The 144179-nt window shown below is 43.2% G+C and overlaps 3 protein-coding genes across 4 annotated transcripts; 2 read left to right on the plus strand and 1 right to left on the minus strand.

Moving 5' to 3' along the window:
- Positions 1-41417: 41417 nt before the first annotated feature.
- Positions 41418-103053, plus strand: ctps1b (CTP synthase 1b). Of its 2 annotated transcripts, XM_084336440.1 has the most exons (19): positions 41418-41627; positions 41980-42002; positions 42290-42473; positions 48374-48544; positions 49049-49149; positions 50226-50342; positions 50483-50566; positions 50670-50750; positions 62619-62770; positions 65507-65639; positions 70339-70427; positions 70634-70728; positions 71724-71786; positions 71956-71999; positions 72089-72185; positions 73279-73334; positions 81695-81791; positions 82484-82628; positions 102047-103053. In XM_084336440.1, exons 2-19 carry the CDS (start codon positions 41997-41999, stop codon positions 102123-102125), a joined length of 1794 nt encoding a protein of 597 aa, XP_084192566.1. In that variant the 5' UTR covers positions 41418-41627; positions 41980-41996; the 3' UTR covers positions 102126-103053. The 2 variants fall into 2 exon arrangements, with proteins under 2 accessions (XP_084192566.1, XP_084192567.1); XM_084336441.1 differs by lacking the exon at positions 41980-42002.
- Positions 103054-106967: 3914 nt separating this feature from the next.
- On the plus strand, positions 106968-115883 carry rab42b (RAB42, member RAS oncogene family). Its single transcript, XM_084335830.1, has 2 exons — positions 106968-107856; positions 114852-115883. The coding sequence occupies exons 1-2, from the start codon at positions 107639-107641 to the stop codon at positions 115288-115290; spliced, it is 657 nt and encodes a 218-aa protein (XP_084191956.1). The 5' UTR covers positions 106968-107638; the 3' UTR covers positions 115291-115883.
- An 8647-nt stretch (positions 115884-124530) lies between these two features.
- taf12 (TAF12 RNA polymerase II, TATA box binding protein (TBP)-associated factor) lies at positions 124531-137152 on the minus strand. The gene is made up of 6 exons (XM_084335838.1): positions 137020-137152; positions 136298-136507; positions 130083-130160; positions 129127-129241; positions 125946-126034; positions 124531-125475 (listed from the first exon to the last, which is right to left on the minus strand). Exons 2-6 carry the CDS (start codon positions 136376-136378, stop codon positions 125440-125442), a joined length of 399 nt encoding a protein of 132 aa, XP_084191964.1. The 5' UTR covers positions 136379-136507; positions 137020-137152; the 3' UTR covers positions 124531-125439.
- Positions 137153-144179: the final 7027 nt, after the last annotated feature.

Raw genomic sequence — 144179 nt, forward strand, 5'->3', positions numbered from 1 at the left:
TAATTGATCAGTAGGGTTTAACCTAGAGGTTGGGCTTTAAATCATGTACCGTCAGGCTCTACAAGAAAATGTTTACCTTTATCGAAGAATACTTTGGCACCGTTCGCAGTAGCAGCTATTACAGAGAATAGTCCTTATGGGAATGATGGTACATAGAGAGCGTTCTTTAACGTCACTGTACACCGGCGCCCCTCACTGTCTGTGAGGCATACCTGTGCGTCTCCTCTCTCTTGCGCCAACCCGTAAGTGCGCTTCCCGTCTGTCAGCTCCATGCTGTGTCTCTCCGGGTGGAAAGTGTTGTCAAAGTTCTTGAACCGACTCCTGTCATTGATGACGTGGGACGACGCACCTGTGTCCACGATCAGTCCCTTTGGGCCTGCTGCAGCTGCGTTGGCCTGGTGACGTACGCTGTCTGCGCCCCGAAGATGAAGTCTTCTTGTCCCACTACTCTCCGGGCGTCGTCTCGATTCGTCTCACGTCGACCGTCGCCGCCATCTTGTCCGCTGCCGCCATCTTGTCCGCTGCCGCCATCTTGTCCACAGCCGCCATCTTGTCCATAGCCGTCGTCTCGTCCATGGCCGTCATCTTGTCCATGCGCGTATCGCACGCTCTGGTCGCGTTTCTTCATGCACGCTCTGTCTGTGTGCCACGTGGATTTGCAGAAGCTACACCAGACAGTCTTTGTGCAGTCGCCTTTCCGATGGCCTTTTTCTCCGCATTGCCAACACGCCAGCTCCGTCGTGGGCCTGGTCTTCTCCCTTCAGCACCCTCTCTCCCGCCTCCGCGGCGGCTGGGTGGATATCTTCTGAGGCCTCGAAATTTCGTAACTTGGCCTTGAACTTTCCTAGCGTCATGTCCGCTGAACCGTGTGTTACCAGGAGTGTGAACGGTTTGTACAGCTCCGGTAGTCCCCTCATCACCATCGCCATCATTAGCCCATCGCTTGGTGCTTCTCCTGCACTCTTCAATGCCGGCATGATCTGCTCAGCTCTGATGACGTATTCGGTCACAGTCTCGGTGTGCCCCTTCTTCAGTGCTGTTAGTGTTATGTAGAGGGCCACGACTCGGGGTTTTCCCTGCCCGATATAATGTTCTCTCAGCACTCCCAGGCTTTCTCGGCCTTTGTCTTTAGTGTCGCGGAATATCAGCCCCAAGCTTGTGTCGTCGAGCAGTGGTGCTAACTCACAGTATGCGTCTGTATTACGCTTGTCGTCCAGGGCTTGTGCTTCCGCCGTCAGGTCTCCCTTGGGGGCCGTCAAGATCGTCGTCTTCAGTCCCACACCGTGCATGCAGCATAACATGCGCTCTTCCCAGAACTCATAGTCCTCTGCCTTTCCATTGAATGAGGGCCATTTGCTCCTTCCCTTGGTCGCCATCCTCTTGTTTGATGGTAGGCGTAGCTTTAGCTCTTGTTGGCCTAGCGTCTAGCCACGCGGTGCCCCTGCGTGATCTGGGCCCATAACCTGTGACAGAGTCTGGCTATGGGGCGACAATAATGTGGTCAAGAGGCATGGTTTCTACCTTCAGCCTTTAATCGGCGTGGTTTATTATTTACATGGCAAGGCAGCAGTACATGAGTTCTCCTCTCCGTGAGAGGCAGGTGGGAAAGAGATAGAGGGGGAGGAGACATCTCCTTAAATACTCTCCACCTGGTGGTAGCATTAGCGGCTCCGCCTATAGCGCCCTCTAGTGGAAACAGTTATGTACAGTCAGTGGAAACAGTTGTGTACAGTTAGACAGTTACTTGCAATCCTACATAGAACCTCTAACTTTAACACGTGTGTCTAACATGTAAAACTAATGTGGTGTAAAATGTAAATGTGTCAGGCTGTTGTCCACCTGTGCGTCCCGAGACGCCAGTTGGAGAGCGTGTGCGCGCAGGAAGCGAAACGGTGTTAATTCGAGTGCGGGGGGGATATCCACAAGTGATCAGTACGAACAAGCACTGAACGACGGGCTGTCGGGCTCTTTATGCTGCCGGTGCTTTTCCCTCCGCCTGTAACCCTAACCCACAAATGAAAGGACAGTCCATAGTCAGAGACAATATGTTAACACATTAGCGTCTGGCCATAGACTGACCCAGAGCGCTGTTCACACGTATGTTAAATACACAGTTGTCAGACATAACATAATATATCAGATATGATGACGAAGGTAAACAAAAATGGTTCTCAGTCACTGGAAGCAACAACAACTTTGTTATGACTGGGGAGATGTCAGTACTTTGGAGTCTTCTTAAAGAGACATACACACATTAACCAGTCAAGCTGGTCACACTGAAAGTCACGCTGTATAACATGATGTCTCAACACAGATCTATAAGAACATGATAATATATTCCACAACATGTCCAACTCAAATATTGAGCTATGCACGATTAGACTAGAGTGGTAGTTTTCAAGAACCACGATTGTATGTTGAATCCAAGAAAAGCAAGCTCAGAACTGTCTTTCGCTGGGGGGTTGAAAGAAAACCCAATCACAGGTGAGATTAAATTCAGCTTTAAACCATTTTATTCACCATCTCTCAAACACTAAATTCACTCGTTACACTCATGGAATGGCACCATGTAGGTGGTGGTAACTAAGTTGCCAATACTCTGTCTTTTTTTGTTTCATTTGTCAGTGTTGGAAAAAAAACATGTCCCATGCACGTGTGTGTGTGTGTGTGTGTGTGTGTGTGTGTGTGTGTGTGTGTGTGTGTGTGTGTGTGTGTGTGCGTGCGTGCGTGCGTGCGTGCGTGCGTGCGTGCGTGCGTGCGTGCGTGCGTGTGTGTGTGCGTGCGTGTGTGTGTGGCAACCTTCAGTATTGACCTGCCTGGGGAGATGTTTTTGTTCCTAGAAACAAGACCCTCCCCTCGTAAAGCGGCAGGCTGGTGGAACTCTCCCCGTGTCTGGCTGTACAGACTCTACAAATTTAACATCACACTCACAAAATTCCACTGGCAACCCCCAGCCAAGAGTGGAGGCCCACACACACATTCATACACCACACACACATGCACGCATGCACATGCACACACACACACACACACACACACACACACACACACACACACACACACACACACACACACACACACACACACACACACACACACACACACACACACACACACACACACACACACACAAATACATACACAAATGCATGCATGTTACATGTTACATGTACAAACAAATTCACTCTGCATGCATGCTGGCTTTCACACACACACACACACACACACACACACACACACGCGCACACACACAAACCCTGCTGTGCATGTAAAATCAGCATAGCTCTCTGAAATTCCACTAACACCTCCCACCCCAATACACACACACACACACACACACACACACACACACAAACCCACGCAATTAATGTGAAATCACATCCATCTCCCCCTACCTCCCGCTCTCCATTACAAATAGCTGAGGAGTGCATTCTCTCTGCCCTCGCCTTGCCTGTTGTTGTTTTTACATGTCTTGTTGTGTGCAATACTCTCCCTTACGTAAGCCACAATTACCCAACAAGACCACTGCGCTCAGAGGGGGTGATCACGCTGGTGCATTCCAAACTCAGCAAGAGAGAGAGAGGGGGGGGGTGGAGGGAGAAGGGGAGAGAGGGGGGGTAGAGGGAGGGAGAGAGAGAGAGAGAGAGAGAGAGAGAGAGAGAGAGAGAGAGAGAGAGAGAGAGAGAGAGAGAGAGAGAGAGAGAGAGGGGGTGGAGGGAGAGAGGGGGGTAGAGGGAGAGAGAGAGCGAGGGGGGAACAGAGAGGTAGAGAGAGAGGGGGGTAGAGGGAGAGATAGAGAGAGGGAGACAGAGAGGTAGAGGGAGAGAGAGAGAGGAGGGAGGTGGAGGGAGAGAGAGGGGGGTAGAGGGAGAGATAGAGAGAGAGGGAGACAGAGAGGGAGAGAGAGAGAGAGAGAGAGAGAGAGAGAGAGAGAGAGAGAGAGAGAGAGAGAGAGGGGGGGGTAGAGGGAGAGGGAAAGAGGGGGTAGAAGGAGAGAGAGAGGTAGAGAGAGAAAGAGAGAGTCAACAGTCTAAGTGGATTATTTCTATGGGGGATTTAACCCCACCACAGTGTTCTCTTACTAAGGATTCCTTGATGGCTTGGTAAACAGTTAGCGAGGGATAAAAAAAAGACACAGCATGGGGTCAAGATGAAAAAGAAAAAAACAGAAAACTTGAGAGGCGTCTGTCACGAGGGGAGGATAGAAGGACAGGAAGCGTTCGCTGTTGATCAATAGCTGTTTGTCTCCGACGCCTCATGCGCATAGACAACAATTGACATATTCAATCCCTTTCGCCCCGGAATGTCCTCGTCAGTCTTTCAAGCTTGTCTCGAACCAGACCTCCGTGGCCCTTCGGTCCGCATGCTCGCAGTTACATCCAGGCGTCTCACCGAACAGGGACTGAGATACGCGGGAGCAAGAAACCACATTGGTTCTGCCTGGGTCATGTTCCTGCATTCCTCCATACATGTGATCTGCAGCGATATGTCCTCGCAGTCAAGTCCCCCATTGTCCCTCGCTCCTTCTCATGAGCCCTTCTCACAGAGGGAACAGGGGGCTCAGATACTGCCCAAGACAGATCCTCTATTGATAAGGCCACCAAAATAGAACACTCCCTTTGTAAGCCACTGTAGCTCCTTTGTGGGCGTAATGCACTGGAAAAGCGCATATGAGGTACCGATGGGACAGGGATGAGAGACGAGCGCTTGACTGATGATGGGTTTCTTCTGTGAGCAAAACGTTAAAGAGTATGTGGAATCCTAATGTCCCACGGTCACTAAATACTGTCTGGCTTGACAGGGAGGTTGATGGAAGGGTCAACCCTTGCAGTTGGTAGGAAACCTTGCCACTCTCAGTGGGGGGGGGGGGGGTTATGCAACAGCACCAACATCCTGAAATGGCTTCAGGAAACGTGCCTTTCCCCAGAAGCCAATCGTCTAAAGAGCCCTAGGAGATGTTCATGAACCATTTAGAACCTGATAGCCTCTGACGCCCAGTGCCCAGTCACACCTCTCTCTCTCTCTGGCTCATCCAGGATGCCACTGCAGCTAAGCGGTGTGGGAAAATTGAACAGCTTCGATGCATGAAGAGGTCAAAATGATTGAATAACAGAATTAGTGATAAAGGGACGCTTGTTCGCCCAAGCCAAGCATCTGACTTTGAGAATGACATGTGGTCTGGGAGTGGTAATGTACAGGGTCACAAGGCATCGGGGTCCAGCCCTTTTATCAATGGTACAATCTGTTATAAAACCGTACTCCATGTCCAGGATGCTTGTTATGAATGGAACTTGAGTTATTTTAGGGAACCACATCTCATATGATGCTAATCTGACTGGGTAAATGACTGATCACATCTCAATGGTGGCTTGTTTTGACTAGATGCTGGCATATTTTGCCCCAATTCATTGTCTTGCTGCTTTCAATGATTATTTTATTTTATACTCAAAGGGGAATGCCACATGGATTCATGTTTATCATTTGGTCTAGGGCAGCTCAATCCCAACTCTCTCTCTCCTAAGGCAAAAATCCAGAGAACTAATGTCTTGTACACACAAGCTGATTTTTATGATCTGTAATATTCGTTTCGGAAACATTTTACTGTAGTGGTTTTTGCAACTTGCGTACAGTGAACGATAATGTTCATTGTTAGAATGTTCCCACTGTTGACATTGACAATGCAACCGTAGCAATATTTGGTGTGTTTGTGTATGCAACCTGATACTCCATTTAAAATAATGAGCATTCCGATTGCATCAGAGCAGAGTGCATAATACCAGAGATTTACTGACGGTTCCAATAGTAGATGTAACACAGGGACAATGAAAAACAAAAACATGTTCAAGTGACTATTTCCCCCTGCAAGCATGTAATTAGTGACAAGCTGTGACCAATCTGTTTACAGGAACCCCCACATTCTCACCGTAACTTGCCTTGAAGTTATGTCTTGTCAAAGTTGGACATTTTGAACTCTGATTAGCCTATAGCACCACCAAGGGTGTGATTTGTTATGAGGCGTTGGCACACCAATACCTATCATGCGATTTTTATGAATAGTACCACCGACGTGTGGCCAAAAGACACACAATTATGCAGACTTCTCTCAAAGAGCACCTACGGGTGGCTGCAATTCGAAACTGGCCCCGGTAAATGTACAACCCCCCCCCACCCCCACCCCACCCACCCACCCACCCAACCAATGTACAGTTTCTTCCCCCTCTAATGTAGATATATTTTTTTTTATGATCTCTTTCTCATAAACAGTACTTATGTCATAAATGTCAGGATGAAACAGTACGGTATATCCGTATGTCATGTATGTCATAAATGTCCTGATGAATTGAAAATGGGGGACCCTGATGTAAACAAGACAAAAGTATTTTTCTGGTCTGCATCCCCAATTGTTTGTATTGAGCCGTACTGTATTGTACCCATTCTGCAATCTGTTAATAATCAATCAAACCTCTTCCCAATCATGGAGCAAAATCATTGTGGCAAATTTCATGTCTATCACATACTACATCATGGCAAAAAACAAAACAAAGAAAAAGTATTTTTTTAAGATTTTGGGACAAACCGACAAACAGCTTGACACAGCTGCTGTTCACAGCTAAGCTAATTAAAACAGCTGTGGCCATGTGTGCTAAGCTGTGAGCATGAGTGTTCTGACAAAGACTTAATTTCACTGTTGTCACTGCTAGTAAGTTTATCCAGTTAGCTTGATATCATCAACTACAGTTGTGACACCCTTTTGAACATTCTGCTTCACCATACTGCTTGGCTAGAGTGCACTCTGAAGGGTCTGAGAGGGTGATGACTTTCAATAAATTAACGTAAGGTTATGTATATAACCTAGTTATATGAGTACTGGCTAAGCGTCCCGCTCTTTAAGCCTATCGAGGGCGGCTACGTGGCGTAGTGGGCAAGGCGCTCGCCACGAATGACGGAGACACTGGGCTTGCCTGTTCGAGCCCAGCGCTCCACATTGCTTTCAGTTTAGCTGGTCGTCCGTACTAATACACATTGCCCGTATTAGGGGGTGGGAAACTGATGGGTGGGGATCGGGCGTTGTGGACAGCGACTCCTACAGGTCGGTTGGTGCGCCTGCGCAGTAGAATCAGGAAGTGTCGGGGGCAGTGTGAGCCTCCCACGCGTTACTCCTCGCCACTGAGAGATCGAGCTGCGCAGGTGAAAAGATGCGACTGCTGTTACCTCAAGTACCGGAGGGGACTTGTGCTATGTATGACTTAGTCCACATTGCAGCCGGCTTGTGGGAGGCAAGAAACAGCATTCGTGACAGGGGAGGGTTGAATTGGATGATACGAAATTGGGATGGGAGAAAAATATAGAAAAATGGGAGAAAAAGTGGACAAAAATTAAAAAAAGCCTATCGAGATATACCTCATCTCATGTACCTATTGTACTCCATCAACGAAAAAAACAAGTACACCTACACCTGCCGGGTCCCGCCCCTATGGAGGCGTAGCCTATAAGACAGTAGGCATGGTCACCAAACACTCTTCCTCGCCAAAAATCCCGTTTCCAGTAAAAGATCCCTCAAAAGGGAACTCAGGGCCGCTTAAGAGCGGGACGCTTAGCCAGTACTCATATAACTAGGTTATATACATAACCTTACGTTATATTATCGTACTTGGCCATCGCGTCCCGCTCTTTAAGCCTATCGAGATATGGGTTAGAGCGGACGCGAGGCCCGACAGATGCACCCCCTGAGGACCCGTAAGCCCACATCAAGGGGTTTGGGGAGCCCCGTCACCCCATCCTTCCTAATGAAGGGGGGGCGCAGTCAACTCCACCTGAGTGCGAGCAAGAGGGAACTAGAACCCCTTGAACACACAGCACAGGCGGAACCACGTGTGACCTAACACACTGTGGCCCATACCCACACACTCCTGCTACCCTACCAAAGGACGGGAAGCAGGAAAGGCCACAGACCCCAGAACCGCCTGGGAGACAGAACCCCCGGTCATGTCCATGAGGTAAAACCTTACAAAGGGGCCCGGGGAGGACCATGAAGCTGCAGCACAGATGTCCTCCACCGAGGCCCCACCCAGGAGAGCGGCAGAGGCAGCCACCCCATGAGTGGAGTGCGCCCTGACGCCCCCAGGGGGATCCTGCCCAGCCAACGTGTAGCAGAGGGCAATGCCCTCACACAACCAATGGGACAGGCGCTGTTTCGACAGTGCCTTACCGGCACGAGAACCACCGTGACAGACAAAAAGCTGATCGGTAACCCTGAAGTCCTGAGTACGGCTGAGGTAAATTCCCAAAGCACGGACCGGACATGACAGGTGATGGCCCGCATCCAACTCACTAGTGTGAGGAGGAGGACGAAACGCCTGAACCACAATATCCCGGGAGTGGAAGGAACTCCGGATATTCTTAGGCATGAAAGCAGGATTAGGTCGCAGAGTGGCACCGCAATCGGCCCGAAAAGACAGGCACTCTGGCCGTACCGAAAGAGCACAGAGCTCACTCACGCGTTTAGCGGAGGTGACAGCCAGCAGGAACGCGGTCTTGAAAGACAGCTGTCCCAACGGCGCCTGCTCGAGCGGCTCAAACGGGGCCAAGGACAACCGACCGAGGACCAATTGAAGATCCCAAGTCGGAGCCAAAGAGCGTTGCACCGGCTTAACGCATCGAGCGCCAAGCAGGAAACGCTTCACAAGAGGGTGGCTGAACAAGACATTCCCCTCAAACCCCTCATGATAGGAGGATATAGCTGCCGCATATACCCTCACCGTCGAAGCCGACAGTCTACCAAGGAGAGACTTGAGATAGCTAAGGACAGCATCCAAGGGGCAGGAGACTGGGTCCCAGCCCCCCGCCTTACACCACTCTTGGAACATACGCCATCTGCTTGCATAAAGCGTGACAGTGGAGGGAGCATGCGCATTCCGGATGGTATTAACCACAGAAGGGTCCATCCTCTCCAGACTTACCCTCCCACCAGCCACACCAACAGGCGTTGGCCCAACACCGGGTACTGGAACAGTGACCCGTTTTGCTGCGAGAGGGCCGTCGCCGACCAAGGAATAACCCAAGGTAGCTGGATCAAGACCGGGAACCACACTGCCGTGCCCCGGTCCGGCGCGACCAGGACCACCGTCCTGCGCTCCCTCCGTATCCGCTCCAACAGCTGACCCAACAGCTGTACAGGAGGAAAGGCGTACAGAAGACCGGGCGGCCATGGAAAGATCGAGAAGGCATCCACCCCCAAGGGGGGATGATCTGCTCGACTGACCGAGAACCACAAGGGGCACTTGTGAGAGCGTCGGCTCACAAACAGATCTACCCAGGCCTCCCCGAACCGATCCCAGATCTGTCTGACTATGTCGGGGCGGAGTTCCCACTCGTCGTAACGAGGACCGCCCCGAGACATCATATCCACGCCCACATTCTCTGCCCCAGGGATGTGGAGCGCCTGTAGACTGCGCAGCCTGCGAGATGCCCATAGCCAAAGTTCGACCGCCGCCCGTTGCAGGCGGATGGAACGAGTCCCACCCTGCCTGTTGATATACGCCGCTGCCGTCATACTGTCTGTCCTGACCAAAACGTGCTCGCCTACCACCAGGTGGTCGAACCGTTTGAGGACCAGGAGGACCGCCTTCAATTCCAACACATGTTGTGCGGGGTAGGCGGGCCAGCATGAACCTTCGCCCAGCTGCCCCCCACTGCGTGGGTCCGACACATCCCTCCCCAACCCGTGAGAGAGGCGTCGGTGAAGACCGTGACGTGTGAGCACCTGCTGCCCATGGGGACCCCAATGGTGAGGATACCCAGCCTCCTCCAATGGGCGAGATCTCCCCATATCAACAAAGGAACCGTCAACCGTTTCCATTTGTCCCTCACCGGATCTATTCCCATAGAGGAAAACCACCTCTGTATCCTCCTCATGAAGAGGAGGCCAAGAGGAACCACCATGTGAGCAGATGCCATCAGACCGAGCAGACGCATCACTTGCAGCGGCGTGACCGTCCCTCCCAGACGGAAACCCCAGAGCGCGTGACGGATAGACACCCTCCGCTGCTCCGAGAGGGTTGCAATCATGGGTCTCGACCTCAGCGTCAAGCCCAAGTACTCCACCTGTTGACTGGGAAGAGGTGTACTCTTCTTCCAGTTCACAGCAAAACCCAGCCTGGTGAGGAATTCCACCACCAGCCTGGTATGAGACCTGGCAACCTCCTCCGAACGACTGAGGAGTAGAATGTCGTTGAGATAGAATAGAACCCGTATCCCCCGACGACGTAGAGGCTCCAGCGCAGTCGCTACGCACTTGGTGAATGTGCGGGGAGCCAGAGAATAGCCGAACGGCAACCTCTGGTACTCGTACGCTATGCCCTAAAACAGGAACCGCAGGAACTTCCTGTGAGGAGGGAAAATCGGGATGTGAAAATATGCATCCTTCAGGTCTATGGAGGTGAACCAGTCTCCCCTTCTGACAGCACGCAGAAGGAGTTTGACGGTCAACATCCTGAATGGTCTCGCTACAATCAACCAATTGAACGCGGACAGATCCAGTATAGGTCTGACCCCCCCTGTTTTCTTGGGTACCAGAAAATAACGGGAGTAGACGCCTGACATCGCGTCCTCCCTCGGGACCACGACGACGGCCTGCTTCGCCAACAGAGATTGGATCTCGTCGGCCAGGGCTGTCACTGCTTCTGACCCTGACAATAGGGTCGGCACCAAACCTGAGAACGGAGGGTGGGGTTGCACAAACTGCAACACAAGCCCCTCTTTTAACGTTCTCTCTATCCACCCCCCCAAACGGCATTCTTGTCGCCATATGTGAAAATAATCCCACAGCGCACCCGCCGTCAACTGACGCTGGGCCGCAAGGAACAGTAGATAGCTGGCCCGGTCCCTCCCGCTGTGCGACGCACCCAAGGGGGGACCCGACAGAAAGGGCCGGTTTGATACGGGAGAAGCTGTCATCAAACTGGTTGACACACACCCCCCCCCCTGAACACCCCTCTAGCGCATGCTGATGAGTTGTTCTGCAGCTAGACATGCAAGGCATGAGGACCCCATGGCCTCCTACACGCCGAAGCCCTGCAGTGATATTGCTATCACCAAAATCACGCTCGCCTCTTCTTTGCAGACCACTGCCGCTCTCACGGGAGTGGGAGGCATCAGCGCGATACCCCGCCTGGTGAAGGCGAGGCCGGGGTAACCCTTGCTGTGCATTCAACAGAAGAGGCCTCGAGTCCCCCTGCTGACCACTGTAGCTAGTGGCAGCCGTAACACCAGGCTCATCCATCACACAACGTGTGGTGCAGGAGCCACGCGACAGCACAACATTCTCACGGACAGACCCAGGCTCAGCCATCAACTGGGTGTCAGCCCCTGTCCCCATGAGAAGTGAAGAATGGGGCCGCATGCGCTTCAAAGAAGGTTCGCGGCCCGCAGCCAAAGGAAAACGATCAGAGCCCTGCTTCCATGGGTAACAGAGAGAGGATTGAACGGGGAGCGGGCTGCTCGTGGCAAAATGACGACGGCTTGTATTATCCAAGCCGAATTCACCCAAAATGGCCGATTCCTCGGCCGCCAAGGCTGTCGGCCTTGTGGAACCCTGTTGACTCTCCGCCCAGGGCACCACTGGCGGGGAAAACATGGCCGCCTGTCGAGGGCCTCGCCACAGTCGTTGACGAGGCCGTGCTCCCACCTCTGGCTGCACAGCGTGAGGCGGTGTGGGACCCAGATCAACAACCGCCTGCGCCTCCACAGAATGACCAAAAAGACTTTCCGTGGAAAAAGGAGTCGTGAGGAGAGAAAACCTATCCTCTTCCCCAAGAGGAGAGTGCTCCAACCAAACATGCCTAACAACAAATGTTGATAGCATCCTAATCCTCCCCGCAGTTATAGCTTGCGACTGAGTCAAGATCTCTATAACACCACAAACATGCAACATGTTTACAATGTCGGCTGGACCCAAAGCCCCACTACCCGACGCCAATGTGGATAGGAAACTAGCCAGCTGAGCCATAACACTGGCCGCCACTAAAAACCATCCTGCAGCAGTATACCACTCATCCGTCCATACTGCCACCCTCCGAGCCGATTCGCTGTCAAGCATCGGCCAGGTGGGACATCGTTCATCCCCGCCGGGACACAGGATCAAAGCTACCTGGCTACGTAGCCACGGTACACCCGGCCTGCACCCTGTTGTTAGCCCTTTTACATGTAAAAAAGGTAAATAAGACTCGGCGAAACCCCCCACATTAGCAACCGACTGACCTTCATCAATGAATCGGGCAAGAGGAGGGAAAAGCGGCAACGTCCCGTGGCGGGGAGTATTAGAACAACGACCCATTTTAGCATCAACATTAGCATTAGCAGTAGCGTTAGTAGCATTAGCATTAGCAGCGTGCTCCAGGATCGCCAGGAAAACGTCCACTGCAGTGGAACGTTCACCAAGCCACCCCGGCCCTGGCGCCGAAACATACTTCACAGCATTACCAATACCGACATTAATGCCTGATGACACAGGGCCTACCTTTGTACAAGCCGTCTCGATAGCCAAACCTTGTACGCTGCTCCTTGGCCTGCTGCCGTCAGACGAGGAAACATCAACATAGGCCCGACGTGTCGCTGAAACATGCCCCGAAGATTCCAGGGGTAAGCAAACCTCCAGTAAGCATTCAACATTACGCAATTTCTCTGATCTTTTCATAACACTAGTTACATATGGTGCACTGCGACCGGTATGATGGAAACGAAATTAGAGGAAGAGTGTTTGGTGACCATGCCTACTGTCTTATAGGCTACGCCTCCATAGGGGCGGGACCCGGCAGGTGTAGGTGTACTTGTTTTTTTCGTTGATGGAGTACAATAGGTACATGAGATGAGGTATATCTCGATAGGCTTAAAGAGCGGCCAAGTATGATAATATAACTGACTTATGTGGTCTGTCAAATCCTCAATGACACCTTTTGACCATGCCTATCTGGTCAAAGAGTTTGGCCTACCAACGGTCTTTATTAAACTTATTAAAAAAAATGGTGGTCACTACTTGATGCCAATGAGAATCATGTGAACAACCAAAGACAAGTAGGAAAAAGAAATCAGTTTGTCATATCGTTTTACACGTTATTTCACAAAGTAACGAAACATTTCAAATATCATCAATATTGGACAAGCCGTTAACATTTTTTGTTTTGTGAGAATAGCGCTACCATCAGGCTAAATTATTGAGAACTTCACATGCCTCCTTGCTATTGTAGGACAAACATTTGTCGCGTTTGGTGCAAATCTGACGAACATCTAACACATCACTTCCTGTTTACCATGCATTTGGCACTATTGGCACTGAGTCTGCGGCCATACTATTTACCGCGAGAAATAACACACGTCCTGGCTCTCACTGTTTACATACCACCCAGCGCGGCGGCGGCGCAGGCGAGTGACGTCATACACTCCACCGTCGCGGCGCTTCAGACAAAACACCCGGATGCATTTATTTTTATCAATGGGGACTTCAACCATGTCAGACTGAACAAGACCCTGACAAACTTCACCCAGTATGTCACCTGCAAAACCAGGGGAGACAAAACTCTGGACCTCCTGTATGCTAACGTGAAGGAGGCTTTCAGTGCGACTTCCCTGCCCCCCCTCGGCCAGTCAGACCACAACCTTGTGAGGCTTGTATCCACATACACGCCTCTCATTAAGAGACAGCCTCCGACCACCATGTCTGTCCCACAGTGGTCTGACGACGTCGAGGAGGAGCTACAGGAGTGTTTCAGGTCGACAGACTGGGATATGTTTGAGAGGGCTTACGGTGATGACATTGATGGACTATCCCACTGCATCACAGACTACATCAGGTTCTGTGAGGAGAGCATCGTACCCACAAAGAGGGTACGCTGCTTCTCAAACAATAAACCCTGGATTAGCAAGGACATTAAACACCTGCTAAACAGGAAAAAGAGGGCCTTCATGGCAGGGGACACTGAGCAGGCCAGGGCTGTCCAAAGGGAGCTCAAAAAAGAGCTAAGGGCAGCCAAGGTCAGCTACAAGGACAGGCTGGAGGGCAGACTACAGGCCAACAACACCAGGGAGGTGTGGGCGGGGGTCAGGAAGATCACTGGTTTCAAACAGCAGGGCACAGCTGTGGAGGGCCCTCCAGAGCGTGCAAACGAGTTCAACTCGTTTTTCAACCGCTTTGACCAGAGTGGCCTCCCCACACCCCTCCCCCCACCCATCGACACCAGCACCAGATCACACCTACAAAGCAGCCCCCCCACCCCCCACCCCCCCACACCCATCAGCAACGGCACCCCACCCCCAACACCAGCAGACTGCCCACCACCCCCAACCCTAACGATCACAACCAGTCAGGTCAGTAGGCAGCTCTCCAAAATTAATGTAAACAAGGCCAGAGGACCGGACAACACCAATCCCAGGGTGCTCAAGGTATGTGCAGAGCAGCTGGCAGCACCGCTCCAGCATCTTTTCAACCTCTCCCTGAGGCTGGAGAGGGTGCCCCAGCTCTGGAAGACCTCCTGCATTGTCCCGGTGCCCAAGAAGGGACGTCCCAGCACCCCCAACGACTACAGGCCAGTCGCTCTGACGTCACACGTCATGAAGACGTTTGAGAGACTGGTCCTGCAACACCTCAAGCCCCTGGTGCGTGACTCCCTCGACCCCCTGCAGTTTGCATACCAGGCAAACATCGGGGTGGAGGATGCCATCATCTACATGCTCCACAGAGCGTACACGCACCTGGAGAAGCCGCGCAGCTCAGTGAGGATTATGTTCTTTGATTTCTCCAGCGCCTTCAACACCATCCAGCCGTCACTGCTAGCGGAGAAGCTCTCTGCGATGCAGCTGGAGCACGGCTTGGTGGCCTGGATCAAGGACTACCTCACTGAGAGGCCACAGTACGTCAGACTAAAGGACAGTCAGTCTGACGTACTGGTGAGCAACACCGGCGCCCCCCAGGGAACTGTGCTGTCACCCTTCCTCTTCACCCTCTACACCTCAGACTTCTGCCGCAACTCCAGCGGGTGCCACCTGCAGAAGTTCTCAGACGACTCCTCCATCGTAAGCTACATCACCGACGATGATGAGGAGGAGTACAGAGCCCTGGTGGAGAGCTTCGTGGGGTGGAGCGACAGCAACCACCTCCAACTCAACACCAGTAAGACCAAGGAGCTGGTGGTGGACTTCCGGAGGGGCAAGAAGAGGCCCCCCCCGATTCCCATCTCCATCCGAGGGGTGGATGTGGAGATGGTGGACTCATACAAGTTCCTTGGGGTACACCTGAACAATAAACTGGACTGGTCGGACAACACAGAGGCCCTCTACAGGAAGGGACAGAGCAGGCTGTTCTTCCTGAGGAGACTCAGGTCCTTCAATGTGTGCAACAAACTGCTGCAGTCCTTTTACCAGTCTGTTGTGGCCAGCATCCTCTTCTATGCTGTGGCATGCTGGGGAGGCTACATCAACTCAAGGGACACCAACAAGCTCAACAAGCTGGTGAGGAAGGCTAGCTCCGTGGTGGGAGTCGAGCTACCTAGACTTGAGGTGATGGTAGAGAGGGGGATGATAAGGAAGCTGGATGCCATCATGGAGAACCCCTACCACCCCCTCTACGACGAGCTAGTCAAGATGAGAAGCTCGTTCAGCCACAGACTCATCCCCCCCCGACACTCAACTAACCGCCTCGGACAGTCCTTCATACCAGCGGCCATCAGGCTCCACAACAGTGGGCAGCGACTAGCAACCTCCAGGCCCCACAACAGGGGGCAGCGACAGCGACTGTTACCAGACATTGACCTGGGACTTATAGGAACCCAAGGGGGACAAAGTAGACTACCCTGGTACTTTGATTAATGTATACTCAGTAGATAGTAAATTATAACACTACCTCTTGCATACTGCACCTCATGTGACACTGTGAATAATGTGAATATTCCTCAGCTAGTCAGATAGTAAATTATATTGACCATATTGATCAAATTGTTTACACTGCCTGTGTTGTCTTTTACTACCTGTATACTGTGTTGTTTTACTACCTGTACCCCTCCCCCCTCCCCCCCATGCTGCTATGATGCCTGAATTTCCCCAAGGGGATCAATAAAGGAATATCTTATCTTATCTTATCTTATTTTTTCTAAATGTGATCAAATTATTTGGCCTATCAATCTAACTATAAAGAAAGGAATCTCTGTGTGCGTGCGTGTCTGTCTGCATATCTCCAGAACCGCTCATCTGATCAACTTCACACTTGGCGGATGTATTGCTGAGGACCCAAGGGAGATGGCGGTGCTATAGCAACAAACTTTACACATTTCTTGAGAACTTTTCATCCAATCGACTTCACCTTTGGAGGGTGTATCGCTGAGGACTCAAGGGAGTGCAATGATGCATTTGGTGCCATTTGGCCAGATGGTGGCGCTATTACAACTAACTTTACTAATATCCAGAGAACCAGTCATCCCATTGACTTCCCACTGTGGTTGTATATATATTTTTTTCTTTTACATTTGTGTGATTGTATGACTAAATTCATGACAGAAATACAACAGAAATGTACCCATTTGAATATTGAAGGTTTGGCCTAATGGTGGCACTAGATGAAAAGTCATGGGGTCACCAAAGTCAATAGGACTGTTCCTCTAGGGGTCATGAATGTACACAGCAAATTTTAAAAGATGTGAATGAAACCTATTCAAGTTATCACTTTCATACCCAGGATCTGTGGCGGCAGCATAATATCTCGTTTTGGGGATATATTATGAAATGTATTTCATAGAATGGCTTTCTGTTCTGAATCAAAAGTTGTAGCTTTATCTCCCGCAGGGCCAGCCCTTGTGCATATGGCGTCCTAGGTGAGACTGGCGCCATCACCCTCCCTGGGATCAATCCAATCCCCCTGCCATCCTTCCTGGCATCCCTAATCACTCATTACCAGCTAACATCGTGCCAATACGTTGTGTCACCTTCAACACACAACCACCTCTTTACTTCTGTTCTTTCAGATAAACAGAGTAACAGTTACTTTGTAATAGACACCCACTAATAAATTATAAAGAAACAGGAAAATACATTATAATAGGTGCCAACAAACTTATTTAAATTTTATTTTTCTAAAAGCAAATAAGAAATAAAATGCAGAGGTAGATGGAGGCTTGACGTTCTATCAGGCTCTGTAGATGTAGATGGAGGCTTGATGTTCTATCAGGCTCTGTAGAGGTAGATAGAAGCTTGATGTTCTATCAGGCTCTGTAGAGAACCCCACCGTCATAGGCAACTATCGTCCTGTCTCTCTTCTCTCCTTCCTTTCTAAAACACTTGAACGTGCTGTATCCAACCAACTTACTGCTTATCTCTTACAGAATGACCTCCTAGCCCTAGACCCTAATCAGTCAGGCTTCTGGACTGGCCACTCCACAGAAACGGCCCTCATCCCGGCCACTGCCACCAAGCCTCTTCAACTCATTCAGAACGCATCGGCCCGCCTGATCTCCCGCCTACCTCTGGTCAATGGTCTCTAACTACACACCCTCAAGACCCCTACGCTCTACATCTTCTGGCCATCTCAGACCCACTCCTATCCGAGCTCCGGGAGGGTCATCAAGGAGAACCTGCCTTTTCTCAGTCCTTGCCCCACAATGGTGGAATGAACTACCCACCCCAATCTTTCGCAGTCGACTAAAGACGCACTTCTTCAACCATTATCTGAAATTAAAAAAAAGATTATAATAACAAATAAATCTAACCCTAACTAACCTTACTGTCATGCACTTGTCCTAATAAACTAACAACCTACACTGTAGCACTCAACACTTTGAGGAACATTGTTACTCAGCTGATAGAGTTGTGCCCTTCCTGATGACTTGTCGTACAGAACTTGTAAGTCGCTTTGGATAAAAGCGTCAGCTAAATGACTAAATGTAAATGTGAATGTAGATGGAAGCTTGATGTTCTATCAGGCTCTGTAGAGGTAGATGGAGGCTTGATGTTCTATCAGGCTCTGTAGAGGTAGATGGAAGCTTGATGTTCTATCAGGCTCTGTAGAGGTAGATGGAGGCTTGATGTTTTATCAGGCTCTGTAGAGGTAGATGGAGGCTTGATGTTTTATCAGGCTCTGTAGAGGTAGATGGAGGCATGTCAAGCCTCTATCTAGATAGTGGTAGATAGAGGCTTGACATGCTATCAGCAAGCTCTAAGTGGAGGCTTGATGTGCTGTCAGCAGACTCTAGATGGAGGCTTGATGTGCTATCAGCAGACTCTAGATCAGGGGTGGGCAATTATTTTTCCCGGGGGGCCGAATGAGCAACTGAAAATATGTTGGAGGGCCGGGCCAAAATTCCAAACTCAATTATGCATAATATACATTTTATTTCTATATAAAAAGCAGTAAATGGCATTGTTTTGACCGCTGGTAAGAGTGTATGTTATTATTTGGCAATTTAAAGGTGAGGTTAGCTTTCAAAAATATAATTTATTGAAATAGAATTTATTTCCAAAATGATAAACAAAATGTGAAACATTAATAACAAAGGGCATGTATGAAAAAGTGCTATACAAATAAAGTTATTATTTTGAGTTTCATATACTATTGAAACAAGGATTTTCTTAGCTTTCTAAAGACATCACATCATCTTATAGCCAAAATAAACAAGACATGTCACTGAACTGTGTAAAGAAAAGTGTCCCAGTAGCCTTTTTTACTTTACATGCCTATATTAAACATTTAATGTTTTCAGAACTGTGCAAAAAAAAGAAAAAGAAAAGATCAAGTGTCCCATTTTACTTGTTATATTTCCACATTTTAGTGTTCTTCAGCTCTTTATCATGTAATCTTTCGCGGGCCGGTCAGAATCATCCCGCGGGCCGTACAATGCCCAGGTCTGCTCTAGATGGAGGCTTGACGTGCTATCAGCAGACTCTAGATGGAGGCTTGATGTGCTATCAGCAGACTCTAGATGGAGGCTTGACGTGCTATCTGTTATGGTGCAAGGTAGGAATTGAGTACCAATTGTAGAAGGAAGAAGGAGACGGAGATGTGGTTGCTCTTCTCGAATTGTGTGTTCTTTTGAAGTAACAATTTATGTTCATAGGGCCATTGATCTCTTCCAGAGCGTCCGACACGGATCCGTACAATAGCGCGCTGTCTTTTCTTTTCTGCACTATTTTCTCATTTTTTGGCGGAGGGACACCATTTTTTGTGACCATATTAGGAACACCGGCCCCCACACACACAGCAAATATCAATCCGCAGCTCTGACCGGAAGTCTATAAAAGCCTCCGTCGACCACAGCTCCCGTTTTTCCAAACTTTCCTCCAGCGCGACCGGTCGCAGAGTAAATTCCTACGGGGAAAACCCGCTCTGCTCTAGATTTCGAAACAACCTTGTAAGTACTATTTATACTAATCTGTTGGACTTCTTATAGCATTCGTTAACTTTTATGACCGTCTATAGTGTTTGTGAGATGTTTTTCCAGAGATTCTGGTCATATTTTCCATCAAAAAGCTTGTTTTGAAATGTACCGTGGGCGCATACAGATCTTCCCCGAGGAAAACTTCCTGTGGTTTAGGTAGCATCAGCGCTAGCTGCGGGCTAACGCACGGCTAACGGCAACACAGTTGACGTATTTATTTAGCAAATGCAGTGTTTTCAAATAAGCCACATTGCTGTATTTAGTGTATTCATTAGTGGGTCATATTCCTATATGTAACATATCTCATTTTATCAACTTAGAATTGACGGCAGTGTCTAGATGCTGGAACTAGCTCCCATGCTAGTGCAGATGCTAACAGCACCGGCTGAGATCCAGGAACAGCGCAGTCATTCCCTACCCAGGACAAAACCTTCAAGAAGGGAGAGGTTCTAGAAGGAAGACAAGGCTCTATGAAGATAATGGGGTAAGTTTGAAGAAAATTTTTAACACACACATGAACGTTTTATAATTATCATCACAATATGTAAAAAAAAAAAAAAAAATTATCAAATCTAGTTTCATTAATTAATTAATAACTTTTGAACAATAGATGCTATTTCTAATCTGTCAGCTGTTCTATATTGCCAACAAGATTGTCTACATTTCATTCAATATACATAAATCTGATTTAAGCAAGGAAAGTGTAATTTAATACATTGTTATCTTCCAAGTTTAATTTCAACAAGTTCAAGTGCAACTACATATGAACCATAATAATACAAATTATGATGATAATCATACACTTATTTTATATCATTGGAAAGCCCTAGTTGTTAGCTTTAAAATGGCACCAAATATGAGGTACTTTGAAATACCCAGTAACTAATAATCTATCACAAACCAATGCAATATCATGTTCAGGGATTTCCTAAATACAAAATAGCCCTGGAAGAGTTTTAAGATTAAATTAAAACTAGCTAGATAAATAATATTAATATGTGGACTTTAGACACATTTGTCTCCAGCCTAAGAAAGACATACTATGTTGTTAACTTGCCACACCCCATGGGCTGGAGGACACAATCCCCCAGACTGACCTAATCAGTCACACACTAGTTTCATGTGACATACACACACACACACACACACACACACACACACACACACACACACACACACACACACACACACACACACACACACACACACACACACACACACACACACACACACACACACACACACACACACACACACACACACACACACACACACACACTCTGTTCCATGCGTCCTCCCAAGAGACCAATGTCTGAACCAACACAGGACAAACAGGTTTTTAGAGCAATCTGATCAAACACACCCCATGACCAATTGATTGACGACCCACACACTTTCAGCCATCAGAAACCCACCCATCCAGTTGGCCAGTAGTGGTAGCAAATTACAGAACAGTATTAGGTTTGGGTTGAGCACATAATATATAAGGCAGTCATATTGAACTGAGAGACACACTCGACAGAACCAAGTTGTCTGTGTCAGGATGGACCACTGTTGCTGTGTAACCTATGCTTGTATGCTGAATTAAATCACCTTCTTCATCAACTGAGCCATTGCCTCTGAAAACCATCTCCAGTCTGAATTCTTCTTGAAACCAGCGCTCACCCTCATCAAATGATACTTCACTTTTTATTGTAAAAAGCACCAGAGCAAGGATAATGTAACGATAACAAGAAAGACGCCAAGCGTCAACTGAGAATATACTTAAGGAAGAATACTAAATCATAATAACAACGACAAGAGGGTCCAGCACTTGTCCTGTAGCCGACTGCACGCAGGTCTGTTTGAAGCTCCGACAAAGAGACAGAGAACAGGAGATTACTATATAGTCACATTCCTGACATACCACATGCATCAATTAGTGACAGCATAAGTGACAGCAAACCAGAGGCGACAGTCAATCAGTGCAAACATAGAACAGGGTGAAGTACTCCAGAAAGGCGGTAGGGTTTCCCGTCCTAGAAGAGGACAGAAACCCAGAACGTTACAGCTATCAGCAGGCTCTAGAGATGATGGTTTCTCCAGGTGTGTGTAGGCTCTGTGGAGCATGTAGATGATGGCTTCTCCAGGTGTGTGTAGGCTCTGTGGAGCATGTAGCTCAGGGGTGGCCAACCCGCGGCTCGCAAGCCGCATGCAGCTCGCAAGCCGCATGCAGCTCTTTGCCCGTCAATGTGTGGCTCCTCCTCCATCCAAAAGAAATTTGTAAATGTCATTAATTCCATAAGAACGTAGAATAAACATTTACAGACTTATTTTTTTTAAATGGTCCATTTGCATGTTCTTGGTAGGCTATCTGATTCTAGGGACATCTATGGATCTCAGGAAATGTATTCCCAGTGTCAGAAATATTTTGTCTGTTACTAGGCTTGAGTAAATTGTAATGAACCAACGGAGAATATCAATAAATTTTTTTCCTTTTTTTTTTTACTGTGAATAACACCATGCAAACATTTACCAGACCTGAAAAATCTAAGCAAATTAATAAAGGGAAGATGATTAAACAGAAGGTTTTGTAGATACAGTACTGAATTCTGCCATCCGGACACATGCAATTTGAAATATGATTATAGAATATAGAATATCAGGCCTATAAATGACCTTATTATAGCCAAGTCGCAGATCTATGGACCGGGCCAAATCTCCCCTTTCCAATGGCAGAGTTCAATCTGAATTTAGTATCACCAGCGTGATTCACAAACCGTGAATGAAATCTACTACAGTTACTTTTTTATAATGTAAATTTCTCATCAGAATGCAACGTCGTTTTTTGCTAGATGTTCACAGAAAGGTAGAGAAACTAACTGCGTTCTGTTTTATGGGAATAACGTTCATGTTTGTGGGAGATAATCCCGAAAAATAAGATAAATAAAAAAGTAAATCCAGAAGTCAGATGATTGACGGTGTCGCTTTTTGAAATTGAAAAGCCCATCGAAAGCCCTGGGTCTCTTCCTTCAAAAGACTACACTCACTTTTGGTTGCGCCACTTCCTCTCGTCAATATGCGCCGGTTTCAGACTCAATGCCCTGACATTTCTATAATCTTATATTTCACTAATAACAGTTAAAATCATTGGTAAACAAACATAGTGCTGAAAATAATACTGTACACTTTGACTGCTGTTTTGACAGGGTTAGGTTCTTTACTCTTGGCTACATTTGAAAAGAAAACGCAACATTAATTCATTCAATGTAGAGATGGATTTATGGCGTGATGTCATTTGCGGTCCAGTACCGGACCACTCAGGCTTAAGCGGTTACCATGTGAGGCCCAAATAAAAAAGACATTAGCAACATCAGAGGCCAGAGGGTGGGACCTATAAACACATTTACTATCCAATAGCATTGTGAGGCTGAACAACAGGACCCATTGACTATGTACATGTGCTTAAACATTTTAAAATATACATTTACAGACGTTTTTTTTTTTTTTTAATGGCTAAAAGTGATTTTGTAATTTTGCAACCGTGGGTCTCACAGGGTACTTTTAACCATGTGAGGCCAAAAAAAAGACATTAGCAACTTCAGAGGCCAAAGGGTGGGACCTACAGTATAAACACATGAAGGGTGCCGTGACTGAAAAAAAGGTTGAGAAACGCTGGTATATATGGTGTGGCTCTTTGTGGTACCACAGTAGTTTTTGTGGCTCTTAGTCTCTGACTGGTTAGATGGAGACTTGACGTGCTATCAACAGACTTTGTAGATGGAGGCTTGATGTGCTATCAGTAGGCTCTAGATGGAGGCTTGATGTGCTATCAGCAGGCTCTAGATGGAGGCTTGATGTGCTATCAACAGACTTTGTAGATGGAGGCTTGATGTGCTATCAGTAGGCTCTAGGTGAAGGCTTGACGTGCTATCAACAGACTTTGTAGATGGAGGCTTGACGTGCTATCAACAGACTTTGTAGGTGGAGGCTTGATGTGCTATAAGTAGGCTCTAGATGGAGACTTGACGTGCTATCAACAGACTTTGTAGATGGAGGCTTGATGTGCTATCAGTAGGCTCTAGATGGAGACTTGACGTGCTATCAACAGACTTTGTAGATGGAGGCTTGACGTGCTATCAACAGACTTTGTAGATGGAGGCTTGACGTGCTATCAGCAGACTTTGTAGATGGAGGCTTGATGTGCTATCAGTAGGCTCTAGATGGAGACTTGACGTGCTATCAACAGACTTTGTAGATGGAGGCTTGATGTGCTATCAACAGACTTTGTAGGTGGAGGCTTGATGTGCTATCAACAGATTTTGTAGGTGGAGGCTTGATGTGCTATCAGCAGGCTCTAGATGGAGACTTGACGTGCTATCAACAGACTTTGTAGATGGAGGCTTGATGTGCTATCAACAGACTTTGTAGGTGGAGGCTTGATGTGCTATCAACAGACTTTGTAGGTGGAGGCTTGATGTGCTATCAGCAGGAGTAGAAGTAGAGTAAAAGTAACTGAGTTACCATACAATATACTATACAATATACTAATATACAATCTACTATATAACAATTTACAGTAAGGTGTGGGTACTGAGGTATGGGTTGTAGTGCAAATTCTTTACCAATAAATATAAAGTGTGTTTAGGTGTTCTAAAGTGTGTAAAGTGGGTGCTACAGTGAGTTGTTTGTTTAAAGTGAGTGTGTGCGTGTGGATGTGTGTGCTGTGAGTGCATTTGATGGTTGTTGCATAGTGTTATTGTTCGTTGAGCAACCTGATGGCCTGGGGATAGAAGCTTCTTCTGAGTCTTTCTGTGCTTGCCATGAGACTCCGGTATTGCTTGCCTGACCGCAGCAGTTCAAAGAGGCAGTTGTTTGGGTGGCTGGAGTCTTTGATAATTCTCTTAGCCATACCCATGCACCGCTTGTTGTAAATGTTCTGGAGAGTGGGAAGCCCCCCTCCAATTGTGCGCTCTGTAGTCTGCTACGGTCTTGTGCGGTGCTATTCCCAAACCAGGAGGTGATATTGCCAGTCAGGATGCTCTCTATTGTGCATGAGTAGAAGTTCTTAAGGATCTTCTGACTCACTTGGAACTTCCTTAGGCACCTGAGGAAGTAGAGGCGTTGCCGTGCCTTCTTCACAACACTGTCAATGTGTGTGGTCCATGTCAAGTCCTCGGATATGTGGACTCCGAGGTACTTAAAACTGTTCACTCTCTCAACCGGTGCCCCGTCGATGCTGAGGGGGCTGTAGTCCCTGACCCCCGACCTCCTAAAGTCCACAATCATCGCCTTTGTTTTGCTGACGTTCAGGGAGAGGCTGTTCTCTTGACACCATCCCGCCAGGACCTTGACCTCTTCCAGGTAGGCCCTCTCGTCGTTTGCAGAGATCAGGCCCACCACTACTGTGTCGTCAGCAAATTTGATGATTGTGTTGTTGTTCCGCTGTGCCACACAGTCATGTGTGTACAGGGAGTAGAGGAGGGGACTCAGAACACAGCCCTGGGGGGCCCCTATGTTGAGGGTGATGGATGAGGAGGTGCAGTTGCCTGCTCTCACCACCTGGGGTCTGCCCGTCAGGAAGTCCAAGACCCACTGGCAGAGGTCATAGTTCAAGCCCAGGTCCCTGAGCTTGGCTATGAGTTTGGAGGGGACTATGGTATTGAATGCTGAGCTGTAGTCGATGAACAGCATTCTCACATAGTTCCCCTGCCTCTTGTCCAGGTGTGATGCTGCTGTGTGCAGCACATGGGCTATGGCGTCCTCCGTGGACCTGTTGGGGCGGTATGCAAATTGCACATAGGAAGAAGATACTGTATATGAATTCCTCAATTAAGGTTGGTTGGTACTCTCCTTTAAAATCAGGATACCATGTCCCATCCTGTCCATTCCACTACTACTGTTGCAACTATTATTATAAATAATATACATTTTCTTTCAGACTCATAAAGTAAAATATAATACACACACATAGTTAATTGGTGATAACGTTTTGTCTTATTTGTTTTATTTTTCTTTATTGACAATGAAAGTGCAATGCTTGTTCGCCAACAAAACTAATGCAGTTTGTCTTTCAGCACCACGCAAGAGTGGACAGCTCCTGCCAACGTGTTCCAAAACACTGCAGCTGAGCTGAATTGTTTTTGATTGCTATTAGAACCAGCTGTGTAATATAGGTGGCGTGCTCTTCGAGCACACAGCATAAAATGAAATGAAATGGAAATGAAATGTAATAGGACTTTGAACTGAACTGAACTGAACTGAAAGAATGCAAAGAGACTTTGAATTGAACTGAACTGAACTGAAAGAAAAGGAACTGAAATGAATTAGAATTTGTAACTAATAGAAAATAAAGGACCTTAAGATTTGATTCAAAGAAAAGCAACGATTGGACATTCCTGATTTCATTCTTTGTAACAAAAACTGGTGCCGAAACCAGGGAGGAACAAAGAAAAGAAGTGCTTTGAAGACAAAGAAGGATCAAGGGAATGTACAGAAATGCCTACAGCAGCGATGTCCAAGACACAACTAAAGAAACTACTTCTGAAAAGAGGTGTGGTAAGGACTGCGATAACAAAATTACTCAATGTGATAGATGAGAAGACAAGAGTGTCATTAGAAGATGTGGACGTGGATTATGAAGAAATGCTGGACATGCTTGTGGAAAAAGAAATTGCATTGAAAGCCTTGAACACAGAAATTGAAGACGGAATTGAGGAAGAGGATTTTGAAGATGAACTTCAGGGTGTACAACGATATGAAGAGGATATATGTGTGCGTAAAACCAAATTGAAAAAGGCTATGAGAAGAAAAGAAGATGACCGTTCATCAGTGTGCTCCAACAAGGGATATGGTTTTGCAGTCAAACTCCCGAGACTGATCATTGATAAATTTTACGGAGAAATTAGCCTATGGCAAACGTTCTGGAGCCAGTACGACATGGCAGTTCATAGAAACCCAGACCTCAGCAAGGCTGACAAGTTTAATTATCTAAAGTCCTATCTCACGGGAAGGGCTGCAAACGCAATCACGGGTCTCGCATTAACCAATGAAAATTATGATGCTGCGATTAAAATGTTGGAAAACAGATTTGGCCGAAAAGATCTTTTAATCAATGCCCATATGAATAAGTTATTGAACTTGACCCCGGTTAAACGTGCAAACGACACAGTCGCCCTACGAAAACTATATGATGAGATCGAAATACAAGTCAGAAGTCTGTCAGCGCTTCAAGTCGTCTCTGAAATGTATGGTAGCTTACTCTGCCCTATCCTAATGAAAATGGTGCCAGAGAGCATAACGCTCGCGTTCAGCCGTCAAAGAGAGGAAGACGACATGTTGGAAGTAGATGGCCTAATGAAATTCCTGAAAAGAGAAGTTGAAAGCCGAGAAAGAACGGCAACCTTGATTGATCTGAACCCACAAATTGACAAACAAAATTATGAGCAAAGACATAGGCCTACCGCAGCCTATAGATCGTCTACCGCTGCATTATATACGGGAGCGCCACAGAACTGCATATTTTGCAACAAAGCCAACCATATATCCAAATACTGCACGGAAAATACAGTCGAACAAAGAAGAGAATTCCTTAAAAGACAAGGACGTTGTTTTGTGTGTTTGGGGACAGGACATATGGCCAGAACTTGTAAAATGCAGGTTTCATGCGAGAAGTGTGGCCGGCGACACCACAAAGTAGTATGCGCTCAACCCCATGATATGCGCCCTTATGAACCAAGACAGCGCGTAGCGCAACAACCCACAAACCTACAAACTGATACTACCGTCGGATATAATTCGGGCAATAATAGCAATGTTTTACTCCAAACAGCAACAGTGTGGTTGGTTGGCCAAAACGCAACCCGGAGTAAATTGACCAGATGCCTGTTGGACGGTGGGAGTCAACGTAGCTTTATAAGGACAGAATTGTCACGCAAACTAAATCTACCGGTAATAGGCTCCGAGGTAATACAATTACACACGTTTGGCAGCCTACAACCAAAACGAGTGCATTGCAATAAAGTACGGGCAAAATTATCCGATGTAAGAAATGGCCAAACAATCGAAATTGAATTACTGGAATCACCACAAGTGTGCACGTCACTAATGAGTGTACCCGGAGAGCCATTACGCACGGAGATGGAAGGAAAAGGAATGCTGTTGGCCGACGTAAAGGTCCACGGAATGGAAAATCAAGACGTGGAAATATTAATCGGATCCGACTACTATTGGAAAGTGGTCTCTGGGAAGATTGAAAGACTACAAGATGGACTAGTGGCAGCCGAGAGCAGCTTCGGATGGCTCATTCAAGGAACGGTAACTACAATGCACGTCAGCACTATAACCAACGTTGGAGTGATGCATGTCAATGTAGAAAATAAAACACTGTCTGACCAGTTACGTTTATTTTGGGAGCTAGAATCCCTGGGAATCAACCCTGAACTAGAAACTAAGTTGAGCGCCAATGATGAAATTGCTCTGAAACAATTCAAAGAAACCATTACGCACAACGGAGAACGTTATGAAGTGCAACTACCATGGCGCACAGATAATTTGAAACTGTCATCCAACTACGGAATTGCAGAGAACAGGTTTCAACGTCTGATGAGAAGATTCAAACATGATGGGAAACTCTTCACAAGATACAATGAGGTGATCAAAGACTACTTGGAGAAGAAAATCATTGAACCAGTCGAAACCAATATCACCGGTAACCCATTGTACTACATGCCACATCATGCTATTGTGAAGGAGGAACGCGCAACGACGAAAGTCAGGGTTGTATTCGATGCATCATCACATGATGAAAATAGTGACTCACTTAATGACTGTCTATTAACTGGGCCCAATTTGAACCCTGATTTATTGAATGTACTACTGAAATTCAGACAACACAAAATTGCTTTCATGTCGGACATTGAAAAGGCCTTCCTACAGATCTCAATAAACCCGACAGATCGAGACGCACTGAGGTTCCTGTGGACAGACAAGACACCTCATACAGAGAATGAAAACGAATATAATGAATGCATAATGAGGATGACAAGGGTTCCATTTGGCGCGACTGCCAGCCCATTCCTGCTGTCAGCAACGATCAGACATCATCTGGAGGGATTGGAGTCAACATACCCCTCTACGGTAAAAGCATTAAGAGAAACTCTTTATGTGGATGATTTCATAAATGGAGCGGATACAGTAGAAGATGCATACAAGTTGTATAATGAATCCAAAATAATCATGGACAAGGCCGCAATGAAGATGTGTAAATGGAAAACTAATTCACCTGAACTACAGAACAAATTACAGGAAACGAAATCGGACCAGAATGCCCCAGTCAAGGTTCTGGGAATGACGTGGAGAACGACATCGGACGATTTCATGTTTGATCTGACAAGTATTCTACGAGAATCAAAGAATACAAAATGCACAAAGAGGACAGTCCTGCAAACAGCCGCCAGGTTATTCGACCCTATCGGGTTCCTGTCACCATTCACGGTGAGGGCCAAGCGACTATTCCAGGAAACATGGGAACGAGGCCTAGAGTGGGATGAGGACTTGCCCACCGATTTAAAGTCAAAATGGAAAGAATGGTATGGAGAGTTACAAACTGTCAAGAATATGGTAATTCCCAGACCCTACGACACTGGAACCACGAGTTCAATCACAGAGCGACAACTACACGTATTCTGCGATGCCAGTGAAACCGCATACTGCGCCGTAGGCTATTTACGCGCGGTTGGGAATGACGAAAGCACCTGCACGTTAATATGTGCCAAAACAAAGGTAGCCCCTTTGAAGAAGGTGACGCTACCAAGACTGGAGTTATTAGCAGCTCTAATAGGAGCGAGACTTTGTAAATATATATCGGACACCAGAGACACACCGATAAAAGCTTACCTTTGGACAGACTCAACAATCGCACTTCACTGGATAAAGGGCTCCGCCAACCAGTGGAAACCATTCGTTGCGAACAGGATAGTTGAAATCCAAAAGCTTTCCGAGCCAGAAGATTGGCGACACTGTCCTGGTAAAGATAATCCAGCCGATCTAGGCACACAAGGAATATCCGCGGAAAACCTAAAGACTCAGAGCTTATGGTGGAATGGACCACAATGGCTAAGAGACGCAGACCCCCGTCAAATAGAAAAGGAAGCCAACGGGCATAGCCTACAAGAGCCCCTTGAGGAGACTGTCAAACAGTACCATGTTGTGACCGAAACGAAAACATACCTAACAGAACCTGCAATTATTCCGCTTGAAAATTACAGTAGGCTAACTACAGTTCTCAGAATTACTGCATGGGTAAACCGATTTGTGCATAACTCGCGCAATAAAAGTAAACGCCAAGGGCCACTGACGGCAGTGGAAATGAACACAGCAGAGTTATACTGGATTGCTGAAACGCAAAAGAGAGCCTTCCCACAAGAAATGAAGGAATTGCTAAAGGGAACGGATATTCACAAGCACTCGAAAATTAAAGATCTAAACCCATTCTTGGATAATGGAGTAATGCGAGTTGGAGGTAGATTGCAAAAATCAAGCCTCAGATATGGACAAAAGCATCAGTTTATTCTACCCACGCATGACTTATTTACAGAACTGAAAATAAAACATGCTGTAAGATTCTGATCAAACTGGCCAGTATCACGTCTTCGTCTGTTTGGCTCTCCATCCAATTCCTCTGCGTTGTGTACTTTTAATGGTCCTGACGTCTCCGATACTGGTAGATAAGATCCTTATCTCCCCCCCGTTAGTGCAATCCGTAAACCATAATACTTCCCCACCTCCGTAAGAATTCGACACTTCGACAACGTGAAATACCTTACAAGGAAAAGCATGGTTTTATTTCTCTAAACAGAAACCTCAGCTCAGATGTTAACAGATGTTATTGTCCTTGAAGAGTCTATTCTAATGATCTTTCGGTGTGTTCAGATTATCGTCCTTTTGCTGTTCAGTCCAATAGTGTTCAGGCCTGTTCGTTAGCCGAACCCTCCTCGTGTTAGCCGAAGCTACTGTAATGATGATGTGGCATTCTCCCTTCCCCCCCCCTCCGTGGTGGAGGAGGAAGAGTCTCTCCTCTGTGTGATCTCAGTCCTACTCGCTCTTGGTCAGATTCTGGTCTGCTCTACCCGGAAACACCGTTCGACTTATAGGTCTTCGTCGTAGCAACGACGGCCCCCCGCCCCTCTCCTGGTTGTCATGCGACGTGCTGTCATGACGACTGCTAACCTTTCACACCATTAAACGTTTCATCCACTGTTGCATTAAAGAGGTCACCCCTCTCCTCCTGCTCTGGGCCTACACTCTAATCTCAGATGTTCTTCTAAGGAATTCATAACAAAACCCTCGCTGACGCGGCCTGTGCCTGTGAAATCACTGGTTCCACCACCGTCACCGTCTTCCATGCACATTTCAATCACCGTTTTAGCTGTGGTCATCTCTCCCCAATCTATACATCACATACATTGAAAAAGCACCGTTTTCTCTCAATACCCCCTTGATTCTTATCACCCCTTCAGAATCATAAATCATTATTTGGTTTTTCAATTAATTATGCCAAAAATAGCCTGTGGTTGAAGCAAACCAACCTCGTCTCTCGTGCACAAGAAACGAAGACGGCCCACGGTCAACCCAGTGATCCTGCTGCCTGATGTCTGTTTGCGCCCCCCTTCGTGCACAAAGGGAACCGAAACCGACCACCAAAACCAACAACATCCAACGACTCATAACCATTGGAGCCCCCCTGTCTGCTCCCAATAATTATATCCTGTTGTTCTACTGTTCTCCCTCTTATCTACCTTCTATATATATATATATCCTTCTATACATATATCTTATATATGAATCCTCCATTTATATCTCATACTCCTAATCAATGAACACAGGACTTCTCGCTGTTGTCTCGTCTCTCGATCTCCTGATTGACTCTGAAAGGAAGTCCCTGTTTGTTCATGATTCACCGCCCGTGCTCTGTTGTTTCAAAACGCTCTCTAAACAGCGTCTCCGCCGGGAAGGCCCCTCCGATGTCAGCCTCGTTCTCCCCTGGGCAACACCGCCTGCGACCGCTGGACTCCGCCTCGTCGGCCGTCTCCGCCCCGTCGGTCATCTCCGCCCCGTCGGTCATCTCCGCCCTGTCGGTCATCTTGGTTGAGGCTCATCTCCACCGCCATCGGCCCTCTCTCTCGTCGTGGACGATCTGTGTACCAGGCTGCCGTGCCTGGCCCCTGCGGCTTCCTCCTCCTCCAGTCTGTCTCCTGGCCATCTCCATCGCTGTCGGTGTCATTCCCCCCTTGAAAGCAGAAACACAACACCGGCAGTCTTTCTGTACACTCGACCCTGTGTTTTCTATTAGTCTACCGTGGCTTTGGGCCTGCAGCTCGTTCTCTATATATTTTTTTTCCTCTGCAAGCCCCTGCCATGGCCACGCCCTTTCAGACTGTTGGACGGTGTGAGTGTCCTACAGCCCATGGCGCTATTTGTTCTCTATTAGTCCCCCACCTTCTCAACACCCATATCTAATCCTACAGGGCTGTTCCCTGTTTTGTTGTCTTCCGGCGTGACACCAGCAGCTAAACGATACCCACTCGGCGCTCTACGTTTGTCCCACGGTTGACCCCCAGCGCGCGCCAGTTCTTTCTGGTGACGTGTCCCCTCAAGACTCTGCCTATTTATTAGGTGTGAGAAGGCCCCACTGGAGATCGAACTCCCTCTTATTTCATAATTAAACTTATTTAATTAACCTGTATATCGATCTTATTATTATGATAATAACATACAACCGAGCATCGCTCTAACATACAACAGAGCAGGTTGGTTCCCTGCTCCTAACTCACATACGTACTCGTACTATCATCTAACATACAACAGAGCTGTCCGTCGCCCTATACCCTACGGGGCTGTCTACCGTCGCCCTGGAGCTGTCACCGTTGCTCTATACCCTACGGGGCTGTCTACCGTCGCCCTGGAGCTGTCACCGTCGCTCTATACCCTACGGGGCTGTCTACCATCGCCCTGGAGCTGTCACCGTCGCTCTATACCCTACGGGGCTGTCTACCGTCGCCCTGGAGCTGTCACCGTCGCTCTATACCCTACGGGGCTGTCTACCGTCGCCCTGGAGCTGTCACGTCGCTCTATATACCCTACGGGGCTGTCTACCATCGCCCTGGAGCTGTCCCGTCGCTCTATATACCACACTTTGAGTTCCTTTACAAAGTTCTCACATACACCACCGTGTATACACACAAGCAGTTGGTAATTTTGAAAAAATTCAACTCCTTAATTAACTTAAACTCTACATATTCGCCTATGGGTAATGGAAACTCCCCAGCACTACCCCCCCCCCCCCCCTCCGCAATTAAACTCCTTAATTGAATTAAACTCTAAATATTCCCCTATGGGTAATGGAAACTCCCCAGCACTACCCCCCCCCCCCTCCGCAATTAAACTCCTTAATTGAATTAAACTCTAAATATTCCCCTATGGGTAATGGAAACTCCCCAGCACTACCCCCCCCCCCCCTCCGCAATTAAACTCCTTAATTGAATTAAACTCTAAATATTCCCCTATGGGTAATGGAAACTCCCCAGCACTACCCCCCCCCCCGCCACTAGGTGGCGACCTACTCCTCCTCCATGGTGTTTTAGTTGACGTGTCACTTCCTGGTTCTTTATCTGTTGTTATCTCCTCGTGGTGCTCACGGCCATTTTGACTCGCTCATAATGGCTACTCTCTCACAAACAAAACGAACGCTGCCCCTCCTTCCAAGGCCTGAAAACACCGCTGTTTTTCCTCTTTCCTATCCATTATCAGGGGACGCTTTCTCAGACTAATACTCTTGCCTGATCGGACATAATACACACTGGTACAATCTCCTTTCGACTTTCCTTCTGTTATGAAAACAGTCCCGCCATAACAATTTTTCGATCTGATTCAAGCGCCCCCCCCCCCCCTTTCCTCATCTCGCATTTACCCTCCTTAAACCAAAACTGTGCAGCCTGCCTCATTTGCTTTTCATTCTCTGTAGATAACACCCTCGATTTTCACCATGGCTCTCTGCTCATATTATTACAGCTGGCATTCTCTCTCTGTGTCAAACTAGAAATGTTTACGTTTACGGATTCACTATCTGTTCGTTTTTATTTGGCTATAAAATCAAAACAACCGTGTGCACAGTGAACTCACATTTTTGATCGGAGCGCTGTTTCCCCTACAGCGCTGGTTCGCCTCCTGACCGCTCGACTCGCCGCTCTCTCCCAGGGCTGACCGGCCTTGCTTCGATCATGATTCTCCCACACATTGATGACTGTTGTCCACTGTCGCCCCATTATTGAAAAAGTCTTTATCCGTTGTTCTTATCTCTTGCAAATCCGGCTGTCATCAACAACCAACTGTTCCCGTTGTTTTAATCTCTTGCAAATCCGGGTCCCAACGGCACCAACTGTAAGATTCTGATCAAACTGGCCAGTATCACGTCTTCGTCTGTTTGGCTCTCCATCCAATTCCTCTGCGTTGTGTACTTTTAATGGTCCTGACGTCTCCGATACTGGTAGATAAGATCCTTATCTCCCCCCCGTTAGTGCAATCCGTAAACCATAATACTTCCCCACCTCCGTAAGAATTCGACACTTCGACAACGTGAAATACCTTACAAGGAAAAGCATGGTTTTATTTCTCTAAACAGAAACCTCAGCTCAGATGTTAACAGATGTTATTGTCCTTGAAGAGTCTATTCTAATGATCTTTCGGTGTGTTCAGATTATCGTCCTTTTGCTGTTCAGTCCAATAGTGTTCAGGCCTGTTCGTTAGCCGAACCCTCCTCGTGTTAGCCGAAGCTACTGTAATGATGATGTGGCATTCTCCCTTCCCCCCCCCTCCGTGGTGGAGGAGGAAGAGTCTCTCCTCTGTGTGATCTCAGTCCTACTCGCTCTTGGTCAGATTCTGGTCTGCTCTACCCGGAAACACCGTTCGACTTATAGGTCTTCGTCGTAGCAACGACGGCCCCCCGCCCCTCTCCTGGTTGTCATGCGACGTGCTGTCATGACGACTGCTAACCTTTCACACCATTAAACGTTTCATCCACTGTTGCATTAAAGAGGTCACCCCTCTCCTCCTGCTCTGGGCCTACACTCTAATCTCAGATGTTCTTCTAAGGAATTCATAACAAAACCCTCGCTGACGCGGCCTGTGCCTGTGAAATCACTGGTTCCACCACCGTCACCGTCTTCCATGCACATTTCAATCACCGTTTTAGCTGTGGTCATCTCTCCCCAATCTATACATCACATACATTGAAAAAGCACCGTTTTCTCTCAATGCGCATGAAGAAGTAATGCATAATGGACTTCAGAACACCTTAACACAGCTACGTGAACGTTTCTGGATCCTAAGAGGACGACAAGCAACTAAACGGATTCTAAACAGATGTCTCATTTGCAAAAGGTTTACAACCAAGGCCAGTCAAGAAATAACAGCACCTTTACCTACGGACAGGACAAATGAAGCTGCACCATTTGAAGTGACTGGAGTTGACTTTGCAGGGCCGTTGTACGTCAGACCTAACCACAAAAAGGCCTACATTGCTTTATTCACGTGCGCAGTAACCAGAGCTGTTCACTTAGAATTAGTGTCAGACTTGATGACACCTAACTTTCTTTTGGCCTTCAGAAGGTTTATTGCAAGAAGAGGCATTTGCTCAACAATTTATTCAGACAATGCACAGACATTTAAAAGGGCATCACAGGACTTGAACGAAATATGGAAATCAATGAAATCCAACCAAGTGAAGGACTTCTTTGCAGAAAAACGGATAAACTGGAAGTTTATTGTGGAAAGAGCTGCATGGTGGGGTGGTATATGGGAGCGTATGGTGCGTTCAGTCAAGACCAGCCTCAAAAGAATTGTGGGAAAAGCATTTCTAAGCTTCGAGGAACTGCAGACCTTTCTGACTGAAGTGGAGGCAGTGATCAATTCAAGACCACTCACTTATGTGGACCACAAAAGCGAGGTGGCACCTCTAACCCCAGCTCACTTCCTGGTAGGAAACCGACTGACGACACTACCACCACAGACTGTAAAAGAGTCAAACATACAACAAGGAACTCGAAAGGACATGAACAAGAGATGGCGATACAGAGAACGTCTCGTCAATGGATACTGGAATCGGTGGAGAAGTGAATACCTGATGGAATTGAGATCTGCTCACGCATCCTCCACAAAGAAAACAACACCACTGAAGGAAGGTGATGTGGTACTGGTGAACGAACACATGTTGCCAAGACAACTCTGGAAAATGGGTAGGATACATGAAGTATTCCCAGGTCGTGATGGCAAAACTAGAAGTTGCTCAATACAGTTACCAGGAAGGAAAATGATCAGACGGCCAATACAGTTATTGTATAACCTTGAGATTAATTGATGAACAGTGTTCATCGGGCCGGAGTTTGTTGCAACTATTATTATAAATAATATACATTTTCTTTCAGACTCATAAAGTAAAATATAATACACACACATAGTTAATTGGTGATAACGTTTTGTCTTATTTGTTTTATTTTTCTTTATTGACAATGAAAGTGCAATGCTTGTTCGCCAACAAAACTAATGCAGTTTGTCTTTCAGCACCACGCAAGAGTGGACAGCTCCTGCCAACGTGTTCCAAAACACTGCAGCTGAGCTGAATTGTTTTTGATTGCTATTAGAACCAGCTGTGTAATATAGGTGGCGTGCTCTTCGAGCACACAGCATGAAATGAAATGAAATGGAAATGAAATGTAATAGGACTTTGAACTGAACTGAACTGAAAGAATGCAAAGAGACTTTGAATTGAACTGAACTGAACTGAAAGAAAAGGAACTGAAATGAATTAGAATTTGTAACTAATAGAAAATAAAGGACCTTAAGATTTGATTCAAAGAAAAGCAACGATTGGACATTCCTGATTTCATTCTTTGTAACAACTACAAAGACCCTCCCCAGTTGAGAAACATACACATGTTACCAATCTGATCAAAAAATGATCAGCCAAATGCACAATAGCATCCCACGGTCAAAGGCCGCAACCCCAAATGCTTAAGCTGGTTCACACATCACACACACCGTTTGAGTGGAGTACATGGCGTGATGAATGAGGCCCCATGATCTTCCTCTCAATCGCTTCCATTGAGCAGACACATCCTCCTGAAGGAGGGGCTCGGCGGAGGGGGCCGGGGGGGGGGGGGGGGGGGGGGAGAGCATGCGTTTTAAATTAATCAATCCCTCTCATTTCCCCCCTCTCCTCCCAAGTAGACAGACCCCTCCTGGAGGGGGGTCTGCGGCACTGAAAAAAACACACAAAAAAAACACTGTCATCTGTTTTCATGGAGGTGGCAAAGGCCCAGTCCATAGCTGTGTCTTGGCTTGGGGGGGTAGTAGAGGAGTAGAGAGGAGAAGAGGGGGTGGAGGGAGGGAGGGAGGGAGGGAGGGAGGGAGGGAGGGAGGGAGGGAGGGAGGGCAGAGCGAAGAAGGGGGAGGGAAGACCAGAGGAGAAGGGAGGTTGAAGGAAAAGAGAGGGAGAGAGGCGGGAGGACAAGGCCACACGCTAGGAGTTGGTTAACAGGCGAGGAGCCTGGCGCTGTACACAAGCAGCTCACAGATGACAGTGCAGTGGCATACCAGGCATGAGTCCAGAGACTCAGCACCCATGGGGGGAGTCTGTCTCTCTCTCTCTCTCTCTCTCTCTCTCTCTCTCTCTCTCTCTCTCTCTCTCTCTCTCTCTCTCTCTCTCTCTCTCTCTCTCTCTCTCTCTCTCTCAAAATCACTCACTCATTATCTCTTCCTTTCCGCACTTCTCTCCCTCGTATTTGGTCCTGTATTATCCACTCTGTCCCATGATGCCCTTCTCTTCCTGTTCTTCACACATTACATACCTGTACCTCCCCTCCCCATGCTGCTACGATGCCCGGATTTCCCCAAAGGGATCAATGAAGGAGTATCTTATCTTATCTTATTTTGTTATTGATTATTTCTCCATAATCAAATTAGATCTGCTCCAAGTAGTGGGAGGAGGACACAAAACAGACAACGCCCTCTGACTGACATTTTGTTTTCCCACTAAATTGTGGCTTGCCTTAGGCAAGAGGAGGAGGACCCTGCGGGACAAGTCACACACACACACACACACACACACACACACACACACACACACACACACACGCAGGCAGGCAGGCAGGCACACACACACACACACGCAGATACACAGTGTGTAAACGGAGTATTAACTAGATTTAAGACAATGGCAACAAACTGAGAATGTGGGTTTCCCCCCAGAGGTGCAGTATATGTGGCAGGTTTCTCAGAGGGACTATTGTTTGCGTTGAGTCTTGTTTCTAACCCCACCTGACCCACTTGTCACATTGTGCCAGCAGGTTCTTATGGTTCTTATGTCTGAGGGTTTGCATGGTGTATAATGTGTAGGCATGTGTTCAGGATCACTGGAGAGCTTCCATTTTTCATGCTCACTACAATATATAAACAGCGGCTAGGTCAGGCCTCTCGGATACAGTACAGTAGAGATGTGCACAACTCCAGATTCTTGTAATCGATTATTCTGTTTTGCTGACTTTTATTAATTTAGCTATTTATTACAGGTATTATTACTTACATGAGTATAGTGTTCACTATCATTGTTCAGATTTAAACGGTTGTGAAACGGATATAGGGAATATCCAGCAAGTCCAAGAAATACTTCCTAGTGTGAACGTTTGAAAAAGGCAAACCAACTGTTTCAATGTCGATTATGAAGCCCTAATCGATGATTCAGACACATCCTTAATTTATAGGTACACTGTATGTTCATTTCAGAGAATATTGTTTAGCATTGAATCATTATTACCACTGCTACCCACATGCCTAACCCTTGGCAGCCTTGCCACATTTATCCAGCCCACCAAGCACATGAGCAGCCATAATCACTCTAATTGCCCAAGAGCTCACTTTTCCTCTGAGTGGTTAAGTACTGCATTGTGCCTGAAGAGCCATCTGTGTGTCTCCCTTAAATCAATCTATCTCACACGTTCCAAAACTACAAAAGGAGAGAGGAAGGCCCCACTACATTCATAAATAATATGGACAGGGAGTGGGGTTATCCGGGCTAATGTTTCATTGTCTGTCCATGATGTTTGTGGTCTGCCACTCGACAACTTTAGGTGGGAAGCCAGGTCCCCTGGCCTGGCAGGGGGTCTGAGAGAGATGAGAAACACGCTCCACCTCTCTGACCCCGCTGCTAGCAGGCTTGAGTTGGTGGAGATAACCTCAGCAGCACTGCCAACTTATCAAGTGATATTTTACTTTAGAAGTGGGACATTTTCTTTAGCTGTGACCAGCAGCTCTATAGGTCACTGTCGGTCAGTTGGTTGGTCCACAAAATGTTCCCCACCCTCTAATGACCACAGGTTTCTCCCGAGGAGACTGAAATTGGGCACGGATGTCAAGTGTGTGTGTGTGTGTGTGTGTGTGTGTGTGTGTGTGTGTGTGTGTGTGTGTGTGTGTGTGTGTGTGTGTGTCTGTCTGAAGGTGTATGTGTGTATTCTTCAATTGGCTATAAGGGGGCATGGCAATGGGAGTGGCCTGTTGCAAAAAGGTTGCAGCTATTGCAAATTTGCACTTGTTTCACCTTTTAGCAAGCATACTTTCGTGTAATTTTTTTTTTATAAAATTGATTTTATAACTACAAACAGGAAAATTACTTAAACTTTTTTCCCCCATATCACCATAGTTAGAAATGTGATTTTTATACTAGACGTGAAAATAAGTGATGTCAGATAGCCAGGACAGTCAATACTGGTGATTGCTTGTTCATGAAGTCATAGCAGGTTATACAGTTAAATATTAGTGCAAAATGAAGTAGTCTTTAAGTCACCTTAAGCGTTTAAAGAGTACTTACCTCTGTTTATTTCACAAAGCAGAGTGATATTTATATTAATTTATTATCTATTTATTATTGATTTCATAAATACATATTATCTATATTTATAAATTACTTTGTTGCTACTAATACAAAGTAATTAAATCTGTACACATTCCAATATGTTTTAAGTGGATAAATCAAGTCACGTCCATTCCCTCTGAAAGGCCTTTAGCCCAGAGTTATTTTGGGCAAAGTTTCATTCAGTATTCACTTCTCCCCAGGCTAGTTGACCTCCCTCGCTCAGTGGAGAAGGTCAAAAAACATTAGTAGCCAAACATTTCCTGGCAATGATTAACACACAATGATGAGTGGACACAGCTGACAACAAGTAGCCTTCAACAACAGAGACTTGACCAACCCCACATTGTGAAACATCTCTCTGGTAGAGTCTCTACATCTCACTTATGGTACCTCGACAGATTGATATCTGTTAGAGAGAATAGGAGCATAGGTGGGTAATGTATTGCCAAACTCCCTGATGCATTTCACATAAAGGTGGACTCAGAGAGGTGGAATTACCTTTGAATTGCCCTCTGTGTTATTTTAAGAGCGAAAAGAGACGAGGGAAGGAGAGGCACTTTTCACGCGGGAGGTTAATGTGTGTCTGTGCTCAGTTGTCAGATGTAATTGAAGGGAACAGCTTATGAAAATGAGGTGGCAGGGATGAGGTCTTTAATTAGATCAAGATCATGGGCCGAAAATGAATTAGAATCCCCACTGTCATTACCCACAGGCCACAGCCAAAGTGGAGCAGCAACACTGCGAATATGGAGGGAAACTTTAATATCTTGGAGACATTGTAATAAATGAGTTTTCAGGGGGGGAGTGTTCTTTGATTTTGTGCCAACGTGACTTGAATAACTATGGCCATCCACGCTTGTGAAGTGAATGGCATCGTTTAGATATATCTACAAAATCCCAAGCAAAATGGTTTATCTGGTTCAAGTCACTGTCGTCATATAGCCATAATATGCAAGTAAACTCATGAATGTCAATTGCTCAATCTAGCAGCCTATACTATACTTCATTACTGGGTGAGACTAAATGGGACACATATGACACCTAGTGGTGGACAGACTCTGAGCTAAGCCTTGGCTGCTGGAGGGGGGATAATAACCAGGCCATTAAATTAGTGTATGAATGGCGTTTTATCTCTTTAATATAGCCATTAGCCAATGTCACAGTTATAATGGAAGAAGAACAAAGGGGCATAGTGTTAGTGGGGCTGGGCATAACATAAGAAGGGCCATCCTTGCAGAGCAAGGACAGGACGACATTCAAATCTAAAATATATCCAATCACACCGACGTGAATTTAATTCATTCAACGTCATATCGTGATATCATCTTCTGCGCTTGCATTGACCTTGAAATTGTTCACACACTCCAACATGTATGATGTCATGATTCAGCGAATCACATCTGTCCTCCTCGCTGGTAGGAACAAAACGGAAACGTCAGAGCATCTGTGACGTTATTTAGTTCAGGTTCGCGAGCGTTGACGACGCAGCATTTGCTTACGATTTGCCTACCATGTGAATAGGCTGCATGTGTAGTCAAAATAGGCGCATGGTAGATGGTTTTCAGTGTAGTGGTTACGTCATTGCCGTTTTTCGTGTTCCCTCTGTCTATGGTGTACCTTTCTGTGCGTATTCATCCACAACCTATAGCTCAACATGAAAATATTCGCAATTAATCATAAAAAAAAAGAAATCGCCGAATTTTATTTCAACAAAAAAAGCTTAAACAATAATGTTAGTGATAGAAGGGAACTCATTTTGTGCAAAAGTGGAAAGCTTTTAAATTTCCATGCAGCAGAATTGTTACAATAGCCGATAATCGATTTTCCCAATGATAAATCCCTACGCGCATACGGCGTGAACAACCAGTGACGTCAGAATGCATGTGTAGTCAACATAGAGGCGCAGGGTAGATGGTTTTCAGTGAGACATGTGAGGAATGCAAATAGGACATAGACCACTGCACTTCCGCGTTACATGGAGCTCGTGGGGGGAGGGGGAAGAGCGCGCTTTAACATTCATTCGCTTATTCCCCCCCCCCGCTCTCTCCCTCGCGCTAAAAATACCGGAAGTGTTGCGGCGCGGCGGTGGTCTATTGCGACGTTTGGATCTCGATCTACCGAGAGCGAGTCCAGTCAGTCAGCTTGCTGTACACGTGCACCTACCAGCTGAACCTACTGGGGTGTTTTTGTGCCTCGCGAGAAAAAAGGAAGCTGTGATCATAATCGTAGAACCGAATATCTGATCTGAAGGCGTTATATTCTCTGTAATTTAGGTGAGTTTGTGTTTAAATGCCATCTAGCTAAGGTTAGCTAGGAGCTAGCATGTTTATAAATAATAAATAACGTTGCTGCTGTTTTAATACTGGTGCAATACAGGGCTGCAAATGTAATCGATATATGTCAACAACACAGAGGAAGTTACAGTCAGTTATTGGGAATGATTGCTGGTTTAAATTGACCTTGTCGCTGTGTTGGTTGTCACTTTGACGTTGTTCACCCCAAATAAAGTGACCGCAATAATGTCAACCCAATACTAGTCATTGTTATTTATTGATTGCCGTCATAGCTGTCACTAGAACTCCTATTTACACTCTGCAACTTTTCCGCCATTTCATTTACGCACAGGATAACAACATCTGACCATGGAGGTATTATTATTGTTTGATTTGCACAAGTTATACACAACGACAGATGTAAAACACACGAATATAAATGTACAGTTCAAGTCAACACGAGTTTGGGTGAAGGTTTTAATCAGGCTTTTTGATTGAAAACTTTATTAACAGATTGCAGAATGGGTAAAATGTTCAATTCATCATAACATATATGACATACACGACTTACAGATAGACAGTACTGCTATACATATTCCAAGGTATGCTAACTACTTTACAAGTACCAATGGATAGATGATTGTCTTCTCTTTCGTGTCCAGTCTTCACGTGGTGCCACTATGAAGTACATTCTGGTCACTGGAGGAGTCATATCTGGGATTGGCAAAGGCATCATTGCCAGCAGTGTGGGCACAATCCTCAAGTCCTGTGGCCTCCACGTCACCGCCATCAAAATTGACCCATACATCAACATTGACGCTGGAACCTTCTCGCCTTATGAGCATGGTAAGTGATTTAGTGAACATTAAAAATGTAGTTCAGAGTTCAGGGGCTTCTGAAAACCAACTAGCCTAGTGACAATGCCACCAAAATGTTGAGATACCCCTACAGGAGGTAGAACAAAACACAAGACAAAACACAAGAATGTTTTTCCTCATCTCTAAGGTCTCCCATATATGAAATGGATTTTTTTTTTTTTATCCACTTTTTCTCACATTTTCTATATTTTCTCCCATCCCAATTTCGTATCATCCAATTCAACCCTCCCCTGTCACGAACGCTGTTTCTTGCCTCCCACAAGCCGGCTGCAATGTGGACTAAAGGCCTCTACATGCTACAGCAACTTCAAAGCAACACAACATCAGCGCGATTTCAGCGCGGTTGTTGTTTAGGGTCTTGTAGACTGTGTTGCTTGGACGTTGTGTACATGTCCCCCAAATCTAACCTAAACAACCGTTCCGTTGATATTGCGTAGCAGTGATTGGTTGGTTAGCGAATGGGGGCGGGGCTGTCATAGTATAATATTGGTCTCGCAGTCGCAGAGAATACCATCCGCCATTGTTGTAGCCAGCCAGCGTTGATGCTAAATAATTAGCGTCACATAGCTGGCCTTTTTCTGAAAACCCAAGCACATATTGTTCCATAGCATACGCCTTCAGTTGATCATGACAAATCCTCTCTTACCTTGACGATTAAAAAGCCTCCATAATTTAGTAAATAAAGCTGTAGCCAGCCAGCTAGCATTGGTGCTATACAAAATGCTATCCACATTAGCTACATAGCTAACCAACTAAATACAATGGTATCCTGAGGTAACTTTAACGTTAAATACAACGTTTGCTAGTCGAAATGACTGGACACACACAGGGACAAGTTAAACATCAATCAATTAATTTATTCCAATAGGTAGTTTGAGCTGCATGTGAGCCGAGGTCCTCTCCATTGGAAACTAATGATGTTACGGTAACGTTAGCTCGAAAAGCACAGAAAGTTAAGCTGCTAGCAACAGACACTATAACACTTCCGGTCGGGGGATTTCAAAATAAAAGAGCGACGTCTAAAATCACCGGAAATACGTTTATTTTGTACATTATCTAACGTTAACACGAACCTAAACTAACTTTAGTTAAACTAACTTTGCGTGTCGATGTTGCAGAAGCATAAAGGCAGAGTGTCTAAAACACTGTTGCTTTGTCGATGTTGTGTTGCAGTTGCTTTGAAGTTTCTGTAGCATGCAGAGGCCTTAAGTCATACATAGCACAAGTCCCCTCCGGTACTTGAGGTAACAGCAGTCGCATCTTTTCACCTGCGCAGCTCGATCTCTCAGTGGCGAGGAGTAACGCGTGGGAGGCTCACGCTGCCCCCGACACTTCCTGATTCTACTGCGCAGGCGCACCAACCGACCTGTAGGAGTCGCTGTCCACAACGCCCGATCCCCACCCATCAGTTTCCCACCCCCTAATACGGCCAATGTGTATTAGTACGGACGGCCAGCTAAACTGAAAGCAATGTGGAGCGCTGGGCTCGAACAGGCAAGCCCAGCGTCTCCGTCGTTTGTGGCGAGCGCCTTGCCCACTACGCCACGTAGCCGCCATGAAATGGATTCTTGTATAAAAATATTTTACTGCAAAACTTGTTAAATTGATAGATATTGTTATACACCCCCAAAGGGAAAAAAAACAAATATAGCCTGGCGGCCCTGGTCGTATGGGAGTTGAGACATATAAACTCATGTAGATTAATAATACAAGCTCCAAGAGCTTTCAAGCTTGAACAGGCTGTTGTTGGGGTGGTGGGGGTCTTTCATTATTCTGCAGGCTCTGGATTTGCACCTGAACTTCCTTAACTGTCTCAGGTGATAGAGGCGCTGTTTTGCCTTTTTCACCACAGAATCTATGTGTGTTTACCATGTCAGGTCCTCTGTGATGTGGACTCCCAGGTACTTGAAACTGCTCACCCTGTCCACAATAGCCCCATTTATCCGCAGTGACGTGTGTGTCCCCTGCTGTATTCTCCTAAAATCCACGATCAGTTCTTTGGTTTTACCAATGTTCAGTAGTAGGCTGTTATCCCGGCACCAGCGTGCCAGTTCATCAACCTCCTCCCGATAGGCCTTCTCGTCATTGTTAGAGATCAGCCCCACCACCACGTGTCGTCCGCAAACTTCACTATGGAGTTAGAACTGAACCTGGTCACACAGTCATGTGTGTACAGTGAATACAGCAGGGGGCTCAGAACGCAGATTGAAATAAAGGTGTTCTATTTCAATTTCAACCTGATTCAATTGGATCTTTGTTTCCATATGAAGTATCGTAAAATGTATCATATGAAATGTATAATTTAATTTATTAAATGTATCATAAATATATTAACATTATAGACCAGAACATTACCTCAAGTGACTTTACTTTGCAGTAACATTGAATTTGTCAACATGCTTCTCACCACCGATAATGGGCTTTGGACTGAAGACTTCATTATGTCAATGTTTAATTTTCTTTCATTTAGGACACCTCATACATTTACTGATGTAACTCCCTGACCATGCATGCTATATTTACACATGTGGTATTGCTGGATTCAGCACAACCACACCTTTCTGAAAAAGCCCTCATAAGTGTTTCTATGACAATCCATGGCAGAGCTACTACAAAGTAAATGAGAACATTCTGCATAGATATTCATTTTTTACATTTCCGCTTATTTTAAGTATGTGTACATAGGTATATATTTCCTACATGCATAAAGATATTCACATCCAGGTTTTTCTATTAGGTTAAGCAACTGTCTGACTGCTAGCATGTCAAATTTGTCTCAACTCCCATACGGCCAGGCTATATTTAGGTTCTTTTTTCCTTTGGGGGTGTATAACAATATCTATCAATTTAACAAGTTTTGCAGTAAAATATTTTTTATACAACAATCCATTTCATATATGGGAGACCTTAGAGATGAGGAAAAACATGCTTCTTCAAAAACGAAAGCCCTTTTTGACAGTTTGTCACAGCACTATACCTCAGTTTCAAGTTTCAAGTTTCAAGTTTCTTTAATAGTTGTCATACAGAAGTACAGAATACTTTTGTACAAAATGCTTCTTACTGTTGCGCTCCAGAGACTGTGCATGACAAGATAAGTATGAAATAAAAACATAGTAAAAATTAGAAGTAAAAAAAGAGGTCACAGTGTTCAGTTTAGACATATGTACAATGTTCGTAGACGTAGTTACCATACAATATACAATACTGTGCAGTGTACTAATATACAATACTATATAGTGCAAGGCATAAATGGACGAGGTGCAGTTTAGGTACAATTCACAGTAGGTGTACGAGTTGTAGTGCAAATCCTTTATCAATAAATATAAAGTGTAAGTGTGTTTGTGTGATCTAAAGTGTGGAGAGTGGGTGCTGCAGTGTGTTGTTTGTTTGAGTGAGTGTGTGCGTGTGGGTGTGTGTGCTGTGTGCATTTGATGGTTGTTGCATAGTGATTATTGTTCGTTTAGCGATTATTGTTCGTTTAGCAGCCTGATGGCCTGGGAGGCCAAAGACAACTACAGGAGGGAGTTGGAGGGCCAACTGGAGAACAATGACATCAAATCAGTGTGGACTGGAATGCAGACCATCACCAGCGGGCGGAAGGGGAGTCGATGGAGACGTAGACCGGGCTAATGAGCTAAACCTGTTTTACAACAGGTTTGACACAGCAGCCCTGGCTAGTCTCTTTCCTTACCCCCCCCTCTGAGTCTCTGACACTCCAGTTGCCCTGTCCACCCCTCAACTCGAGCAACCCCCCCCCCCTCCTGACACTACTCCAGTTGCGCTGTCCACCCCTCCCCCGCCCCTCAACTCGAGCTATGTCAACACAGAGAGAGAGAGAGAGGCGCATATAGTACTACAGGCATACAGTAATTTACATGTACTACATCATGTCAACGAAGTATGAGAGAGAACGAGAGAGTATAGCCGAATAATGAATATAGGTATTAACACTTTGACTGCCATGCTGTTTGGTTAAAGTTACCCTTAAAATGCCAGCCTTCTAGTTATTTCCGTGGTCGTTGCACTACGTGCAACAAACTTCACCCAGTATGTCACCTGCAAGACCAGGGCCCCGTTCCCCGTACCTGGCTAACTGAGTTAGCCGGATAATTTCCAGCATAGCTTGACTTAAGCCGGACCTTTCTGTTCCCCGAAGTCGGATTTTCTAAATCACCATGGTAACAGATCAGAAAGTTTGAACCTGGTCCGGAGCAGGGTTAAGTTCAGTTAGCTGGATGAACCATAGCCACGCCCACGCAAAGAAATGCCAGCTCGCTTCCTGAAATATTTCTCACAGTCTAGATCCCATTATACCATTCTGAATTATGTTTTTGTGCTTCGTTTTCCTAAAGGGGGCTTTTGAAATGTATAATAATAGAACTAAATGCTGATAATAAATCATATTCAGCCTATAGATTTACTTTATCCTAAATAAAATAATGCACATCATATACGGCGCTCGGAGTCGCGATACACGCTGCATGTGGTTATTTTAATAACGGCGCATTGCAAATGTGAATCCTGCGGGGAATGAAACCTATCGGCCGTTTGGCTCTGATTAGTTTCATATATTCTCCGCTGTAGATTTGCTTAACGGAGCGCCCGGATTGTGTTTCATTCAAGCATAAAATTGAAGTGTCTATGCGTGGATTGTGGTTTTTGTGGATTATGAATTACGAGGAATCTGAGGATTGTTGAATTGTATCATCACTCACACGTTATTGTGATATTGTAACTGGGATTAAAATGTCTGATGAGAATGAGATGCGCTGTTTGACGGATTTGAGCAATTGAATGAGCCGTTGGCGTCACATTAATGCATTTGAGAATAAAGAGATAAAACTTCATTCAAAAGAAAAATATTCGAAACACGGGACTCTTGTATTGATGGATACACAACGGATATATCCCGTCTGGCACAGTGGTGCAACTGCTAGTGCTCACTCCTGTCAAGCGGACGACCCGAGTTCGAAACCCCGCGCTTCCAATATAATTTTTTTGGAATATAATATTAATGAATATAAGCAAAAGTAGCCTAGTTTTAAGTTAAAATATTATAAATCTACATGCATTGAGGATGTCATTCTTTATATAGCTCAAAGTGCACCAAATTGAAGTATTTACATTGCAAAAAGAAGAAAATAAATTAGAAAAGACGGGGATTCGAACGCGGGTCGTCCGCGTGAAAGGCATAAGTACAAACCATCAGACCACGGTGCCAGATAAATAAAACATCCACCATACATCTATCAATGGATAAGAGAGCCGTATCCTTATTCGGAAATAGTTGAACTAATTATTTTCGCTAGCAAGATCTCATTTGATTATTCAATCCATAAACCTACTGCCAGCAGGCACATTTAAAGAAATATAATCTGATTGATTGGGGTAATGAGGGACTTAAAATTAGCCTATAGATTATGCATTTAACTTGTCGGCGAGGCTATTGAGCCGTACTGTATTGTACCCATTCTGCAATCTGTTAATAAAGTTTTAAATCAATCAATCAATCAATGCCGTTAGAAAATCAGGATTTCTGCGATCGACATCTGCTGTCTTTTCAGCTGAAGCGGCCGCACGCAATTATCCTGAGTCTCAAGTCTGGTTCGAGTTAACGAGACTGAATCAGCGTTCGAGGAACAGGAAAATCCCGGATTCAAACATCGGGTTAATTGAATCTGGATAATGGGACTCTTGATCGACTTAGGTGAACCAGGTACGGGGAATAGGGCCCAGGGGAGACAAAACACTGGACCTCCTGTATGCTAACGTGAAGGAGACTCTCAGTGCGACTTCCCTGCCCCCCCATGGCCAGTCATTTTGAAGGGGATGTTATACGTTGACTGATCCCATGTGTTTGTTCTCCAGGGGAGGTGTTTGTGCTGGACGATGGAGGGGAGGTGGACCTGGACCTGGGCAACTATGAACGCTTCCTTGACATCAGGTTGACCAAAGACAACAACCTGACCACTGGCAAGATCTACCAGTCTGTCATCAACAAGGAGCGCAGGGGAGACTACCTGGGAAAGACCGTACAGGGTGAGACGGTCAAAATGTGTCCTTACTTTTGATGATATTATAATATATGACGGACCATTAGCCCCTTTCGTGACTGTGATGCACGCCAACAAGGTTTGGCCAAGTGAATCCACAGTCCCTTGCTCCTCAATAGGAAACCAACCTAGATTTACCCTGAAGAACTGGTCAGACGCGAACTGGTCAGACGCGAACCGTTTGTTATACAAGTATTGCAGAGAAATTTCAAAGGTACTCGCAGTTGCACGAGGGTCTTTGACAGAGAGCGGCAATGGTTTGAAAGCTCGGCGTTGCTAATAAACATTTTAAATAGTTTTTATAAACTGGCAGTGCTAGCCAGTTAGCTATTCTCCCAGATGGCCCATGTGTATCTACAGATATATCCCAGATCCGTAACTACTCTCAATGTTAAAAAGACACTTGAGTCAAATACATGGGTGAATCCTGTTCCCTATTGATTGTTGAGTCTACAGTGCTGACTTCTGTCCTCTTTGTCCCGTCTCCCAGTCGTCCCCCACATCACAGATGCCATCCAGGAGTGGGTGATGAGACAGGCCAGGGTTTCAGTGGATGATGACGGAGTGGAGCCACAGGTCTGCGTCATAGAGGTACAAAAAATAGAAAGTGCTTAGTTACTGGCTACTAGTAGTTCAGACATATTAACAAGATAGGTAGTAGTATATTATAGTAGCATAGTATTACGGTAAAAAAGTTTTTTTTTTTTTTGATCCACTTTTTCTCCCATTTTCTATATTTTTCTCCCATCCCAATTTCGTATCATCCAATTCAACCCTCCCCTGTCACGAACGCTGTTTCTTGCCTCCCACAAGCCGGCTGCAGTGAGGACTAAGTCATACATAGCACAAGTCCCCTCCGGTACTTGAGGTAACAGCAGTCGCATCTTTTCACCTGCGCAGCTCGACCTATCAGTGTCGAGGAGTAACGCGTGGGAGGCTCACGCTGCCCCCGACACTTCCTGATTCTACTGCGCAGGCGCACCAACCGACTTGTAGGAGTCGCTTGTTCACAACGTTCGATCCCCACCCTTCAGTTTTTCCCTCCCCGTAATACGGCCAATGTGTATTACTGCGGACGACCAGCCAAACTGAAAAACAATGTGGAGAGCTGGATTCGAACACGCGAATCCTAGCGTCTCCACACTGGTGGCGAGTGCCTTAGACCACTACACCACCTAGCCGCCCTACGGTAAAAAAGTTTTTATTATAAAGTACTAAAGTAGATATTATTTCAAATATTGTTTGAAGAGGTGTGTTTTCAGTCAACGGCGGTCTGAGGCAGCCAGAAGATGCAGAGCGTAGGGGTCTTGAGGGTGTGTAGTTAGAGACCATTGACCGGAGGTAGGAGGGAGCCGTTCCCCTCGTTGCCAGGTCAAGGACCTTGTATATTGTTAGATAGCACAGTATCTATACGCTTTTCTGTCCAATGACACGGTTTCATTTTTGAAAGCCTACGAGTCTGCTATAGTAGAAGGAGATTTCAGCAGTAAAACCAGTAAAAGTACAAACTGACACGTGTCAGCGCACAGCCTTCGTTTCAGCGAGGTCTGCGCTAACCTGTTTAACGGTGGTGCATTCCTGCGCTACGGATTGCATCTGTAACATGTCGGATCTTTGCTGGAAGATCCAAGTTAAAAAGTCGCTGAGCTGCTGTTTTGTGCCAACAGCTAGGCGGCACCGTAGGGGACATAGAGAGCATGCCCTTCATAGAAGCCTTCAGACAGTTCCAGTTCAAGGTGAAGAGGGAGAACTTCTGTAACATCCACGTCAGCCTCGTACCACAGGTAAGGAGACTCGATGAACACACCGCCCACCGCCACCACCACACACTGCCTCAAAGCTCATGTGTTCCATACACAGAACAAACTGCTGCAGTGGAACACGTGTGAGGTACAGTATGTGTGTTCCTCTTGTGTGTTGTCAGCCCAGCACCACGGGAGAGCAGAAGACCAAGCCCACGCAGAACAGTGTCCGGGAGCTCCGAGGACTGGGCCTGTCTCCAGACCTGGTTAGTCAGAAAGCACCCGCTTTACCTTTCACTCATTATTATTCCCTCCCTAGATTATAATCAACATGCTCGTCTTGACGAGGAATCATATTTCTGTTGTCAGATCATGTGCCGCTGTTCCACGCCTCTAGAAACCGCCGTTAAAGAGAAGATCTCCATGTTCTGTCACGTTGAGCCGACACAGGTAAAGTCATCAGACCCTACAGTGACAAACTTACACACGCTCCGTTTCGGAGAACATGACCACAAAGGTGTTGGGTCTGATTCTGGATGAGGTAAGCTATAGAAAAACGTATCCACTCGTGGTTCTGTGAGGCGTATTTGATGAAAGCACTCATAACACTGCATACATAAACGGAACACAATTCTGCCCATTTATTCAATTCCTTATTCATTCATTTTTTTTTTTTTTTTAAACGAACACATAAACAAACATGACAACATAAAATTAGATACACAAGCATTAATTAACAGTGCACATCCAATGAAATCACCATTTAGATAAATGTCTTATACAAGATATACCCCTAATACCTGCTATCTAATACCCTACACCAGGGGTCGGCAATTAGGTTTGGCCGCGGGCCAGATTTTCCCCAAGCCGTTGCTTGGCGGGCCAGGATCAAAAACAATGGCTAATTTAATATACTGATATTGAAAAAAGACAAACGTTTTTCTCTGGTCTGCATCCCCCCAACAACCGTGTGCACTGCGCCGCACTGCACTGCACCCACTCTGCAATCCGCCAAACAAAGTTCTCACTCATCCATTCATTCATGAACAGCTCTCAGCTGTTGCAGATCACCGCGGCGCCGGCGGGTGATGAACAGATCAGAATGCATGAAAACACGACTCACCATACCTCCTTGTTTGTTGTTAAGTCCTCCAAAATCCCTGCTAATGTTTGAAACATGTCATATCCACTCGCCGCCCTCCAATTCCAGATTGGCGTTGAATGCAGCTACTTTATCTGCCAACTTGCCTCGTTGTTGTTGTTGTTGTTGTTGTTGTCGCCACATATTATGCAGAGAGGACGTCGGCTCGGCACGCAAGAATCACCGACCTGTTGCGATAAACCCGTATTTTAAGTATGGCTCCTGTTTATTAAAAGAAGCGTTATATTTCCCCGTTGCTATCCAAAGATGTTGTTTTCTTCAACTCGCTCGCGAGTCGCATCTCGAACGCGGAAGTGAAAGTGCGTTAGGGAAATAGACACGGGGCCCGGTGGGACTATTCCATTGGTTCTCGCAGTCCACCTGACAATTTCTAGCATTTCAATTGGCTATAGTGACAGACATGCTTTTGATGACTGCCGGTAGATAGATGCAGCTTCACAATAAAAGACACCCTGGCGTCCGCGTGAATATTTCCCGCGCGTCAAATAAATATCATATTCTCAAAATAATCTGACGGGCCAGAAATGATTGCTGGCGGGCCAATGTTGGCCCGCGGGCCGCCTATTGCCGATCCCTGCCCTACACGCATAGCTCTCGCTCCCCCCCCGGACCCCCCATTGGATAATCCATCCATTATTGTTCGCTCCTAACCAGGCACTACCATTATATGCTAGCTTTTATTCTCTCCACCACTTCTAACCACATTGTCATTTTGGATTAATTGAGACCCAAAATTCTTGCTGTAGATATTTCTAGATAAATCACATCGAGATATGTAAGAATCCAGACCTTCCAGCAATTTTTTTCCGGTTGATACCATCGTGATGCTATCAGCTTTTTAGCCGCTGTGATACCAGATAAAACCAATCTCTTTAGCTGTATAGGTACTGTACACTCAAAAACATCATTCAGCAGTAATACAGAGGGGTGTACAGGTATATTCAGAGTTAAGAGATTTGATAATTGCTGGGTCACTTCTTTCCAGAATATCTTAACTGGTGGGCAGTCCCAGTACATGTGCATAAATGTCCCCTCGTCCCCATTTGTACATAAGGAGCATTTGGAGTCTTGTTTAACTCTTTCAGTGCCACGCCTGGTTTTCCGTTTTACCGCTTGAATGCCACCATCGGCGCCAATGTTAACGTTAATATCGCCTAATCTATGTTTTAAATTATGGCTATGTGTCTAATCTGCCCATCGCATTATCAAAGACTATTTTCCAGTCAGTGCTGTGAAGACAGATTGTTTTTTTATCGCGTCGTTTCCGTTTCAGAGCAGTTAGAAAAGCCCCCGTTTTGATATAAAAAACAGCTCATTCTGGAGCATTCTATGAAAATCGTCTTTTAGTGGAATATTCCACAACGTTGATATTCGTCTGCCTTTTTATGAATCGTTTTCAAATAAACGCTAGATGATCAATATTATACGTGCACGCAAGCACATTACGGCCGCGCACTGATAATCGCTCCGTTGATTTCCTCACAGACTTTTACAGTGAAACCGAAAGAAGACATTTCACAAAACAGCTTATAACTTCATCAAACTTACTCCGATTATCCTACCACTGATAACATAGAGTCCTTACCTGACATCAGATGGTATCCAACTGGTATATTCCAATTCCTGATCACCATTCGAAAAAATCGATATACGTGTATGGATCCAACGCGACACAGTAGATCTCCATGATCCGCGGGGATCTGAGGCTCCAGAATGAACTGTGGTAACCCCGGCTGGATCAGTGAACTGGAAAATGTGGAGTACCGGATTTTTTTCCCCATCCATTTTCATTGAGTCCATTCCAAAATCACTTATGTCATCTGGGAGACGACAGGGGGCGCTTTTTTCCACAGTGATCACCGGCGCAGCTCGGCTATACTCGGGTAGGCTCGGGTGATGCAATAATTTTTCAGATAGCAAAAAAAAAAAAAAAAAAATAATTCCGAGAAATCTCGTGAGTGGCATGCAACCACCTATAAAAAAACCAGAGAAATCTCGTGAGTGGCACTGAAAGAGTTAAGACCCATTCTGTTCAGTCTTATAGGAGTCAAGTATGTCCTATGAATATAGTTAAGATTGATTTGTTGATGGTCCGGGTTCCTTGATGCAAGTCGAACATTTGCCCAGGCTTCTTGCCAATCAAAATCTATTTCCAGGTCTGGTATATCCCTCCTCCAGACTAGGTGGAGGATTTCATACGAGGACGTTAGTAATTGATGATAAAAATCTGAAACAAAACCTCTCGATGTCTCTTTCATAGAAGAATTTGTGGTATCTGTGGTGTACAATTGGTATCCTTAATGGAACACTGTGAGCCTTCAAACATAACAATAACTGTGCGTAAAAATAATATGTGGAACTGGTGAGATACATTTTTTTGCGTATTTCCTCATAACTACAAAAACCCTGTTTGTTGAAAATATCTCCTAATGTGTGTATGCCCTGCTTTTCCCATCTAGGGAATCTTATAGGTCGTTTTCCAATCAGGAGTGCATTGTTATTGAATAAGGGAGTATGATTATGCCATTTATGTGGATTAGAATATTTTTTTTTTTTTTTTTTTAATTTTTTTTATTATTGCAAAACAAAACTTATTAAAAGTCAGTACTCAACACACAATGTATAATGAAACTTTCAGTAAAGGTGGTTAAAATATATGCAAGTACAGAAACAGGATAAAACAAAAATAGTCAATAATAACATTTTAACCGTATACCGTGTATATCCAGCGAAGTTACAATTATATAAATGTTAGTATATAATATACCCCTAATACCTATTTTCTAAAACCCTACACACATATGCTCCAGCTCAAATCCCCCCCTCCCGGACCCCCTCTTGGATAGTACCTCCATTATCCCTCACTCCTAACCAGACATCACCATTATAGGCTAGCTTTTATTCTCTCCACCACTTCTAACCACATTAACATTTTGGATTCATTGAGCCCCAGAATTCTTGCTGTTGATATTTCTTGATATATCACATCAAGATATGTAAGAAACCACACTTTCCGGCATATTTTTTCCGGTTGAAACCAACGTGATGCAATCAGTTTTTTAGCTACTGTGATACCCGATAAAACCAATCTTTTTAGTTGTGGGTTCACTGCAAACTCAAAAACATCATTCAATAGCAATATCGCGGGGTGTACAGGTATATTCCAAAATACGAGTATTGATAATTGTTGGGATACATCTTTCCAGAATGCCTTAACTGGTGGGCAGTCCCAATACATGTGCATAAATGTTCCTTCGTCCCCATTTGTACATTGGGAGCATTTGGAGTCTTGTATAAGCCCCATTTTGCACAGCCTTATAGGAGTCAAGTATGTCCTGTGAATATAGTTCAGATTGATTTGTTGATGATCCGGGTTCCTTGATGTAAGTCGGACATTTGCCCAGGCTCCTTGCCAATCAAAGTCATTTTCCAGGTCTGGTATATCCCTCCTCCAGACATTGTCTAGTTGAAGGGTTTCGTACGAGGACGTTAGTAATTGATAATAAAAACCTGATACAAAACCTCCCAATGTATCTCTTTCATAGAAAAATTTGTGGTATCTGTGGTGTTCAATTGGTATGTGTAATGGAACACCGTGAGATCTCATACAAAGTCGTAACTGTATGTAAAAAAGCCATGTGGACTCGGTGAGGTTAAACTTTATGCATATTTCGACATAACTACAGAGGCCCTTGTTATTAAAAATATCCCCTAATGAGTGTATGCCTCTTTCTTCCCATACAGGGAATCTTATAGGTCGTTTTCCCATTAAGAGAGCATTGTTATTGAATATGGGAGTGTGATTATGCCATACTTGACGGTTAGGAAATTTCCTTTGTGTTTCCCGCCATGTCCTGATTGCATGGGTTATTATTGGGCCAAATTCTCGCTCACAATGCTTGATTGAAAGTTTAGTGTATGCTATGTCTTTCAATCTCTGTGGGGCTACTATGTTTTCTTCTAATTTTCTCCAAGATACCAAAGCCTCGGGGTCAAACCATATCTTCTTCAATGGTCTTAATGTGAAGGCATTAAAATATTGTAAAAAATCTGGGACTGCCATGCCACCGTCTGCTTTACTTCTCTGTGCGGTGGATCTTTTTATGCGAGGTGGTTTGTTATTCCAAATAAATTTGTATGTGGAGGTTTGTAATCTTTTCCAGTAGCCCTCTGGAGGAGGTAACGGAAGCATTGAGCTGAAGAAATTGATTCTTGGTAATACATCCATCTTAACTATTGATACCCTTGCCTGTACTGAGTTTTTAAGTTTTGCCCACCTGTCCAGGTCGTCCTTGATTTTGTTCTGTATTTTTGTGTAATTGTGCTTCACCGTTTGTCTTATGGTGGGAAATATTTCCACACCCAAGCATCTGAAATGTTTGACCATGGGTATCGCACCTGGGAGGGTTGTCTCTTTTTTTGCACTGGTGTTAAGAGGAAGAAAAGCCGACTTAGGCCAATTTATTTTAAATCCCGATAAATCACCAAAGTTCTCTATCAACTTGAGTATAAGCGGCAATGTGTTGTTGGGGTTTTGCATGAACAATATTACGTCGTCCGCATATAAACTAATTTTATGATGTGTGCCCTTGATTACTATTGGTTCTATGTGTTGGGATTGTCTTATAAATTGTGCTAAAGGTTCTAATGATAGATTGAATAGTCCGGGACTAAGAGGGCAACCTTGTCTGGCTGAGCGCGATACCGGAAAGATATCGGAGATGAATGTGCCTGTTGTAATCCTGGCCGATGGGTCCTTGTATAGTACTTTAATCATATCAATGAAACCTTTTCCTAACCCCATCCTTTCCAATACTGCCCATAGAAACGACCATTCTAACCTGTCAAATGCTTTCATAGCATCCAGGGATAGTATCGCCTTAGGTGTGATGTCCTCTTTGTCTGTATCTAGTACGTGCAGTATTCGCCTTATGTTATCATTGATCAGGCGACCTTTTATGAAGCCTGTTTGGTCCGTATGAACTAAAGACGTCATATGCTTTTGCAATCTGATGGCTAATATCTTAGAGTACAGTTTGACATCGGTTCCGAGGAGGCTTAAAGGACGGTAACTACCGCATTCAGTGGGGTCTTTGTCTTTTTTGTGAAGAACTGAAATGAGTGCGGTATTTTGGTGTTCAATGAAGCTTCCCTCTTTGACTGAGTATAAGATCATATTTAGTAATAAGGGTCCAAATATGTCCCAGCAAGAAATGTACATTTCTGATGGGATACCGTCAATTCCCGGAGCTTTGCCGTTTTTCATTCCGGATATGGCCTTCTTGAGTTCTTCTAATGTGATCGGTACTTCTAACTGTTTAGCGTCTTCATCCGTAAGTTTAGGGAGAGTAATTTGATTAAGATATGTGTCTAATTTGTCTTGATCAAAGGTCGTTTCTGAGTTATATAAATCGGAGTAGAATTCTTTGAATGTATCGTTTATTATTTTGGGTTCTGTTACTAGAGCTTGTTGTTTCCTAATGGCAGTTATATCTGCAAATTTTGCATTAATTCTTAGTCGCATGGCTAATAGGTGACTAGGTTTAGAACCTTGGAAGTACTGCTGTTGTCTAGTGCTGCGTATTTGCAATTCCGATTTTTGTCTGTACATTGCTTTGATCTCTGTCTTTAGAATGTTAACTTGGTTATCTAGTCTAGTAGAGTTGTTGTATTTTAAAGAATTAAAAAGCGTTGAGTAAAGCGTTTCCATTTCAGACAGTTTTGTGTTTTGATTTTTGCGCAATATGGAGGTAAATCTATCCGAGAAATCCTTGATCATATTCTTTACCGACATCCATAATATTCTGGGATCTTGCACCGAGTTAGCATTAACTTGTAGGAATACTGTGAGAGCTTCTTTAATTTGTGTAATGAATTCCTTGTTGTTAAGCAGCATCGAATTAAAACGCCATCTTGGGGCCCGGGTAGATAGTGTACCAAATGTTGCTTTCAGGATTAAGTAGCAGTGATCTGATAGCGCATTGGGTGTCATTTCCACTTCGTATTTATCAAATATTCTCGGGGATGCAAAGACGTAATCAATTCTGGATAGTGTGTTGTGTCTCGCCGAACGACAGGAGTACTTGCGGGTCATGGGGTTAAGTGAACGCCATAAATCAGTTACTCCTGTTGATTTCGACCAATCTTTTAATGCTTTAGATGAGTTCTTTTGTTCGCTTTTGTTAGAATATTTTTTTTGTGTTTCACGCCATATCCGCATGAGTAATAATGGGGCCAAATTTCAGTTTGCATTGCTTAATTGATAATTTGGTGTATACTATGTCCTGCAGTCTATGTGGTGCTACTATATTTACTTCAAAATTTCTCCAGGATACTGATGCTTGGGAATCAAACCAGGTTGTCAGTGGTCTTAAAGTGTACGCCTTAAAATAGTGGAAAAAATCTTGAAATGCCATACCTCCGTCGGCTTTGTTTCTCTGTGTGGTGGATCTTTTTATACGTGGTGGTTTGTTATTCCAAATAAATTTGTATGCGGAAGAGTGTAATTTTTTCCAGTAACCATCTGGAGGGGGTAACGGTAGCATTGAGCTGATGAAGTTGATTCTATGTAAGACATCCATCTTAACTATTGAAACCCGTGCCTGTACTGAGTTTTTAAGTTTTGACCACCTGTCAAAGTCGTATTTGATTTTATTTTGGATTTCTATGTAATTGTGCTTCACCGTTTGGCTTATGGTAGGGAATACTTCAACTCCCAAACATCTAAAGTGTTTAACCATTGGTATTTCTTCTGGAAGGCGTATATTTTTTGCAGGGGCGTTAAGTGGAAGGCAAGCCGACTTTGGCCAATTTATCTTAAATCCCGATAGGTCGCCAAAGTCATCAATCAACTTGAGAAGATGAGGCATTGCGGTGTTAGGGTTTTGCATGAACAGTATTACGTCGTCCGCATATAAACAAATTTTGTGTTGTGTGCCCTTGATTACGATTGGTTCTATGAATTGGGATTGTCTTATATATTGTGCTAAAGGTTCTAATGATAAATCGAATAGTCCGGGACTAAGAGGGCAACCCTGTCTAGAAGAGCGTGATACCGGAAAGATTTCGGAGGTGATTATACCTGTTGTAATCATGGCCGATGGGTCTTTGTATAATACTTTAATCATATCAATGAATCCTTTTCCTAACCCCATCCTTTCTAATACTGCCCATAGATACGACCATTCCAACCTATCAATAGCTTTCATTGCATCCAGGGACAGCATCGCCTTAGGTGTGGTGTCGTCCTTGCTGGCAATAGGTGTTTCTAACTGTTTAGCGTCATCCTCTGAAAGTTTGGGGAGGTTAATTTGATTAAGATATGTGTCCATTTTGTTTTGATCGAAGGTCGTTTCTGATTTATACAAGTTGGAGTAGAACTCTTTGAATGTTGCATTTATTTTTTTAGTGTCTGTTACAAGTCCTTGTTGTGCTTTAATGGTAGTTATATCTGCACATTTTGCGTTAACTCTTAATCGCATAGCTAGTAGGTGACTTGGTTTGGAACCTTGAGAGTAATGCTGTTGTCTTGTGCTACGTATTTGTACTTCAGATTGTTGTTTATAAATGGCGTTAATCTCTTTTTTTAGTACATTAACTTGAGTTTCCAGTCGAACCGAGTTGTTGTATTGTAAAGAAGTAAATAACGTAGAGTAAAGCGTTTCCAGTTCCGCCAGTTTTGTGCATCGATTCTTGCGTATTTTGGAGGAAAAGCTATCAGTGAAATCCTTGATCATTCCCTTTACCGACATCCATAATATTCTAGGGTCCGGCACCGATTTCACATTCTCTAGTAGGAATACTGAAAGAGCTTCTTTGAGTTGTGTAATGAATTCCTTGTTATTCAGCAGTATCGTGTTAAATCGCCATCTTGGGGATGACAGTATACCAAATGATCCGTTTAGGAGTAAATAACAGTGATCTGATAATGCATTGGGTACCATCTCCACGTCATAGTTATCAAATAGTCTCGGGGTTGCAAAAACATAATCTATTCTGGAAAGTGTCTTATGTCTTGCTGATCGACAAGAGTACTTCCGGGTCGTGGGGTTGAGTGATCGCCATAGATCATTTACACCTGTATTCTTCGACCAATCCTTTAACGCATTCGGTTTTTTTGTTCGTTGGAAAAGGTGGGATAAGATTTATCCAACCCAGGATCCCAGATGGCATTAAAATCTGCACCAATTATAAATGAGTATTCTGGAAGGTCTAACATTGTTCTGGTAAATGTAGTGTAGAAATTAGCTTCGTATAGATTTGGGGCATATACCGCTACCAACGCTATTTTCCTATTCTTGTGTATAATCTTAGCTATGGTTATCCGACCATCTGCATCAGACCATACTCCCTTCAATTCAATATTCAACTTCCGTTTCACGACTATAGCAACTCCACAGGTTCTCGTTCCAAAGGAAGAGTGACTAATGTTATGGTATGTGTTGTCCGCTAACGTAGCTTTGTCTCCCACTAAAATGTGCGTTTCACTTAAAAGGGCCACATCAACCTGTTTGTTTTTCATCAATGTGAGCACGCTTTTGCGTTTATGTTGATTATTTATTCCCCCAGTGTTCCAGATCATTATATTCAAACTAGCCATACTCTATACATATTGTTTTGTAGTTGTTGGTAATACTTCTGGAGTGCGAATTCACAATGGATTTACATCCCACTATTGAGGTCCCGTTGAGAGCCGAGCATAAAAACATACATATATACAAATAAACCCCTGATCCCCCCTCCCTTACAGAGCCGTACAAGGTACCTATTTGATACCTCCTTCGCGTACAACTTCCTTTCCTGCACCTCCGGTCAGCCCAGAATGAGCAATTTATCCTAAGCTTTCCTATGTATACCATAGAATCTATACTTTTAATTCTAATTTAATAGAATGTCACCTGTGTTTAGCGTTTTATATCAAATTACTTATCCCTCAATGCTGTCAAAAGCTTGTATGATGCCGTTTTTGATGTCCATGCAATTGTAAAGTTATCCATGAAAGATTAATCTTGTCATCCACTTTTTATATTCTTCATGTAATCTTCTGCCGCCTCAAGCGAACGTAGCACGAATCTCTTTCCATCTCCCTCCACAATGGAAAGAATAGCTGGATACCGTAAGACGGGGTGGAGACCTTTCTCATATAGCCGATGTACTACATCCTTGTAGCGGGCCCGTAGAGTTATGGCTTCCTTGCACATGTCCTCATAGAACCACACTTTTTTCCCTTTGTATATCAGTTTTCCCCATTTCTTGTGTGATTCCCTGATAATCGTGTCTCTTGTTACAGTTTCCCGTAGACTAGCAATGATCACTCTTTCCTTGTTGTTGTTGTAGTTTACGGTGCCAATTCTGTAGCGTTTGTCCACTATCGGTTCTGTAGGTAGGATTTCAGGACCTAGAATTTCGACTAGCACTGCAGCAAACTTGGCATCTGTGCAATTGACTGATTCATCCAAACCCACTATACAGAGGTTAAATCTGCGGGCGTGACGTTCGATTTCGAGCAGTCTGACCGAGTTTTCCTCTTTGTTGTCATGGATCATCTGCCAAAGCTGTTTGTCTCCCAGTTGCATCTCCTTCGATACTTCGGCGATAGTCTCAAATAGTTCCTTATTCTTCTCCTCTTGTTTCAGTGAGTATTCGTTCACAGTATTTGCAACTGCCGTTATGCGATCGGATTGTACTACAATCTGTGCGTTGATGTCTTCAAGTTTAGCCTCTATAGCTAACTTAAATGCGATAGCATTAGCTTCGGCTCTCTCAACCGCTCTAGCTATATTACCAGCCTTGGCATCAACTTTATCAACCTTGTCGGTTAAGATCTTTATCAGAGCTGTCACCGTTTTGAAATCGGGTGAAGTATTCTCCATGTCTGTCTCGGATGAGGTCGTAGGAATGTTGGAATCCATGAGATTGTCGAGCTTTTTATTCTCAATAGTGTGAATGAATGAATGAATGAAAACTTTATTTAACAGATTGCAGAATGGGTACAATACAGTACGGCTCAATACATACAATTGTTAAGGGGATGCAGACCTGAGAAAGACGTTTGTCTTGTTTCCATCAGGGTCTGCTTTCTCCTTCACAGTAGAGCGCGTCACCGCACCGTCTACCGTTGGAATGTCTGCTTCACGGCTCTTTGTATTATCTTTCTTTGCTGGCATGCTGATTTTTCCTGTTGATATAGTTAGTTGAAGGTCTTAGTTAATATATACGTTGAGGTTTAAACACATTAGTGTTTTTAAGCGAAATTAACAAAAACTGGAGTGGAGCTTGTGACAATGCGACCGTCACATACTGTCGTCAAACCGGAAGTCCTTATTCATTCTTTGTACCAATTCCTATATTAATTTTAGGAATAAATTAAATGTCTTTATTTGTATTATCTTTACAATGAGTATAGATGGTAGATCACATTCATAACAAGCAGGTCTGCGCTCTGTGTTCACAGTGTTTAACCTCACCTAATGTACATGTATGTGCTTTACTGTACATTCATTACAGTGTAAAGCGAAATTCATACTCGGAACCTCAAATTGACGGCTATGCTTGGTCGAAGGTAGCCGCTAGCCAAGGAGCCTACACTTCAGCTGGCCGAAAATGTAACCGTGTGTTGGGTGACAACTAATTCGGAAGTCTAATTTGGCCTTAAAGGAACACGCCAACATTTTGGGAAATTAGCTTACCGTCTTCTCCAGAGAGAGACAAGAAGATAGATACCAGTCTCCTCTCTGTGCGTTCAGTAGAAAGCTATCTGGCTGCATGTTAGCCTAGCTTAGCACAATGAATGGAAGCGGACATGACCGGTTAGCCTAGGCATTGTCCTACTAACACCTCTCCCGAAGGCTAACCGGTCATGTCCGCTTCCATTTATTGTGCTAAGCTAGGCTAACGTGCAGCCATTAATGTTTGGTCAGGTAGGTCTTGGTAACACCAAGGTCCCTGGATGAATAATGAATACAAATATTGAATAAAAGAATAAACGACCAAAACCCAAGAAATCTCGGGTCTGGCGCCCAACGCATGGCGAGTTAACCCGACTCATCTCAGGTTTGGCCTCCATTGAGTTAATGTAGCGTTCAGAAAATATTTTGAAATGTACAGATATCCAGTGGGTTATTAGACTAAAACCCCCGCTCTTCTCACCTCCCCAGGTGATCTGTGTCCACGACGTGTCGTCCATCTACAGGGTGCCCTTGCTGCTGGAGGACCAGGGAGTAGTCAGCTTCTTCTGCCAGAGGCTGGACCTGCCCATGGAGATAAGGACCAGGAAGATGTTCACCAAATGGAAGGAGATGTCTGACAGGTGAGGAAGAACCTGGATGTGCAGGGTTGATATTGGAACCTAATGCTGCTGAAGGAAGAAAATACCTAGTGTTTATAAAAGTATTTTTTTGGGGGGCGAAACAATTAGCAATTAGTCACTGGAATTTTGATAGCTGGCTGTGTAGTCTTGCTTTATGTTACAGGCAGTAAACTGGACACTCATGAGTCATGATGAACCATCTCTGACCATCTCAGGCCAAGTTATGATTAAATCTTTCTTGCTTAGAGGCATTCCCTGGTAAGACCATTATTGCTAAATTATTAAGTGAACATATTGACATTTTAGACGCTAGTTATTATTTTAATGTTCACTTTGTATGTTCTGAGCATCAAATATGACATAGTGTCGCCCGGGATCGAGAATGGTTCGTCTCAGTGATTCACTTTACTGGCTGATTTTAGAATTTAGAATTTAGATGAGTTTCAGGGGCTTTGCTAAACCCATAAGGACCATGCTAATCTTGTATCTTGAATGCAAGTGAAGATTATGAAAAGCACCTAAACTTCAAGGAACACGGCAACATTTGGGGAAATTATCTTACCGTCTTCTCCAGAGAGAGACAAGAAGATAGATACCAGTTTCCTCTCTGTGCGTTAGATGGACAATGCCTAGGCTAACCGGCCATGTCCGCTTCCATTCATTGTGCTAAGCTAGGCTAACATGCAGCCAGATAGCTTTCTACTGAACACACAGAGAGGAAAACTGGTATCTATCTTCTTGTCTCTCTCTGGAGAAGACGATAAGCTAATTTCCCCAAATGTTGGCGTGTTATTTTAAGTTAGGAGGTTTTCATGCAACATCAGCCATTAAGAAGAACGGTTAGTTAATCACTGTTGTGTAGAGTATTAGAAATAGAAGTTAGATTGATTTAAATAGTGTAGGGCTGGGCAATATGGAAAAATAAAATAAATATCATGACATTCATACATAACATATTTTCGATAACCATATACTGTATATCACTATACCAGCTTGGAAATTTCACATTAGATAATCCTATTCATAATCCTATTGGACTGCAGGGTCATGGGAAGTGTGTATTACAATGAAACTGTAATGTTCAAGAAGAAGATTTGCAATAAGTTCTCTTTTACCTCTATACTAAAAGATTTGCACTAAGTTCTCTTTTACCTCTATATTTATTTTACTCATTAATAAAAAAAATAGCTACTGTTTATATTGTATATGGTCCTGTATATTGTGTGTGTACATGTTACTTATGTTTATATTAGATCTTTTTATATACACTGTGGGAAGGGGGGAACGCAATTTCATTTTTCTGTATGTCTTGCACATTATGGGAAATGACAATAAAGTTGACTTTGACTTCAATTAACACTTTGGCTGCCGGAAAACGCCTAAACACGTCATTCCCGGCCATGCTCAAGTTGCCGAAGACGCTTTACAGCGTCTTTAATATCAATATTTCAAAAATCTGGGATCTGATTCATATTTCCCCTCCGCTGGCCTGAGATCCACCAGGAGGACCCACTGAGCTCTCTGGCGGTTCAAGAGCGCCATCTGGTGGCCGATCGGCGCAATCGCTTAACAGGAAGTGCTATGGAGATTGTGCTGGTCGGCCGTATTACTTCCGGGCACTCTGTTTGGCTACCGGGACTCGATCTCGACACAATACATAGCGATCGATTGCCAATAACTCGATAAACAACATGATTTGGACATATATACTATTATACAAGCTGGAAATGGACCCGATATTTCTACATACCATAATAGGTAAATGACTGTTCCACGCTCATCGCCCAACGGCGCGAGGAGGATATGGTAAGATTCAGCGTTATTTTTGATCGTATTCCATATAAACTGTTATGATGAACATATCACCCACACTAGATGAATGATATAACGCTGCCCACGGAATTATAAACGATCTCGACACACTACATAGCGATCGATTGCCAATAACTCGATAAACAACATGATTTGGACGTATATACCATTATACAAGCTGGAGATGGACCGGGTAAATCGACATCCCATAATGGTAAAATGTCTACTCTACGATGATCGCCCAACGGCGCGCGGAGACTGGGGTGAGTTTTAGCGTGTAAAGTTACCGTCTTCGATACTAACTGCTATTATCAACATTTGACCCACATTAGATGATTGGTATAACGCTGCCCACGGAATTATAAAACGCCCCCTAGCCCATCCGGTCAACATCAGATGACGTGTAGTAACTTCTAGAAGTACGTCTAGTTGGAATTTTTTCTATCGCGCTGATTGCCATAAAACTGTATTGCATCATCAATATAATGTATTTGGGGCTATAGATCACGTTCTGGAGAAAGCTGCAGAAAGATGAAAACATACTTATACATTAGACCATACTTTACTATGAATATGTGAATGAAAAAGTTTAACGTTGCTACACAATGAACAATACATATAGGACTTTGAATGGGCCCTAATAATGGCAATGTAGCAATATAATTTAAAAAGTTATAGCCCTGCAAAGAAGGGGACTTTCTCTTTTAGACAAATAGAGCCGGCAACCTACGGTTGATAATGAATTTAACCCATGGCAGCCAAAGTGTTAACTTACAATTGATTTATTTTTAAATTCAGACAACAAAATAGTTTATCACGATTAAAACACAATAGGACGACACAGATAGCCCTGGAAACAGTAGTATTGCAGTATTGAGTCCTGACCCCCGAGGTCATAATGAAGAGTCTCTTTCTTCCTCTCAGGTCTGACCGGCTTCTGGAGCAGGTCTCTATAGCCCTGGTAGGGAAGTACACCAAGCTGGCTGACTCCTACGCCTCAGTCATCAAAGCCCTGGAGCACTCTGCCCTCGCCATCAACCACAAACTGGAGGTCAAGGTACGGACACTCTTCTGACGCTCAAATTCCAAAAAAATAAGATAAGATATTCCTTTATTGATCCCCTTGGGGAAATTCAGGCATCATAGCAGCATGGGGGGAGGGGGGGGGTACAGGTAGTAGAAGACATACAGGTCACAGAATTATGGTACAGTGGAGAAGTACAAATTTAATAAAAAGGCAATTGTAAACAATATACAATATAGTTAACTCTGGACATGCGCATATGGGCAACAAGGTGCAAGATGAGGGTATATGTATACCCTCTGTTTATTTGCCCTCAAATAAAAATTAAGTAAAAAAAATAATAATAATCAGCTACACAGTTACAGATTGATATACTGTGGTTAGTGAACATGGTTTTGAGCTGTGCAAAGGTTGGAAGAGTATTGGTCTTTATTAAAGTGTGTTGAAGGATGTTCCGTGAGTCGGGAGCATTAGGCAGACTTTCCAAGCTCAGAACAAACTTGAGGAACCTTAACACTTTGAATGCCGGCCGTGTTTTCCTTTTTACCCCCTTGAATGCCCAGCACCACTCCAATGTTAACGTTAATATCGCCTAATCTATGTTTTAAATTATGGCTTTGTGTCTAATCTGCCCGTCGCTTATCAAAGACTCATTTTCCAGTCAACATTGTCGAAGCAGATTGTTTTTTTATCGGTTCATTTCCGTTTTCTAGCATTTTGACCTAGGGTGCCGCAGAGAGCTGCCAGGGGTGCCTTGAGATTTATAAAAAAAAAAAAATGTATTCTTTTTGGAATACAGAAAATTATCACTAAAGTGCTATCTGTTGCAGCTGCACTGTTTTCCATGAAAATACCATATTTGGATAAGTTTGACCATTTCTCAAAATCTGAAAATCATTATAAAACTTAGAAACACAGAAAAGGATCACCAAGTTACTCTGGATAAAAAAAAACTTTACAGACAACATTGAGACAAAGTTTCCTGACACATCTCCATCCAAACTCTTGGAAGAACTCATTGAAATCTCATCTGATACCACCTGGAGAGCTAATTTCAGAGTGTGGCGCTGAGTACCAAGTATCTCATGATGCAGCAGTTAAGGTGTTGATACCATTCAGCACCACATATCTGTGTGAAGCTGGCTTTTCATCCATGACAGCTCTGAAAACAAAATATAGGGCCAAGTTGAGCCTTGAGGATGACATGCGTGTTGCCTTGTCAAAGATCTCTCCGCGTATTGACCGTATTATTAGCCAGCAGCAGCAGACCTCGCATTGAGCTAGAAATTTCCACTGAGTGCTTATTTTCTGTAAACATTATTTTGAAAGCAAGCACTTTTGTCATCATTGTAGCAAAAAAGACAGGACCGGAAAAGTCTTTATCGTATGTAGGGGTGCCCTGGAATATTTTATTGAACACAGGGGGTGCCTTGGCAGCAGAAAGGTTGAGAACCCCTGGCCTGGGGGACACACATGGGAAACGCTTATATCTCTGTGAAAACGGGTCTGATTATCCTAAGACTGGTAACATAGATTCCTTACCTGAGATCAGATGGTATCCAAATGGATTATTCCAATTCCTGATCGCCATTCGAAAAAATCGATATTTTTATTGATCCACCGCGTATACTGTAAAAACACATAATCCCTGCTGCTCTGAGGCTCCAGAGTGAAGCTGATCGACGCCGGTTGCATGAGTGAGAAGTAAAATGTGGAGTCCGGGTTTTTTTTTCTCATTCATTTTCATTGAGTCCAATCCAAAAGGGTGAATTACCATCTGGGAGACGATAGGGGGCGCTTTTTTCACATCTGAGCGCCTGGGGTGGCTGAATTTCCAAAGGTAGACTCGGTTGATGAAATATGAATTCAGATCGCTAATAAATAAAAAATACGAGAAAAAACGAATATTCTCGTGATGGGCATTCAAAGTGTTAAGCACAAGCCAGTCATTTGAGCGAGTCAGACAGGGTCCAAAGTTCCAATCCAGCAGCATTGTGATGTAAGGGGGTAGCTTACCAATAAGGGATTTGTAATGAACAAATATCAATGTTTATTGTGCCTCTCTGCAAGAGTAGACAACCTTATTATACAGGAGACAATGTATCATAGATATCACTAGTAATTAATCTGAATCTGAGGGCAGATTGATAGACTGAGTCAAGTGCTTTAAGATTGGAAACAGCAGCATGTCTATTAATTACCATAGGCCAAAACTGGTAAGAAAACTGCTTCAATGTTCCTCTTGGGGTCGTCTAGGGGTGACAGTGGCTCAGTCCATTTGCCTCTTCCTACTAATCACAGGAAAGCTGGTTCTGTTTCTGTACAAGAAGCCAATTTTCTGTCGCAGCTTGATGGCAAGGTTGTCTATATGGTATTTAAATGTCAATTTCTCACCGAGCCAGATGCCAAGGTATTTATACTCTGTGACTCTCTCACTGTTAGAACCACTCACAGTGGATATATGCAAACCATTATCAATATCTCTGGCTCTAGTAAACGGCATGGATTTTTTTTTTTTTTTTTGCGTTAACTACCAATTTAAGTTATAATAAGTGCTTCCTGAAGAGCATTAAAGGAAAGTAGCAAGTTCTCAATGTACAGAGTCAGCAATTCAATACACATTAGTGTCATCAGCATAAAGATGGGCTTGACAACCACTTCAAGGAAGAGACAATATCATTGATATAAATGGTCAAGAGGACGGGTCCCAAAATGGAACCTTGCCTTTTGTTATTGACTGTTATATAGATACTTCACAAACTGTCGCCTCTCAAACAAATAATTGTGAAACCAATCGCAAGTCTTTCTATCCAAACCAATACTACCTAGATACTCTCTGTAAGCGCAAGGGATGATCAACTGTATCAAATGCTTAAGATATATCTACAAAAAAGGCAACAATGTCTTTATTCCTGTCTATTGTAGCAGATATTACATCATTTGTAACTAATGTAACCGCTGAAATGGTGCTGTGATTAGCTCTAAATCCAGATTGGTAGAAGTACTGAGTGACTTGAAAGAAAAGACTCAAGTTGATTGTTTGAAGATTCCAGGACATTCGCTAAGCAGGGTCGTTTGGAGATAGGACGGTAATTATTAAAATCATGTCTATTACCTCCTTTATGTAAAGGAATCACAATGGCTGAATTCCAAACTTTGGGAAATCTGCCCTTTGAGATGGAAAGATTAAATATATGCGTTAATTGCTCAGTAATAATTGGAGCGGACAGTTTTAGAAAATAATAATCCAATTTATTCTCCATATCAAACGTCAGCTAGTTAACAATGCAACCATTTGTAATAATGCAATACAGTAATTACTAGGGTTGGGTACCTTTCACATTTGAACCAATACCGGTACCTGTGTGAATCGATACCGGTACCCAACAGTACCTTTTTTCTGTACTTTAGTCTCTAAAAATGTAATCTACCTACCTAAGGGCTTGGATCCACCTGCCGCATATTTCTGGCCGCAAGCGTCTTTTTTCAATTGATCCCAATGAGGACAGAGCGTATGCGGCCGCATGCTGCCGCCTATAGGAAATGCGCTGCAGTCGGCTTCTTTTTTCAGCGCATTTCAGCTTTTTTCTGCGGCCGCACCCAGCGTTTAAAGTTGAAACTTTCTGAACTTTTCAGAGCGATGCGCTGAGCGCATTTTCAGACAACCAATCACAGCCAATCATATCTACCACTCTGTTTGTAACCTGACACCGGAGTTGCCTGCCTGTCTTGGCCGTCTACCCACAAGAGACGGGCCATTGAGATTCGCGACAAAGCACAAATACACTAATAACTACACGAATACACTAATAAAAAGCAAAGGGCGAACTGTGGTGTCAGGCAATAACTATATATATAATTAATATACAATAAAGTATATTAAAATATACTATATGTACAAAACCGCGGCAGTAAAATACGATAAATGTTATTATTACAAGATGGCTGTCATGTAGTTGTTGCTAGAGTTCTTTCTCTCTCGTCATTAGGTAGGTTGGTGACTGACAGCTCGTTGCCATAGCTACAAAAGGCTCGCGCTGCGTTTTTTTTTCTCACCGCAAGCGCTCCACTCCAGCACTACCGGCGCACTGCCAGCATTTTCCAGCTGGAAATATGAGCTAGGTGGACGCATGCCCTTAGAAATTTCAAACTTCAAATAATTTATTATCATGATTATTTATTTAGAACTATTTGTTAATATATATATATATAATATTGCAGCGAGCGTTGTCTGCATCTAGCTTTGTAAAGTGTAACAACACTTGTGACCGTTTTCGGCTTGCCACGAAACGTTGACGTCATTGGATTTTCTTTTTTTTTACCTAAATGTGGCACCGGCTGATCTCAAGTGAATCGGTACTCGGTAGTACCAACATGATTCGGTCAATACCCTTAAAAGTACCTGATTCGGTACCCATCCCTAACAGTAATACATTATACCCCATGCCATGTTGTTGTTGACCTGTGTCTGAGGAATGAGAACTAGCCCGTTGGTCATACCTCTGAGCCGGCCTCCGCTGACCCTGTTCATCTCCTCCACAGTACATAGACTCCGCTGACCCTGTTCATCCCCTCCACAGTACATAGACTCCGCTGACCCTGTTCATCCCCTCCACAGTACATAGACTCCGCTGACCCTGTTCATCCCCTCCACAGTACATAGACTCCGCTGACCCTGTTCATCCCCTCCACAGTACATAGACTCCGCTGACCCTGTTCATCTCATCCACAGTACATAGACTCCGCAGACCTGGAGGCCAGCGCTCTGCAGGACGAACCGGTCAAATACCACAAGGCCTGGCAGAAACTCTGCAGCGCCCAGTGAGTCTCACTCTCTCACTCACTCACTCACTCACTCACTCACTCACTCACTCACTCACTCACTCACTCACTCACTCCAGGCTGGGACATTTAAACCTGACTTGAACTCCAGTTAACCCGCTTTTATTTTACATACGTGGGTCGTCACCCACAAAAAGGAATTCTGGCGGTTCCAATGCTATCCTCCTTATGTTTCCTCCTCACAGTGGTGTGTTGGTACCAGGAGGCTTTGGTGTGAGAGGGACAGAGGGCAAGATCCACGCCATCAGCTGGGCGAGGAAACAGAAGAAGCCGTTCCTGGGTGAGAGAGAGCTGAAATCATAGATGTTTTATTTGTAGTAGCTGTAGCTACTAGTGCCAATTCCCTCCTGGTCGTCGCTCTGCCCCACTGTCGGCCTGGGGAGGGTGTAGACGACCACACGCCTCCTCCGATACATGTGGAGTTGCCAGCCACTTCTTTTCACCAGACGGCTAGTTTCACCGGGAGAAGCGTAACAAGCAGGGAGGTTCACACTATGTCCCCTCCCTGCTGAACAGGCGCCCCGACCGACCAGTAGGAGTCGCTATTGCAATGACCAGGACTTCCCACCCACGAACACACACAATTGTGTTTGTAGGGACAACTGACCAAGCCGGTGGTACCGCTGCTGGGAATTGAACCCGGTGTACAGTAGGTACCGGATATGGTCGTCCCCGAAGATCAGTTGTCTTCAAAATCTAGGAGTTTAATTGCGCAGGTGAGCTCAAGTGATAAAGACAAACAGTATTTATTTCTCATATAACGTTAATTCCATTCGTTCCACCATTTCACGTCAGCTAGTTCAGTCACTTGATGACGGATTTCACACTATCGCCGTGAAGCCACGTACAGCCAATGATCTTCGGTACAGTGTGATAAACGTTGGAGGTTTGCTGTGTGACTCGATAGAAAAACGAACCTGAACTGATTTTCAATGCCGACCATATCGGTACCTACACCAGGTCTCTGCGGTGGTAGGCGAGTTCTTAGACCTCTACACTACCCAGCCACACCGCACACTGCAACGAGTTGAACAGGACTTGTGAGTTAAGTCTTCAGCAAAAGAAAAACAGTCTCTAATCCTGTGAGGAAAACAAAAAAGTCCAGCGCAGATATTAAAATACCTGTTCTAATAGGCTATTTGCATATAAGACAATTATATTCATCCTCTGTGTAACCATATGCAAATCATGTTGTTTTTGTTGTTTCTTTGGTTATGAATATATACACCTTATCTCAACTATTGTAATGAAAGCTATTGAACTTGTGTTTTGCAGGGGTATGTTTGGGCATGCAGCTGGCAGTGTGTGAATTTGCCCGTAATGTTCTCGGTTGGGACGGTGAGTAATCGTCGCTCTGTTCACCTGGGGACATTGTTTAAAAAAAATAAAACATTAGAACCTTGTTGTGTATTTTGCAAGATGAATGTTAGAGCTCCGATCTTTTGTCAGCTGTTGCATAGCAATGAAGTATTAAAATTCAGCTTTTGCTTGTTGGATCATCTTTCAGACGCCAACTCCACAGAATTCGACCCTGATACCAAACACCCAGTGGTAGGTATTAGCATTTTGTCCCTGAACAAAACCATATGCAATGTTTTCACCACAGGCAATTTTTTTTACATCCATGGCTGTCTCAACAGGTGATTGACATGCCTGAACACAACCCAGGGCAGATGGGCGGGACTATGAGGCTGGGCAAGAGGCGGACGATCTTCAAATCCAATACCAGTGTACTGAGTGAGTGCCAGCCTGAAGTTAATGGTGGAAAGTTGGCTTTGTATATGTATTAAGGCTGTCAATCTATTAAAATATTTAATCTGATTAATCACATGATTGTCCATAGTTAATCGCAAATTAATCGCATATTTTGTATCTGTTCTAAATCTACCTTAAACAGATATTTTTCAAGTTTTAATACTCTTATCAACATGAGAGTAGACAAATGCTTGCTTTATGCAAAAAAATGCATGTTTATTTATTGCCACAATGAGAAATACTGTCCAGAATCTTCAAGTAACTAAGATGTGCAAACTGCATTGTAAAACAAAATGCTGAACAATCATAAATAAAAGCCCAACAAAAAATAACAAATGGGCATACCAATTTACTAACTGTAACATTACATAGTAATGATTACTAACACAGTAGTGTGTTGAACTTTACACTTGAACTATTCATCCCCATTTCTTTGTTTAAGCAGCCATTTAACACAAAAGGATGACCCTCATGCATTGCAAATTTACATCAAATTCAAAACAGAGTGATGCACAAAATAACTTAAAAGACAATGATTTAAAACAATGAATAAAGTGCATGAAATAATAGGGGAAAGAAAACATTAGGAACTTGTTACATTCACCCACACAAGGGCTGAGGACTCACACCCCCCTCTCTCACTCACACACACACACACACACACACACACACACACACACACACACACACACACACACACACACACACACACACACACACACACACACACACACACACACACTCCCAGCTTTCTTGCCCCATCCTCATCTCATCTCTCTTCTCACTCTCACTCTCTCTCTCACTCTCACACACACACACACACACACACTTTGAGTCAGAAACAAATAGTATCAATGAGAGTATCGAACCTACCCTGGGTAAATAAAGGTAAACATAAAAAAATAAATAAAAAAATTATAGAAAAAATTCTAAAAAACAGCCTGTTAGTCTTGCGTAAAAAAAAATTGTGACATTAAAATAATTTTGTGTTAACTCGCTAATAACGCGATAACTTTGACAGCCTTAATATATATAGCCCTTTGGTCGGTTGGTGATGGCTGACGTGTCATTACAGGAAAGCTGTATGGGGATGCAGAATATGTTGACGAGAGGCACAGACACAGATTTGAGGTAAGGTTTGACTACACAGAGAACACGCTTCAAAACCTTGTGGGGAGAGAGTCCTCACCGGAATCCCGCCCGGTAGTTCAGCAAGGAAATTAATGGAAATAAAACTTAAATGACCAATTCAATAACTTGTAAGTTAGGACAGGTATAATTTACATTTTGAGTTTTGTCGTTTTCCCTGTAGCCATTGGTTTTGTACTACCGGTAAGTATACTCTCTGGAAAGTGTGAACAGTGCAGACAGAGGGTTAGGGTTGAGTGAGAGTAGCAATGGTGATATTGGTCGCAATATTTTCATATTTTGAGTTAGGGCTGGGGCTGGGCGATATGGCCTAAATATGATATCACGATATTTTCTGACCTTTCGGCGATACACGATACACAGGCTCTACGCTAACCTTTTTCCCAAGGAGCACATGTGCTCCTAAATGAAAAAAAATAGGAGCACACAAAGAAATTTAGGAGCACCCACAAATATTTAGGAGCACAGTGAAAATATTTCAAGAGTTTATTATTTTTTTTCAAAAATAAATGTATATTTGTACTGTGCATGCATGTGTGTAAATTAGCTCTTGCTACAACCCTGCATGTTTACATTTTGTATTTTGTACTTGATGTACATGTGCTGTCCCTATCAAATAAACTATCAAATCAAACTACTGCTACAAAAGGTTCAGTCACTTAACTTTAGCTTTTGCCCCTTTTATGCATACAATGCCTATGTTTTGGCTGTGTTGCTCTTCTAGAAAAATAATCCTTTCAGGGTTGCCTATTGAAATACTGTACACCTCCAGTACAGAAACATTGTTTATGAGTTTGCGTGTCAGGTAGACCATTGATTGACAGTCGAGTCTGCCAATTACATCACACCGCTTGCACTCCAGCCGTCCGGCGCTGCAGCTGGACCCTATTGCCCACCTCTGCTGTTCATAACGCTAGCCAAGTTAGCTGTACACACAGATACACAGTGGGCCAGTGACTTTGGTGTAGGGGTGTAACAATGCATCGATCCTAAGGGGGAAATTCAACTGCATCAATTTGAAAATGTTAGAATAGATTATCGCAATTTTAATGTGTACACGTTATGTTATTGTCATGTCCGTTACAGCCAACACACCGACATACGCTACTGCATCAACGTTATGATTAACAAAGCAAGGCATTCGTTTTGTTGCATTAACGTTATATTACTATTGCTATCGATACATCTAGGTGTTCTAAAATCTATTGCTATTGGTAAGAGAGATACTATAATAAGTTAGTGTCTCGGAAAATGAGAGCCCTGATCGTAATGGCGGAGTTTCAGGAAGTAAACAAGCAAACTGAGAGCTTCCGATTGGTCATTTGCTTTATTTCCCATGAAACCAGTCACTTCACTCTACTGTGCTTGGACCGTTGGCTTGAGTGCAATGTGGGACTTGTAGTTTTTTAACGATTCTCAGCGGAGAAATAAAAAGTACGACTGAAGGCTGTAATCTGCAGTCGCACACCGGCGTGCGCGTAATTGATTTTTGAGGTTCGCACACACATATTTTTAGGGGCATATGCAAGCAATATGGTCGCACTGTAGAGCCCTGTGTCACGATGTTTTTCTTTTTCCCCCCCAAACAATTCATTATTAGGCTTACCAAGACAGTATTTGAGTTTGCAAGCTAACATTAAAGACAAAATAAAATACCCATGCATTTAGCATTTTTATATTATATATTAGATTTGGATTATTAGATTATATATTGCATATATTTAGCAATGAGATATTATATGATTTAGATATGAAATATGATGAATTGAAAATGGGGGACCCTGATGTAAACAAGACAAAAGTCTTTCTCTGGTCTGCATCCCCTTAACAATTGTATGTATTGAGCTGTACTGTACCCATTCTGCAATATGTTAATAAAGTTTTGAATCAATCAATAGCATTTTAGCATTTTTATGAAACTACTGTATATTTGTATGTCTCTAAATGTTTTGGTGAATTGAAAATGGAGGACCCTTATGTAAAAAAGCCGAAAGTCTTTTTCTGGTCTTCATCCTCCAGTCCACTGTTGTTGTATTGAGCTGTACTGTATTGTACCCATTCTGCAATCTGTTAATAAAGGTTTCATTCATTCAATCATTCAGCCGGCAACAGAATAATTTTGATTGACAGTCGAGTCTGCCAATTACGACACACCGCTTGCACCCGCCCTGCTGTTCTTAGCACCAATCGGCAAGCGCTATTAGTTTTTTACTTTCCCCTCTGTCCGCCATTGATTTTGACAAGAGATCAACAACAGCAACAACGTTAGCTCGCCGCGGCCGACGAGTTAGATTACCAGCGCACCGCAGCATGACTAAACGAGGCATAATGATTTTACTGCAACGAATGTTATAATAAAAGCCTTTCCATACATCTGTCTGATTGAAAACTTTAACAGACCGCAGAATGGGCACAACTCAACACGGGCTGAGATATGAATGAGTAATGCTTGCTATCTATGTCGTCCTCGGACGTTGCTGGGTAAATACGCTGATGTTATTGAACGTGTAACTATATAACGTTAATGCCACAAAACGAATGCCTTTGTTAGTCATAAGTAGTAACTTTGATGCAGTAGTGTGTGTGTGTGGGGGCGGCGTTGTTCAAAAGTTTGAACGTGTGGACCAGATTGACGTGACACAATCCTCTTGGGCAAAACATCACGATATCCACGATACGTTAAAAAAGTGTATCGTTAATGAACTGTACCCGATATTTATATAATATCGTCATATCGCCCAGCCCTATTTTGAGTCAGGAAATGCACATAAGTAAGTGCAGAATGTATGGAGCAGCTGCCGTGCGGTAAAACAAGCCCTGTCTGATGCCCTGACCTCCCTGTGATGGGAAGAACACAAAATCAATCGACACCGGAAAATCAATTATTCCTGCCCTATAGGTTAGAAGCTTTTCATCTCCCAGAACATGGTACTCTGCCTATTATGGGGGTGACAGTGGCTCGGGAGGTAGAGCAGTCGTCTGGTAATCCAGAGGTTCCCGGTTAAATTCCCGCTCCTCCCAGGCAGCATGTCAAAGTGTCCTTGAGCAAGACACTTAACCCCTAATTGCTCCCGGTGAGCAGGTTGGCACCTTGCATGGTTGCCTCCGCTGTCGGTGTGTGAATGTGTGAGTCAAATGTGAGGAACAAATTGTAAAGCACTTTGGCAATTATTTTTATTGAATATGTATTTTAAGTTTTAATTTTGCGCTCCATTCATTTCCTTGTTGAGCTGCCTGCCGAGATTGCTTTGATGATGCTTGAGGAACAAATTGTAAAGCGCTTTGGATAAAAGTGCTATATAAAAAAGCAGCCATTTACCATTACATATCCCTACCTACTCTACGCTGCTGGCCAGTATGACTTTTACTACCATAATGTCTTTATACTTGTGTCACTGTACATATTGATACTACAACTCTGTACATACATCTGATTAGCACTATTACTCAGTAGTACTAATTTATATATTTTATACCAAGTTTAATCACATGTATATTGTATCTTACTATAGCACTTTACTGTTACATTAGCACTTTGGTTGGTTGCCAAACTTCTTTCCGTTGTACTGTGTTGTATAATTACAATACATTTTAATCTAATCTAATCTAATTTAAATTTTAAAGCCTACATCAGGGGGTCTTGATTCAACAAAGTGGCACTCGACCAGATAAAGTTTTGGAAATAAGAAATTGAAATCAAGATATTAAAAAGGTAATATTGGACCAACCCAAAGAATTCTTGCCTCACTGATTTGGTCAAAGCTTAATATGAGCTTAACTCCACATTTTCTCAGAAAGCTGACTATTCACTCAAACAAACGTGGTACGAGGTGGGTGATACAGGGTGAAAACTCTTGGCCAGACAGTTGAAATCTAGGGAAGCTTCCCGTCAAATAGCTGGGATCAAAGATAAAAAGGGTGAGCTCACCACTAACCATACTGAGGTTAAGCATATATCATTTTCATATATAAAGACTGTTATGCTTCAGAAGGCCTGTTAAACATCAACAAAAGGGAGACCTTTTTCAAACATTTATCTAAACCTTCAGATAAGGATAAGCATTGGCTCGACCACGCTATTAATATTGAAGAGCTGGTGGAAACGATTAGATCACTGCCTAACCGGAAGACTCCAGGCATAGTAGGAATCCCCAGTGAGTTTTATAAAACATTTGCAGAGCAACTCACGCCAGAGATTCTCCAAACATTTGATGCAATCACTGGAACTGGAGATCTCTGAAAATGGGGAAAGACCCACAAGAATGCAGTAGCTTCCGCCCTATATCACTTTTGTGTTGTGATGAAAAGTTGCTTATAAGACCGGCAGCAGAGTTAATTGTGTTACACAGACTATTATAGATCAGGTAGGGTTTGTTAAAGACATAAAATCCTCAGACAAACTTAGACGTTTCATAAATATTATGTTGAAGGCTCAAGATTGTCCATCCTCAGTAGCTGCGAAATAAATATGAAGTACCTAGCTATTCTTTAGAATTCTGGGCTGAATAACGATACCTGATGGTTTTCGACCCCCTCTTGCATAAGGTAGAGCTTTTATTTAAAATCTGGGATAAACTCTTGATCTCTCTGTGGGGCAGAGTCCAAGTTATTACACGGCAGCGTGGCTACATGAGTGGCGCTCATGACTCATGATCGGAAGATCACCGGTTCGAGCCCCGGTCAAGGCAGTTGTTGGAAAGTGTTGTTGTTGTTCAGCAGGGGGCACTCTGTCCTCTGGACTAATCAGTAACAGTGCCCCTGTTACGGTGATAGGGACACCGTACAGCTGCGAGTGCCGTCCTTCGGATGAGACACTAAACCGAGGTCTTGACTGAATTCGGTCGTTAAAGAACCCAGGACGCTTATCGCAAAGAGTAGGGGGTTCCCTGACGTTCCTGGCCAAATTCTCAATTAGGTCTCTGACATCAAGGCCACCTAATCATCCCTTCCCCTTAATTGGCTGATATCAATCCCTGTCTCCTGAGCCGTTCAGCCATTGTGTAGTGTCCCTGTGTGTCTATAAAAGCACTATATAAATGTAATGAATTATTATTATTATTGTTATTGAAATTGTTATTGTTCTCTGACTGACTTAATTAGCATGCTGCCTCTGAATATCCCTGCAAATATATATATTTTTTTTAAAACGTTGACCAGTCAGCTGGTTCTTTTAGCGTTTATCGCTTTTTTCTGGTCAAGTATGACCGACAGAAACAGGTTGAATGGGGGTATAGATCGGGGGAAAGACACTCTGAGAAAATACGGCTAGTCCGGGAGTTGAACTCGCTACCCCAGATCCGTGACGCGCACGGTTGTCCCCGACGCCGAAATAGCGTTCGAGGTACGCGGTGAGCTACTGGAGCTCCCCCCCCTGCAAATATATTTTAATCTATTGACTGAATGTTTTACGAATTCATCTGGGCTGGGGAAAAGAGCCCAAATTAAGCTTAGTAGGCTACTCTAGTTAAAGCGGGACTGAGGCTACCGAATAGGAAACACAGGAAGCCAAGAAGCCTTTATAGTTGATCAAATATGGTAACAGAAATGAGCAGTAGAGCAAGGTGGAATATAAAGGCAAGCTGACCTATTAGACAACTAGAGACCGGTGCAAACAGGGTGCTCTCACCCAACAAGACAACTAGAGACCGGTGCTTACAGGGTGAGAGCACCCTACAAGACAACTAGAGACGGGTGCCTACAGGGTGAGAGCACCCTACAAGACAACTAGAGACAGGTGCTTACAGGGTGAGAGCACCCTACAAGACAACTAGAGACCGGTGCTTACAGGGTGAGAGCAACCTACAAGACAACTAGAGACGGGTGCCTACAAGGTGCTCTCAGCCAATAGGACAACTAGAGACAGATGCCTACAAGGTGCTCTCAGCCAATAGGACAACTAGAGACGGGTGCCTACAAGGTGCTCTCAGCCAATAGGACAACTAGAGACAGATGCCTACAAGGTGCTCTCAGCCAATAGGACAACTAGAGACCGATGCCTACAAGGTGCTCTCAGCCAATAGGACAACTAGAGACAGATGCCTACAAGGTGCTCTCAGCCAATAGGACAACTAGAGACAGGTGCCTACAAGGTGCTCTCAGCCAATAGGACAACTAGAGACAGGTGCCTACAGGGTGCTCTCAGCCAATAGGACAACTAGAGACGGATGCCTACAAGGTGCTCTCAGCCAGCACCACACAGACTGCAGGACATAGTATACACCAAATTATCAATTAAGCAATGCAAATTTTAATTTGGCCCCATTATTACTCATGCGATCCGGATATGGCGTGAAACACAAAAAAAATATTTTAACCCACATAAATGGCATAGTCATACTCCCCTATTCAATAACAATGCACTCCTGATTGGAAAACGACCTATAAGATACCCTAATGGGAAAAGCAGGGCATACACACATTAGGAGATGTTTTCAACAAACGGGTTTTTTGTAGATATGAAGAAATACATAAAGAATTTAATCTCACCAGATCCACATATTATTTTTACGCACAGTTATTGGTATGTTTGAAGGCTCATGGAGTCCCATTAAGGATACCAATTGAACACCACAGATACCACAAATTCTTCTATGAAAGAGAGACATCGAGAGGTTTTGTATCAGATTTTTATCATCAATTACTAACGTCCTCGTATGGAGTCCTCCCCCTAGACTCAGTCTGGAGGAGGGATATATATCAGACCTGGAAATAAATGTTGATTGGCAAGAAGCCTGGGCAAACGTTCGACTTGCGTCACGTAACCCGGACCATCAACAAATCAATCTTAACTATATTCACAGGACATACCTGACTCCTATAAGATTGAACAGAATGGGACTTAAACAAGACTCCAGATGCTCCTTATGTACAAAAGGGGAGGAGGGTACATTTATGCACATGTACTGGGATTGCCCACCAGTTAAGATATTCTGGAAAGAAGTGTCCCAGCGATTATCAAATTTCTTAATTCTGAATATACCTGTACACCCCTCTGTATTGCTGTTGAATGATGTTTTTGAGTTTGCAGTCCCTATACAGCTAAAGAGATTAGTTTTATCAGGTATCACAGCGGCTAAAAAGCTGATAGCATCACGATGGTTTCAACCGGAAAAAATTTGTAGGAAGGTTTGGATTCTTACATATCTCGATGTGATTTATCTAGAAATATCCACAGCAAGGATTTTAGGTGTCAGTGAATCCAAAATTGCAATGTGGTTAGAAGTGGTGGAGAGAATAAAAGCTAGCATATGAATTGTTGTGCCTGGTAAGGAGCGAATGATAATGGATGGATTATCCAAGTGGGGGTCCGGGGGGGGGGAGCGAGCGAGAGCATATGTGTGTAGTGTATTAGATAGCAAGTATTAGGTATATATCTTGTATATTAAATTTATTTAAATGGTGATTTAATTGGATGTGTACTGTTAATTAATGCTTGTATATCTAATTTTATGTTTATGTTTATGTGTATGTTTAAAAAAATCATTAAAAAAAATATATATTAAAAAAAAAAAAAAAAAAAAAAAAAAGTGCTCTCAGCCAATAGGACAACTAGAGACAGGTGCCTACAGGGTGCTCTCAGCCAAAAGGACAATTAGAGACAGGTGCCTACAGGGTGCTCTCAGCCAAAAGGACAATTAGAGACAGGTGCCTACAGGGTGCTCTCAGCCAATAGGACAACTAGAGACCGATGCCTACAAGGTGCTCTCAGCCAATAGGACAACTAGAGAGAGATGTCTACAAGGTGCTCTCAGCCAATAGGACAACTAGAGACAGATGCCATTGCCTACAATCAGGGTGCAATGATCAGGGTAGGGCTCGGCAATATGGCCTATAAATAAGTGTATTTTCCCAACTCAACATGTATAAGGAGAGTGTGCAGATAACATATATAAGTGAGTTTTCTTTTCTTTTTGTGTCTGTGAGAGAGCGAGAGCCATAGGAGAACGCAAGGGAAGACGAACAAGCTGCAATACATTTTGTATATTCGAAATATCACCCACCCCTAGATCAGGGTGTGCTTGATTCGTCTCCTGCTAGAGGTTCCGTCTTCAACTTACACTTCCATCAGTGGTGGAGGTGCCTCAATGCCCAAGTAGGATTGTTGCTTCGCCTAAAGTTTAGGAAGGATGCTTGCATCCTGTCCCCCAAAAGGAGTGGGCCAGGTATCCATAATTAGAGTTATTAGTTGTAGTTGTTACGGTATTATTAGATGACAAAATTGTGTGCAACAATATCATAATTTCATCACAATATGATCTCGACACAATAATATTGAAGGATCCCACAGCCCTATTGGCAGGTTATAACCTATGTTAAGTTATGGTTCTCTGTGCTTCTTGTAGGTGAACCCTGAGCTGAAGCACCACTTTGAGGAGAGGGGCTTTCACTTTGTGGGCCAGGATGTGGAGGGAGAGAGGATGGAGATTATTGAGCTGGAGGGTGAGTTCTAACGGTCAAAGACATGAAACATCCACACACACAGCCACACACACACACACACACACACACACACACACACACGCATGCACATGCTGTATATGTGTGTTTTATTCCTCAAACAGTGAGTACTCAGTAGTTCTAGAGTACCTATTGATTAAGGTACATTTGGTTCAACAGCTTCTCTCCAAATTTGTCTTTGATTATTATTATTGATGGGATATACTGCCATTCTACTACTATTATTATTATTATGTTCTACTCTATTATTATTACTATTATCTATGATTAACCCTTTTCCTGCCTGTACCTCCCCTCCCCCATGCTGCTATGGTGGAATGAACTTCCCACCACAGTCAGGACAATTGCAATTTCCCTCCAGCAACTAAAACAACCTTCTTCTTACTGACTTTTACTATTATGTACTTTGTTACCATATCTATTCTACTATTCACTATGTACTATGTTACTATCCCTATACTACTACCTACCATGCTAATATGTCTATACTACTATGCACTCAAGTTCAACACTGTTTGATGAACAATACCACTGACCCTCAGTTGCCAGAGGTGTACCCCCCCCCCTGCTGACTTGTTGTACACGATCTATAAGTCACGTTGGAAAAAAGCGTCCGCTAAATGACACCTGAATTTCCCCAAGGGGAGTAATCAAGTAACATGTGTCTGTTTCAGATCACAGTTACTTTGTGGGGGTGCAGTACCATCCTGAGTTCACCTCCAGACCCATCAACCCCTCTCCTCCGTACCTGGGCCTCCTGCTGGCGGCAGCGGGGAAGCTGCAGAGCTACCTGCAGAAGGGTTGCCGCCTCTCACCACGGTAATACAGCTCTGCAGGAGTGTCTTGGCATTTAATTTGACATTTAATAGTGAATCAACGGAGACAAAACAAAAAAGAGGCAAAACCGTGACGTCTCTATTCTGTGATATTGCAGCCAGGTCTTTTTGCTAGGAAACCAACATGTCCCGTGGGATTTCAGTGTTATCTGGGCCTACGTTGAACTTAAAAAACAAACAAACACATAAGGCAGCTTATATCTTATTTAATTTCCTTTATTCAACGTTATCATCAAACCTTTATTTAAAAACACGAAGACCATTCATGGTTTCCCTCATTTATGTCCAGTAAACCGACAGTAAATAAGACTAAATCAAGTTAAAACAGGGGAAATCTTCTAAAACACAAGATTAAAAACAAAGAAAATCATCTAAAACCGTTACAGATCGATATATAGTGGTTACTGATCTTGATTTGAACTGTGCGCATGTTGGAATCCATGAGTCAGGACATTAACAAACATTCCAAGCTCAGAAAATGCTTGAGGGACCTTAAGCACAAGCCAGTCATTTGAGTAAGTTAGACAGGGTCCAAAGTTCCAATCCAGCAGCATTGTGATGTAAGGGGGTAGTTTACCAATAAGGGATTTGTAAATAAACAAATATCAATGTTTAGTGTGCCTCTCTGCAAGAGAAGACTAACCAACCTTATTATACAGGAGACAATGTATCATAGCTATCGCTAGTAATGAATCTGAGGGCAGAGTGATGGACTTGATTGATTGATTGAAAAGTTTATTAACAGATTGCAGAATGGGTACAGTACAGCTCAATACATACAATTGTTAAGGGGATGCAGACCAGAGAAAGACTTTCGTCTTGTTTACATCAGGGTCCCCCATTTTCAATTCATCATAACATATATGACATACATGACATACAGATAGACAGTACTGCTACATCTATACATTTATGACATATCAGATTTGCAAATACAGTACTGTTTGTGATACAAAAGTGTCCAGAAAAAGAGTGTATATACATTTGGCGTAGAAACTGTACATTGGAGGACAGAGTCAAGTGCTTTAACAGTGGAAATGGCAGCATGTCTATACATTACATCACCATAGGCCAAAACTGATAAGAAAACTGCTTCAACTTTCACACTAATGACCACTAATCAAAGGAAAGCTGGTTCTATTTCTATACAAGAAGCCTATTTCTGTCGCAGCTTGTTGGCAAGGTTGTCTATATGGTATTTAAATGCAAATTTCTCAACTTGGTGACTCAATGCCAAAACCACTCACAGTAGATATACTGTATGTTAGCCATTATATTCAATATTTCTGGCTCTTGTAAACAGCATTTCATTTGTTTTACTTGCATTAAGTACCAATTTGTAAGCATTAAAGTTGCAAGTTCTCAATGGCCAGTTGTAGAGTGAGCAATACAATACAAAATAGTGTCATCAGCATACAGATGGGATTAACAACGATTCAAGGAAGAGACCATATCATATAAATGGTGAAGGATGGGACTCAAAATGTAACTTTTGTTATTGATAAAAATTCAGATTGGGCATTTCCTCTCAAACTCTAATTTTGAAACCAATCACATGCCTTTCAATCCAAACTAATTCTAGATACTCTTTGTAACAGCAAAGGATGATCAACTGTATCAAATGCTTTAGATAGCACAGTGTTTCTTCCGGTTTTATTATATAATTTGTGGGGGTTTTCTATACTTTATTTAACCAGGGTAATCACATTGAGATTTCAGTCTCTTTTTCAAGTGGGGCCAGCCAAGAAGGCAGCATACAGATAATTATCACATATAAAACAACATTTAAATCTATTGTAAAATAAAACACGAGCACTCTATGGCAAGCAGGTGTCCAATTCTTTCTTGTAACTAATGTAACGACTGAAATGGTGCTGCGATTAGCTCTAAATCCAGATTGGTACTGGTACTGAGTGACTTGAAAGAAAATACTTGAGTTGATTGTTTACCAAAGATTCCAGGACTTTCGCTGAGCAGGGTAGTTTGGAGATTTGTGTTTGTAAATCTTGTTAACATATGAATAATGTTGGAAAATCTAGCATATTACTTTAACATTACATATTATGTATGCCATTTTATATGACTTCCTTGAATCTGTGGAAGATATTGTTTGTTAAAGGTTTGTTGTGTTCCATTGTATTACACATGCAATTTCTGGTGGGTCTCATGCACATTGAATTTAAAATAAATTATTTCCTTCCTTGCCTGGCTACCCCACACGAAGAGTAAAAAACGTTTATAAACTAGGCAGTACATTAGGTAAGCAGTGTTCCTGGCTCCAAAAAGCACAGCTAATTGTTTAATTAAAGCGAATCTATTGCTTGTGTCTCCCATGTGACACCACAACATGCAATAATAATTCTGAACAGCTTGTTTTTAGGCTTCTTAAAGGGATAGTTCAGATTCGCTTTTTTTACATTAAGTGGTATGAAATACTTGCCAGTGGTGTAATCGAAGCATAGCCATTAGCTGACTTACCGAGACCTGTGGTGGAAGTTCTGACCGTGTTCAGAGTGAGCCAGGCAGGTAGAAGTACCTACCGTATGTAATCTATGTAATCCACAGCACCTAAATAACATTTCAAACTGCCAAAAAAAAACACTCTCAATGAGTTCCACTCTTTCACTCGTACATTTATTTTCTATGCATGGCCACTGTGTTGAGTGCTACACGTTGGTGGTGGAGGAGGCAATTTCAAAAATCGCTATAGAGAGGCGAATGGGACCCTATTCTGAACAAATATGTACGGTAGTCAATTGTGAGAGACAGATATTTTTTTGATCCTGTTTGAGTTGTGCCATGAATTACACATATGATATTTGTCAATTTAAAAGATCATTTTGCAAGCTAAGAAAGTTGATTGACAAGCAAGTTACCGGTAGCTAACATTATCGATAGCATTTTATCTTATAACGTAATGTTAGCTAGCTGAAATTACACTTTTAAATCAACAAACATCATATGAGTAATTGGTAATACGATTAATTTTGTAATTCGATTAATTTTGTAATTCCTTGCAATACATTTTTCAAATTAATACAAACAATGTATGTCAATGTCAATGCTAATATGGATATTAGGAAAAATAATAATAATAGGATTGATTGTTTCGCCACCTTATTTTCCAAGGTTTAGGGATGCATGATATTACTCCGATGAGCAAAACTGTGCAAACATATAGCACATGATTGATGCTAGCAGGGTTCGCACAGGGTCCTTGAAGTGCTTAAAGTGCTTGCTTTTTGGAGAAAAGTCAAGGCCTGGAATTCCTTGAAAACAGCAATTTTTTTTAACAATGTGCTTAAAAAGTTATTGAAATTCAAATCAACCATTTGCATTGAACGTTTTGTTTATTCATGATAAAAAAAATTCTGAATCAAGAAATATGTATTTTTTATTTAAAGTGTAACTAATTGCCGGAAATAGGTTTTAAGCCATTAATATTGGATCTGATTTTTTTCAATAAATAAAATGAAATAGTGCTTGGGAAAGTACTTGAAAGTCCTTTGAATTTCATTTAGCAATGTCAACATCAATGTTAACCAATGTTAACCTCTTAACTCATTGAGCGCCACGCTGTTTTTCCTGTTATATTCTATATTATAGCTATGGAGACAATAGTATGGCTCATTTGACAGGCACTAATTATATTATAGTCCAACATTGACAAACCAGTTCATTTCTACATACTTTAGTTTGTGCGCTATTCCATGCTAAACATTGCCCCGTTTCAAGTGAGATATAGATAGTGAGATATGACGTGTTATATGCATATGCGCAAATCGTTCGGGGTTGCTCGCCTGAAACCATTATTATTTCCAAATCAAAGGTATATACCATTTCTTCACAAAATCATCAAGGGGGGGGTCGTTTTACGAAGCTGCGATCGTTACCAAAAGCATGTTTTAGGTTCTGTAAAATACGATGCTGTGATCAATACAAAAGCATGTTTTAGGTTAGGTAAAATTGATCTAAAATAGACATTACCTTAGTCAGAAGGTACTCCAAAATGAATAATCCATGTAGTTCCATCGCGATCACCATTACTCGTGTGCATTGGGTCTGGCTATAATACGGGAAACAATAAGTTTCAGGCGAGCACATCTCCGACAGATGGCTGTGTGCTGATTCACTTTGAGGGGGAAGGGATTCCTGCAGCCGGAGGTACCGAGGCACTGAAAGACACCTTAGAGACCCAGTTAAAAAGGTAGGCGATACTGCCACCTGTCGGGATTCGATCGTCATTGCAATTATAACGTAGGCAGCGGTGCCAGGGAGACACAGGCAGGTCCACATGAGTGTTTAGAATGGGAAAATTGAAAAAAACAAAAAAAGGATCTAAAAACGAGAACTAGTTTTTGGCGCTCAACGGTTGGATTTGAAACACGAGAATTCTCGTTTTTGGTGCAGAAAGAGTTAAGCATCGGGCAAAAATGGGGCTATTTAATTTTTTTTTTTTTTACAATTGCATACCCAAAGTAATTTGCGATTTATTATACTTTATACTTATAGCACATGCATCTGGTCTGGTCTCTTTTTGAAAGGTAACATTCTGAAGTTTCTTACACAATAAGGAAAACTCACTTTGAGTGCTAATGAAATAATAATAATAATAATAATAATAATAATAATAATAATAATAATAATAATAATAATAATAATAATAATAATAATAATAACTTTATTTGTATAGCACTTTTCATACAGAGGTTGCAGTTCAAAGTGCTTCACAACAGTAAAAAATACAGGCATAAGCGAGCATAAAAAGATAGACAGGTAGAATCACAGTGTTTCACATTAGGATCTAGCATCCCAATAGGCTCTCCGCTTACAGTTTTCAGTAACACAAATAGTAAAAATAGTTTAAAATGATTCAGTTTAAAAATAGTAAAATAAAAATAAAATAAAATAAAATAAAAATTATAAAATAGAACGGACATAAAAAATACAGGCATGAGCGAGCATAGCAAGATATGGCAATTGACAACAATGCATAAAGTTTACAGACAATCCATGCTGATTGATCTGCCATAAGCAAGTGAAAGTTTACAGACAATCCATGCTGATTGATCTGCCATAAGCAAGTGAAGACAGTCTGTTCTAACAAACCAAACTGCCATGTATTAAAGTTTACAGACAATCCATGCTGATTGATCTGCCATAAGCATAGTGTTTCTACTAACAGCCAGGACACAGTTAACCTGGTTCTACAGCCAGGACACAGTTAACCTGGTTCACATTAGGATCTAGCATCCTAATAGGCTCTCTATTCAGTAATTAAAAGTTTACAGACAATCCATGCTGATTGATCTGCCATAAGCATAAGATTAAAAGTGCTACTACAGCCAGGACACAGTTAACCTGGTTCTACAATGCTACAGCCAGGACACAGTTAACCTGGTTCTACAATGCTACAGCCAGGACACAGTTAACCTGGTTCTACTACAGCCAGGACACAGTTAACCTGGTTCTACTACAATGCTACAGCAATGCTACAGCCAGGACACAGTTAACCTGGTTCTACAATGCTACAGCCAGGACACAGTTAACCTGGTTCTACAATGCTACAGCCAGGACACAGTTAACCTGGTTCTACTACAGCCAGGACACAGTTAACCTGGTTCTACTACAATGCTACAGCAATGCTACAGCCAGGACACAGTTAACCTGGTTCTACAATGCTACTACAGCCAGGACACAGTAGTGAAATAGAGTAACAGAGGTAGGAGAAATAGAGTAACAGAGGTTTGAATACACTGAAGTAAAAGTTTTGTGTATTCACATTTATTTTTACTGATTGCCAGATGCCTGCTTTTAAGTTCCAGCTGAGAGGTAGGAGCTGGAAAACATAATTGTTCCATAGCCTGAAGTCATATGTAGTACAGATCCAAAGTTTCTAAAAATCCCACGGAAAATTTATGTTTTACAAAGGTTTTTGTAATGTGTGTACCAGTAAAGATTCGGCATGATTATCCAAAATGGCCGTCCGCTCCCTCATTCAGAGGCTCTCATCAAAACAAAGGACTTCTTCGTCTTCTTGCGTCACCTTCCCCCACTCCCAGCGCCCGTCTCGGATCACTTTCGGGGCAGACGCACCTTGGCTACAACAGTGGTCAATATGAACCATTGGCACAGGCGACATGAGATGAGACATGAGACACTCAAAGGGATAGTAATTGCCAACAAAATCCATACAATTTCTTTATACACAAATTACATTTTAGTTTATATATTGGATCCTCTAAATTCAATCCCAAGACTGATTGATTGCTTAGTCAAATTTGGAAACCTTTCATGATATAAAGTAAATGCTAATAAAACGGAAGCTTTGACTCTGAACTCACTTATTACGCACCAGATGAGCATCATTCTCGTTCAAGTGGCCTAAGGGAAGGTACAATATATTTGGGCACCACTATACCACATGATTTAAATAAGTTAAGTTAGGTATAGTAAATAGATTTACAAGATATCAACTGGGTGACCAGCATGGGTGTGCAAAGCAGCAGTAGAAACGACGGTAAAATAGCACTAAATTACAATATAACAATCACAGTCCAGATGTAGTGTGTGCCAAGTAGTGGCCAAAACAATGATAAGTAGCACCAAATTATAATAATAGTCAACAGTATAATAATCACAATACGGGTGTAGTGTGTGCAAGTGGCAGCACCCAAGTAAATGGAAGATTGCTCCACTTGTACAAGGCCCATTTGCATGTTCATGGTATCTAGGGACATATATGGACCTCAGGGAATGTATTCCCAGTGTCAGAAATATTGTGTCTGTTACTATGCTTGAGTAAATTGTAATGAACCAAAGGAGAATATAAATGATTATATATATATTGTTTCATCTTTGACAGTGAATAACACCATGCTAACATTGACCAGATGTGAAAAAGCCACTGAGCTCATTCAGCACCTTCTTGAGAAGTGTACTAAAGATCTAAGCAAATTAATAATTAATAATTAAGATGGTTTTGTAGATACAGTACTGAATTTTATGCAATTTGAAATATTAATATAGAATATCAGGCCTATAAATTACCTTCCTATGGCCAACTCATACATCTATGGATCGGGCCAAATCTCCTCTTTCCAATGGCAGTTAAAACCGGATTTAGTACCACCAGGCACCTGTTACAGGGCAGCAAAGACCGTGAATGAAATCTACTGTAAGTACAGTTACTTTTGTATAATAGCTCCGGCATTTTTCACCAGATTGCGACACTTTTTTTTCCTAGACATCCACAGAAAGGTAAAGAAACAATATACGTTGTATTTTATTGTGAGATATAATCACGAAAATAACATCAATATTTTCTTTTCATGTCAGCCAGCTGCAGCTTTGACAGCGTCTGGTGTGAGCTGGGTAGTGTAGTTTTATGAAATTTTGACGTCCATCAAATGCCCTGGGTCTTCTCTTACTTAGGACAACAACGATTTCATGATGTCGTCATTTGCTCACGTCTAAATCATCCGGTTTCTGATGCAATGCGCGGACATTCTTATAAACTCATATTTCGCTAATAAAACTTAAAATCATAAACAACAAACAACTAAACAAACGTAGTGCTGAAAATATACACATTGACTGCTGTTTCGATAGGGTTAGGGTCTTTACCCTTGGCTACATTTGAAAAAGAAACGCAACATTACTTAATATGGACTGTATTGATCTATTTATGACGTGAAATAAATCTCAACCTGGTACCCGGCCGATCGGGCTTAACTCATTGAGCACCACGCTCTTTTCCTATCTTTACTCAATGGCGCCAGCATTGTTGACCATTTTAGCGACGTTTGCGAACCCATCGCGTGTTCTGTATTATATCTATGGAGACAATAGTATGGCTCATTTGACAGGCATTGTTTATAGTCCAAGAGTGACTAACCAGTTAATTTCTACATACTGTAGTTTGTGCGCTATTACACGCTAAACATCGCCCCTTTCCTAAATAATCCAGTATTTTTCCATAGATCGCAAGATATGACGCGTTATATGCATTATGCCAAAATCGTTCTGGTTTAGCCTGAAACCCCAAATACTTCCAAATCAAAGGTATACATACGTGTCTGTCTTCACAAAATCATCAAGGGGGGGGGGGGGGGGGGGGGGTGTTATCATTTTAACTAGAAACTCTGATCGGTACAGAAGCATGTTTTATGTAAAAAAAAATACCAGCAGGTTACCTAAGATAGACCTTACCTCAGTCAGAAAGTACTCCAAAATTAATAAATCCCAGCCGATCCCATGGCGATCGCAATTACTCATGTATATTGGGCATGGCTACCATACGGGAAAGAATAGCTCTGAGGCACCAAATCTTCCACCGATTGCTATGTTGTGATCCACTCCTAGGCAGAAACAGCCGGAGGTAAGTCAGTACTGGAAGACCAGTGATACCCCCAGTTCAAAAGGTAGGCGATACTGCCACCTGGTGAGATTCGATCGTCATTGCAATTCCAACGTAGGCAAATCAGCCAGGGAGACCTAGGGAGCTCCGGCTGAGTGTTTAGAACGGGGATCAAAGGGAAAAGATCAAAGGAACTAAAAACGAGATATTAAATTTTTGGCACAGAAAGAGTTAATGGGTTAAGAGAGAGGTTATTCACCTGGCACCATGGTGCCAGGTTGTCAACCTCACTTCTGTAGGCTGTTTCGTCATCATTGGTGATTATCTGTTGTCGTCAGCCAACTTAATCACCATGTCGGAACTGTGCATGGCTACACTGTCGTGAGTGTACAGGGAGTAGAGGAGGGTTCTCAGGACATGATGTATGAGGTATGACAGAAGGTTCAGGATCCAACTTCATAGTTTTGGGGTTGAGTCCTAGATTCCTGAGCCTGTTGTCAAGTCTGGTGGTGACTGTTGAATGCGCGACTCCTTGTTCACCCGTATACGGATATTTTTTAAAACAATGTATTTTCTGCATTTTGGCCTCCCATCCCAGGGTGGACGGGTGGAATGGAGCAAAAACTGACACTTTTTGCGTTGTTGTGTGGACAGAGATTGTTGGTGTGTGGACAGGAATTATTTTGAAAATGGATGGGTGAAAATGTAGTTTTTTGAAATATCTGTGTACTGTGGACATGAGTTTCAGTCAGTTTTACAAGTGTTGCAACTAATAGCGACTAAATTACAGTTATCATACAGGCACGCTGTATTTTTGTAGTTGGCTAACATTATGCATTAGCAAGCATTGTTTTGTGATGATGAGCAGCAGTGTTAAGTCATGGAGGGAACACTGTGTGTAGCCTATGTTGTGCGGATGTCATCTGGTAACGTTAGATAGATTTGTATTGTTGTGTTGACAGAATTGGAATGTGAAATGGGCTGATTGTGTGCATGGCTGACCACTTGAACCACGTTACGTTAAAAAAAATTAAAACCGGTTCAACCGGTTAATGACCGTGGATAGCTAGTGCTTAAAATAACCGTTATGCACATCCCATCCCTAGTATCCTCACATAGGAATTCTTTCCCTCCAGGTGGTTAAGGGCACTGTCAAGCTAGTGTGTCACCCGTGGATCTGTTTTGCCGGTAGGGAAATGTAGTGTTGTGGTTTTTATATTATTTCTGGGGTGTATGTTTGTTTATGTGCCTGATTATTTGGTTATTTTTATTTTCTATTTTTATTTGTTTGTATTTTCATTTTTTATTATTGGGTAACTGGGTTTTTATAAACACACGTTCTGTCCCATGGATTGAAGTGATGTGGGGGTGAATGGCGTGGTTGGGGGCTGAGATGGGGATGTGTTGGGGTGTGGATTGTGGGTTCAAGTGTGTGTGGATGGAGGTGTGCAGATGAACTGATGGGGTGAATGACGGCGGAGTTGGCTGTGGGTGGAGGGCTGTGATGGGAAAGTGGTGTGGAGCAGGGTTTCCGCTAGAAACAAATGGTGCCGGTCCACGTGTCTGGGAAGATGTCAATGTCCCGGACAAATGGGAGAGATTTCAGTTAAATATTATTTGTGTTTATTGAGCTTATTGCAATAACGTTATACCTGATGCTTAATACTTATCAATTAAGTCAATCAAAACAGTCACACGCCATTTGTAATAATTAACATTACATTACCTCCACTCTGTCTGCACTGTTTGGATCCATGTAGCACAACTCAGTTTAGTTAGCCACAATTTCTGCGTGTCCATCCGTATCAATAGTAATAATTAATGTTACTTTACCTCCACTCTGTCTCCACTCATTGAACGTAGGCATGTTGTTGACACAATTTGGAAATGTACAAACACAAACCATTGTTTTTATCTTTTAGATAACGCTAAGGTAGCTGTATTCCAACGCAACAAGCGTTATCCTGGCCCTCGTTTGTTTTCCTTGGTGACACGCATGCACACACACATCTCGCAAATCCAGCTGCATCGCAAGGTAAACACACACACGCCTCAAGGGATTTCAGAACATGACTTCTGTTTGAGCTAGATTTCTGTTTCTGTGGCAAAAACAACATACGTTACTTGGTAACCAAATGAAAATAAGAGGCAATTATCTTCACAGAATATTATGACAGGAGAGATTTGAATATGTCAGACTTCAAAAAAACTTAATTACTGGCTAACGGAAACCCTGGGCCCTATTCCCCGTACCTGGTTCAACTAAGTCGATCAAAAGTCCCATTAGCCAGATTCAATTAACCCGATGTTTGAATCCAGGCTTTCCCTGTTCCTCGAACGCTGATTCAGTCTCGTTCATTCGAACCAGACTTTATACTCAGGATAATTGCGCGCGGCCGCCTCACCTGAAAAGACAGCAGGTGTCGATCCCAGAAATCCTGATTTTCTAACGGCATTGATTGAAAACTTTATTAACAGATTGCAGAATGGGTACAATACAGTACGGCTCAATAGCCTCGCCGACAATTTAAATGCATAATCTATAGGCACATTTTAAGTCCCTCATTACCCCAATCAATCAGATTACCGTACTTTTCGGACTATAAGCCGCGGCTTTTTCCCCCATTTTTCGACCCTGCGGCTTATATAACGGTGCGGCTTATATGTGACTCGCCGTGACCAAACCCGAAAATGTAAAAATCGAAATATTGCTTTTTTGACAGCATTGAAATGTTATTGATCTGTTCCCTTATTTGCTAAACTTAATACAACTTGTAAATGAGTTAATTCTTGTTATTTGTCCGACAGTATTGTGTCCCAATGCTAATTACATATGGTAATTAAACAATAAAACACCTGCGGCTTATAGTCCAGTGCGGCATATATATGTACACATCATTCAATTTAGCTGCTGCGGCTTATATTCAGGTGCGGCTTATAGTGCAAAAAGTTAGGTATATTTCTTTAAATGTGCCTGCTGGCAGTAGGCTTAATGGAATGAATAATCGAATGAGATCTTGCTAGAGAAAATAATTAGTTCAACTCTTTCAGAATAAGTAGATAAAAACAAGCCCAAAGAGTATCTAATTGATACGAATTAATAGATACTTATGAGGATATCTGTACTGTATGTGCTTAGGTATCATGTACTATATACAGTAAATACATGGTTCCCAAAGTTTTCAAGGCGCGACCCCCGAAATAACGTGTCAGAGAGGCTTGGAGGCTATACAGTTTCACTATTAATCAGGTTTTAATCTGTTTTGGACATTTATTTTTATTTAACCTTTATTTACCCAGGGTAGGTTCGCTGAGCACCAGTGCATGTGAGCGGATCGGAGCGTGAGCGGCGCGGGGCGCGGAGCGGCCGGTTTTGACGTGAGCGAGGAGTGGGTTTTAAAATGAGTCGGCGCGACGTCCGGAGCGAGAGTTCTCCTCCGCTCCAATCCACTCCAGGCCGCTCACAGTGGTTTAACACTGATGTAATATATACATGCAGTACAATGCCAAAGCAACAGATGGCGATGTACAAACATGAAGGCCATTTTCAACCAATGAGAAGGGTGAACCTGTGATAGGCTGTTCGTTCAGGCTTTGTCACTGTAGAGACGCCCACACTCACTCTAGTTAGAAAAAGTATATCGACGCCATTGTTGTTGACGTTAGCTTACATGCTAACGTTAATGGCAGCGACCATAGCATTGTGGCTCGGCTAGCCTATCATCGCTTAATAGAGATAGTGAATGGATAAACAACGTTATTTAACATTGCAGAATGGCTACAATTACAATGCGGCTCAATACAAACAATTGTTAAGGGGCCCAGGGGGTGTAGACTGTTGTAGTTTGAGCTCATTTACACCATGCTCCAAAAAAAGAAGAAAAAAAACTGCCGAGCGATCTGGCGCGGGGAGCGGGGAGCGCTCGATTCAAGGTGAGCGGGGAGCGAGCGGAGAGCGACTTGGGGGCGGGGTCAACATGAGTGATTAGCGGAGCGGACCAAGCTTTAAAGAGCGAAGAGCGGATTTCTCGGCCGCGCCGATCCGCTCACATGGTCTGCTGAGCACGGATGCTCTTTTTCAGCTACGCCCTGCTTCACATTCACACAGTTCCATTCACCTGGACATCATCCATATTGCATTGAATTGATTAACCTTTGGTTTATACCAGTGACACCAGTCATGTTCATCGCCCTCTTGTTCATCATCAGATAACAGTGCTTGAACAGATAAATTCATTTTCTCATTCATTCATCAAAACGTCAAAGGCTCATTCAATTTCTCAAGTCACGTCCATGTCATCAAATCCGTCAAACAGCGCATCTCCTCAGACATTTTAATCCCAGTTACAATATCACAATAACGTGTGAGTGAAAGTGATACAATTCAACAATCCACAGATTCAGATTCCTCGTCGTAATTCATATCCACAATCCACGCATAAAGACGCTTCAATTTATGCTTGAATGAAACACAATTTGGGTGCTCTGTTAAGCAAATACATCCACAGCGGAGAATATGAAACGAATCAGAGCCAAGTGGCCGATAGGTTTCATTCATTAAAAATATCCCTGCAGGATTCACATTTGCTATGCTCCGTTATTAAAATAACCACATAGTGTGTCGCGACTCGCGAGCGCCGTATCCGTATAACTATGACGTAGGGCTGGGCGATATGGAAAAAAATCATATCGCGATAACAATATGATAATTTTATTTTATTTCTCGATATCGATAATTATCGAATTGTTATAAGTATAAAAAAAAAAAAAAAAAAAAATTAACAACAGATGTACCGTAATTCCTCTAATAGTAACCCCGGCTTGTATTTGTTTCAACTGTAGCGGATACCAGGCTTGTATTAGGAGGAGGCATGTATAAGAGAGAGGCCTATATTTAAAATTTTCAAACGGATCATAATGAATAAATCAACATTTTGTGTCAGTTTGAACCCAGTAAAATGTACTGGGTTCATGTATTGAAACCAAGTACTGTATGAAATACGGTAGTAAACAGTGCAATTACAGGTGGTCAAAAAAAGTTAAATAAAGTAAAATAGTGCAATCACAATACTGGTATAATAATAATAACTTCGTTTTATACAATTCTGAGGTAGGCTTACTCTCTTGGTAAACATTAACACCATACCATTATATGGTATTTACTGCACAGCCAGGCCAGCATATAACAACAATAACAAAATATATTGCCTATGGTAAATCCGTTGAGGGAAATACCGTAATTCCTCTAATATACATGAAACCCGGCTTGTATTAGGAGGCCGGCTTATAATTGCTTAGCTCAACAGCGCACCCGGTCATTAATAGAGACCCGGTTTTTAATTGAATACCGGTTACTATTAGAGGAATTACGGTATGTTTATTTTGCAGCAATTCTTTGTCATTGCCGCCATCTTTAGTGTTACATCCCCTCACACTCCAGTTCTCAGGCTGCAGCTGGTTTAAAAGCTAAAGTAAACCGGCTTCTCTGCTGGCTGTGGCTCCAGAGGAGTTGAACAGTTCTGGCTCTGCTAGTTTATTTTCGATCTTTTGGCGCTTTTTTGGTGGACAAACCACCGCACATGTGCACCGTGACTCGTGACTGGAGTCTTGTTCTGCTAGCACACATAGCCTACTGTGTACAGACGGTTTCAAAATGTATTTTAAATTAGAAAGCAAACAAAATAAATGGACAAGAGAAAAAGAAATCTGAATTTGGTCAGTATTGTCATTTGGACAAGCAAAGCCATTACTTTAAGTTGCAGGCAAGAAAGACAAGTCTATCTGCCCTGTTGCAGGTAAAAAAAAAAAAAAAAAAAAAAACGATTTTTCGTTTTTTTTTTTATTTCGATATTCGATATCGATTATTAAAATATATCGCGATATTTATCGTTATCGTTATATCGCCCAGCCCTACTATGACGTGCATTATTTAGGACAAAGTAAATCCATAGGCTGAATATGATTTATTATCAGCATTTAGGTATATTATTTTACATTTCAAAAGCCCCCTCTAGAAAAACGAAGCACAAAAACATAATTCAGAATGGTATAATGGGATCTGTGAGGAGAGCTGGCATTTCTTTGCGAGGGCGTGGCCAGTTTATCCAGCTAACTGAACTAAGCTTCGGAATGCACGCACCATCACCTACAGGAACATCAAAACAGTCAGTGCACCAGCTCTGACCAACCTGCTAACCATCCACCTGGCCTCAGCTCCCCCCAGCACCCAGGTGGATGGTCTGGCTGCCCACTACAACTCCGCCCTATCCCGCAGCCTGGACTCTCTCGCCCCCATCAAAACCCGGACTGTCACCTACACCCGTCCTGCCCCCTGGTACCCCCCTGAACTTCGCTCCCTGAAGGCTGTCGGCCGCCAATTGGAGACTCCATAAAAGATCTGGCCTCACTGTCCACCTCGAGGCCTATAAGGACCATGTGCAGACCTACAAGCTAGCTCTCACCAAGGCCAAAACAAATTACTATTCCACCCTCATCGGCAACCAGCAAAACAACCCCAGGACACTCTTCTCCACCATCAACCGGCTACTCCGCCCCCTCGACCCCCCCCCCCCCCCCGCCCATCTGGTGCCCACGACCTCTGCTCCAGGTTCCATGTCTTTTTCCAGGACAAGGTCAATACCATCTACCAGCAGCTAGTAGTGCCCCCCTCTTCCCCCTCACCTGCTCTTCCCCCTGGGTGTCCCCCCCCCCAATGCAGCCTCTCCTCCTTCTCCCCGGTAAATGGTCCCCAAGTTGTCAAGCTCATAGCCTCAGCCAAAGCCTCTACCTGTTCACTCACCCCATGCCTACTACCCTGGTCAAGATCTGCCTCCCTGCTCTCTGCCCCACCATGGTCAACATCATCAACTCCTCACTAGAATCTGGTCTCGTCCCCCCCTGCTTCAAAACACCCTCCGTCACCCCCATCATCAAGAAACCCGGCCTCGACCCAGACGAGCTAAACGACTACCGTCCGATCTCCAACCTTCCTTTCCTTAGTAAAATCTTGGAAAGAGCAGTGGCCGCCCAACTCCAACAATACATGTCCAACCATGAGCTCTATGAGCCTTTTCAATCCGGCTTCAGAACTCAACACAGCACAGAGACCGCCCTCATCAAAATCACCAACGACCTCCTCCTTGCAGCTGACTCTGGCCACATTAGCATCCTCATCCTCCTGGACCTTTCTGCAGCATTCGACACAATCTCCCACTCCATCCTCCTCAACCGTCTATCCAACAACCTCGGAATCACTGGCTCAGCACTCTCCTGGTTCCAATCCTACCTCACCACCCGGACACAGTTCATCACCATCGGCGACTCCAGTTCCACCCCGGCCCCAGTCAACCAAGGCGTCCCCCAAGGCTCCATACTTGGCCCAATCCTATTCACCATTTACATGCTCCCCCTCGGTCAGATCATCCGCCGCCATGGCCTCAGCTTCCACTCCTATGCCGACGACACTCAACTCTACCTCTCCACCAAACCATCCACCCATCTCCCCCCACACTCCCTTATCAACTGCCTTCACGAAATAAAAACCTGGATGTCATCTAATCTCCTCAAACTCAACAACAATAAAACCGAGCTCATGGTTGTGGCACCCAAGGCCCTGCTCCGGAAGGTTGGGGATCTCACCCTCAACATTGACGGCTGCTCCATCTCCCCATCCCCTAAGGTCCGCAACCTGGGCGTTATCCTGGACTCCACCCTTTCCTATCAATCCCATGTCAATTCCCTCACCAAATCCGCCTTCTTTCACCTCAGAAACATTTCCAGACTCCGACCATCACTTTCCGACACCACAGCTGAGACCCTCATCCACGCCTTCGTCACCTCCCACCTGGACTACTGCAAAGGGGTCCTGTCCGGGGTCCCAAGCAAAACCCTGGACAGGCTCCAGTATGTTCAAAATTTAGCTGCCAGGGTTCTAACCCGCACCAAACCCTGGCAGCACATCACCCCCATCCTCATCCACCTCCACTGGCTCCCCATCAAATCCCGCATCACCTATAAAACCCTCCTGCTCACCTACAAATCCCTTCACGCCCTGGCACCTCAGTACCTCACTGACCTCCTCCACCCCTACACTCAGTCACGGTCCCTGCGATCCACGGACACTGGTCAGCTCTCCATCCCCCGAACCAGACTACGGACGTTCGGGGACAGAGCTTTCAGTGTGGCAGCTCCCACCCTCTGGAACTCTGCACTGCCCCAACTCTGGACTCATTTAAAAAACTGCTCAAAACCCACCTCTTCAACTTTGCCTTTAACCCCTAACTTTCTCACTTTACATGTATATGTTGTGTCTGGCCACTATGTTTGTTAATTTGTCACCCCCCCCCCCCCCCCCCCCCCATTTAAAGCGACCTTGGGTCCTCTGAAAGGCACTATATAAAACAAAGTTATTATTATTATTATTATTATTATTAAACCCTGCGCTGGAGCAGGTTCAAACATTCTGATCTGTTGCCATAGTGATTTAGACAATCGCGCTTCGGGGAACCGAAAGGTCTAGCTTATGTCAGGTTATCCTGAAAATTATCCGGCTAACTCAGTTAGCCAGGTACGAGGAACAGGGCCCTGGTGTGGAGTTAGGAGGAGAGGGACAGGGAAATGGGGGAGTTCTGTGGTGAAGCAATTAGGTTTTGTATTTCTATTTAGTAGAATTTAAGAGAGATTTTTTGTAATAACTGCAGTGTGTTTGTTCAACTTTGTTCAATAAACATAAAGTTGAGAAACAGAAATTCAATTAAATTCAAACCTTTATTTATTCTCGAAAAGGACAATTGAAGTCACCCTCATTTTCAATGTCATCGAGATTTACAGACATTTCAATGCATACATTTTTTATAATATAATAAATAATAACAACTCTATCTATATACCACCCTTCACACATGGACCGCAGCCCAAAGTGCCCCACAGCAAGTAGTACAAAATGAACATAGGCATAAAATCAGCATACAGTCGACAGAATGAAAGCAATGTATAAAATGCAGACATAAGAATAGGTATAAAAGACAATAAAAGTAGTGCAATGTATAACGTGCAGACATAAGAATAGGCATAAAATAGGTACAGTGTTGCTCGAATGTGAACCCCCCCGAAACAGCCAGTCCCCAAACACCCCACACATCAATCCCCACCACATCGCCATCCAAGACACACCTCCTGATAAAGCATGTCATGACGGAAGGAAAACACTCTGTTTTACAGTGTTTTCATGTGTCATCACTTTCAGTTTGTACAAAAGTGGATTACTGTAGGAACTTCTTTTTCTACAGACCATATCGATATTGGTCAAGTTATCGGCTGTGATCATATTGGACGCCTTTTTATTCACGCTCAAATGCGAGGCGTGGCGGTGTACATAGAGAATCGAAAGTGCACAGGGCTCAACGAGCGATACCACTGATTACTGTAGCTAACGGTACATAAGTTACATAAATTACTACCGTTAGCATTGATAGCTAGCTAACATTGGCTACTATTGATACTATTTCAAAATCGATAATATTAATGGTACTAACTTACTCACTGGAAATCTGTACAAACAAGGTTTGTCAGAAACTGCCGAAAGTAGCTTCTCCCCCATTATCTTTTGGTCGATTTCTCTTCAGATACCTCAAATTTATAATCCCTCCCTTTGGTAGATTTAATTGGTCCATCGACAAGAAGGTGACATTCGTGTCGGTGTGCCCCGTGGCTAAAGTTGAAACCTTTTCAACTGAGAGCGCCCGAAAAAGTGTTGCTTCAAAAGTGTGAGGCTTAGTAGTAGGGCTGTCTTAAATACTTCGAAGCTTCGTTCGATGGGCATGGGATTCGAATATGAAAATAAAATTCGAATATATAATTTTTTTTAAAGAATCCAATATATATATATATATATATATATATTTTTTTTTTTTTTTTTTTTTTTTTTGAAAATCAACTCTGCCTCTCTTTGTTAATTACAACGCGCAATGCTGTTTGTTATTTAAGATGAGGTCGGACTCGGCACTGACAGATTTGTGTTCATTGTGCTGCTTTTTATAAAGCCTCAAATGACGGCTTACAATATTTCATGAAAGCAAAGTGTTTCGTTTGTCTAAGATTTAAAGGTTTAAACTTTACAGCACTGACAAAGTTGAACAAAGTGCTGTACAAGTCCCACAACATAATTTTAATTTTTAATTTTTTCGAATTAAAATCGAATCTCGGCCCCGAAGCTTCGAATTCCAAAAAAGAAATCGAAGGTCAGCCCTACTTAGTAGTGCCTGCCGTGACAAAACCATTGAAAACAATAGAAAAAAGGCATCCAATGGGATCACAGCCTGACAGAATGGGTTATTCTAGTATTTGACTATAAGTGATGTTTCGTTGTGTCAACTCACTGATTCAGCTTACTGTTTTATCTGCCACCAAGCAGCAAGTATAAGTATGTCGGTCCCCCAAAAAATACTCCTTATTAGGGATGTTCGATATTGGCTTTTCTACCGATATCCGATATACCGATATTGTCCAACTCTTAATTTCCGATAACGATATCAACCGATACCGATATATGCAGGGTCCCCACCCCCCCAAAAACTGAATTATTTCAGGTAATTAACATTACATATCTCTTGTCGTGGAATTAACACAACATTATGCATACTTTTGACAATAAATAAAGTACGAATTTGTTCTTACTTGCTTGCCTGGGTAAATAAGGGTTAATTAAAAAAAATATATATATAAGATTTTTAAAACCCATACCGATCATTTTCGATATTACATTTGAATGCCAATATAGGCCGATAATATCGGACATCTCTACTCCTTATTCCTCCCAGAGTTTTCACCCCACAGTCACAGATAATGAATACCGGTACCTCAATTCGAGTGGCTTCATTGGGAACAGTGTGAACGGCAGGATTTTCACTTGACAGACTTGGGTAGTTTTTTACCAGTCAAAAACTGGTAATTACCGGCTACCAGAAGCCCTGTTTTCATCAACTCTATTGGAATGGTTGTTTTCAGCTACCAATGTCTTATAATATATTGGTTCTCCGTTGCAGGGACACTTACAGCGACCGCAGCGACAGCAGCTCTCCCGACTCTGAGATCACCGAGCTCAAGTTTCCCTCTGTATCCTAGCAGCCAATGCCTTGTACAATTAAGTAGCTGTCTGTGCCTGTGTACAGGTACCTTGCCGTCCATGGACTCAGTGGTAACTGTCACTCAACCAGCTGACAACCATTCATCTCACTGAACAAAACATTTGGAATAAACGCTAGCCCTCCAAAATCTCTATGATGCACATGACACAGCAAACCAAAATGGAGATTTTTAAACAACATTTAGACTTGTTTTTAAGATATTGATCACTACACAGTGAATGGCAATATGGTTTTTAAAACAATAATAACAAAAGAAAACTGTATAAATGGAAAGGGAATTTGTTACCGCCAATGTATTGTTTAAATGGCAATACTGAGAAATAAAAGAAATGTAATAAAAAAAATTCAAACCAATGTGGAATAATGAAATGATTGTACTCTGAAGAATGGCATGAAGGGAAGATAGGATCCCATGGACACCTCTGTGTTGTCTGTGCTCGTTAAGATCTTGTTACATGGAAAGTTATTTGAGGTGATGGAAATGGTCAGTGTCGTCTCCAACAGGAAGAGGAATTAGTAACTGGAACAAAAACAGAAAATATTATGACCAAATACTGTTGGCCATGGTGGAAAAACTGACCATTTTACATTGCCTCAAAAACTGTATCGTGTCCTACATACATAATTTCATCTTTGTCACATGTATCCATTCAAGATGCCTGCTATTGTATTTATTTACAGTATTCTATGATGTGTATGTCTGTATATATAAATGCATTTGATATATTTGGTTTCCTTTCAGCTTCCATAACTCTGCTCATGTTTAGACAACGTTTTCAAACATCTTTAAATGTATGTGAATTACTCTGGGTTCAAAGGACAATTTTGCACTGTATTGCATGATGTGTTCATGCAGGTTTATTTCTTTAAATGTGAGAATAAAGTGGTGAACCGAATACATTTAACAGGAGTTATCATGGCTTTCGTCTGTAAGGTTTGAACATGAATAGAGGATTAGCCCTCAGGGTATACCATAAAAATACCTTGTATCATTTTTTTATTTTTTTTTTTATTTATCCTTTATTTATCCAGGAATGTCCCATTGAGATACAAGATCTCTTCTTCCAGGGAGTCCTGACCAACACGGCACACAAGTTTCAACATAAAACAGGGCATTAAACAAAAAACATACAATTCAAATATAAATACAGAGGGTCATTTGTGCAGTGGCAAGGAGCATAATCACATCAACAATAGCATCAGGTAAAACAGTTACATGTTTCATAAAGGGCCAATCGTAGCATACCTTTAAAAGCATTCACAGTAGGAAGTGCCTGTAGACAAAGTTTTACTTGCAACGTATTCCATAAAAAGGGAGCATAGTGGGAGAATGCAGCTTTACCAAGCTCTGACTGCATCAAAGGAACATTTAACTGCATCCCATTTGCTGCTCGTCTGGTATTAAAAAAGCAAGTCATATATGTGGACGTTCTGGATATCAGTAATATCCAGATATTTGAGCCTTCGTCACAGTTTAATGTTCATCTGGGATGAGCGTTCTCTCGGACAATGCGGATGGAGAAGTGAATTTTATTGGGAAAATTAGACGAGGATACCCTGCCTACACTACTTTATATTCTCGGATTCTCCCATATTTCAACATGATTTCCATGCTTCCAATAGTTTTTAGTGCAGTGGGACATATTGATCCAATGGGAGGTGTAGGTGTGATCCAGTGTAGGCAGATATAGTGATGAGGCCAGCATGACACACTATATCCTTCTTCATGTCAAATCAGTTTAGATATCAGGAAACTATGCACAAGACTGCTGGCTGCTGAGGATCAATAATGTAACAGTCTGGTGACCTAAAGAAGAAAGGTCCATGTGTTAGATTATAGGTTACGCAGATATACTGTAGTCATCTGTTGGTCCAAGCTGAAATAGAAAGCTGAGAATAATATATGAAAACCAAAATTGTACAACTGAAAGTAAGACCCAAAGTTGACATCATTAGTTTGTAACTAGAACGTCAATAAGTAGCTTATACATTATTGCAAAATTACACCCCCACCCCAGGAAAACCAGTTCAGACACATGGGTTTTGCTTCTCTGTTTCAAGTTTATATTTTCACTTCTCGTGGTCTGATGGTGTGTGTTAAAACAGAGCTTGTGACTTTAGTGCAGATATTTAGTTTTTAGGCATACGCATAATAGGGCTCATTTACAGAATAGTTAAAAATGGTTAAGCATGCATATAACTTATATATATAAGTTCAACAAGCAATCCCAAATTAGAAAGGTTTCATTGCAAAATGTTATATCCATTTAGGGAGACAAATGGTTCCCTATTGCTCAATATTTTTTTAGAAAGTAAATGATTGGGTTAAACCCTTCTTGCATGCAAAGGCTTTAAGATGGCTTAAAACTTAGAGGCAAAGTATCACCTCCCCCTCTTCCCTACCTCCATCCTCCACTTGCACTTAATACTGTTGAACTTCATCTTGCAAAAAAAAGAAATCTTTGTAGTTAGTATTTCTTCATTGTTGGCCACTTTTATTTTCAGACACTTATTCTGGTGGCAGGCAATTTATGATTTTTTTATACTGGTGTTGGATGTTTGTGATAAAAGGATTTGAGCTTATTCTACTATTGTAGAATAAGTTATTGCTTGTAAGTTGGTATAGATAAGAACATGCCTAACGACAGAAAGAAGGCAAATAATATTCCATGGTAAGTATCACTTCAATGCCCAAATTTTTTTTGTAAGAGTTGGTACGTACTTCTTTTTTTCTGTTAATTTCATTCATTTGTACTTTTCCAGTGGAACGGCTAGCTTGGGCCCACAATATTTCTTGTCAACTATTGATATTTACCATTTAATTTATGTTTATGTATACAATATTTGAAGATGACATGAAATATAGGCCAGTGTGTCAGTATCTCAATGTGATAAATGCTTATCTTCAAAATGTGTACAATACATACATTATTAAGTATGTACAATACCACATTCTGTCTGTTGAAAGTTGGCTTATATTCTATGTTAACATAACAATTTAGATGGTTCTTTTTGTTTGAGGCTTTGGCAGGTCACTGGAGTTTACAGCCCAAGTGTTTATAGCCCCACTGCTACTCTCAAACAGAGGCTTGGGATAATGAATTCACTTCATCTACATTACAGTAATTCTATTTGGCCGCCCGGTTCAAAAGCTTACCAGACTATGATATTTTGCCGTAAACAACATTTAATCAGCTCATACAATTCTCAGCATTAATGAGTGTACTTACAACTATTTGTATTTACCTGTATATATTTACAAAAAACATACGTCACAGCTAGGTAGCTATCCAACTGGCAGGGTAATGTTTACAAAAGATGTTTGGGTGATTTTAAGTTTTGAAGCAGCAGTTTCAAAAATTAAAAAGGTCAGATTGACATGCAATATGTTGTGCACATTCATGACCCCAAGAGGACTACATTTTGGTGATCCCATGACCTTCTCTTTAGTGCCACCATCAGGCCAAACGAGATATCTCGGAAAGTAACGGCCGGATTACCATAGAATAATGCTGTGCACATACGTGACCCCAAGAGGAAGACATTTTGTTTTATTTTGGTGTCCCCATCACCTTTCCCCTAGCACCCCTGTCAGGCTAAACCTTTCATTTTCAAAAGAGCGTGCGGTCAGAAATATTGCTGTGAATATGCATGACCGCTAGAGGGAGAAACCCTTTTTAAAAAAAATCACAACACAACAATAACAATCACAATACAATAATATGATAATACAAGGGACACCACAAGACCATACTTCAACAATATTAACTACAATAACGATAAGACATTCAGAAATAATAAAAATACAAAGTACAAAAACAGCAACAGTAACAGCACTAATAATGATACAAAACAAAAGGAAATAATAAATACAGATCTAAACTTAACTAATAAATACAAAATACAAATATACCAAATAAAAATTTAAACAAAAACACACCACAAACACAAAAGACATTAGACATTAGACATACATCCCCCCCCCCCCCCCTAGAGGGAGAAACCTGTTGATTTTGGTGACCCCTGTGACCTTCCCACCAGCACCACCATATGGATTTATAGCCTGGGTCTATTGAGACTGGCAACTGTTGTTTCTGTCATCTAGCAGTTAATGTGTTGCATGTGAAAGTAATGGCAACGTGGGGAGATTGTCAGGCCTTGGTGGAGGTCTCTTAGTGCATATTGTCTAGTTGTAATCTAATAACTACAACCAAGGCTCTTCCCCCAGCATCATGTGAGGAGAGCTTGACGTCATCACTAAATATAGCCGAACCCCAAACAAACCCTTGCAGGAAAAAAGTTTGTATCCTGAGCTTTTCTACTGCAGTTTCCCAGGGGGCCTAGAGCTGTATTGTTGTCAACTTCCCTTTTTCGAATAGTAGTGTACAGTAGGCTATTTGGGAGTTGCCACAGAACATAATGACTCAAAGGCATCCTGCATGAGCAACTAACTGTGTAAACTTACTGAACTATTACTTGATATGCATACTTACTTACTGATGAGTGATGACACAAACTTGTGAGATGGACAACAGGAAATAGCAAGGCTTGCCTTGATATGGTGCTGCATGTTGAAACTAACCCTCATTATCTCTCCCTCTCTCCCACTTCAAGCCCTCCTTTTTATCTCACAGTCCTCCCTTCCTCTTCTCTCATGCCCCTCCTTTAGTCAAGTATGAACAAGCGAAGTTTGGAAGTCCCCACCCCTCTGTTGCATACACACAATCTCTCTCTCCCTCTCTCTCTCCCCCCCCCCCTCTCTCTCTCTCTCTCTCTCTCTCAGACACACTCATGCACATGTTTATAGCATCGGTCGTGATCAGCAGGTTGGATGAGGACAGAAAAGCAACGTTGAACTCTTTCTTTGTTGGACAACCATTTCCACATACCTACTTTCCATGAGGATCTAGTGAACCAGCCTACACACTCCAGCTCCAGGATCCAGTGACCTGGCCTACACGCTCCAGCTCCAGGATCTAGTGACCCGGCCTACATGCTCCAGGGCTCCAGCTCCAGGAGACGGATTACAGGGTGTTGCCTCATGGTGGTGGGGCACGGGCTGCAGACTCACTCTACCGTATGTGAGACCTACAAGGTGTGGCTGGCTCTGGCTGTTTCTGGACTAATGCGTCTATAGTTTCTACTGGGTGGACTCCTGCGGGCTGTGGGGCTTTCTCAGGGAAGGGGCTCTCTCTCTCTCTCTCTCTCTTTCTCTCTCTCTATAAAGACTCCCCGTCCCTCCACTCCTCCAGCTGCCTGCGGTCTAGCTTCCACATCCCTCCACTCTACACACTACTATCTCCACTCCATCTCTTCATGCTTTGTTGTTCCTCTTCTCTCAGGGCTTCCTGCTTCCCTATCCATCTTTTAGTTCCTTCTTCAAAGCATCTCCACCCTGCACCCTGTCTGTCATCTACCTCCGCTTGATCTCCATCTCTTCACCCCTCCCCCCCCGCGCTTTCCTCACCACCGCCACCCATACGAGCAGCCATGGACCGGACGCTGTGGGAGTACCAGTTCAGGATCATCATGCTGGGCGACTCCACGGTGGGCAAGTCGTCCCTGCTGAAGCGCTACACCGAGGACATGTTCTCAGAGGGCATCAACCAGACCGTGGGGGTGGACTTCTACGTTCACTTCCGGGAGGTGGTGCCAGGGGTCCGGATCAAGCTGCAGTTCTGGGACACGGCCGGCCAGGAGAGGTTCAAGTAAGGGTGTTCACATTACGAAAGGTACCACGTTGAAGGGGAGGAGCGTGTCAGATTACGGGATTAGCACAGAGTACAATGAAATGCAGTTCAGCATCTAACCAGAGCGCAAGGAAGCAACAATGTGCAATGTAATGAACATGTATAAAATATATAGAGAATATGGAAGATATGGTGATATATGGTGATAGATATATGACTAGGTGCAGGAAGAGCCTCCAGGACTCTGATGTAATTGGGTCCTCCCCCACCCATCCCACAGGACAATGTGTACCCGGTGTTTACAATGTATTACCCACTGGCAGGGGCGGAGGCTGATGTTTGGATGTATTACACTGTAAAGTAGGTAATGATGTCAAACCAGTCACGGGCCATGCATTTAATCGTATTAATGCATCATAATATCTATGAATATCATAATCTGGTCTATGTACCTGTATGTAAACACAATATGAAACATAAACTTGCATGAGAAACCAGGATATCTAGTGTCTATTCAAATATATGTGCTAAGTTGATGAAGCACAACTGGTTCTGATTTTCACACTGGAGCTATTCCCTCTATAATGTATAATGTATAGTGACGTGTAACAAACCCCTCCCCTCCCATGTACACCTGGCGTGGTGGAGTGTGGAACATCTAGAGGAGACACCATGTACACCTGGTGTGGTGGAGTGTGGAACATCTAGAAGAGACACCATGTACACCTGGTGTGGTGGAGTGTGGAACATCTAGAGGAGACACCATGTACACCTGGTGTGGTGGAGTGTGGAACATCTAGAGGAGACACCATGTACACCTGGTGTGGTGGAGTGTGGAACATCTAGAGGAGACACCATGTACACCTGGTGTGGTGGAGTGTGGAACATCTAGAGGAGACACCATGTACACCTGGTGTGGTGGAGTGTGGAACATCTAGAGGAGACACCATGTACACCTGGTGTGGTGGAGTGTGGAACATCTAGAGGAGACACCATGTACACCTGGTGTGGTGGAGTGTGGAACATCTAGAGGAGACACCATGTACACCTGGTGTGGTGGAGTGTGGAACATCTAGAGGAGACACCATGTACACCTGGTGTGGTGGAGTGTGGAACATCTAGAGGAGACACCATGTACACCTGGTGTGGTGGAGTGTGGAACATCTAGAGGAGACACCATGTACACCTGGTGTGGTGGAGTGTGGAACATCTAGAGGAGACACCATGTACACCTGGTGTGGTGGAGTGTGGAACATCTAGAGGAGACACCATGTACACCTGGTGTGGTGGAGTGTGGAACATCTAGAAGAGACACCATGTACACCTGGTGTGGTGGAGTGTGGAACATCTAGAAGAGACACCATGTACACCTGGTGTGGTGGAGTGTGGAACATCTAGAAGAGACACCATGTACACCTGGTGTGGTGGAGTGTGGAACATCTAGAGGAGACACCATGTACACCTGGTGTGGTGGAGTGTGGAACATCTAGAGGAGACACCATGTACACCTGGTGTGGTGGAGTGTGGAACATCTAGAGGAGACACCATGTACACCTGGTGTGGTGGAGTGTGGAACATCTAGAGGAGACACCATGTACACCTGGTGTGGTGGAGTGTGGAACATCTAGAGGAGACACCATGTACACCTGGTGTGGTGGAGTGTGGAACATCTAGAAGAGACACCATGCCGTATTGCTCAACGCTGTGACAAAATAGTAAAAGTAGCTAATCTATCTAATTTTTTTCTGGAATTCATTCACTGAGCATTCCAAAACGGCCTGTACCTGTTTGTGTTTCCCCTCCAATCTGCGTGCTCCTTGTGGCTAATCCTGTCTGAGTCGAACTAAACCCTGCGAAACAAAACACTTCTTTACAGTTTCTATTCTACTTTCCCTGAGAGAATGGCATTTTGCTGATGTGGTGAGGTTTACCCCGAAGCAAGAACTGTGTGTATAGAGTTTGTGATAGTTTGTCATTAGCTTGTAGGGACATCCCTTCATCAATATCTTCACTGTGGCTTAGTGGATTCAATTACTTAAGGCGAGACACTACAGGTGACAAGGGTAAAACATTTAACTAATAGATATCACAATGAAACTTCCCCAGTTGATTACTTATATTAAAACAGAACTTTTTTGTATTACAAGTTTTCTGAAATTGTATGTTTAAATATGCAAATTAGGCATGATCTACTTAAATATGCACTAATTTGCATAATAATTCCAGGACAGAAATCTGAACATTGAATAAAGCCATTTTCAAAATTATAGTTTCATTTTGTTGACATATTAGAGCCAATGGTTATTACAGAGGGGATTTTGGATATCTCTTTTTATCACTCCATAAATCAGAAAATACTCAATTCAGTAAATGTTTATGGTAAAATTCCATATTTTGCCATGTTTTTAGGAATAAAATGTGATATAAATCAGGGTATGAATGCGATATCAACAAACCCTTCTGTAAATACCTTCAGAACATAGATATGAATAGAACTGGAAGGTTTGGTGTATGTGAGTGCTACTGAAGTGGAGATTTCTGGCTCAGAGTATGAGGAAAAACTCATTAAAACAAATTTTTGGGAAAACGCCTTCAAAGTTCTGTATTGTAAAATGCCATAACAAATTTTAAACAGCTATTTACAAACACAATACCTAATCAAACCATTAGTAATTGGCAACCTAAACACATGCCTGATAACTGAATAATAATAATGTTATTGAACTGAACAGAACTACACACAGGCTACAAACAGTGTAGTACAGTGTAGTACCCCCTAATAGGCAAACATATTTGAATAGATATCACTATGAAACTTTCCCAATTTGTTATGTACATATAAACTAAGAAAAAATATATTGCAAGTTTTCTGAAATGTATGTTTATATATGCAAATGAGGCACTTCCCCATTAAATATGTGCACATTTATGGATGCAATAAGGCAAAATGAAGTCAAATAAACAACTAAATGTGTGTTATTGACGTTTTATTGTCACTAGTTTCATAGAAGACATGTTTAGGAAGCAAAATATAACAAAATCTCAAAATCAACAAAAAAAAAAGTATATTTGCCTATTCACCTGGGGTGTCTCGCCGGGGAATTGCATATTTCTTGACATTTCCATAATTGGCAAGAGAGAAGACAACTGTTGTTATAACTGAAGCTCTCGCTCTCTCTCTCTCTCTCTCTCTCTCTCATCTCTCTCTCTCTCTTCTCTCCTCTCTCTCTCCTCTCTCTCTCCTCTCTCTCTCTCTCTCTCTCTCCTCTCTCTCCTCTCTCTCTCTCTCTCTCTCTCTCCTCTCTTCTCTCTCCTCTCTCTCTCTCTTCTCTCTCTCTCTCTCTCTCTCTCTCTCTCTCTCTCTCTCTCTCTCTCTCTCTCTCTCTCTCTCTCTCTCTCTCTCTCTCTCTCTCTCTCTCTCTCTCTCTCTCTCTCTCTCTCTCTCTCTCTCTCTCTCTCTCTCTCTCTCTCTCTCCTCTCTCTCTCTCTCTCTCTCTCTCTCTCTCTCTCTCTCTCTCTCTCTCTCTCTCTCTCTCTCTCTCTCTCTCTCTCTCTCTCTCATGTGCAAGGCTCTGTACATAACCTGCATGAAGGTCAGAAACATCAGGTCCCTGCAGGACGTCAGGCAGCATCAGTGGCAGGGGGTGCTGGGTGATGGCAGCACTGCTAGCTTTAGGTGGAGTTTTTTTTTACAAACAGATACTGCCTAAGAGGTCAGGGCCCTATTCCCCGTACCTGGTTCAACTAAGTCGATCAAGAGTCCCATTATCCAGATTCAGTTAACCCGATGTTTGAAGCCGGGATTTTCCTGTTCCTCGAAGGTGGATTCAGTCTCGTTAACTCGAACCAGACTTGAGACCCAGGATAAGTGCGCACGGCCGCTTCAGTTGAAAAGCCAGCACTTATCGATAGCAGAGATCCTGATTTTCTAACGGCATTGATTGATTAATTGATTTAAAACTTTATTAACAGATTGCAGTACGGCTCAATCGCCTCGCCGACCAAGTTAAATGCGTTATCTATAGGCTAATTTTAAGTCCCTCATTACCTCAATCAATCAGATTATATTCTTTAAACTTGCCTGCTGGCAGTAGGTTTATGGATTGAATAATCAAATGAGATCTTGCTAGCGAAAATAATGAGTTAAACTGTTATACAGAATAAGGATACGGCTCTCTTACCCATTGATTGATGTATGGTGGATCTTTTACTTATCTGCACTGTGGTGTAACGGTTTCTGCTTTTGACTTTCACGCAGACGGCCCGGGTTCGAATCCTAGTCTTTTCCTTCTTTTTGCAATGTAGGAATAATTCAATTTGGTGCACGTTGAGAGCTATATAAAGAATGACATCCTCAATGCATGTAGATTTATAATATTTTAACTTAAAACTAGGCTACTTTTGCGTATAATCATTAATATTATATTCCAAAAAATTATATTGGAAACGCTGGGTTTCGAACACCGGTCGCCCGGTTGCCAGGATTGAGCACTACCGCTGCGCCACTGTGCCAGACGGGATAGATTCATTGTTTATCCATTAATGTATGAGAGACCCGTGTTTAGAATATTTTTTCTTTTGAATGAAGTTTTATCTCTTTATTCTCAAATGCATTAATGTGACGTCAACGGCTCATTCAATTTCTCAAATCCGTCAAACAGCGCATCTCATCAGATATTTTAATCCCAGTTACAATATCACACAAAATCCACAATCCATGCATAGACACTTCAATTTTATGCTTGAATGAAACACAATCCGGGCGCTCCGTTAAGCAAATCTACAGCGGAGGATATATGAAACTAATCAGAGCCAAACGGCCGTTTCATTCATTAAAAATATCCCCGCGGGATTCACATTTGCAATGCGCCGTTATTAAAATAACCACATGCAGCGTGTATCGCGACTCCGAGCGCCGTATATGACGTGCATTATTTTATTTAGGACAAAGTAAATCAATAGGCTCAATATGATTTATTATCAGCATTTAGTTCTATTATTATACATTTCAGAAGCCCCCTCTAGGAAAACGAAGCACAGAAACATAATTCAGAATGGTATAATGGGATCTAGACTGTGAGAATCATTTCAGGAAGCGAGCTGTCATTTATTTGCGGGGGCGTGGCCATGGTTCATCCAGCTAACTGAAGTTAACCCTGCTCCCGACCAGGCTCAAACTTTTTGATCTGTTGTCATGGTGATTTGGACAATCGCGCGTCGGGGAATGGGAAGGTCCGGCTTAAGTCAGGCTTGACTGGAAATTATCCGGCTAACTCAGTTATCCAGGTACGGGGAACGGGGCCCAGGGGACCTACAGTGGAGGATAGCGCATGGGGTGTTGGCAACGAATCGGTTCCTGGCTTGGGTGGATCCAGGGGTGGGTGATGGGTGCCCCTTTTGCGGAGTATCTGAGACTGTAACCCATGTTTTCCTAAAGTGTCAAAGGATCAATAGGGTGTTGTGGTTCCTAAAAGGGTTGTGTGTGAAGCTGGGGGTGATGTTCTGTGTGGAGAGTTTCATCCTCGGCCAAACATATTCATTACGTAACAAGGTTGTGAGCGTTTTACTGAACTTTGTTTACGGGCAGGCTAAGTTAGCCATTTGGTCCTACGGAATCGGTGCCTATGCTGAGGGGTATGATTTCTGCACGCCTTAGATTAGAGTTCATGTATTTCTCACTGAGACATAATGTTGATGCGTTCGTGAATGCTTGGGGACTGGGGAATGCAATGTGTACTGTGGGGGAGGAGGGGCTGAACATATGCATTTGAATGTCAAGTGGTTTTTATGTGCTGAAGGAAGTTTTTGGGGTTTGTTGGGGTGTTTGTGGGTGTGTGTGTGTGTGTGTGGGTGTGTGTGCGAGTGTGTGGGTGTGTGTGTTGTTTTTATGAAGATGCCGTGAGATTTTTGTGTCTCTACTGACTGTTTTTAGTTGACATGTTTTAATAAAGAACATCAAAAGTCAAAGTCTCTCTCTCTCTCTCTCTCTCTCTCTCTCTGGGGTATGTCTTTTCCTCAGCTTACCTGGAAAGCTCAAGTGAAAACAACTAGCCTTGATCAATAGTATAGAAGTATAATATAGAATAATACATTATATAAATATATAGATAAATGTGTGTGTGTATAAATGAATGAACCTAAATATGCAATTTAACTGATATACAAAATGTATTTATTTATGTTAATTTAATTGTGTTGATGTTTCCAGTTCTGCAAAACAAGTATGTATATTTTGTTTGGTTTGGTAAACATTGCACTTAGTGTACTGTATGTGTGTAGGGGCAGGTACAATAAGAATAGTCTTCTTCCTGTTCCTTTCGGCCATGGAATTAAGTGGAGCATATTAAGTGAACTATGTACTGTTGGACTGTAACAATTCCATGTAAGAATAAATAAAAATGAAATGAAATAGCTGATCCTTTGCTCATTGTAATTGGAAATCTGTTGCTGCATCGGTAGCTTCATCTGTCTGACCCCGGCACTAACCAGGGAGGTAGCTTCATCTGTCTGACCCCGGCACTAACCAGGGAGGTAGCTTCATCTGTCTGACCCCAGCACTAACCAGGGAGGTAGCTTCATCTGTCTGACCCCGGCACTAACCAGGGAGGTAGCTTCATCTGTCTGACCCCGGCACTAACCAGGGAGGTAGCTTCATCTGTCTGACCCCGGCACTAACCAGGGAGGTAGCTTCATCTGTCTGACCCCAGCACTAACCAGGGAGGTAGCTTCATCTGTCTGACCCCGGCACTAACCAGGGAGGTAGCTTCATCTGTCTGACCCCGGCACTAACCAGGGAGGTAGCTTCATCTGTCTGACCCCGGCACTAACCAGGGAGGTATCTTCATCTGTCTGACCCTGGCACTCCACCAGGGAGGTCTTGTGATGAAAGACTCACTTGTAAAGGTCATTTTTGTCTCTCTCCCTCCCCCTCCCCCTCCCTCTCTCTCTCTCTCTCTCTCTCTCCCTCGCTCTCTCTCCATCCTTCCTTCCATCCCTCACCATATCCCTCCCAGGTCAGTAACCCGTTCCTACTACCGTAACTCTGTTGGGGGCCTGCTGGTTTTTGACCTGACCCAGCGGGCGTCATTTGACCACGTGAAGGACTGGCACGCGGAGGTGTGCGAACGGGTTCAGCCCCATAAAGTGGCGTTCCTCCTGGTGGGGCACAAGAGCGACCGGGACGACCAGGGGGAGAGGGTGGTCAGCTGCGAGGAGGCCGAGAAGCTGGCCAGCCAGCTGGGAATGCCCTACGTAGAGGCCTCGGCCAAGAGCGGCCAGAACGTGCTGGAGGCGTTTGAGCTTCTCACTCGGAGGGTCTACCAGGGTCTCCTGAGTGGGGAGATAGAACTGCGAGATGGCTGGGATGGGATCAAGTGCTCCGGTTCACGGCCACTGCAGTCTCAGGGAGGCGCCCCGACTCAGCCTGGCAAGGGCGGCAAGTGCTGTCGTTAAACTGTGAGCCAGCGGTGGAACCTTCATGGATTCATGTTGTTGTCGAACCAAAGCTGAGGCTTTGGGAATGGACAGACTTTACAGGTGGATTATTACAGACTGCAACAATAAATATGAAACGTTTTGTTGTTTGTAAATCTAGCTAACCTTCTATGAAATACCATGACTGACGGGTGATGAGGACAAGTGCAATCTACTGGACTGTATTAAACCAATGAGAATATGGAAATACAGCCATAGACCGGTACAATAGCATTTTCATGTTGGTAATAAACAACAGTTGTTCCAGTTCCAACATCCGGTCAGCAACATTAAAAAATAACTGATGATCACTTCTGCGTTTTAGCAACTGTTTAAATTTGTTGTAGGATCTTACTGCACATGGGTGGGTTTCCAAGGACCAGTACAAGTCATGCATGCATACATATTGTGTTATTGTTTTGAGACATTGAAATGGTACAGAAAAAGGACCAGAATCGTGTGGCTGCAATAGCTGAAATGTCTCACTTTCCTTTTTTTAATTAGTTTTTTAGATTAATATTTTCTGATATGTAATATCTTATGTAACAGACAATAAAGCAGGCAAACGTGAAGGTTGGTGTATTTAATCGTGTGAGTTCCTCAGAAGTACAGCTTCCCAGGCAGCAGGAATCATGTTCTCTGATGGGAGATGACAGGAAAAAAGGCGACCAGCAAGCAATGGGCACTGGGGCAACAGCTTCCTTCAGTCGAATAGGAGCTGGATAGTGCCTCCTCCAATCCAACAGTAGCCAGAGCTGTTGTCCCTGCCTCATTCCATCCAGTAGTAGCTGGGGTCAACCCCCTAATTCAATTAAATAGTAGCTGGGACCACTGCCTCATTCGGCATGATAGTTGCTGGGGCTGCAGTCACCATCTCGTTCAATCCTAGCCTGGGTCACCATCTCATCCCATGAACCCCAAGTCTCTCTCTGGTGATCCATGGTGTGCATGACGACCAGGCCTGGACTGGCCATCTGGCATACCGGCATTTGCCCGGTGGGCCTACGCATATTTGTGCCGTTATGATTTGATAAAAAAAAAATATATATAAAAAAAAAAGAATTTGGTCAACGACCGGCCCACTACTAGGCTGGGACAGCGGCCCATTGGTACTGACTGACACTGGGCTGGCCCAATCACATATCTTACTAAGCACCCCCCCGCCAGTCGTGCAGGTACATGACTGAGAGGGGGGCTGGTACATGACTGAGATGGGGTTGTGGTACATGACTGAGAGGGGGCTGTGGTACATGACTGAGATGGGGCTGTGGTACATGACTGAGATGGGGCTGTGGTACATGACTGAGAGGGGGCTGTGGTACATGACTGAGATGGGGCTGTGGTACATGACTGAGATGGGGCTGTGGTACATGACTGAGAGGGGGCTGTGGTACATGACTGAGATGGGGCTGTGGTACATGACTGAGATGGGGCTGTGGTACATGACTGAGAGGGGGCTGTGGTACATGACTGAGAGGGGGCTGGTATACAGGACTGAGAGGGGGGCTGGTATACATGACTGAGAGGGGGCTGGTACATGATTGAGAGGGGGCTGGCTGGTACATGATTGAGAGGGGGCTGGTACCATGTATTGGTACTGACTAACACTGGGCTGGCCCAATCACATCTCTTACTAAGCACCCCCCCCCGCCAGTTGTGTGGTACATGACTGAGAGGGGGGCTGGTACATGACTGAGATGGGGCTGTGGTACATGACTGAGAGGGGGCTGTGGTACATGACTGAGAGCGGGCTGTGGTACATGACTGAGAGGGGGCTGTGGTACATGACTGAGAGGGGGCTGTGGTACATGACTGAGAGGGGGCTGGTACATGACTGAGAGGGGGCTGTGGTACATGACTGAGATGGGGCTGTGGTACATGACAGAGGGGGCTGTGGTACATGACTGAGAGGGGGCTGTGGTACATGACTGAGAGGGGGCTGTGGTACATGACTGAGGGGGCTGTGGTACATGACAGAGGGGGCTGGTACATGACTGAGAGGGGGGCTGGTACATGACTGAGAGGGGGCTGGTATACATGACTGAGAGGGGGCTGGTACATGACAGAGGGGGCTGGTATACAGGACTGAGAGGGGGCTGGTACATGACTGAGAGGGGGCTGGCTGGTACATGACTGAGAGGGGGCTGGTACATGACTGAGAGGGGGCTGGTACCATGTATTGTGCATCATTGTAGGTCAAACCATTAAAAAGTTAATTTCCACAGCAGCCATTTTGGATTTGTCTCTCACAAATTTCCCCCGCCTTTTTTTTAAATACACCCCGGCTAAATTTGTTTATTAACCCTCCTAGATGACAAATCCATTGAGAAACGAAGTGCCACAGATGACCCAACTACTAGGTCCATATCGTATCATCATAATATTATTTAAAAAATCATTAGGATAAGGGTTCCCTTGATAAAGATGCATGAAAAGGCTGTATAATATACAACACCTGTAGCTCAACTGCAAAAACTGCTTTTTTTATTTGATTAGATTTGTATTTGGAAATTAAAAACACATCATAAAAACAAATTATCTTGACCAATTTGTATTCCTGAGGATATCACCTAAAAGCATTCATTAAAACACTTATTTCCAAGGTGGTCCTTGATGAAAGACATAAAAACACAGCACATAGCCTACTCAACTGCTCATTTTTGCTCAACTGCAAAAATGTATGCCTATAAAAAACACATTCACAACAGGCAGCAAAGTTTATTTTCAGCCAAGTATGGTAATAAGGTAACTATTTAGGATATATATGGTATGAATTACTTACTCTTATAACTTATTACCATCTGTGGTAGCTCTAGTCACCTACACAAATAGTTTTTGTGCTGTCCATTGATCATGCGCCTTCACATGGTAGGCACATTAACACATTCCCTGCCATGTAATTTGAGCATCTTATACCACTCTCTGCCAGCACTGTAAGCCTATGGAGATGTTCACCTTCTTTGCAGGGCTATAACTTTTTAAATTGTATTGCTAAATTGACATTACTATGGCCCATTCAACATCGATTATCTATCGTTCAGGATGTAGGAACGTTTAACTTTTTCATTCATAGATTCATACGAAAATACCTTCTAGAATATAAATATGTTTTTATCGTTTTCTGCAGTAATTCCTAGAACGTGAGATATAGGCATAAACGCATATATAGATTATCAAATGCTGTTTGTTTGGCGATACACGCTATATTAAAAATTTCAACTGTACATGATCCTAAACGTTATGACTGATCATGTGCGGATGAATGGGGGGGGGGGGGGGGGGGCGTTTATAATTCCGTGATCGTCGGTAAATGCTTTATGTAGTATGGGTGATATATTGAGCAGAGACGATGAGACTGGAGGAAAAAGATCCCACTTATTTGACGGCGATCTCCTAAATCCATTTCCGGTTTGTATAATCATAAACAACGGCCAAATCGTATATAGATTATTGCGTTATGGCAGCGATCGTTACACACGGACATGTGTATACAGTCCCGCAACAATATGCGAGTGCCGGACGCATTTCCAAGACGCACCGAGATTGACTCGTCCATTTCCGGTTTGGCAACTCGCCGATCATCCACCAGGGGGCAGTATTGAAGTGTTGCAGAGTTGTGCATGCTCCCACTGCATCAGACGAGGCTCCGTGAGTGAATTATGAATAACATGGCGAAGAAATAAAATATGATCTCAATAACGTTGTACGCCGTGGATTGGCAGAATTCGCATGAACTTGAAACACGTCGTAAGCCGTTTCCGGCGTGGGATGTGTTAACTGTAGTAGGTCAAACTCCCCAAACAAACAAGCACACCATTGATTTAATTGCCATATACAAAGATCTAACTATTACTCCTCTCTGAACATGAATATAAAACAAGGTGATCTATTAACTGTGTAAACCTTATACAATATTCATCATTGATATTTGAATACTTGAAATCTGTATAAACTGAGTAATTAGTATCAAATGAAATAAGATGGAACAGCTCCATGCATTCATTGAATAAACAACTATTTGCTCATTACCAGTATGGTGTTGTTTAAATTGTACAGCTTTTTGCACATCTTTGTCAGGAAATTCCAACAATTCTGGACCTGAATGTACCAGTTAATTGTAATCATCTCTCTCTCCTTATGTCTAGTCAAGCCAGGTTGTGGAGGAGAGAGACAGGGATGAACAGGCTATAGACTACTTTGCCCATCCTGAGCCTGCTATGATGCAGATGTTTTTACATAACCACCCAAAACAAGATTCAGCCAAGAGGGAGTGAGTACACTGGTCCACTTGTCCATGGCACTTACTACCCAGCTTTGTAGTGGTTTGGGGGAATAGTATAGTAGGTACGCATATTTAAGGGGACCGCAAGGATGGTGTACTGGTGGGTGGTGTCCGACCGATTATGGTGGGCCGGTCTGGGCCAAAAATGCCAGGGCCTATTTTTGGTCCCAGTCCAGCTCTGATGACGACCCAGAACACTGATGGTAATAAGAGAAAGATGAAGGACTGGGTCTGGCTCTGGGATGAGAGGCATCACTGTCTTTCTGAAGACTCTGGTGGATCCTCTGGACCATAGGAAAACCATTTCAGTCTAAACATGTAAAAAAAAAAAAAGTAGCTAGTTTCTTCACAGGCTATAGTGCAGGGGCCCCCAAACTTTTCCCTTCTCTGGTGGGGGCCGGGGTCAGTTTGTAACAGAAAAAGTGTGACGATCGCAGGGGTGACTAAACGTAAACATTTATTGTTTTCCAGAAAGCCACATAACCAAATATTAATAACCCTTTCCGGGATCTTCACAGAAAAAAAAGTCAGGAAATAAATAATAACACTTAATGAAATAAATAACACTATTTATGAAATAAAAATACAGTACCTACAGACCACTTAGCTCTAGCTCTGTACTATTTAAAAGCACAGTGCAGGACACACTCAAAGGTTATCGCACCTCAGAGATGGCAGTGGACATGTATGACAGGACAAAGGCCATATGTAACGGCCTTGGGATTGAGGAACATACTACCAGCCAAAGGATGGACGAGTATGTAGTTGAGTCATCTTGTGGCACAAGCTCAGACCTCAGCTGAGACACTGTTCTATCCAGTCCTCGACAGAATGCTGCAAGAGCTTGAAAGCAGGTTCTCATGAGTTGGAGAATAACTTATGAGAGGCATACAGGCATGTTATCCAGCCTCAGACCAGTTTCTCTCAGTGGAATTGCTGCAACCCCTCACCACACATTACAATATCCAACTACTGCCAGATGAGATCACAGTTGCAAAGTGTTTCCTGGCCAGGACAGGCAGAGATGCAGTCCCTACTATCCAAAGTGTCTTTTCCCTCCTGGATGATAATAATACATTTTATTTATAAAGCGCCTTTCAGGACACTAAATGAATGAAAAGATTATAGGATCAAATGAAAACTACTTAAAAATGGATGTTTAAAAGTACTAAAAACCAACAAAAAATATCAAACACTAACAAACATTCAGCACAAACAAGGGGGATGCTGCCATCTTGCTCTGGGGGGATTGATTGATTGATTGAAAACTTTATTAACAGATTGCAGAATGGGTACAGTACAGTACAGCTCAATACATACAATTGTTAAGGGGATGCAGACCAGAGAAAGACTTTCGTCTTGTTTACATCAGGGTCCCCCATTTTCAATTCATCGTAACATATGTGACATACATGACATACCGATAGACAGTACTGCTACATCTATACATTTATGACATACCAGATTTGCAATTACAGTACTGTTTGTGATACAAAAAGAGTCCAGAAAGAAAAGAGTATATACATTAGACGTAGAAACTGTACATTGGATTGGGTAGGTGGGGGTGGGGGGGGACTGTACATTGGAGGTGGATGGGTGGGTGGGGGGGGGGGGTTGGGTAGGAGTGGGGGGGGGGGGGGTTGGGTAGGAGGGGTGGGTGGGGTACACTGTACAACAACAACACTGTACATTGGATTATTGACAAGACCATACTTGGTAATTTCCTGTACATTGGAGGGGGTTGTGTTCTGACATTTACAGGGGCCAGTTTCGAGTTGCAGTCTCCCTTAGGTGTTTTTTGAGAGTGTTTTTGAAAGTGGGTAGTGATTCACATTCCTTTACAGCTTTGGGTAGGGCGTTCCACATTGATGTGGCATAATTGCAAAACGTGTTTAGTCCCTTGTTTGAGCCGAATCTGGGTTTAACATGATTTGTGGAGCTCCCTCTGGTGTTGTGATCGTGGTATTCACTGACCTTTGGGAAGTATTTTGTCATGTACATGGGTACCTTGGTCGTGTAGTGTATCTTGTAGACCAGGCCCATTGCAAGTTGCTGTACTCTGTCGTCTACTCTAAGCCATCCTAGGTTGTCAAAGTGGGCAGGGGTGAGGTGGGTTCTAGGAGTAAGGTCAAGCAGTAGTCTGACCAGTTTGTTTTGAGATGTTTGTAATTTTGTTTTTAGCGCCTTTGAGGTGCTTTGGTACCATGAGGTGCAAGCATAGTCGTAGTACCCTTGAATGAGTGCTCCTGCTAGAGTCTTCAGGGTATTCTTGTTTACCAGTGAGGAGATCCGGTACAAGAATCGAGTTCGTTGGTTGACTTTTTTTATTACATTGGATGCCATTTTGTCACAGGAAAGATTTGCCTCTAGGATGGAACCCAGGTAGGTAATATCTTCTTTCCTTGTGACAATATTGTCACCCACTGTAACTGAGAAGCCGTCGGTCTTGCTGAGTTTGTTATTTGAACCGAAGAGAATGGACTCTGTTTTGCCCATGTGTAATGATAGTTTGTTATCAGCGAGCCATATGCAGATTTTGCCTAGTTCTGAGCTGAGGGTTTTTTCAACCTGTAACTTGTTCTTGTCAGAGACCAGCAGGGCTGAGTCGTCCGCAAACAGGAACAAGTTGCAGTCACAAGCTGACGACATGTCATTTGCATAAATTAGGAACAGTAGCGGACCTAGTATGCTTCCTTGTGGAACACCACAGCTTACTGTGAGGGGGGGGGGATAGGGTACCGTTTACCTCCACCATCTGCTCTCTCCCCTCCAGGTAGGATCACTGATAGACTATCAAAACCAATTGCTTTTAGCTTGTCAATCAGAATGGTGTGATTGACAGTGTCGAAGGCCTTTTGTAGGTCCAGCATGACCATGCCGCAGTATTTGCCCGTGTCCACCTCTTGTTTGATGTGGTCGTTTAAATAGAGAAGGCATGTGTCAGTGGAGTGGGATGTTCTGAAGCCAGATTGGAATTCGTAGATTAGATTTTTTTCCGCAAGGTATTTTTCGACCTGTTCGTATACAATTTTTTCCATGACTTTCGAGATGGAGGTAAGGATAGAAACAGGGCGGTAGTTGCCTGGGTCTAATTTACTGCCTTTTTTGTGCAGAGGGGTCACTCTCGCAATTTTGAAGTCCTTGGGGACGTGTCCCTGTTTTATGGAGAGGTTTATTATGTGTGTGATGACTGGGGTGATGGCGGCTGCTGAGTCTCTGAGGAATTTGGAGGGGATGTTGTCATGGCCAGTGGCCTTGTTGGGTTGGAGGGCGCTCAGTTTTTTGAGTACCTCATCTGTTGTTACCATTTCCAGTTTGAAGTCGTCTTTGTGGACCCCTAGGTTCTTGTAGTATGCTACTATGTGTTCTACCCCATAATGCCCTGAGTGGGAGGGTAGTTTGTTTACCAGTGTTGTGGCTATGTTTGTGAAGAAACTATTTAAGTAATTGGCTACATCTAGCTTTTCTGTGATGAGCGTGTTGTCTGTCTTTATGTTTATGTTTGAGAATCTGGTTTTAAGTTTTTTACTGCAGCCTAGTTGGTTATTGAGTAATTTCCAAAGTTCACATGGTTTGTTTTTGTTTTCCTCGGTTTTGTCATTGATGATTTTTTTATTTTGCTGTTTTGATCATGGAGTTTACATCATTTCTTAGTCTGTTTCTTTCCAGTTTGAGTTCAGTCACGTGGGCTTGGAGTTCACTGCTCGTGCTTATGGTAAGCTTTGACTGACTTTTACGAAACTCTGAGCATTTTTTGTCTCTGGTTTTCATAGCGGTCAGTATTTCAGCGTGCATCCACGGCTCAGCACGATTTTTTACCCTGGTGGTTCTTAGGGGGGCCATGTTGTTTAGTATCGTTGAAAATTTGGTTTTGAAGCCAAGCCATGTTTCTTCAACCAGTGTACCATTGAGCTCATCTGACCAGTCCAGACTCTCCAGTTCAAGGTTAAAGGCCTCGCTAGAGTAGGTTTTGAGGTCTCTAGATGTGACTGTTTTGTGACAGCCAGCCTTTTGTTTTAGCTTTTTGCGCGTACAGAATATCATATAATGATCACTTAACCCGCATGCTATAACCCCTTTATTGGCGATCTTGGACTTGTCAGAGGTCAGGATGAGGTCAATGGTAGTCTGAGTTGACTCACACACACGTGTGGGTTGTGTGATTAGTTGGCCGAGGCCGTGCAGATCACAAAACCTATTGTAGGATTTGAAGACGGGTGCATCTTTTTGTTGCATATCCGTGTTCCAATCCCCAATAAGAATCATTTCTGTATCCTCAACTCCAGCTAAGCACGCCGGGGCCGGGCCAAATGTGGAGGCGGGCCATAGTTTGGGGACCACTGCTATAGTGTAACATGTATAACGAATCTAAATGGTGGTATGAAATCTCTATATATTTGGGATTGGTGTTTTTTCTTTTTACATGTTACTACTATGGCAATATAAACTCCAAGCTCTGTGGTCGAAAGCATTATAGCTTATGAATATTGTACCAGTCACAGAAAGACAGAAATATAATGCCTATAATGTGAAAGAAGATGATGGATCACAGCCTCAATGTTCTCACAGGTGTTATTCAGCACTGGGAAACAAATCAAATCCAATTTATTTGTAAGGCCCGACAACACTACTACTACTACAGTTTGTCTCCCAGTTTTGAGACAGGGGGAGCCATTTTCAAAACCTTTCCTTTCAGTCCTCTTTGATTATAGGGTTATGGGTCTCTACATTTACAGTTCCCTTCTGAACAGTATATTAGTGCGAGAAGCATAAATAACAGAGCCACGAGGTGTGCAAATGATTAGATAACACGAGTCATTGAACAGGAAAAATAAACAGTGACATATGAATCTTATTTTTATTTACGCAATAAAAATAACACAAGTCAAACTAAGACTGTGATAGAAAGTCAAAAATGCCCCCCCCCCCCCCCCCATGACAGTTGCCCGTCCAACCCACTCCAGTCTGGCGATACAAGCCATACATACATATTTATTCTTTTTGAATAATATCAGTCAAGTTATTTTTTTTTAAATCCGTGACACTTTATGAAAAAGTTAACATTAACAATTTCTACTCCATTGTTGTGATGACATCAGTTTCCTATACAAGACCCATGGAAACATTAAACGCAAAAAGTGTGCATTCTGAGGCTAGTTGGGGGAGGGGGAAAGTCTGTTTTTATGACATAACCTACTACATTCAGAAACACTTAACACACAACAGCAAACGCATGCCTGACAAGAAAACAAAAGACCGTAAGTGTTTGGTGGACAATTTACAAATTTGATAGCATGACTCCTTCATAAAACTAATTAGACAAATCCCCCAAAAAATTCAGTACAGTGAGGGATTCAGTGGAGAATAGTCATAAGCTTTTTTTTTTTTTTTTTTTTTACACTTAAGACCACACATCTGAGCTGTGTGTCCATTATTGGCAAGCCATTTTTCAAAGTAATTTATTTTTTCTTGAGTGGGCCTGAACATTCAATAACATTGGCATACTTCAGTATAGAACAAGGCATGACGGATGCAACTGTAGTCATCCCACCCCCCAAAAAAGCCCCTCCAAAATGTATTGTGAACAAACAATGCAAGAGTTCGGGTGAAAAGGAATACAAAAAGAAAGACTGGATTACTGTGGGTGCAGAATACCAGAAGACTAGGGTAGGTGACGCAGGAGTAATGTTATCCACTATCAGAAATATACATCCCCAACCATATTTCAGTCCCATCACAAGCCACTTTTCCATGTTTGTCAATAAAAGCCCCCCCTCAAAAAATTCCTAGTTGAAAAGAAAGAAAAAGCACAAAGAGCAGGAACTTTGCAATAGTGTCACGTTGTGCTATTTTTTGGTTGTCTTGCGGATCAGTGCCATTCTCTGAAATGAGTAAAAAAAAATAAAAAAGATTACTACATGTGTTAAAATCCATGCACATTTGACTTAAAAAAAGGTGCTATAAATTATATACACAATACATCCACAAAGCTTTTAGAAAGGTGCATGATAAAGGTATTGATTTTCTCCCACCAAAAATACATGAATGAATCTATAACTTTTTATTTTATGGGCCGTGTTACATGCATCTCCTCCCTACTTGCCATTCCCCCACATGGAATGCCCCTGGTTGGATAAATGGCATGCTGGTGCTCTAGTCAAGTGCGACGTCTAGTGGCTGAATGTTATCTATAGCAACTTTAACGGGTTCGTCAAAATGCACCAAAAATATATTCTTATAGAATGGTTGCTAATATTTATCAAGTATCCCCACACACACAAAAACTGAACTGGGACCACTTTATGGCATGGTGGTGTGTAGAAACAAAGATGTCTACTAGTCTGTGACTGACCTGTTTGTGAGCTTCTGTGGTGCAAGCCTTCTTGAACGGTCGGATCTCATCTGACCCATAGCCAGGAATCCACATGTTCCACTGGCGCTCTGGGGAAAACAGCAAACAGGGCGTCAACAGCAGTTACTCCAAAAAATATTTAAAAATCCGCACAACAAATGCCTGTGCACCACTGTGTAATGACGATGGGGGTAGATGCTCAATCATTAGCATTTTATTGGGGGTCGTCAGTAGTTGTGAAAATGTTCTTCAGGGCCATGGGATCTAGCATCTACCATGTCAGGGTAGCACACCATGAGGGACTTTCAAAAACAGACGTGCAAGCTGCCGCAAAAGAGGGAAATACAATGAGCTAGATCATCATTTTCAGGGGAGGACCTGGATGTGGTGTAGTGTGCACTGCCTCTGTGCAAGGCACAGAGCACAGTTGCTTTTAATTGAAAACCAGCAGCTTTTTCCCCCTGCAGCGTTAGCAGTTTGGTAACAAGGCTACTACAGGCTTGATCAAAAGCACAGCTGGCTTAAATTGATGAAGGGCAATATTCTTAGACAACAAATTGTTGTAGGACAGCTGGTGTTTCAAGAGATCTGAGGTGGTATTTTTCAAAGTGGAAAGTAGGAGTAGTCGTCCTCTCGCACTCCATAAAGATCAAACAGCACTGACTGTTTACTGAGCTTTGATTCTACCCAGTGAAACACATGCAGTAGCCCAAGTGAAGAAGATGCATTAGCGCTGTTCCATACTTAAGAGTGCAAGAGTCCCTGCTTTAGACATTGGATTCCCTTACAATACACACCTAAGCAGTTTGGATAGATTACAGATCAACAATGACGTTCTTGTCATCTTTGGTCTTGGAAAAAATCAAAGAAATGGAGTAACTAGTTGGGTTGGGTACTGTTCACATTTGAACCGATACTGGTACCCAAAAGTACCTTTTCTTCCCCATGTCCTTTACTTTATTTAAATTCGAAGTCTGAATTTCTCAATTTCAACAGACATTTATTGTTGTAACACACTACACAAAATAAAGCCTTTATTAAGGTATTTTTACATTTAAATATCAATATTACTTGGCCATCCTCAGTACATATTATCAAACTCCTCCGACATCATCTGGTCTTTCCCCAAGACCCAAGAGATGGGACACTAATATGCATATTACAGAGAGAGGGAGGGAGAATGGCTTATAGCAGACTTAATATATTTAAATATTTATTATCATCAACTATCCAGTTCGTTTTTATAGTGTAATGTTTGGCTACTTATCATATATATATATATATATATATATATATATATATATTAGGGATGTCCGATATTATCGGCCTACCGATATTATCGGACGATATCGGCATTCAAATGTGATATCGGAAAATATCGGTATCGGTTTTCATTTTTTTTTTTACATTTCTATAACCTTTATTTACCCAGGCAAGCAAGCAAGAACAAATTCTGATTTTATTTATTGTCAAAAGTATGCAAAATGTTGTGTTAATTCCACAACAAGAGATATGTAATGTTAATTACCTGAAATTATTCCATTTGGGGGGGGGGGGGGGAAACCCTGCATATATCGGTATCGGTTGATATCGGTAATTAAGAGTTGGACAATATCGGTATAGGTAAAAAAGCCAATATCGAGCATCCCTAATATATATATATATATATGAGTGAGTGAGTGAGTGAGTGAGTGAGTGATCGACGCATTGGACCCAGTTGCTTGCCGAGTTTTCACTGCACATAGAAATTCGCAAGAGGACTCGTCACAGGGCTGTCGAACGCAGGGCTGAATTCAGATTACTTTCTACTCTGTCAAGGTACCGAAATGTGACGGACTGATCTAACGTGAATCGGTACTCTGATGGTCTGTACCATTAAAAAGGACAGAGTTCGGTAACCAACCCTAGTAACGCGTAGTTTTTTTTAATGTAATATTAGTACTGAAATGTAGGTAGTAATTTGTTACATTACGAGTTACTGGGACAAGTAATATTATTACTGTAATGCGTAGTCACACTGGTCAGCAGTATACGTTCCTCATACAGTCCTATTCAGACACTGTACTCGTGGCTTACAAGTAGGGATGGGAATCGGAATCGATTGGGAACCGGTTCCTAATTGTCCGATTCCTGGAATCGCATGCCTCCGTGACTATCGATTCCTCGTATCGATGTTTTTCCGACAGTTGCGCATTTAAAAACAATAACGTTAGCACCACGCATGTAGCCATAGCAGACCATTTGATTCCTTGACTAGGAAAACCTAAAGGGCTCGATATTCCGACCGTTTTGTGTGTGCAGTGAAAACTGAAAGTGCTTTGCATCCTAGTCAGTCATTTACATGGTAAAGTAACGTTAGCCGCTAGCTAGCTAAATAGCCATGCTCATTGCAGAGAGAGAGCGAGAACACTGAGCTGGCACGGTGGGGGCTTGGGGGGATGGAGCCGTGTGTGTGTGCGTGCGCGACATCAGAGGAGGTAGAAGCCTCGGAATTTCGGTAGGTGAATTTCTTTCCTAGATGTTACTTATGTGTCAGTTATGTTTTTATTTTTAACCTTTATTTATACAGGTAGGTTATTGCTAACGAATTCTCTTTTGCAATAACGACCTGTTGAATGCAACTACAGTTCAATAGATTAAATTAGTTCTCAAATACATTATCTTATTTAAGTGTATAGTTAATTTATTTTTTACAGTTTTTGTATTTTTCTGACATGGGGGCTCAACAATAAATGATAAATGACAATCATAAATGTCAAGTTGCATGTTGTTATTCTAACCAGCTTAGTTAATTTATTTAAAGTATAAATGTATCAGGAATCGATAAGGGAATCGATAAAGAATCGGATCGATAAGCAGAATCGATAATGGAATCGCATCGATAAAATCTTATCAATTCCCATCCCTACTTACAAGTGCCACCCTAAACTACAGTTAGCCTTTCCAAACTGAAAAAGAACTGTCCCATTGTGGTTATATTATATACTGTATTCATTCTGCCGTTTTTTCCATCTACAGACCTGAGACCATCCCTAAAACTGTTCTGTACCATCCCGGACAAAATGTTGGGGACATTGGGACTCTGAGCCCTGGTAGTTATGCAAGTGCTGCCAACTGAAGATTGGAGTGCAGCAGAGATACATCGCTGCAGTTGAAAAAGGACAAGTGTCCTGACACTCACCAAGATGTAACTGGACATCCTTCACTTCCAAGGTGTTGGACTTGCGGTGGCGGGCCAGCTGACATGCGGCGGTCACTACGCTCTCTATGAAGTCATCCGCAATCTGCAGCAGCATCTAGAGGCAGGGCTGTACGTTAACCTTTTATTTTGCACATAGCACTGGTGCTATAGAGGTTGATAGTTTTGTAGCACAGGACAAAAAAAAGTATAAAACGTCTAATGAGCTGTACCCAGTATGCCATTCAGCAGTGTAACAATTAATTATTCATATATATTTCTTAAGACAAAACAATAGTCGAGTCATAAATGATTAAATCTCTCTTTTTATAATTAAATGATGATTCAAAAAGCGATGCCCAACCCTACAAAACTAAGAGGTATTTTCAAGTCTTCTTGCAGTTCATCACTTAAAGCAGGTGAAGAACATGAATGTTGCATACAGGACACACTAAATAAAAACCTGTACAAGAAAAATTTATTTTGCCCATAATGTAGGTTTCAGGGACATAACTGTATACAATACATCAATATGTTTGAGGGTTTGGCTCGTTTCTTTACTTTGATTTAAGACTTGAAAATACCTCTTAGTTTTGTAGGATTGGGCATCGATTTTTGAATTGTCATTTAATTATAAAAAGAAAATGTAATAGTTTATGAGACAATTTTGTCTTAAGAAATATATATATTAATAATTAACCGTTACACTGCTGAATGGCATACTGGGTGTACAGCTCATTAGCTAGCCAGGTAGCATAACAGCTGGGAGAGGCTCCATCGCTACAGTACATTCAAGAACAGAAAAGAAAGACGAAGAAAGAGAGACCGGAGATGTTACACTTTGTTTCACTAAGCTCACATGTTTCAAGCGATCAGTGATGTAACTTTCAGAATGAATGCTTGAAATCATATGTTATCGTAGGGGGGTATGTGAGCTTGAAGTTTAGGAAAAGACTGACCTCCTCCACATCCTCATCCAGCTGCTCGTTAGGGTCAATCTCTCTCACAAGGTCCTGCAGCTTCTTCTTACTGAGCACCTGAGACGACAGCAGATGTATCCAATTATATTCACGTGTTGTGCACAGTGTGTATTCCCCTTGTATTAAGCCGCTAAGAGCTCCCATGCTGGTCTAAATGACAGTGCTGTCATTTCAGTGAAGTGTAGGAAAAAGACGATTTCTCCGTTTCTCTGTAGCAGCCGACAGCTGTCCCCGCTGTCAACAAGACACCAAGGGCGGTGAAGGAAAACGGTGTTTTTCAATGTATGTAATGTATATTGGGGGAGATGACAGCATCTAAAGGGGCCAGGTCAGAGAGGTCGAAATTTGCATGGTGGTGGTGGAAGCGGCAGTCAGTGGTAGCAGCGAGCGAGCAGGGTGTCTGCATTCCTCAGCACATAAACAACTAGGGATGCCCCCCGGACCCCGGTTTTAAACGGGAACCGGTACTATATTAGAAAATACCGGAGTATTTATAAGCTCCGACGTCCTCGGTACTGCTATCGATACTCTAGAGAAATTATTATTATTATTATTATTTAAAAGTTGCGAACGATCTCTCCTCTCTCTGTCTCTGCACGAGAAGCAGCGAGTCATTATTACACACACTCCTCGCGAGTCGCGCTACACATACATACGGGTACTCCTTAATGAAAGCGCTGTCAATAGTATGCAGCTGCAGCACGTCAGACAGCAGGGCTTACAAGCCCCGCACATACAAGCCCCGCACACCTGATGTGCTGCAGCTGGAAGCATCTCAGCGCTGTCTCCGTGCCGACGCGCGCTGCACACAGACACAGACAGCTCTGCATGGACTGAGTCGTGATGGCGGATAGAGCGAAGCGTTCACAAGTGCAACAAAACATTTGCCAGTAAGGGTGGCAATACGAGCAATCTATCAAAACATTTGTTTGCAAAACACTATATTAGTGTGCAGAAATGCGCCGTATTCGACTGCCTTGCGCGCAGTGGTCCATCTGCATCCACGTCCACTGCAGCCGGTAAGCCAAGATACGGAGTTTCCTAGGCTAATAACGAATTATTACAAATAGGCTAATAAACAAAATAATTGTTTAGCTACAAATACTACAATCTAAAAACTTTTTATAGATCGTCAAGCTGAGGTCAGCCACCAATGTGTCCCAGGCCAGTGAGCCCACCACACATCCTCCCTGACCCTCTACCTCCACCACCCAAAGTCCTTTCTCCCTAGCAGCTAGAGGAAAGATGACAGAGGATAGGGTGAACGAGTGTCACAGGGCTGTGACAAAGTTTGTTGTCAAAGGCCTGCACCCGTTCTCTACAGTGGAGTCCAAGGACTTTAGGTAACAACTAATCATTCAGTGTATATCGTTTTTTTTGTATACATAGTTGTCTAACTTGTCTGTTGTTGTTATAAGTTATTATTGAAGCAGCTATTCCCACCACTCCACACACATTTACAATAATTCAATCATTTCTAATCTTTACTGTAGGGAGATGACCAATGCTCTCAACTGCAAATATAAAAATCATAAAAAAATTATCAAAAAGAACCGATAAGAGTATCGATAAAGTACCGAACCGTTAAGCAGTATCGATAGGAGTAGTAGTATCGATAAAATCCTAACGATACCCATCCCTATAAACAACTGATAAGAAACAGTGGCAGGAGGTTTGGGTCAGAGCGATGGGGAGAGGTTTGACATTAATGAAACAGACGTTTTAATGTGTGTTAAAGGTTAAAAGTAGTTGCCATGACAGCGCGTCTCATGAAAACCAGAAGAGGGGCGGGCCTGTCGTTGCTATGGCGAGAATATAGAAAAGTAAGTTTCTTCCGGGTGTAAGCCAGACTGAGATACGAACCACACAGAAGAGAAGAAGCTTGATCAGAGACTTTGAAACTATTCCCCCCCCCCTCCCCTCGCAGGGAAAGGGGGGGGGGGGACTGACGTGGCACGACCACAGAGAAGGCTTTTGGAATAACCACCAGGCCGCGACGACACCGAACGGGGTGACAGGAGAGATCATTAGAATAATGAATTTAGTTTTCTTCCAAAGACCTTTCAAGGACAATACAATCTGATAACATCTGATCTGAGGCTCTTGTTTATGGAATAAACAATGGTTTTCCAAGAAAGGTATTGCGCTGTCAAGTGTCGAATTCTTACGAAAGCGGTGAATTATTATGGTTACGGATTGCATTAAAGGGGAATGACAAAGATTGTATCAGCCAGTATGAGAAGACGTTTAAGAAATAAACACAACGCAGAGTCAATGGATGGAGAGGTGATAACACAAGCCAACAGAGATGAGGAGGTGATACTGGCTGATTGATCGGAATCTAACAGCGGGATCCACAAAGAATGGATTGCACGGTGCTAGTTGCACCCTACTTACAATTCATTATGAATTGAAAATGGGGGACCCTGGTGTAAACAAGACGAAAGTCTTTCTCTGGTCTGCATCCCCTTAACAAGTGTGTGTATTGAGCCTTACTGTATTGTACCCATTCTGCAATCTGTAAATAAAATTTTCAATCAATCAATTTGATACGATTTTTGGCCATATCGCACAGGCCTAGTCTGACTCTTACCTCTTACCACCTAACCTGCACGGACTACAACGTATACAGTATATCATGCCAGTATAGGGCTTGAGTATACTGCACTTGTGCATACCATTTACTTTACTCATAGTATATATATATATTCAGATTATAATTCTTTATTGCCCATATTTATTGTAACATACAATATAACTGATAGGGCATACAGCAGACAGACCCTCATATGCACCTTTGATTACATGGTTTACTTTCTCATATTATTTTATTCAGTTAATTATTCTCAAGGTATTTTGCATCTCGTTCCACTTTCTCACTTTTCAATTTATTGTATTGTAACACATTGCTTTCTTACTAATCATTACCCATAAAGAAAAAATAGGCCTAATATGGGCAAAAAATAAACACACAAACACCAAAACAGTGTAAACCTATATGATATTCCTTATATTTCATTAAGCTGTATTTTATTTGAGCCTATATATTTTACATGCTTATGCCTGTAGAATCATTATAAACCTGCCCATCCAATGTATTATTATTAGGGGTGCAACGGTACACAAAAACCACGGTTCGGTACGCACCTCGGTTTTCAAGTCACGTTTCGGTACGGGTTTGCGGTACAGTTGGGGGAAAGTTTGGCTTTCCATGTTCCACTCAGGGGTGATGTAGTGTGCAGTAACTAATTGTACTTGTAGGGCTGTCAACGAATATTCTATATTGAAATTAATAATCGATGTTAATACTTTTTTTTTAAATAATTACCGTAATTTTCGGACTATAAGGCATATATAAGCCGCACTGGACTATAAACTGCAGGTGTTTTAATGTTTAATTACCTATGTAAGGGTTCATGCACAGAGGGGATTGTCGGGAAAGAGATGGCTGTTTGAGGAAGGTCCCATTTATTAACATTTCAACAAACAAGTTGCATATTTGCATAACGTATTCAAGTGTTACCATTTAGTGCAATAGTAGCTACAGAACATGTACTGTGCTGTGTAAACTGTACTGTATCACATAGCGTTTCAGACACAAACTTTTCAACTTTCAAACTTAAACGGCTTGCAGCAGCATGTCTCCGGTCAGCAGGGCCATGTCCCCCGCCATGGCGCACACGCTGAACAGGTACAGGAGGAAATAACGAGTGTTCTGGGCCATAGAGCCCATAGAGTTAAAGGTGGTGGACTGTAACCTGTAAAAATCCATAGATTAGCCGCACCGTTATATAAGCTGCAGGGTCGAAAAATGGGAAAAAAGGCACAGCTTATAGTCCGAAAATGACTAGATTGTGAATAAAACAGCCCCCGGTGGGCGGTTGTTAGTGGTTAACATACCGTTGTATTCGGTACACAGCCGTACTGAACGGTTCAATTACGTGTACCTTTACACCCCTAATTATTATAACATCTAAGGTCTTGGGTTATGGTTATTGATTGTGTACTGCACATTTGATGTTGATTCTGTTGATTGAGGGGAGGGAGGCACTGTTCAAAATGCTCTTCCTACTCAGAACCCTTGCATCATCTTGGACTCCCGAATGTGACAACCTCGGAAATACAGTCAAGTCCACGAGGGCTCGGCCCACAAGTCTGTAGTCTGTAGTTAGGATTTCAGATTTGTATTCCCTTTCTTATCCACTGGTCTGGGGAGAATTGAACCAGCAAACTTCTGGTTGCAAGCCGGCTTTTCCAACATACCGTGACCCAAATAAATCAATGAATCAACTGACAAATGTGCAGGAATGCTCCAACTAAGCACTTATCCAGTACCCTTTTATTAAGTATCACGTCTGTGCGTGTGTGTACTAGTCCTTTGTCCTGATTACTTAATGTTATGATGTAAGTATTATGTTGCACGGTCACAGTGGTCGTTTTTGTGGATCCCAGGAAGAATAGATATTGCAATGCTGTAACCAATTGGAGATCCTAATAATCTTTAAACAGTGTAAAGCAGGCATTTTGGAGCATTAGCTGACACTGTCTTAGCCCGCCCACACACTGTGCCATTTTGGCCGACTTTATGACAAAATGTCCAGACACAATGGTCGGCAGACTTGGACCATTCAGTGTAACAGGGTCGCGACTGGCTGATCCACGCCGTCGTAGGCTCAGCCGAAGTTCTGGCTGTGTCTGAAATCTTAGTTGTGCAGCGGGGCTCGTGCCACAAGACAGACTTTCTGAACTTGTAAAATCAAGTTGTAGCCTATGCATGCAGTGACGAACAGCAAATGAAAGTTAAACGATGCGTGATGTGAAGTTTGTTTTCCGCTTATCTGAGAAAAGGTACTGGAAAGTCCTTCCTCTGAACAAAACGAGGTATAGCTCAATATACATTTGATTGAGAAAACACAAAACAGGCATTCTAATCACAAATGTTTGCGATTCGATAGAGTTAAGTTCGTTAACGCTGCACATGGCATTTAAAAATGTCAAATAAAGTTGTATATATCCGGAAGTGTTCCATATACAGTGATCCATTATTGAATGTTATACATGTATCTTTTCAACAATTGTATACAACTTATTTAACTATTTTTTCCAGCACATATTTCTTCCCTTGTAGTGAATGCCATATTTGGTGGGTGTAGCAACACATTTCCCTGCCCACACCTAAAAATATTTCACAAACTAGGCATTACGTTAGGTAAGCTAAGCAGTGTTCCTGGCTCCATAAAGCACAGCTAATTGTTTAATCAAAGCAAATTTGTCGCTTGTGCCCACCCTTCTGACATAACCACAGGCAATAAGTCTTAGCTTGTTTACAGTTGTTAACCTGAAGACTTAAAACTAGGGATGCTCGATATTGGCTTTTTTACCGATACCGATATTCCGATATTGTCCAACTCTTAATTTCCGATACCGATATCAACCGATATATGCAGGGTTTCCCCCCCCCCCAAAAACTGAATAATTTCAGGTAACTAATCATTTCACTGGATATATATATAACAAATAGTTATTGTTTTTTTTTTTTTTTAAACCGATACCGATATTTTCCGATATCACATTTTACTGCCGATATCGGCCGATAATATCGGACATCCCTACTTAAAACCCTGGCCAAGTGGCAAGGAGCATCTATCCATCTAATAATTTCAGATTGCCAAATCCACACAAGACCCATTTGCCATTATATGTCCCACTTTTGGGTAAAAAAGAGTGGTACAGCCCAACTGGACCACAGATTGATTAGAGGATGTGCAGGAGACTTGTAATTTCAGGGCAGGAGTGTCGCCTGGGATGCAGCTCTTTGACCACGATGGCCTCCAAACAAGACGCTGCATAAGGAGGAACTGCAGAGATACTGGGTAAGCAAACGACAAAACAAGAAAGCAGGTGGAAATTATTTCTATACCTGTGTGTGATGTTGTGCTGGGATAGCGGTTAAAAGTGAAAGTGATGTTGAAATTATGCTGTTGGCTGGCCATGAGCTGGCATAGGATGTAGCCCAGTAGGACAGCAGAATGGATCCAACTAGCACAGTCTGACAAGGCTTTGTTTTGACCTCTTCCTACTACACAATCTGACATATAAATTATGTTTGAAAGGCGGACAAAATTGCAGTGTGTGGACGCCTTTACAGACAACTCTGTGGAGAGCGGTCAGTGAGGAAGGCTAACTGGACTGACCTGAGATCCCTCTGGGCTGACTCTGCCGGCGGGGCCAGGGGTACCAAGGGCCTTCCCTGGGGTTGCAGTGCTGTTAGCCATGCTGGTGGCCACAGGCTTTTCACGGTATGAAACCTGGAGTGGATGTTCTGCTGGAGGTAATGGTTTCTAGCTGCCAGACCTAGTTAGAGGTATATGTGCTCTCTATGTATTGGCACCCGGTCCGTGAATCTAGACACACACAGGAGAGATGTGCAGGAAAGAAAACAGTTAAAATATATCCTGCAATGAAAAATTGCTGTGTGTAATATTAAGGTTAGGTGTGTGTATGCATTTGAGATATGAGGGAGCTGTAGATACGATGGTGACTTGGCTGGCACACAAAACAAGGTGTTGAAAGACTGAACCAACTAACGTTACAGTTGACCTGCAAACATTTGCAAAGATTAACGTAACGTTACGATAGCTACAAACTGCTGGCTAAACAGCGAACGTGAAACTGTGATGATTCCAGTGATAGATAAGTTATGTAAACCAGGAAAAAATGTAGTGGCTTTCAAATGTGTAACGCTAACGTTCATTCGTCTATTGTATTGACAGGTACATTGCGTGCTAAAAACATAGCAGCTAGCTAACAATAACTATTAGCTAGCACGATTTGTTCGTCAGTTTACTGACATAACCACGGATTCCAGTTCGTTTCGCACCATTTCTGCAGTTTATGTGTTCGTTTACCAACTCACCTGACGAATCAAACCCTATCTGTCCATGTTTCGACGTTTAGGCGGAGACAACGGGTGAGTTTTATTCAGACAAGCTCCCAGAAAAGCAGCACCAGAGTCAGACGCTCGGACTGCCAGGCAGCGTCACGTGAACAGGCGAACAGCAGAAGCGTTTGGACTTCCGGTCAGAATTTAAAAATAAAAGAGAAAGGGTTGATTGATAACTTTATTAACAGATTGCAGATTGGGTGTACAAATAACACAGCACGGCTCAATACAAACAATTGTTAAGGGGTTGCAGATCAGAAAAATACTTTCGTCTTGTTTACATCAGGGTCCCCCATTTTCAATTCATCAAGACATTCATGACAGGCTACCATCATTATGAATTGAAAATGGGGGACCCTGATGAACAAGACGAAAGTATTTCTCTGGTCTGCAGCCCCTTAGACCTGTAGCTAAACCACACCCCAAAATAGAATTTGTCCAGTCATATCACAGCAAAAATCCTCGCTGCAGAAAACTCGGTCAACACCATTTGTGGGCTGCATCAAACCAAACATCTGTGATCGAAACCACTGTGAAGAGTTCAGTTTATATGTTATTATCTACCTAATATCTGATGGTGAAACACTGTGCATGGGGTACCTGTAATTCGGACACCAGGTACCCTGAAAGACTGGATGGAGGAGTATATTTCATACCTTTTCCGAAGCCCAAAAGACAACTTGACAAATGCAAGCGATGGATTCTGTTGTGTAGTCGACCACATACACACCTGAATGTGAAGACCATTACCAAGGACACTTATGTTTGCTCAAAGGTAAGGTCAATTCATAAAGACATAATATTTGACGGCATGTATTAGAAACGTAGACCAAACTATTAGTTAGCTAACGTTAGCTGCAAGCTAGTTAGCTAGCTGGTGTTATCCTAGCTAGCTAGCTACAGTGTTATCAACATCAACTTTGCGGTCATTCATTTGCTGTCTGACTTTTCTTCCTCGCTAGTTAGCTGGTGTTTTTAGCTAACTTAACGTTTTCTAACTGTCTTTTGTCCAGATGGGGAGCTCCGGCCTGTGGAGCAGCCTCCCCCAAGCCCAATGGAAGAAGGTGAACAAGAGGAGCGAGATGAACGATTGAGAAATCAACAAGCACAAATCGAATCACTGACGAGTATAAATAGTGTTCTGAGACTTAAGCAAGTACCAAATAGATTAACACCAGAGGTCTTGCAGCACAGCCGTGTACTAGCCTATTTCAAATATGCCACTGGATTCACTTATGATCAATTCAATAATCTATGTACTGTGTTTAATATACCTAGCAGTGAAACAGCAAACTACTGTAGCTGGTACTGTAGCTACTACTGTAGATGGTACAGTAGCTGGTACTGTAGAGGTACTGTAGCTACTAAGTAAAAGTAGAGAACTATTTGATATTGAATGTACTGTAGTGCTGAGAGACGGGAGTCTGAGGCGATGTCCTGAAGTCGTTCAAGTCGAAGGTAACTCCTTTAATATTCATCAGCACAACTACAAGATACAATACATTACTAGAAAGCTAAACAGAATGCTTAAATAGGAATGTTAGAGGTTCTAGAAGGTTCTACTATGACATCATCACCAACGTTCCAGAATGATCGGGCAGACCTAAGGTTCTAGAATGTCTGCCATGACATCATCACACATGTTCCAGAATGTTCAGGCGGCACTAATGTTCTAGAATGTTCCTAACAATAGTTCCGTGGGTGAATTATGTACCATTACAATCACTACATTACTGTATTAAGTTTCAAAAGTAAAAGTACAGTACATATTCTATAGGGTGTTCTTGTATTTCAGTGCATTCAACCCTTGATATATTGACCTGAAGGTTGTTAAAGTGGTCCAGTTATGCTGCTCTGTGTCCCTCAGATTGCTGGTTTAAAATGTTAAAGTACTTAATCTTCATCAATTTATGCCATGTCTTGTATGATAAATCTTTTTTGGGGGGAGGCTCAGATAAATGTAGTTGCGTAAAATGTACAATATTTACTTTGAAATGTAGTGGAGTGAAAGTACAAAGTTCCCTATAATGAAAATACTAAAGTAAAGTACAAGATACAAGAACATTTATTTAAGTGCAGCCCTGACAGGAGGCTGAAGTCCTTGCTATCATGGCCGACTTGTGAGGCTAATAGTGTTAGTAATGCAGTCAGTAGAGTGCAGACTGCACCAAGGCATAACAATCTCTCCACTTTGCTGTTACTTGCACATTTTACTGGGTAGATGACGGAAACAACAGTTGCTGATATTGAAAATGTCAACAGACCAGGCTATTAATCCATAATGGAGGTACTAGAAGAAAGGTTACAGGGTAACCAAAATCAACATGTTTCTCCTTCCAAGGGTCATCAATAATCACAGCAAATGTTGTGACTATGACTAAGGGTCAGGAGATTGACAATGTAGAGCAGGGCTATTCAACTGGCGGCCCGCGGGCCAGATGGGCCCGCGGGATGATTCTGACCGGCCCGCCAAAGATTACATGATAATAATAAAAAAATATATATATAATATTTTTTTATTTTTATTACTTTTTTCTTTTCATGTCAACGTTAACACGCACAATTGAGCCAAAAGTCACTCAATTAATGACAGATTTCATTGATAAATTGAGGGAAAACTTTGCAAGTCGATTTGATGAATTTGACATGTCCAGATAATTGATGCATTTTGTGAGCAACCCATTTGCCAATGTAGCTGCTATTTCCACAAAAGGACAAGAGTTCCTTGCATCACTTCACATTGATGAAGGTCTCCTGCAACTTGAAATAATTGACATGCAAGCATCATCTGCTCTGAAGCAGGCACAATTGAGAATGAATCCACCACAACATTTTGGATAAAGTCTATTCATGTCAAGACATTCCCCAAAATAAAAACGCTGGCAATATCTGTGCTAACAATGTTTGGCTCAACATACACCTGTGAATCCAGTTTCTCTCACATGAATGCCATTAAAACAAGCAACCATGCCTCCTTGACAAATGAGCATTTGCATCACTGTTTGCGGGTAGCCCTCACTTCCTATGAACCCTCTTTCTCTGCCATTGCCCAGTCAAAGAAGTGCAATCGCTCTCATTAGATGTGTGTATGTAGGCTAGGCCTGTCTGCCCCCCACCCCCCTGATGTTTGAGAGTTAAGAGTCGACAATAAGTGCTAATAAGATGCTGTGATTTGCTGTTGTTGCACAGACATGAAGCACTTTTTCATAAGCTCAGCTGCACTATTAATGTGTTTTTTTTGTTCAAGTGTTGATGTTAGAATGTTCAGATGCACATCATGCACTTGTTTGTTTTTTATTTTATTTTTATATTGAAATGTTGAAGAGGAGATGTTGCAGTTGTTGCACAGTCATAAATGAAGCACTTTTTGCAGGAGATGTTGCAGATGTGGCACATAAATGAAGCACTTTTTTTGAAAAGTATACTACTTTTGCAATGTAGTTAAATAAAAGTTGTGAAAATGTGGTTGCGTGTTGTGTCAAGTGTACATATATTCATAGCACGGGGAGGCGCCGTGGCAGTCCGGCCCCTGGCCCCTTGGGTTTCTGATAATGTGGCCCCCTGAACAATTTAGTTGAATAGCCCTGATGTAGAGGATGTGCATCCAGCGATAACATTTTAATTCGATTTGTGAACTATGGGTCTGGGGTTGGGACAAAATCAATTTTAAGCCTCGTCACAGCATTCATTTATTTGGCTACAATAATATAATGTTAAATTACCATAGATGTATCACAACAACACATGATATTGTTCGCTATTCCAGCACTGTTTGTATTTTATATCGTACATCCATTTGTGTAACTGTAAATCCATGTATATGTAGCATCCTGAATATTCTGCTATTTATTCAGAAGTGCTGACTTAACCTGTTACTTCCCCTGTGTGCACAAAGACGTGATAAACAGTGTTCCTCTTTGATATCTCGCCCGGACTAATGATGCGAGGTGCTCTTCTTCCTCCGGCTTCGATATGGACCATTAACGTGACATTGAATCATCTTTCTTCCTGCCTTGAGTGTCCCATAGTGGGACCAGTTTGCGGTCGCCAGCAGGGGGCGGTGGTGGCAGGCGGAGCGAAGGAGAAAGGAGCAGCGAGTGAGAAGCTAGTTACCTGGAGGGCGGAACAGGAGGAAGTCCTCTTCGACAGTGAACTCAAACGTGAGCGGACGTGTGCTCTCGAAGAGCCCCGTTGAAGAGCAACAGGAGATAACAAGTACTTTGCTATAACACGGGTTATCCTAGAAGTACAAGCGATAGAGAAGTGTGTGAATAAGTGAAACGGGTTATCCTCGAAGTACAAGTGATAGAGAAGTGTGTGAATAAGCGAAACGGAAAGAAGAACCAACTTCAGTAAATAACGTGTTATCCTAGAAGTTGAAGCAGTATATTAGCTTGCTGCTAACGGCTATACTGACTCTGAGTACACCACAAGGCGAGCGTCGCTGAAGACAGGTGGTGCCTATAGCACGTTGCGTTAGCTGTATAGGCGACAGCAGGAGGGTCCACCAAGACCCACAGTTTAGCTGTGTTTAAGGTAGCAAACAGTTTAGAGCGTGCCAGCTCAGTCAGCAGCCCCGCAGTGGACGTCTCGTCGACGCAGCCGAGGACACCTCTTCTTCCAGCAGAGGTTGCCACAACACAGCACGCTCCTCCAGTTCAGCCACTGCCCCTGCTGCCTACCCCCGCCCGCTGGCTGTTCCCGCGGGATCGCCCGACGGCCATCTTGTCACCCGGACGAGGAGTGGTGAGAGTGGACCCGCCATCTCGGTTAAGTACAGCGGTACTTCGTGTGCCAAAACAATATTAATTTGAAGCGAACGCTAGCAACCAGCGTCTTGGGGTACCCCAACCATTATAAGCCAGGTTTAGCTTAGGTCTTTTATTTGGTAACGTGGGCCCACATGTGATTTATTTTTGTATGGTAATAATATTGTGATGTTCTTGAATTCCCATTGAACTCCTTAATATGTGCCTGGGTCTTCCCCTACTCAAAGCGGGGCTCTTGAATTAATGTACTGAGCACTAGGTGCCTATTTTGGGAATAGCGTCCCCTGTATTGTGAGTGAGAGCACCCGGTGCCTACTGTGATTATACTGCATATGAACCACATGAAGTTATAATCTGTAATTGCTACTTGACCCGGCCTTATATAAAGGAGACGTAGATGGGAGCACGGTGTGTGTGTCTATTACTGAGCCTTGTTCTAACCTTTGTTGACCGGGTAAATATATGACTATCAGCATTACTATTTAACCCTTCCCACCCTATTCGTATCACATGGTTAAAGGTCTCTACAGGTTGTCAAGGAAGGGTACTGCTTTGGGGGAGCGCAATATCTTTAGTCAACTAACAGTCACCAGGTGTGGGAGGGCTAACGGAGGTACTGGGGGAAGTGAGAGTGTGTGGGGAGCTACTGCTGACCGCCCTGGAAGGCGAGGAGGACCAGAGTACCACCCCCCAGGTTAGTAAATCCTGGGCCCCATCCGCTCCTGCTGCCCGCCCTCCAGTTCGACCTTCCAGGCCCAAAGACGGGGGTTCAGATAGATTAGAATCTACTGCATCCCGCTACCAGGTGGCCGTGTACAACCACTCCCATAAAGCAGAGATAATCCACCCTGCTACATATATTTATTGTATATATTAAAAATAGTGGCTATTTATGTACACTTTAGTTGTGGGTTTTCTTTTCTAATCAGAGTGATCTATCTTGAGAATGTGTTGTATATGCATTTATTTATATTTATATTAAATATAACTTATACTTAGTGTTATAAGAAAAGCTATGTCCTGTACCCATATACTGTGATTTACAGGTATTTTGGTAAATGGCTGTATTTTATCCAAAGTGCTTTACAATTTGTTTCTCACATCTTACCCATTCACTCACACATTCACACACCGACGGTGGAGGCAACCATGCAAGGTGCCAACCTGCTCATCAGTGTCTTGCTCAAGGACACTTCGACACGCTGACTGGGAGGAGCGAGAATCAAACCGGGAACCTCCGGATTGCCAGACGACTGCTCTACTCCCAAGCCACTGTCGCCCCCTATTACTAGGTCTATTTTATTATTAGGTATTTTTACTTTGGTCTCTATCACTATACATTTATCGTTAGTGTAATCAATCATTTGACCTGATGTACACTAGAATGTACTAGACAGGCCTTGGACTACAACCCGCAGGGGAAGAGGAAAGCCGGTAGGCCGAGAAACACCTGGAGACGTTCCACACTCCAAGACCTAAAGAACATCGGAGTGAGCTGGAAAGAAGCAAAGGCCCTGGCCCAGAAGAGAGTGAGATGGAGAGCTCTGGTGGACGCCCTATGCCCCCCAACGGGGTAAAGAGGATTAAGTCAAGTCACACTAGAATGTGCAGCATACCATTCTCTGACGTCTCACCCCTTTATGGAGGAGGATTGTTGGCATATTTACCTGGGTCACAAAATAACCAACATAGCATGTTTACAAAAGAGGTGGATTATTCTGGTTGCAGAATGACAGCTCTCACTTTTTTCCTCATTCTAGTGACTAGTGACACAAATGTCGCGTCTAGCTCGTATACTGCGTTGGACCACTAGCCTAAACTAAATGTATCAGCAATAGTAGTAATCATGGATTATCGTCATAGTTCTTGTAATCTTCAATCAAGTCAACTGTAAGTAATGCTTGAGACGTTATCTATAGCTAATGCTTGCATCACCATGGAGGTCTAAGGTAAATGTGTATCTCATGAACGTACTTTTCCACTGTATATTGTAACCCTCTCTGTCTGCTTCTAGATGAAATATTTGTGTTATCTTTAAAAAACAGGTCTATTACCTGCTGTGGTAAATCTCCCGCGGCCTAGCCCCTTTCGTGACTGAGAAGCAAGGCTTGCATCACAGTCAGGAAAAGGACTGCCTGCGGCCATCGTCATTCACGGTCGACTTTGTTTGTCCGAGGTTTCAAAGGGGCCGTGGCTTAGCGATAGGTCTATTGTGTGTATTGAGCCGTACTGTATTGTACCCATTCTGCAATCTGTTAATAAAATGTTCAATCAATCAATCAAACAGATATACAGTAGTGTTTCATCCTGACATTTATGACATACAAGATACAAATATACAGTACTGTTTAAGAGGAAGAGATC

The sequence above is a fragment of the Notolepis coatsorum genome, assembly GCF_963971535.1.
Source record: "Notolepis coatsorum genome assembly, chromosome: 19".
NCBI lineage: Eukaryota > Metazoa > Chordata > Actinopteri > Aulopiformes > Paralepididae > Notolepis > Notolepis coatsorum.

What these genes read in the sequence shown, in the direction of transcription:
- ctps1b (XM_084336440.1), top strand. An exon ending in CACAGGTCTGCGTCATAGAG is followed by an intron (nt 49,150 to 50,225) that starts GTACAAAAAATA and finishes TTGTGCCAACAG; the next exon opens with CTAGGCGGCACCGTAGGGGA. An exon ending in GTCACGTTGAGCCGACACAG is followed by an intron (nt 50,751 to 62,618) that starts GTAAAGTCATCA and finishes TCACCTCCCCAG; the next exon opens with GTGATCTGTGTCCACGACGT.
- rab42b (XM_084335830.1), top strand. Translation starts at nt 107,639, where the DNA reads ATGGACCGGACGCTGTGGGAGTACCAGTTCAGGATCATCATGCTGGGC. An exon ending in GCCGGCCAGGAGAGGTTCAA is followed by an intron (nt 107,857 to 114,851) that starts GTAAGGGTGTTC and finishes TATCCCTCCCAG; the next exon opens with GTCAGTAACCCGTTCCTACT.
- taf12 (XM_084335838.1), bottom strand. Translation starts at nt 136,378, where the DNA reads ATGGCTAACAGCACTGCAACCCCAGGGAAGGCCCTTGGTACCCCTGGC. An exon ending in TGGATGAGGATGTGGAGGAG is followed by an intron (nt 129,242 to 130,082) that starts GTCAGTCTTTTC and finishes CCCTGCCTCTAG; the next exon opens with ATGCTGCTGCAGATTGCGGA. An exon ending in GGATGTCCAGTTACATCTTG is followed by an intron (nt 126,035 to 129,126) that starts GTGAGTGTCAGG and finishes TGTTTTCCCCAG; the next exon opens with AGCGCCAGTGGAACATGTGG.